We start from the raw sequence: 144,179 nt of genomic DNA on the forward strand, positions 1-144,179 counted from the left end.
CAGAAAGACTTCTTCTGATACACTGCATACTAATGATAATAATTACAAGGATTTTTTTTCAGTGTTTTTTGAGCGCATTTATTGTTCCTAATCTGAATAAGCAGTGGCAACAGAAAAATCCAAAGATGTCATTTACTTCATTGTGGTTTAATGATATAACTTTATTTCAACTTTTTTTTAAAAAAATCCCTATGAACTAGGGAAGAAGGATGCATCCTGACTCCTCTGAGTCAAAGTCCTTTTGTCCGTGGAAACCAGCTGATAGGAAGTAGACTTTGCCCTGAGTAGTAACAGAAGAAGAGCAGCGGTGCAGCAGAGCAGTCTATTCCTGGCAGTGACGAACAGGTAAAACAGTAGAATGGATTAAAAGTTGAATTAACTAGTTTATACGAATACAACTCAGTAAATCAATCGACCAGACATGTGTTGAAGATTTGACAAACACAAGATACTTTTGCCAATGTTTCATTTGTATGTTCTTGGGAGTGATATAAGTGCCAGTGTTGCGATGTAAGTGAACAGAAATGTAGCGTCATTTAAATATCTGAATAAATTAACAATTATATTATACTACATTGTAACATTATATATTATACTTATTATTATATTTCACTACCTTGAAGCGGGGCAAACTCAGTTGAGTAGGAACCATAGGTCATTATTTGTTAGTGGGTTGTTAGTGATACATTATGATTTATTAATGCCATGAGTTCTTAGTAATGACTCATGAGTCTACTGTTATTTATTAATCTCTATGTGGGATGGATGTTGCTTTAATTGTGTATACCGTGTCAACTAACTAGTCGGATGCATTTCTTTACTGCAGTTCTACATCATAAAGAATTGGTGTACGCTCATTTGTTTCATAATGACTCTCTGCTTTAAAGGGATTTTCTTACTCTCATGCCTCCACTATATGTAAAACACAATCTCTGGGTTTACTGCCTGGTTGTCTCTTTTGATTACCACTGAATTTCCTCTGAGATCAACTAACCACAACCTATTTAGCCATTAAATATACATGCAGTTGTAGTTGATGGGGGCTTACGGCCATAATTGTTGATGTTAGTCATGAATGGCTGTTGTTGTTTGTTTAATGCATCATTCTCTAATTGCCCATCTATTTGTTCCACAGTGACATTACCCCCTTTGCCATAATAACATCACTGATTAAAGTGCTGATGCTGCTCAAAAGGAAAAATTTGACCTCAACTTAACCTGTGGTTGTGACTTTTCTCCTCTGTTTTGGTGCCTCAAAAGACCGGACAAGTTTTTGTGTAATGGACCAGAGTCAAAGCAGCAGCAATGGTGGTTATGGACCTAACCCCCCTCCGTACAATCCTCAGGACTATGTACACAACCCTTATGCAAATCAGGTTTGGAGTGACGGTATCCTATTATGTTGTTTTCTCAAGTCAAAGTAGGGAAGAGGGTTGTTTTTTTTCTTGTATGTATATCTTGGAATTAATGACAATTTATATTAGTCAAACTAGTGCAATACCCTTTAAACATCAAAGCAATCTTAAAACACCGTCTGCAATGACTGGATGCTGTACTGTATATGATCTGCTGAAAATAGGTGATAGGTTTTCTTTTAACACCCTTTCAACAAAAAAAAATGCTCATAAATTGTTCTGTTTTGTTCAGAATTTGAATTTTGTGCTTGAATTACCTGTGTTGTCTTGGATGAACCAGATGGGGAAAGGGGACATCGCGGTGGTCTCTCCACCAGGCACCTATAATAACCCATTCGTCCCTGGACAAATGACAGCGGCTGAAGGAAGCCAGCAGTACGGTCAAGCGCCACCGAACTACTCTGTCGGCTTAGAGGAGTGCGGCTTCAGTGACGCGGTCATACGAAGAGGTGAGGCCTAGAAGGATGAGGAGCTGGCAGTGTAGAAAATAATAGAGGCTTGAATTTCCCTGCTTTACTTCCTACACAACAGAAATCTTTTAAAATTAGAGAAAGATGTGAAAGAGACAATTAAAATTTTATGCAGCATTAATGAGTCTGCTGCTGCCTGCCTACTGCATTTAAAGGGGTTGCTGCCTCAACATTCTTCTGTCTGTATTTTCTTGTGTTATGCTTTCTCAACAGCTTTCATAAGGAAGGTGTACTTAACCTTGATGATTCAGCTGCTGGTGACTGTTGGGATCATCTGTGCTTTTCTGTACTGGTGAGGCTCCTTCACACAACGAATCGCTTTCCAAAAAAGACAGCTGTGTCATGAACCGATCCAGTTGTGCATTATAGAGTAGCCTGTCAGTGAGGAATATCACACTAAGGCACAAGGATCATATCTGTCCACACAAAAATTGTGAGCGAGCCAACCTCTGCTGAATTTTCATAATTGTGTCAAGTAAGACACAATGGTAGAAATTAAATGGAACCTATCACATGTAACATTTTTTTCATCCTGTATTTTGAAAGCCTAATGTGTTTTGCATAATGGATGTGATAGAACATTGCCGGAGTATTTTCTGTTCACAGGTTGTGTGCAGCTCCCACATTTGTGATGCCTTGTCCTCTGTTAATATTTAATAAAATCATTCTGCTGATTTTGTCTCCTCTATTAAAACACTCTCTTCACTCTTTCTACCTTTTTCTCCAAACAACAGGGAAACTCTGAGGGAATGGACGTGGGACAACTACTGGTTCTCTTATGCCATGATGTAAGCTTTAAAAAACATTTAGTGTCTTATCTTCCTTTCTGGACTTACTGTCTAGATGCTGTGAACTGTTCATCTTTCAACCGGTTTGACCACATTCAGAGCTCCTGGTGGTGAGTTCAACAAATCTCTTGAAAATGCAAGGAAGTAAATCACCAGTTGTCACCCCAGTCTGAATGTCAATCCAACAACCTGGCAGCGATAGTGTGGATAAATAATGCATTTAGTGAATTCAAATGCATTGAACTGAATGATGTTTTCCCCATTTCCCCTCTGTTTATTTGCTATTTATGACACTTTCTGTATTCTTTATCAAATAGAGGGGCAGCAGTGGTGCTCATCTTGGTCTTGTCCTGCTGTGACAACCTCCGCCGTCGAGTCCCCCTCAATTTCATCGCCCTGGGCCTGTTTGTGAGTAGACGCAGTGCCAGTCAGGCATCAAATTGAACCTCCACCTCACCTGCTTTATTTCACAGGTTTTCGGTCATTTATTTACTTTTCATTTGTCTCTCCCTCTGTCTCAGACTGTAGTAGAGGGCCTGATGCTGGGGTCTGTGACAGTGTGAGTGTTTGCTTCCCAGGATGAATCCCCACCCGATACCGACTCATTTACACAATAATAACTGCATTCGATCCACATCTGATTGGAGTGTTGGAGACCTGCAATGAAGCCATCAATCCTGATAAGATGCTATCATTGCCGGTTCAGTAAATTAAAAAGGAGTTTTCGTCTGGAAATAAATCAGATACATTTTTTAAGCTGCCTCTGTAGCAGGAGAAGGCTTCATTTAAAAGTTGACTATCAATAATGTGTTTAAATGATCACATCCATAAGATCTTACCGTAGTTGAAGCTATATTGTAATATGTATGAAATTCAAGCAGTGATCAGATTATGAAATTGCTCATCCAATGCGGGTCCCTGCTATCTACTGCAATTTAGACACAAAATACAGACTATTAAATGAAAGAGAGAAATTCCTTATAATAAAGTCATGTTTCACTTTAGGAGACAACACAACCCTCCTTTTTTAAGCCCACACCTTGCCTGCTGACTGGCTACACATGATGCTGTGTGGTGCACCTCCCTCTGCTGCTCATATGTTTGATAATTCTGTCTGCAGGAACTTTAATGCTGAGGCAGTTTTGTGGGCTGTTGGGGCAACTGCACTGGTTTCTTTCGCTTTGACTCTTTTTGCTATGCAGTCAAAGGTAAGATCTGTCACACACTCTGAACTCAGTTTTCTGTGCATCCAAAAGTGAAATTTCATAAGCTGCTGTGACTTTCCTATTCAGTCGCTGCTAAATGTCCAGACACAGAGCTGTGTTTGCAGTGCAGTCAAAGGAAAAGTGGTAAACTGAGCTGATGGCTTTCTGTTGCGGCATAACTTTAAAACTGCTGCTCGCTAAAATGTTTGTAAAGATCAGCACATATATCTATCAGTTGATTCAATTTGTCAGATGGTGGGAAAGAAGTAAACCTCAGGTCTTCCTTTTTGCTGTATGATTCTCATACCATACATGCTGAGTTCATGAATGACCCTTAGCCTTTTATCCTCTTCCTTTTGTCTCTTTCTTTTCATCAGGAGCTCTCTAATCATGTGAGATTAATATTTGAAAGGGATGAATACATGTTCTAGCCTCAGTACATCCTTTCACGGACTTGAGACACTATCTCTCAGTGATGTATCTTGCTTATATAAAGTAGCTTATTGGTATTCAGAATTTGAAAGTGTTTCTTAGTTAGAGCTAATGTACACTATCATCGGGACCTTTCTGAGAATCACTACTAGTTCAGCATGCTAATGAAATGCTCATATTATTCATAGTAAAACTAATCATACAGACGGTAGAAAAAAAATGAGGTAGGCCAAAAGTGCAGTCAGATTCCCTGTGGATTGAAATTTATTTTGTCACTTGTTGCATTATATGAGATATTACTACAACTCTGATTGGCTAAACTAGCAAGCAGGTGTCTAATGGTTACCCTCAGAACATAAATGCTCTTCACTCATTAATCTGTGAAACAAACACAGACGCTTTATGTTGAAAGAACCTGTGTATTGATGGGAGAACACCTAGACTACAATCACCGCAGGCAAAATTGGTCAGATGTATTTTTGTTCTGCACCACTATTTTGTTAATTCTGATAATGATGTGCCCCACGAGTTCTTTCTCTGTTACTCAGCACTCTGTTTGTTGACAATGCCAAGTCATGGTTCATATCTGTTCATAGTGATGTCAAATCCATCTTGAATACAAAGATTAATGTGAGCAGTTGAGACAAAAGGATCAGATTAAAGGAGACCCAAAAAAAGTCAGAACTGTGTCACTTTCAGCCGCAGTGTGAAGGTAGCTTTCTGGTTTTTGGTTTATATTTTTCATGACACTTCATTCATCTCTCAGACATCAGCATCTCTCTTGCTCTTCAGTTTTATGTTGTATGCTCAGCTTTTTTTGTCTTTGTCTTCGTGATATAAATCTCATACAGACTGCCTTGGAGATTTAGCGCATCGCTCCTGAGTCGATCAGTGTTAGTAATTCTCCTGTAGCAACTGCAATTTTTTTTGTGTCTGCCTAAAAGGGCAGGCAGGCTAAAAGGCCACATCTCCTTCCCTCCTCTGTGCCTGTGTTGCAGTTTGTTGATTAATTATCCAGTATCATTAGATCCAGAACTCTGTGTGTGTGTGTGCTTGTGTGTGTGAGTTGAACTTGAACGACTCAATCATTTAATGATCTGCAGCACCTCCCAATGCACCTGCAATGCAGACGACCTTGTGTGCCCTGGCTTTATGGCACTGACGAGTGTAAATGTTCTCAAATGCTCATCAGTTTCTCTCCCTCTCTCTCTTCCATCCCCTTATTTAGTGGGACTTCACTCTACTGAGTGGGAGCCTGTGGGTGTTTGGCTGGACCCTCTTGTCCTTTGGACTGCTTGCCGTGATTCTTCGATCACAGGTAGATGAAGTCGCCATGGTGACAATTGTGTGAAGTATGAACATGTTGGGTGTGAAATGCTGTGGTGTGCAGTTACTAACAGGCAGCGCATACACCCTCATAGTTTTTGTCTCTAGGATGTAGTGGGACTGACCTGACCACTGAGCATGCCCATTCAGAGCTTTCAGGAGTTGCAGGTTTCAGATGGTATTCACTTGAATATGCAACAGTATTTACTCTGACAGCTGTTAGCATTTTAGCCTTAAGCAGGGGGGAAAAAAAACAACCCTGCTGCCTTTGAGTGTTCTGTGTGCTCCTGCTATCGTGTTTACCATACAGAGTAACAAGAATTGAAAAAGGGATGAGAGCGTGCTCAGTTTTTCAGCTACTATTTTAAAGCCTGAGGCTGAGTTATTGTAGCTGCAGGTGCATCGTTCCAAGATCTGACACCGTCTTCTTTTAGATAGTTAAATGCTATTTGGGGAAAATCCTGCAACCACTTGTGGAAGGAACGATCACAAAAGAGCATGGTAAATAATGAGTCTGTTAATATTCTATGTCCGATTCTTTCAACAGTATCTTTACATTGCCTATGCCTGCCTGGGAACCCTCCTGTTTTCTTTAGTAAGTACACTGAAACTTTAATGACAGAACATGGTTTTCTGCGATACATTTCGAATCGATAACACACTAAAAACGACCTTTTAAAATGAAAGAAACAATCGCTAAGGGAAGCTTAATGTCAAGACCCAGGACTGGGCAGCCTCTCTCCGGTGTTTGTCACAGTAGTTAGTGTTAAAAGAGAAACTCTAATGTCTTTGTGCCCTTTAATTTCAATTATGCACCTCTTAACAGCAGGAAGCTTCACTTTCCCAATCACCTCTCTGCTTGCCTTTGGCTTAACAGCAAATATTGTGACCCATCACGTCACCTGGTGGAACAACTTGGCTGCACAGACTGTCAGTAGCAAGTCACAACGTTTCAGCCGCACAACTCTGGCTGCATGTTTTAAATTCTCTGTTCCTCTGCATTTCCTCTGCAGATCAGCTCTCCTTACTGTCTTTCTGCCTCTTTCATCACATGAACATGCCGCCTTCACACATCTGTGGGTTTAACATCCTATCTCTGCCTCTCTGCAGTATTTGGTGTTTGATACCCAGCTTATCTTGGGTGGAAAACACAGGAAGCATGAAGTTTCTCCAGAGGAATACATTTTTGCTGCTCTCAACCTCTACTTGGACATTGTCACCCTGTTCCTCCTTCTGCTGCAGTTAATTGGACTGTGTCGCTAACACGGAACTTCCATGTGCCCCAAAGTCAACACTGAAACTCTTCCAACACAATACTGGATTTACTGGAAACTGGATTTACTACCTATAATTAATGTAATGTGTTGCAACTTAACTTGCTCTTAGAAGACCTAATTGTATCACCTGTCTTGTACTTTATTTTTCAAAGCTAGATTGTAATAAACGACATGGGTCGACATTAGCACTCCCATAAAATCAGGCGGTTGATTTGAAGTGTCCTCTAATAAATGTTTGATCACAACAGAGAACTCACACATTAAAACCCAACACATGGTTTATTGGCATCACACATCAAACATTTTCATATAAAGAGGGAATGTATCAAGTATAGACTATGAAAGTGCAAAAAGCATTTCAAGGATTAGTTGCTATACAATAACAAAATGAGTTACAAAATGCTGTTATGTTATTGTTAAAATAAATTCAAAGGAAGTACAAATTTCATTTTATCTAACCTTTTCATGCACACCATATTGATACACAAGGGCAGCATGTTATCTCCTGTTTAGCCCACATATGATACACAAGTTCCATCAAGCATATGGCACTCAGTATTCTTCAGGTTTATTGTGGTTCTATATGCGAGAAACAAAAGCTAATTTCAGATTTTAGTCTGAAATATGATTAAGTTGAAAGGTAAAACACTGATTAATGTGATTTCATAAAGGTTACTAAAATAAATTTTATTTAACTGATCAGATGTATTTCAAATACAGTAAATACCTACTTTATATTGCAACTTTCCTCCATTTAGTATCTTCCGTTAAGGTAAATGATACACATACAGTAGGTCAATTCATTCCTAAGTCAATACAGTGATTTTAGTTTCTACGAAACTGCTTAACCAGTCAGAGCAAGAAACCCCTCTGCACAAAAAAAAGAGAGAAATAAATATTTGGGGAAAATATTTGAAACTAACTACTTCTGATTAACCCAAATCAAAATATCAGTATCATCTTTTTACACACTGTTGCTAGATCCAACAAAAAGCTTCATGCTACAAAACTGATAAAAAACAAAATCAAGAGTTCTTGTTTGCACGCTATAAGGTCGATGACAGCAATAACAGGTAATAAGTGGTTTGTTTACACTGTAAATACCGTGGAAAAATTAGCACTCAAATGTGTGAAAAAATAATTCAATAACCGTGATTGACATAAAGGCACTGTATCTCTAACTGTATAGAAAACCTTTTCACAGACATGGACTCCCCGTATGTTTGGGATGCAACACACATTCATTGATTCTCCATGTATTTACCCTGCAGTCTGGGACATGTTTGGAGCTCTAAGAATGCTTTGCTTACACTAACACAGCGACTGGGGCTTGATTATTTAATTCACCAAAGTCTGAATGAGATTACGTGTCTATCTCTTTCACTGGTCTTTCCTGCAGTGTATAAACAAGACTGCCAACTGTCTACTTTTCACGCTCCACATTCTGCTGCTATACTTAAACGTTAATTTAAGCAAGCCACAATGGAATTCAGAGTACAGTGATCTGAATGACACCAAGCAGCTCCTCTGGGTTCGTAAGTACTCAAAATAAGATGATGTTCCCCTTTAAAAGTGAGGATTGAGGCTTTGAAATTAATAAATGTAGTTTACTCAGTTCGGTTTTGAAAGGCTTTTCAGCAGGCCACCAACTTAACATCTGAATGTTTCACATAAACTATAGCGCTACACAACACACTACAGATTTTAGATTTGAAAATATCACTCAGCCAGTATCTGAAATACTAAATATATGGCTCAAGACGTTCACATTTAAGTTTAGCTGAGTCTGAGGCAAAATTTGCTTTGAAGAATCCACTTGGTGACAGCAAATTGTGCTTTTGCTAGTTAGTGTTTGGCACCTATAAAGTAGGCAGATTTGGACAGAAGTTAACCTACTCCCAGCCAGTACCTCAGACTGAATACTGGAGCACAAAATAATCTTCTGCTCATATATACAGTTGGAAAACCCTTCATACACCTGATTAAGACACATACATCAGATATTTACTTCAGCTGGGAAAAAAACACTGAACTACATTAAAGTCTCTCTGTGAAATGATTTCAGAAGAAAAAGTTTTTCATATTTCTATGAGCAGAGTTGTTTTAGGAAAAATTTTCCTTGAAAATTACTGTTACATGTAATTCACCGTCAGTTACTGCTTTCTTTGCAGGAAAACCGGTTGTTTGGGGTTGTTTACGGTGCTAGACTAAGCTAAGACTTTAAATCAATTATTCCTCATGTTCTAATAAATCTATTTCTTTCTGCATACTAGTATCTAGTACACATATGTTCAACCATATTCAATTTGAAATCTATAGTGTTTTAAGCTCCTTCTCATCTTATCACTTCAAACCAAGTGTACTTGGTCCTCCCACTCTGACGAGCTGGTGCTGGGCAGCTGGTCAGATATGGAGTCACACTGCGGTGTGTCGACATGACAGACCTTGGAGCCTTTACGCTCGCCATGGTCTCCACTTGCATCAAGGGAGGCCATGTAAGGTAGTGACATTGGGTCCAGCCCAACTAATTTTAACTGTGTCGGCCTTTCAGTGATGGTGCATTCCTTATCTTCCATGTGACTCAGTCTCTGAGAGCAGAAACTCAAATCTGACATCACAGGTTTCCATTCATCAGGCACAACCCCCCCACCTTTTTCAGTCTCCTGTGGGCAACTAACCCCGCATGCATGAAGTGTGCCGTCTTTTGACTCAGTGTCAGATGTGCTTGAGGGGACCAGGGTGATGTCTTGAGGATTCATGTCATGGAACCAAGCCATGATATTGCCGAGAAGGTTAGCATTTGCTGCTAATGAAGAGGACGAGGACGGATCATGATGGCCACACGCGGGTGAATCTATCATGTCACTAGAGGAGAAGAGGCTGGTCGATAGGCTGCTGCTGCCTGGAGCTACTGGTATTGGCACAGAAGCCTTGTAGGCCTGGTGATGACCGTCACAGTGCTGTGTAGATTTGGGGACACCAGCGGCAGGAGAGTGCTGGCTGCCAATGTTGATGTTACCAAGTCTAGACAAGTTTTCTCCCAGATCCACCAGTTCTGAGCTACTTAGGGAAGCTCTGGGGAGAACCTCAACAACTGGAGTGCTCTGTTCAAGCCTGGAAGGCAGGGAGGTGCCGATAGCCCCAAGTGAGGTTTCACTGGGAGGGACAGCGTGGCCTGACCCACTCCCTGCCATCCCTGAGTCCTGGAGTGATAGCTGAATGGCGAGCAGAATGTTAGGGTCATCGTCATCCAAAGACCCAAGTCCCTAGAGGGAAATACAGAATACATGTGAGTAACATCCTGTATAACTGTTAGCAAGCTAATCCAATACCATCAAGGTACGGCACACCAACGGTTTCACACCTGCCATTTTTTTTTTGTGAACAAATACTTAAAATAACAGCGTATGCATCCTCAAAATGAATGTCATTCATGGACAAAAAAGATGCAATTGCTGCCTTGTTTAGTTGTGAAAGCTGAAAATGAATGCCTACTTCAGCCTATTTCTGTTTAACTTTTCATTGCAGTTTGTATGAATGCAGCATTAGTGATTAACTGAATCTAGGAATGACATGTAGAGTCTCTGCTATAATTGAGACTGTACCTCTCAACTGGTTCAATTATTAAAAAAAAAACGGTTTTAATTTCATTGAACAAGAATGATAACAGAAAGTGTTTGTTGACAATTCATTGTCTCGTGAACACGACGGGACAAAATGAAACAGCACCAGTCATTGACACTAGATGAGATTACTTAATCTTCTTCATTGGGGAGGTAGAACATAAACACATGTGACATAACCCAAAAGATGATTCCCGGACAGAATGAAGCTAGAGGAAATTCTACTGGAGGCCTGCAATCGTTCTGTCATGCAAATCGGTCACCCCACCAGGGCAGTGGACTGCCTCAGGACAGCTTCTGCTCAGCTCAACTTAAATCTGGTAAACAAAACAATTAGTTGAGGTTTTGGGGCTGAAATTATCTTAGTGCGTGTTCAAACTTGTCTGTTGCCAACATTTGGGGGGGGGGGGTTCCATGTCTGGATGTATTGTGGTGTTGACTAAAAACACGAAACACGAACATAAAGAAATGGCTTACAAAAATACCACCTGTTGACAGATGAGGCTCATTGATTGTTTCTAAACAACGTGGAACATCTGAGTTTTTTTATTTATTAATTTAATATGTAAATTTTACAAGATAAAAAAAAACACATTTGGAAAAATTATGCTAAAGGTGACATCATTTATCCATTAATCAACTGAAAAAACAACAACAACCGGGTTATGCAAAAACAGCTACAGTAAAGACAATACAATTATGAAGTTAACAGTTAACGTTAAACTATATTTTTGGAAAATGAAAATAGGCTGAGAGTGCGAACACTCACCATGAGAGGATCTTGTCTATGTCCACCTCCAACATCCTGAGTGTCTTTAAGAAAGAAATACAAAAAAAACCCCACACACTCAGTAAAAAGTACTTTCATTAGACTGAATTGAATGGATAGCACAGTACCCTGTCACACAATGCAGTAACATCAACCTGATAGAGTATGTTCCTTCAGCATTTCCCCCAGATATTCAATATGTGAATTAGGGTTGACCCGGGTACTCGTTTCTGACGAGTACATCCGGTACGGATAAAGCATTTTCGACAAGTACGAGCATGATATGAGTAAAACTCGTCAATACTCGTGCTCATGCTGAAGGAAAATCTTCATTAATTACCTAGTTTTCTCAAGGTCAAGGTCATCATTTCATTTTCATCTCCTTTGCTGCCCAAGTAATGTGTTTTTTGTTTCATCTTTCTATCTGCAACAGTTGCGAAGATATTTGGTGGACTAACGAAAGAACGGAGGAACGCACGGACTAACACCGACAATTACAGTACATCACCGCTTTGAAGCGGGATGTAATTACTGGATCAATGTAGTTAGGTGTGTGTGTGTGTGTGTGTGTGTGTGTGTGTGTGTGTGTGCGCGCGCGTGTGTGTGTATGTGTGTGAGTGTGATCATTTTTTGGCTATTCACAATCAGGTCATTTCAAAACTTCCCAAAAAAAACTACTCAGCAGATTGACTCATGTGAAGTAGTACATGTTAATGATGACCTTTGGAATACAGAGTGAAATTATTCATTTGAGGACCACCACTGATACTCCTAACAATCATTTTTGGGGCAGCTGGATTGTTGAATATTAACAGCACTCACCACACATTACAGAGGTTAGAAGCTGAAGCAACACCAACCACCACCAGACCTGAAGAAGCCCCTTGGATGCGAGGTGAAACGTCTTCAAAGAACTTTCTACAAACCCAGTGCATTGATTGGAACACTTTTGGATCAGCATGACCGTGATGAATGAAAACATTCACAGACAGTGAGCACAGAGCTGATGTGCCTTGCCACCAAGTTCCAGTTTTGTCTCATCTGTCGTAAAGAACATTCTCCCAGAAGCTTTTTGGCTTGGCAATATACATTGTGGGAAATTCCAGTCCTGCTTCGTTTACGATTTACATTCAACAGTGGTGTCCTCCTTGGCCGTCTCCTTTGAAGTCAACTCAAATAACGATGGATAATTGATTGGATTTTTATGCCGCTTTTCTAGATACTCAAAGTGGTTCACAGTGGTTCCATGATTCATTCATTCCTAATTCATAATTGGTGATGGTAGACTACAGCTGCCCTGGGGTAGACTGATGTAAACGGATGGTGTGATCTGACACTGATCAACCTTAACCTTAGAGTTTACCTTTAATTTCTTTGGAGGTTATTCTGGGATCTTTGGTTACCTTTTAAATGTACATATTATCCAGCTATTCAATTTGTCATCACTTTTCATCTTGCAGTCACATCCAGGTAGGTTAGGTCCCGTGGGACTTAAACTTGTGAATAATATGTACAACTGTATTCACAGGAACATCAAGCTGCTTGGAGATGGTATAACCTTTACTTTTAACACAGCTTTCCATAATATTCTATCTAATCTTGGGTAACAATTCTCTTCCCTGCTTTCTGTGGTCCATATTCAGGGTGGTACACACTGTCACCAAAAAGCACAGTGACCACGTGTCACCCTTCAAACTGGCAGACTGACTGAGATTGAAGACACTTCTGATGCTAATAAGAGGACACGCATGAGTTTAGCATCTCCTGATGGTCAAATTACTTTCAATCATTTCTGAGGTACCATCATTTTGTTGAACCACAACTCAAAAACAATGTCACTTGCAAGTTATTTCAGTGACTATTGTGGGTGTTCTTTCAGTAACCAAGGGGTACCAACAATTTTGTCCTCGTGTGGAAAAAAGAAATCAGGAGTGGGTCTTATACTTTTTCAGGTTCACTGCAGTACCTGAAGTGGTGTCGCTGGGGTCATCAGGGTCAGGTGTGTTGCTACGGAGACTAGACATATCGCCCCGCCTCCGCTGCCTATGTCTCCGTCTGTATTGGAACTCTGCGTACTCCTAAAAACAATGACAAAAACACAATTTATAAAAAACACCCACAGCAATCAACAATGAATAAAATTTTAACAAACATTATGAAAGAACATAAAAACTATTATTTATACATACATGTTTGCAAATCCATAAATATCAGAATTTCTGATGATTCTGTCTATGAATTTTAAGAGTGATATCAATGACCAGGGCTCGAAAATTAACTTTTTTTCTTGGTAGCACTGGTGCTCCCAAATTTAGAAGTTAGTAGCACCAGCAAAGACTTTGGGAGCACCTACCCAAAAGCAAGGCAGTGACGGAGCGATAGAGACCGCTCCGTCCATCTCCGTTCCGCGCCTCTCTCCCCGCCCAGGAGAGCAGCCGCAGTTGCGCTCTCATTGTTTCCTGGCAGGACCACAGGAGCACGGTCTCACAAAAAAAGGCGCGCCAGATTTTTTTCCCTAGTTGCACCAAATATATTTAATAGTCGCACTGATAAAAAATTTGGGCGCATATGCGACCAAAATGGGCGCAATTTTGAGCCCTGATGACAGACATATACGGAAAGGTTACTTCAATGACATGATGGCATTGGAAAATGAGAGTTGTACTACAGGTCGTGTTCATCGCGTCTCAAATTTGGAACAATACCGCATATGAGAATCACATCTTAGTTTGACTTTAAACTGAATACAAATGTCTACTTTGTAAAACAGCATTAACAAAATCGTTACTTCATGCAGTGGCTGCAGAACAACATGAGAAATGTTAAATGCATTCAATGTGCTCATAAATGTCTGCAAAATTCAAAATTCATTTACCATTCAATCATCTCATGCATTTGCCAAAGTCACTGATGGCCATTCATGTAATTACAAGCTCAACACCCAAAGTCTGCCTTTCGTGCTTTCATTCTCAAAATAGCATACGATGAAGTGATCTGCAGACATTGAAAGAATGATGGAGCAGACCATCTGCAGCTGTGAGAAAGACATTTAATTATGGGACAAACATGTAAGCCTACAGAATGGGTCCATGTTATCATCTGGTGACAACATTCTCGCTGAACTTCATTAATACTGATATCTTCTTCTCCTTTTGGCTTTTCCCTTCAGGGGTCATCACAGCAAATCAGTTGCCTCCATCTAACCCTGTCTTCTGCATCCTCTTCTCTCACACCAACTACCTTCATATCCTCTTTCACGACATTAATTAATCATTAATACTGATATACAAACTCGAAATAAAATGTTGTCAACAACAGAACTGCAGGTTTGAGATTTAAATTCAGATGGAAGAAAAAGGGGAAGAGGGGTGAGATGAGCTTCTCATCTGAGTATTACAATGATAATTAATTCTTTTGAAAAGAGGCCATATCTTTGTAGCTCTCACTTAATGAAATCTTTTCTTGTGGCTTGTATGGTTTATTTGTGATGTGCCTAAACAGGCTTGTGGACGAGATGTTGGTCAGGTTTGTGTATTCTTAAAATTACTGTAATCCCACCTCATTCAACTTCACTTTATGGTAATATTTAGGTTAATTTCTGCAGACTAGTGGAAGAAAAGCAATCAGTTGAGTGGAAATATTTCAATGTCAGTGAATGATGGCAAATAAAGTATGGTGGAAACAATGCTCTGCCTAACTATTGAGAAATGTTATTTGTTTTACTTTCAGTGTGGAAATATGCTGTTGGAAGAATTTCAAAAAACTCAGGAGGTTTAGCATTGACCCAAGATTTGAATATGACTTAAACGAACGTAACACTGAAAGTCAAAAGAGTGATGCAGCTGTTAGACTTTGAGTTTTAAATGCAAAACCTGTGAATTCCAAAACAGCTGCTGACTAAATCACAAAGTAAACTTAGAGCTACTGCGACTTTTGACTTAACACCACTGCTGACTGCATGCATCAACACGTGCAAAAAGAGGATGGCGATCAATAATCCAACATTATGTTGTCGACAGTTTAATGACCGTAAAAGTTAACTACAAGCACCTGTTACTAATGTGCAATGATCAGGCACAACCTGGTAAGGTGTTTGCCAGGATCTGTGCTTTAAATCATTCAAACTGGGTGCACTGGGGACCACTGAACCATCTGGCTTGCTCCAGTGTGCTGAATAATGTGGTGATCTTTGGGTCATCATGGTTTGTAAGCGCTGTTAAACAGCCAAAGTAAAACTAACATCAAAAAGAGTCTCACCAACATACTGGCTTTGTACTGTATGTACTAAAGGGATAGATAGTCCAATCATATAATGATCGTGGTTTAAGTTACTGCAGTGGATTAAACCTGATTAAATGTCACAGGGAGGTAACAGCATTAATTCAGATCAAGTAATTTTCAGTTTGATCAATCACAGTGAACTTATTCATACACAGCCATTAATAAGCACCGTCAACCTCAAACACTGGTGTGACTGTCAGCGAGAGTGGTGACAAAAATGCTGTTTTCATTAACTTGGCTGCGTCCTGCTGTGGTATTATTATCAAATGTATAATACAAACGCCTGCCGGTATTAAATCGTATTTTAAACACTTGGTTTTAGAGTATACAGTGCGCCCTCATGCATTTGCGTATCAACACTCGCGACTTCACCTCATCGCGGATTTTTGGTGGGCAGTCACGTAATACCATACGCGCATTCAATTGGATGACGGCATCCGGAAGTGCACTATGTTCCATGATTCTCGGACTTACGTGAGACACAAAAGTGCTTTAAACAGTCGATAAGAGTGTGGTAAAAGGTAAAATAGATAGAAGGTGGTTTAATATCAGTATGGGGAGAATCATAAACATTTAAATTACCATAAATAATAAGATAAATAGTTTGTGGCTCTATCGTGGAATTCATTAATCGTGTGTGGTTCCTGGAACGAGGGCGCACTGTACTACTGATGTTTGACTTCTATTCTAGAGTGCTCAAATCAAATGAAAATCATTGATTGTTTTCAATCGCTTTACAAAGTTGAAGTGCCATTAAAGTTTTATGGCAATATATTTAATTTTATATTCTGTTCTTCTATGGTAGATAGAAGAAACGATAAATAAATGACAGACAGACAGAACTAGAAACGATTACTGTAATCTGTTCAGAACGATTTCAGAAATGTGAGATTCCAAAAATAAAACTACAGATTTGAGTCAAATTGAATATCAGACTGACTTACAGCCTCCACAGACACAGGCATATTTTACTTAAGCACAAGGCTCAAATAGCACAGCTGACATTTTAACTTAGACGCCATGCTTGAAAATTAATGAAAGCTCACTGTTACCTCTGGTGATGCAAAGCCCAAGTATTCCCAGTCCCACGTTCCACCGGCAAAACTGCAAGTTAGGAAGTGACAGCGAGACTTCATCAGTGTAAGACTGTGATTAACTGGTGACATTTTATCACTAATTACTTACTTATTACCATTTCAAACTGCACTTCTGTTAAACTGCATTCTTAGTTTAAAGACTACACTCATACAAGTCAGTATGCTACCTGCGCCTGGGGGCCTCAGGAGAATCGTTGGGGGCCACTCCCCTGGCTACTGAGGCCAGAAATTCCTGCCTCTTCTGCTGCACCAGACAAGCCGCACGGATAATCTTGTGACGCGGCGTCCGAAGATAAGGTCGGTTGACCTTTTGTGCCAGGTCTTCAGTCACCATCTCCAAATCCGTCTGGGGACAAAAAAAGTGCTGACTGGTGATCATTAACTATGTAAAACTAGAACCTCTTTCTCAATAAGTAGGAATGATACCTGCATGAGTTCATATATCTCTTTCTTTGTGCTCTTTGGCTCCAAAAAGAACCCATAAGGATAAGAGCACTTGAGGATGCGGCGAGTTTTTAGTAGTTCGAGAACCGCATCTTCAATGAAGGTAGTGTCAGGTGGGCCTCCTTGTCCTCCAAGAGAGAAAGAGTTAAATGGATATCTTTTTTTTCCACAAAGTTATTTCCACATAAATTACTGAAGAATCTGTGTGAACCAGTGAATTTTAACAGTATTTGCCTCAAAGGTTACTTCTGTGGTAAAACCACAAGAAAGAAAATATAATACAGTCCATCACAGCCAACTTGAATTTTGGAGAGTTAGACATGTCTGCAACTTTTTTTGTGCAGGATGACAGTCTGACAGAGCCAGACTCATAAACATTAAGTTCCAGCCATTTCCATTACTCAGTCAGCTGGCATTCTGATCTCTATTAGTACTGCCACTATTAGAATCTACTAAAATTCAAACTCAGTGTTGTGTATCAGAACAACATTTAGATAAAGTAAGTTGGCTGCATTGCCTGTTTAGAAGGAGACAGAGCTTATTCAGAAAGCTTTCTCCTATCTTACGTGACTGTTGAATATTTACAAAATCAGACCTTTCACTGTTGTTATTATATTATTAAAAACCTTTGTGTTTTTCTCCCTACTGCCCAATTCCAAAAGCCTAATAATGGAGGAAGAAATTAAGATGTGTCTGATTGTGTAATAAAGACTGACAATTATGGTAATCTGCACACTCACTTTCACTCAGGGCTCGACTGAGCTGCTCCATCTTCTCTTTGGCTGTTTTTAACAAACGCTGCTCCAGCTATTGTCAGGAAGACAGAAGCTGTTAAGATTTACTGTAAAGTAAAGATGTCTGGCTGAAAATGACTGCCCAAACAATGAAGTAAATGCCAGAATTAACCAAGGTGACAGAACAATAACCCTGATTAAAATTATATTAGGACACCATATAAAATGTACAAAAACAGGAGAATGTCTGTGAACCAGAGGGAAAGTTTTTACTTCTGCTAAGGCTAAAATTAAAAAGGTGAAGTAAAAAACTTGTGCAGCCATACCATTTTCTAAATATGCTTCAAAGTCTTCAATCTCCCCAATTCCCCGCCCAAAGAGGAAAAGCAAATGTCATTGAAAATCACTTTTAAAAAAAAAGTTTTGAGTTAATCTGCTTACATACAAATTCTTATATGACATAACCTCCTCTAACTCTTGTTGCCAGAGGTCACAATTTAAATTTGTCAACATCATAGTGTTCCTGAGGCCATGCAGTTGCATCCTTAATTCAAAAGCCACACGCTTTCAAAGGAGAGAGACCCTCATCCCCTTTCAAATCCAACCATAATGCTGGTTTAATTTAATTAGCCTTTTTACCTATGGAATGTTTATCATGTGTTTTAAGCACGCAATGATTTCCCTCCATTTTGTGCACTTGTGTAAGAATTCTGAAGAAACACACATTCACAAACATAAATTTGTGAACATTACTTTTTGAAATCTCAGTTGTATCACAGATGAGACTGAAACATTTTACACTCTACACTTTTATAGTATTTTGCATCCGTGCATCTTACCACCCAGCTATGTGGTAGTTTTACACTAAGCCATCAGTTTCCTCTTGTGGTGCCCATGACTGAAGTCAGGTGTGTTTACCTGATAGCTGTGCTCGTGGTTCTTGAAGCGTGTGTAGTAGTGCATAAACCGGTCGAGTTCCTGAAAGCTCTTGTGCTTCTTCTCGGCCTGAAAAACCATGATGAGACACCAGTCACAAACAATAAACTCCTAAGTAGGTTGTTCCCCCTCACAGAGCAAAGTGTAGGAGCTTTGGCCGACAGCAGTCAAATTGAGTGAGTAGTGCCACAGGAGAAGTCAGTACGAGTGATTGGGAGGAACACTGGTGAAGGCTGAGGGCGTATTTGTTTAACCTTTGGTGAAGGTAGGCAAAATTGATTGTGGATAGCTCCAAAAATCAAGAAAAGTGTCTAGACAAGCTTGAGAAAGTGTGTATTTCTATGATTTCCATTTTATTGATGTTATCTGCATAGATTTGGGAGCTTTCCAGTTACTCTGGACAGAAAGAGGCACTGTTTGTATATAGGTTTGAATAGAAGGCTGCAGTACATAGTTAATGTCATGAAAGATTGGAGATTTGTTTAGTGTAGCTCATCACTAGTGAAATGATCACTAGTGTAGTGATGAGCTCATCCCCTGTAGCAGGCAGCAGTGTTGTTTTTGGATGAAACACTGGCATATATTATATGAGAGGAAGATGAGGAGATGAGTGAGACAATATTGAAATGTTGCTGAAAATCAGAAAAATTCATGCAAATCACACTTGTGCTGAGTATCTAGTAGTTCAGGGAGAAGGGTATTGCGGTCATGAAAAAATACGATTGGGATCATGGAGATGACAGAATCACATCTCCTTCACTGGAACCCCTGCAACCTATAAAGCTGCCGCAGAGCTCATTAGATTCATTAAACCTGCGACAGAAAAACATAGAATCATCATCCCCTTTTTGTCAAAAATGTAGATGTTGAACCTGGTTAACTATTATTACAGTGTGGGGCTCTTTGCTCTGAAAACAACAGGCAGTGAATGAATTAAATCTGCAAATTATGAACAATTATGTGTTATGGATAGACCAATACTAGGATAGGTGAGTTTAAGTGATTCTAATCCAAGCTGATCCCCAATTAATATAACAAAATTTCATTCATTAGAAAGTGGGACAGAGCATGTTTATCAGCTGTATAAAACCACTGCTATGGCTATAATGGGAAGTTACTATAGCTAAATGCTTCTGGTGGCAAACCCAACATTTTATTAAGCATTTGTTACATTACTTTGTGGATTCAGAGAGTTACGTAATGCTTCCTGGAATCAGCATTGGTTGGGTTGAGGGATAAATTGACATTGTTGCCAACTGTTGATGTGAAGACTTCTCAAGGCCAGTCCTGCTAAAGGCTTCATCACCAGCTAATAAGATAATGAACTATAATCTCTAACCAAACTACGGTTAATTTACATTATGGGTAATATATCTCTGATTCTGATGCGTCAATATTTGTATTCGGTTATTTAGCTGTCCATTATAGGGCTGACAGTGTTATAGAAAAGTTGAGGGGTACTCTTAACAAAATATTGGCTACAATTAATATTAAACAGCCCAAGCTCTACTGCCTTCAGCATATTTCCTCTACCTTCACACATCATGACCATCAGCACCAGCTGCTGCCATCGTGCCTGTCACTCCTGTCACATTCCTCCATGACATGACATTTCAAAGATGTTATGTGTTGATAGGGAGCTGGACTGGAACACATTTTGAATGATCAGCTCAAGCCAGTCCACTTTTTTTGTTTAATCTCATTAGATAAAAAGGTGAGAATGAAACTACAGGGGATTTTATTCAGTAATGATAATCAAACCCACTGACACTGCTGCTGCCTGACTTCAGTCTGCACATTTGTGTGTGTACCTCTTCAGTCATCTCCTTTGACTGCTCCTCCACCTGCTGGATGACCTCGTAGCGAGTGCAGCGATAATAGCCTCCAGTTGATGAGCTGTGCTTTTTCCACTCCTCCAGACAGATCCAGCAGAAGTCATACTTACACTTGGGGTAGAAAAAAACAACAAAATCTAGAATAAAATCTGCTACGGGTAGCCGTTAGATTGGATATATTAACTCTTGTCCAGCTGTAATACATCATTAAATGCCATTTGGGAATGATAACTAAAATCAGTCACCACACACAGAGTTCATTTATGTTAATTACCACCTTGAAAACTTTGCGAAGGTTTATTCTCTGAGCAAGTGGACGTGGTAAAAGACATACACAAGGTACTGAAATGAAATTTGTGAGGCATGTCTGCTTTACTCCACAGAAGGCTGGTTACACTCCACAATTGTCTCTTTGAACTCCTTGAATTTAATCTTTTAAAAGAAAACAAGGGTGCAGACTTGGGAAAAATTGGAGCAGCAGGTATTTTTGTGAAAATAAATCATCTGGGGCTTTGACTGCACTCAACTAAAATAAGAGTTGTGAATGCAATGCAGAAATTTTCAGTTTGCTTTTTCTTTGCTACATCTGCACATCTGAATTGTAAACCATGATTAGCTTTTGCTACCACGCAGCTCGTGTTTGCAAGATAACAGTTTCCTGACAACTCTGCATTACTACTATGTGAACTGAACCAGCACCTGTAGACTTAACTGGGTTCAAACAATATGTTAAAGACAAAGAAATATATTTACATCCCGCTTCAAAGCAGTGATGTATTGTAATTGTCAGTGTTTGTGTGTTAACATGATCTATGGTCTTACCCACACTGGCTTTCTCCCTCGTCTTTCTATCTTATCCTGTTCCTTACTGTACAAAAGTTGAAATTTGATCATGACCTAGTTTTCTCAAGGTCATCTCATTTTCATCCCCTTTGCTTTTTATGTCATCTTTCTATCTGCAACATTTACGAAGATATTTGGTGGACTAAGGAACGAATGGATGGACGAAGACACAAACACTGACAATTACAATACATCACCTCTTGAAGCGGGATCTAAAAACTGAGCTAGCTATTTTGTGAAAAACAATTTCTCTGGCTTCCACTGACACATAGAGGTCTGCTGTGGAAATCTTTGAAAATAAAACCATTACACATTATAATGCAGTCATAGAGCATCTGCTATCCAGGAAATACCATATTGAGTTTGTCTGCTAAACAAAGAACATATTTCCTCTCCTGCCTTACGGCCAAGACGCACAGATGCATGAACAGCATGTGACAAATGCACTGCTGAACAGGGACATATTTTTATGTTATCAGACATTGAATCTGATGTGAAATGCTATGATACTTAAAGTACTATCCACTGATCGTTTTTACATGCATTGTTGGTGAAAACTAAGTGTATGATGCATAAAACCAGGCAAGACTACAAATCATTAGAACCTTCACTGCAGCCACTTGAGCCATGTCGGATAAGATCTGCTCAAAGACAATATGTGCCCAATAACAATACAATAACATAATAAAACTGGACAACCAGACAACCACACTCTCTGAACCAAACCATCCCCTGAAGATGAAATGTAAATCGTTACCCTGGAGTTACATTTTTCTGAGAAACTAAGATGAATGATTATTTGGAACACCAGTTAATCCTACAATTAAGTATGAAACAAATACAAATTGTTTTGTTATGTAGCTGTATAGTTATGTAATGCAAACATATCCTTAATTCCTGTCATGGCTGTAGTCTTTTTTTGTGGTGTATTATAATGAGCAGCCGTGAAGCATTTAAAATTTAAAGGCATTATCTATTACTATCATCATCCACTCATTATTTGTTTAGTATGAACCTATAAAGATATGAAAGGAGAAAATTTCAAGCAATGCTACTAAATGCCTATAGCTTTACTACTCAAACACTGGGCTTGCTCTAGCCATTCGCCATGTCGCCATAGGCGTGTACATTCCAGATTGGCTACAAGGTGTTTAGCCAGTGTAGCCACAGTGGCCTTCTTATTTTTAGGGGAAAAAAAGGCTAAAACTTACAACATTTTTGGACTCACGAAAATCCCCGAGCGATAACAAACTTTTTCTCTCGCTAGCGCTGCCATTTCCGTCGGCGCATGCCAACGGAAATAGCCAAAGTGACCCAAACACTCCCGATCATTAACTATGCACTCGGGTCATGGCCTCCTCTCATCCAATGAAAAACAAAAAGATTCTATTTTTACAAGCTAAACCCGCCAATTGGTGTACGACATGGCGAGGACAATCGATTGAAAGAAATTAAGAATCCAGTGTTATATAGTAGAGTTTGAGTTTTAAAATTCTAATTGAACAACAAATGGTGAATGCTGAGAGGGGGTAGGAGTGGTGACAGACCGATCAGAAGGTAAATGAAAGATATTATCAATGCTTTTTTGTAGTCTTAGACTTTTGATCCCTATGACCGGCAGGAATAACCAGTGATGCATGTAAATGTGTATTCACCTCGCTTGCTATTTTTCATGCCTTCTGAAATTGAAATGAAAAATCATGCTATCAAATTAAAAAAACTAAACTATGGCATTCCAATGGTGTTGGTGGTGGTGGTGGTCGAAGTTAAAATGTGTTCTAGTCCAAGTAAAACTTACAAGTAAACATTAAGTAATACCAAGAATCAAATTCATTAAAATCAAAGTTTCTAAGTCAAAGTTAAAATGTCTTCTAGTCAAAGTAAAACTTACAAGTACATTTGAAGTACAGGATTGGTGATATTCCTGCCAGGCATTTCTGTCTGTTCTCCTTCGGCGCCTTTGGAATGCTTGTGCACCCTGAATACCTTGGACCTAACTGGGTCATCAGCTGGGGACCACCGGTCATTGATGTTTTGCTCCTTTAACCCCAGGACATCTCCCGGTGGCGGAGCGATGGCTGGGAATTCTCCCTGCCAACCCCACTGATGCCCTAGGTGTTACTCGGTCCCCAGCTCCTATCCTTCCTCCAGAGCCACAGCCAGAAGCTGCCCTTCGCTGCCTCCTCCGCCAGTTCCCTTAACGCTCTCCGGTGGCCAGCTCCTGTGCACCCCAGATCTCTGAGCAGGCGAGAGGTTGAAGAGCCCACAAAGCCCCTGCACCCCACCTCAACTGGGCAGATTGTGGCATTGCAGCCCACCTCCCTGCACTCAGCTGCCAGGTCTGAATACTTTGTCCTTTTCCTCTCGTATGCAGCCTCTAGACCCTCCTCCCACAGGACAGTGAGCTCCACCAAGAGGACCGCCTTGCTGACCGCAGACCACAGCACCATGTCAGGCCGCAATGATGTTTCGGGGATCTCCCTGGGGAACTGCATCTGCCTTCCGAGGTCGACTCTCATACCCCACTCGCTGCCAGGTGAGAGAAGCCTTCCCATGTTTGATGGGCGGGGGGCATTGATGTTCTTGCCAGCCCTTGCAAACTGAATGGTGTGTCTTGCTGGGGTAGCTGGCCGGCTGTTCGCTTCCCGTCTGCATGACTCAGCAACCTCTGCCAGCTTCTTCAGGATAGTGTCGTGGCGCCATCTATAGCGGCCTTGGGACAGCGCCGTCTTGCATCCCGAGAGGATATGCCACAGACTAGCATTGATGGTGTTACAGAGGCGGCAGATCTCTTCAGTGCCGAACCACAAGTGGAGATTTTGGGGGCAAGGTAGCGTGTTGTAGGTTGCTCGGATCAGGAAGCTGAGCCTAGCTTGAGGGGTCTTCCACAGGTCGGGCCAGGACATAGCCCTGTCCATGACACCTTCCCATGTTGTCCAGCCTCCTTGTCTGCTCTGGGACACCACTTTGATGGTATAGCGTTCCCGCTCAGACCTTGCCACCTCCGTCACCACCATAGCTTTTCTCTCCCGCTTGGAGGCCTTGGACCAGAAGAGGGGGGTCTCGCTCCAACCAAGACCTGCTCGACCCACTTGGATCCTGCCGACCACCTCGTGATGCTTTAGCCTGCAGATTGCCTGGTCGACCTCTTCCTCTGCTCTCCACCTCCTTCCTGTTCGAACTTTGGTTCCCGCTGCCCTGACCAGGTGGTCGTAGGATTCCCTCAACTCCAACACCAGCCGGGCCTTCTCCTTCTTATATCCCAGGCTGATGGAGTGCAGCGGCAGATGGAGTGCGCTCTGACCGAAAATGCCCACTTCTGAGAGGCATCTTGGCAGCCCAAGCCACTTCCTAATAAAGGAGTTTGCCAGTTGGTCCAATTTGCTTGCAAATGAAGAAGGAACCTTAAGCGGCCACATCACCTGATGGTAGAGTATGTGCTGGTAACATTGAGTAATATTTTGTATGACTGTATCTTCACATAGTGAATGCAAGTTTTCAATTGTTGAATCTCACATTTATACCTTCATAAAGTAGGACAGAAATAAAGATAGTTAAGCTTGAACAATTGAATTTAGTGTATTTTTGTAGGTAAACTAAACAGAAGATTTTGCCCTCAGAATGCACCAGAATGCAGGAAAACCCTACTACCTAAAAAATTTCCCGGGGGAGGCCCCCCGGACTCTCCCGTGGGGGTATCCCCCCCATGTCCCCTTGCGATGAGCGTTGATCATCCGCGCACTGCGCCACCGTCTTGGCCACAGATTGTGGCTTTTTGTGGCTTGCTCAATTATTTTACAATGAGCCACAGTGGCTTCGTCATACTAGCTCCTAGTGCAAGCCCAGAAACATTAGAGTCAGGTGGGTCGACTTTTCTAAATTGCACTTAGCCATTGTGGTTTCAAACCATGCCATGTAGGTTTGCATTTCCACTGTCACTATTGCATGATGAAATGTACTGTCTAACTGTAGAGATGGACAATTTCTGGAGGCCCAACCTGGTCTGCTTCAAGTGGAATGTAGTGATGTCTTGCCTAATAGAGCCAACATGCGTTGTATCTCAAGACAAGCAAGTCTTTAAATTCCATTGTGCAGAGGATGGGAAATGTTTTAAAATGTTTGTCCAGCTCTCTGTACCTTTGTAGTGACTTTTAAGTCATTCTTCATGGTAAAGATTAATTGACCAAATACAGCCTTGCTTACACTTGTAAAAAAAAACATGTTTTCTGTCATTTCAGTTAGGAATGATATTATTTGTGGCTGGTAAATAGTCAGCATCCTCTAAACGAAATAAAAGTCTTCAAATGACTAAATATGGGGCGTTTCTAAGTTAAATAAACAATTTTTATTTAACGTGAAATCAGTAGAACAGCCTCTTTAACACTGCAATGGAAAAAGTTCTCCGAGATCTATATATTAATCTCTGAACATCTCAATCCTTCTCCAATCTCATTTCTAAAACAAATGGCTGAATCATAGTTCATTGTATTAACAGTGAATTATTATAGCCTTCTATCGGCAGGCAGCTACAACACTTGAGATCAGCAAAACCCACTGAGTACTGGAGAGCAAAATTGTACTGCTATATAAATGAAAACTACTTGCCTGTAAGCAATTTTCCGTGAGCCACAAACACGCTTGATTTCAAGCAGGATAACAAAAAGAGTAAGCATAAGACCTCAGGTGTCCTGAAAATGTTGTCTTCATGTGACACTTACTTAACAATCCTACACAAATTACCAAAAATTAGCGGCGGTAGGTATTAACACACTATCAGCCTGCAGTCTACATTAATTTCTGTCCAGACAAATGTGTTTAGTTGTAAGGGCCATTGCATCATGCATCCATGATCATGTGAAGCTCAGGGACTTGTGAGGGATTGCAATACTCCATATGTGGATGTTGCTGTGAAGAAACTACAATTTCTATGCAAAGATACATACTTTACATTGACACAGAAGCCTGAACTTCACTTACACTCTTCACTTCTATTTCTGAGTTGTGATTAAGATTAAAGATTAAATTCAACTTGATTGCTTCCCAACGGGGAAATTATTTTTTCACTCAAGCTATACATGCATACAGTATATACGATGCTGAGTAATGATCACTCTTTTCGTCTAGTTCTGATTCATTTTAGTAAGGGGCACTCTATGTAGTAAGTTGTATGATGGAGCAGAGGCACAAAAAAGAATGCATGTGGAAAAAAATTGATTTAACATGAATACTGTTAAACCAGATTACTTTCCAACATCTATGTTACATATTACCAAGAAACACAGGCCATTTCTTTGCAAGTACTAACACTTCAAGAGGCTGAGCCCTCTTTGGCCTCAGCCTTTGAAAGCTGCTGCATTCAACACATAATGATGTCAACCGCATGTTTGCTGTCAAGAGACAAAAGGAGACTGGCTGTGCTCTTTTCATTGGCTGCCCTCCAGCGACAGTAATAGAAGCAGTCCAGCGATGTGACTCTGTGATTATATGCTTCACGCTGTCCTTCCAGCACTGACTGTTTCAATCACCTCTGTATTACTCTCTCCTGTCCATCAGGATGAAAGAGAGGCCAATGAATAACTGAGGGACGTATCGCTCGCTTAATGGATTTTTTTAGAAGCATAACAGTATTATAAACTGCCATTTGTAAAACAATGTTTTAAAACAAAGCATGCCTGACAGCAGCTTGAATGTTTTGAAAATGTGATTGAAACACCAATTTTAGTTACCCTCATCGGATCACAAGATTATTTCTACAGGACTAGAGAGAAAAATGACAGTAGTTTTATCAACTATCTAGTTAATTATCTACTAATAAATATAAGATAGACCAGAGTGCAACATACCCAAACAGATTATTACAATGAATGACAAAGGCACTGAGAAATGCTGCATGTGTGATGGACAATTGCCAGAAACAGAACAATCAACAATAACTTTCTCAATACTTTTTGTAAATAGTTGTAAGTTCAAGAAAGTGAACCTCGAGGACGCAAAAACTCCAACAACACAAATACTGTTGAACAGGCAAATATTTAATTAGCTGCACTTTTAGATCATTTGTTCCAACATGGCTTCTAAAGTTTACTAACAGCTTTTTGCCAAATTGCAACCACCATCTGGTAGCTTCTAAAAATGATGCTTGTGGTCTTACTGAGCCTTCATCTCCTCTTTTCATGTGAAACCAATTTTCTGAGTGACACTCCCACCTAAACCTCTGTTAAAGCCATGGAAAAAACTTAATTAGGCTTGTAGTCGAAAATTCCCCAGAACCATTAGAATTCTCCCATTGAAGACGATAACTATCTCAACATCAAAGTGCTTTCCATTAGTGATCAATGTACAGCTTATGCTTTATTTACTTTTGTGGCATTATTTCAATAAGGTGTTGGAAACATTTCTCTGAGATTTTGGTCCATATTGACATGGTAGCATCACACGGCTGCTACAGATTTGTCAGCTGCACATGTCTGATGTGTATGTCCCGTTCCACCACATCCTTGATGTGTTCTACTGGAGTGACTGTGGAGGCCACTGGAGTACAGTGAACTCATCATTGTGTTCAAGAATCCAGTTTGAGAATATGAGCTGGATACAAGGCAGGATGGACCCTTGCTTTCACGTTGTTGACGCCAAATTCTGACCATACCATCTGAATGTCGCAGCAGTAATCGAGACTCATAAGGCAACCTTTTACCAATTTTCTAAATTCTCCAATTTTGGTGAGTATTTGTGAATTGTAGTCTCAGTTTCCTGTTCTTAGCTGACAGGAGTGGCACCAGAGTGGTCTTCTGCTGTTGTAGCCCATCTTCTTCAAGGTTTGATGTGTTGCGCATTCAGAGATGATAATCTGTATTTCTTGGTTCTAACAAGTGATTATTTGAGAAACTGTTGTCTCTCTATTGTCTCAACCCAGTCTGCCCATCCTCCTCTGACCACTCACATCAACAAGACGTTTTGTCCACACAACTGCTGCTCAGATATTTTCTCTTTTTGGACCATTCTTTGTAAACCCTAGAGATGGCTATGTGTGAAAATCCCAGTAGATCAAACGTTTCTGAAATACTTAGACCAGCCTGCCTGGAACCAACAACCATGCCATGTTCAGAGTCCCCATTTTTTCATATTCTGATGCTCGGTTTGAAATTCACCCAGTTGTTTTGACCACATCTACATTCCTACATGTATGGTGTTGAGGTCATGTCATGGCCAAACCTGTCATCCATGACGGAGAACGACTCCCACCCTCTGTAGGGCACTTTAACATCACTGGGGAGCTCCTTCAACGAAAGGCTGCTTCACCCTAAATGTGTAAAAGGAACGCTATCGCAGGTCTTTCCTTTCTGCGGCTATAAAGACTACACTCTATATACCAGCACTGCTCCCAGTCGACCACACACACACAATTACTTGCACAATCTCAATGACCAGTGTAGATTGTAAATTGTATATCTCTAACTATGTATGTTAAAATCTCTCCCTTTCCCCTCTCATTACTTTTCCTATAACTGTCTATCCTATTCTTCCATTCTCTCTGAACACTGCTGCTGTGATTGTGAAAATGTCCCCACTGTGGGACGAATAATGGATTATCTTATCTTGTCTTAATAGCTACTTGTTGAACATATGTACAGTACCTAATAAAGTTGCTGATGAGTGTATATGAGTAACACCGATGAGTTTTCAACTGCAAAAAAAAGTTATTCAATTACTGAAAACATGACAGCTAGAATGACTTCTGAAAATAGTCACCTTATTGCATACTGTGTTAGCAAAACTTACCTTAGCACATTGCATGTGATTGCAGCCCTCATTTTTCTGTATTGGGGACTTGCAATTTGCACAAGGCTTAGAGTTTGAGAGCAGCCATAAGCAGTTGGCGGCATCCTCGTAAGCTTCACTCACACCGGCCACTACAGGCAGGAGGGGGAGGCAGGAAGAACAAATAAAGGCATAATGAGACAGAATGAGAATGGCTATTACCACATCATATAAACAGACCACTGAACTGAGGAGGACATTGTCCTACATTACTAATGTGTATTGCTTGTGTATTTTGTTAACATCTCATGTACCCACCCCCACACAAAAATGCACATGCAGACAAATATTGGCCATTATCAAAGCACCTAAGATCTGCTGTTTGAAATGCTAAGATAAAAAAGATTCTGGGAAAACAGAACACAGAGGTAGTAACAAAATAATTACTTTTATCTTTTTTTGGCCGTCACATCAATGTAGTAGTACATCAGAGCAACTCGGGTCATCTGGAATCATCAATTTGTTGGCCCGTAACCCAATTAATGCTTCTAAAAGCAGAATACTATTGATGACTATTGTAAATAATAATGCCACATCATCGTGGTGGATTTTTACTAACTCACTGTGTTTGAGTTGCAATCAATTAAGATCTAAATAATTTGCTTGACCTGTCATTACCACATAATTTCTCTGTCATAACTCATAGCTTGAGACATTTTACAGCTATTACTGTAAAAAAAAACAATTCATTGGAAAATATAAATGCATTTAACTCCTGCAGAGATCTGCAGTCAGTATTAAAATTCACAAAAAAAAATAACATTAAATAAGTACTGTCATTACTCACATTCTTCAGGCTTCATTTCATTGACTTTTTGTAGCCACAACTTCCAGGTCTCACAGTCACAGGGCTCGTGGGCCTCGCCATTGCACTCCCTAACGTAAATGCACACAGATAAATTTTAAATTACCAATTCAAAGGTACTATTCTGTTCCTGGACTATTCATAGAATTTATAGATGATGAACAAACCAATCACAGTGCTGTCAGTGATGTTGTCAAACGCCATGAATTAGCCATATCTACCTTTAAACCAATTGCCAGTCTCATGTCAAGGGAAGCATAAAAGTCAGACCCATGTTACATCCAGTTCCATTATGTGTCAGTTCCAATGTCATGTCAACTGAATGCCTGAGTAAACCTGACAAGTGAGCCTAACAGCCACTTTTAGGAACGCATAGTGAGGTGTGTACTATTCGATGTGTGGTGGAGACCACGATATGAAAGTGTGGAGCTACCAGGCTTTTTGTCGGGGCTCTGAACTAAAAACAGAAGACAGATGGTCCGCCTCTGCCTTTGAGCATGCAGTGGAGCTAGCACACACACAAATACAGAAAACTGAGTAGTTTTTAAATATGTGAACAGAGGAAATTAATAAATTGCCTTACAAATTGATACAAACAGCACAGGACTGGAACTCGGACTTCATGTCAGGTATGTCTGCTGTGTACATACTGTATATAGTATCAATATTTTTCATATACATTTATAAATTTTAGATTGTGTTGATAATGTTCATTTTTTTCCTCGACAGCGAACATACTCCAAATCAAAAAATGGTTTGACATTTTGACAAAATACTTCAAAATCAGTCAAGAAATAACGCCACTCTATCTGCATAACATCAGTATCACCCTAGCTTCTGTCAATTACATACAAACCTTACAGTGGGGCGTCTTTAGCCTAACTATCATGAAATCTCTGTTTTCATGGCTTTTCTAAACAAGTGTTCAATGAACTGCACACAAGGTGTCAGACACACCATTTAACTCTGGACTGATCACCATCTATCCTCTCCATCATAATAAAATAATCGATGGAATGTTATTCAGAGGTGCCTTTTGAGGAGGCCATTAGATTGTTTGTGGGATCATTGAAAATATTCCCTCTTTCCTAGTTACTGGACTTGACTAGACAGCTATTTCTCTGGTGAGTTTTGGTGATTGCACTTTTTTATATTTCAGCATAATAGAGCACTTGGGAACTTCACATATAAAAACACATTTCTAATGTTTCTCTGTAAGACAAAATAAACATCTATTCATAATAAACAGCCTATTCGATTAAAGATAAAACATATTCTAAGCTTTATATTACATCCAAATATGACACATATTGACTAGAATGTTTACTGCTATATACAGAATTAAAGAAATTACCACATTTTCATTAAGACCGATCAGCCATAACAATATCACTGATGACAGTTGCAGTCAAAAGCATTGACAATTTCATTAATATGTCACTCTCCACTATTTGTAATATACCGCATTGCACGTCGAAAAAATGGCTGATGTAAGGATCTGAGTGAATGTGACGGGTGATTCTGATGGCAAGACAACTAGGTAAGAGCATCTCCAAAGCTCCTTTGGTATTCCTGGTCTTCAATGGTTTGTCTCTTCTGAAAGTAGTCTAAGGAAGTATGCTTGACCCCTGTCCATCTCCAAAAGTACCTACAATGGACATACGGTATGTGCATCAGATCTAGATCACAGAGAACTAATTTGGGGAACAAAAGGGCCATGTTAATCAGATCCTAATCCAATCAAGCAAATGTGAGTTCTGTGGAAACAAAACATTGTAATTGAGAGGACCTACAGGATCTGCTGCTAATGTGTTGGTCCCAGATACGGCATCACATCTTTTACACAGGTCAGGGCTATGGCAATAGTTATAATATTGTGGCTGATCGGTGCATTAAATGTGGACTGATTACTGACCAACAGAAGAGATGGCCTTTTCCACAATCAACGGCAGGAGCCCGAAGGAGGGGAAAGCTAAGAGGGTCTGAAGTGGAGCTTCCAGGGCCCTGGGTACTCAGTCTAACTGCCCTTTCACATCCTGCCTCTGGGCACCAGCGGATTGCTGGATTGTTCTCAACAAATGCCTGTTGAAAACAGAAGAAACAAACAATCTTTTGTTGACCTGTAGGAGTCATAGTGAGCATGACACCTGCATTTATTTCAACCACAACATAATCTTTCATAGTGTTTGAATGTTTTCAAGCTGCTCCCGATCATTAAATATGCACTCAGGTCATGAACTCCTCTCGTCCAATGAAAAACAAAATACTGCTTTTTTACAAGCTGAACCCGTGAATTGGTGTACGACAAGGCGAGGACGATCGATCAAAAGAATCCAGTGTTTTATAATAGAGTTTGTGTTAAAGTCCTCATTAATAAACAAATGGTGAATGCTGAGAGGGGGTAGGAGTGGTGACAGACCAATCAGAAGGTGAATGAAAGATGTTATCAATACTTGTTTGTAGTCTTAGACTTTTGTCACCTATGACCGGCAGGAACAACCAGCGATGCATGTAAATGTGTATTCACCTCGCTTGATATTTTATATGCCTTTTTAAATTGAAATGAAAAATCATGTTATTGAATTAAAAAAAATAAAATAAATTAAACAATGACATACCAATGGTGTTGGTGGTGGTCAAAGTTAAAATGTCTTCTAGTCTAAGTAAAACTTACAAGTAAACATTGAGTAATATCTTGTATGACTGTATCTTCACATAGTGAATGTAAGTTTTCAATTGTTGAATCTCACATTTATACCTGCATAAAGTAGGACAGAAATAAAGATAGTTCAGCTTGAACTGTTGTCTTTAGTGTATTTTTGTAGGTAAACTGAACAGAAGAGTTTTTCCTCAGAATGCAGAAAAACAACCCCATTTTTTTAAAAATTTCCGGGGGAGGCCCCCCGGACCTCCCCACGCCCCACGTGGCGAGCGTTGAGCGACGAGCATGAGTGTCGTCCGCCCATGTGCCACTGTCTTGGACACTGAGTGTGGCTTTTTGTGGCTTGCTCAATTCTTTTACACTGAGCCACAGTGGCTTAGTCATACTAGCTCGAACCAATATCGAACCAATTCCTTTTTCTACAATAAATCATCCAATGATCAGTCACTTTTTAAGATTTCTACCTCTTACACTTTGAAATTACAGCATAATTTTAGCAATAAATATGTATACACGTTAAAACCAAAATAAAACGAATGTCATTCTTGTATGGTTAGCAGTTGGACATTGGCATATAAATAATCAGCTTCTAAGATCACTTTACATTGCATTTCTTAAGATCAAGTAAACTATGAAGCTTTCCTCTCAATATTTTTCCATCTACTTACCTTAATATCAAACTGGAGATAGCGTTTGTCCATCTCTCTAGACACCACACTCTCAATGACTTCCACAGGCACTTGCTGGTAGCAGTCAAAGGCTGGGCAAAAGATGTTGTGAGCTTCACCCTCTTGGATCTTCAGATTTAGAAACCTGAGAAAATATAAATACAGTTCAAGTGGGTATGGGGTACACAAAAATTCAGACTATCTGTGATAAAATTGGTTGTACCCCATGAACCAATCTGTAGAGGTTGTAGGCCAAATGTAACTTACCCTTCCCAACATCCTCTGCAGAACTCATGGCCACAGGGCATGTCAACAGGTTCCTCAAAGATGGAGATGGATGACATGCAGATACCACACTGTGAAACAAAAAAAATACACTCTACGACTTGGTAATTCTTAAAAAAACTCAAACAATCTTGGAGTAAAACTAATGTATGGTTACATCACCCATTGAATCAAACAAATGTTGAAACTATCCAGGCTCAAAATCTGGTGGATAGTAATGGTAATATTCAATGGCGTGAAAATATGAAGAAATGTACCTTAAAAATGAATGAAGCCAAGATAATGACCACTCATTAACTCACTATTCTCTCCATGTTTTACTAATTTTGTCTCAGGTTTCTGTGGAAACTTGACATATGAACTTCAACTGGAGACTTGAGACATGAACAGACACAAACCGGGACCAAGACACACACAGGCCTTGTTACAGTGAAAAACTGACCCTTACTAAAGACATAAAGGAGGCAGTGTACTTCTACAATGCAAGTATTGATTCAAGAAAGAGCAGAATGTGACATAATCAACTGTAACCTTTAAAGGGGCCCTTGAGTACAGCAGGTCGATTGGCACAACATAGTAAAGACAAGACTTTCTGGTCGGCAATAGGCCTACATCTATTAATCTATATGTGTCTCACAGCCATTGTTGTGAGACTACGTACCCGACAAAAGAGAATGAACTTTCATTTAAATGTTTGAGAAATTCGAACTAGAAACACTGATTATAAACTGCTACTCAGAAAGCACTGTATAGAAATGTGATAATTGGTGAATGGGCAGCAGTTACGGTGCCAGTGAAACATTTGGACACAGTTTCTATGTAATGTTGCAACACCACACCACTAACCTTCTGGTAATGACACAACTGTACTACTGCCACAGAAGGATTTTATGCATTATTTGATATCCATAAGCAAGATATATAGAGATATATAGATATATAGATAGATAGATAGATAGATAGATAGATAGATAGATAGATAGATAGATAGATAGATAGATAGATAGATAGATAGATAGATAGATAGATAGATAGATAGATAGATAGATAGACTGTATTGCCAAAAGTATTCGCTCACCTGCCTTGACTCGCAAATGAATGTAAGTGACATTGTATTCTTAATCCATAGGATTCCATGAGACGTTGGGCCTTCCTTTGCAGCCATAACACCTTCAATTCTTCTGGGAGGCTCTCCACAAGGTTTAGAAGTGCGTAAATGGGATTAGTTGGCCATTCTTCTAAAAGCACATTTGTGAGGTTACACTAATGTTAGACAAGAAGGCACGGCTTTCAGTCTCCACTAATTCATTACAAAGGTGTTCTATCAGGTTGAGGTCAGGACTCAGATTAAAGGTTAAAGATCTTTATATGTCATTATACAGATGGTACAACAAAATTAAGAGGTCAGATGGAGAGCTGGTCTTGAGCTGCTGCACCCTGAGTGCGATGCCACTACAGGCCAACATGACCTAATATTCCTCAGAAGCATGTTTTTCATGCTGATGGGGGGAAACTGGAGAATCCGGAAGAAATCCATTCAGACACGGACAGAACATGCAAACTCTTCACAGAAAGGCCATGTTGGAAATGCTTGAGAATGAACCATGACCTTCTTGTTATGAGGCAACAGTGCAAACCACTATGCCACCTTGTCGCCTGTGCACTCAGTCATACATGTCTTTATGGACCTTGTTTTGTGCATTGTTGCACAGTCATGTTGGAAGAGGAAGAGGCCATCTCCAAACTGTTCCCACAAAGATGGGAGCTTAGAGTTGGCCCTTTAGTTCCTTTCACTGGAACTAAGGGGCCAAGCCCATCTCCTCCTCCCTCAACAAACTTTACACTTGCCACAATCTAGTCTGACAAGTATCGTTCTCCTGACAATGCCAGCCCCAGACTCGTCCATTAGATTGTCAGATGGAGAACTGTGATTAGTCACTACAGTGAACACATTACCATTGCTCTAGAGTCCAGTAGCGGCGTGCTTTACATTACTGCATCCAATGCTTTGCATTGCAATTGGTGATGTATGGCTAAGACGCAGATGACCATTCTTATAAAAGCACATTTAGAGGAATGGGAAACCCATTCCATGAAACTCTATGAGCACTGTTCTTTAGCTAATCTGAAGGCACTTGAAGTTTGGAGGTCTGTAACAATTGACTCTCCAGAGAGTCGGCAACCTCTTCGCACAACTCGCCTCTGTATCGGCTGATCCCGCTCTGCCCGTTTACGTGACCTACCACTTTGTGGTTGAGTTGCTGTTCCCACACGCGTCCACTTTCTTATGATATTGCTGATAGCTGATGATGGAATATTGAGGAGCCAGGAAATGTCACAACTGGATTGGTTGTACAGGTGTCATCCTATCACAGTTCCACGCTAGAATTCACTGAGCTCCTGAGAGTGGCCTATTCTTTCACAGATGTTTGTTAAAGCAGTCTGCATTCCTGGGCTCTTAGTTTTATATACCTGTGACCATGGAAGAGATTGGAACACCTGGTTCTGATTGTTGGGATGGGTGAGTGAATACTTTAGGCAATATTGTGCAGGGCAGGCAATATGGGATTTACTTGAGTAATCAGCTTTCCATGATTATGCTCACAAATGAAGTAGACACTTCAAAGAAGTTTAAAGAAAAAAAGCAGAAACATTTGCCTCTTCATGCTTCTGACCTCTTCTTGGATACCCTGACTGTCATCAAACACACTTGATATTTCAAATTGACACTCTTCTGTTGTGAGTGGCGCAACTGCCATCAGTGTAACGGACTTCCCACATTACCTGACTGCTGCTTACAAAAAAAGACTGCAGAGAAAAATGTCAAGTATATTTGATAATTATCAAGAAATGTATGGGCAAGGTCAGGATAATGGGAGGGGAGTTAAGTGGGTGGCGGGGGTTGCTGTTGCAGAAAGAGGTCAATAAGGCTCTATAATGTCCTTGTAAATCTTAAATTGTGAAAAAAGCTTTCAAAACTTTATTGACAGCATGAAACGTTTATGACTAAGAATTACTGTTATTACATGTTAATTTAATTTCCTGCCGTTTATCTGTCCAGCTTGCAAGGCAAGTAGCATCAGTTGAGAAGCCACATTTCCATCCCAGCCACTTTTCTGGTGGTACTAAATCAAGCCAGAAGGTAAAATCCCTCCAAGCCATCTTGGGTTTGCCTAACCCTAACCTTTCTCCTCATTCACATCGTCCTGAGGAGATGTCCTGAGGGGGTGAACCCTAACCAAATGCCTGAACCACTTCGCTGCGCTCTGAGTCCCTCGTGAATGGCTATTTGTTTTGATTATTATGTTTGTGAAAAGCAGAAGATTCTGATATTTTTCTTTGCGAGTAATATTTGACTCATTTAGAAAAACAATTTAGCAAAAGAAAACTATTACCAGACAGCTATGAATGCATAGTCAGTGCAGTATCCTCCTGTGTTATGTAATTTTTATATATTATTTAATTATGCAAGTATGTATGTTATCAGAGGATCAGCACGATGAGCACAGCAATTGAGAACTGAACAAACAAATCCAGAGAATGAAGCTGTCACTTTTGAAGGTGAAGGTGACTTTTGAAAAAGCAGAAGGTCACTTGGCCTGTGGGTAGTATACTTCTATTTCGTAATCACCTGTTTTAGTAAGTATTTTACTATACCTTCATGATAAGAACTTGCCTATGACCAAACTGCCAAACCACTTCTCCTCCTGTTTAAGTTTGTAGAGCAGACTTCAGTCATGAATATTAATGTTTGGTAGTAATATAATACTGTCATATAATTAAACTTTACACGGAAAGGCAGATGTGGTAGTGAAAATTTAAACAACTCAGCAGATATTCATCAGGACATCTGCAGGGTGGTAGGGACCCCATTAAAGCAAACACTGATGTACAGTTTTTATGGGCACAACACTTGGTACAATAAGTCTTTGGACCTCCAAGCTACTTTTTTCCCTTTAATGATGTTAAAATGTCTAGATCAAGAGACCACACACCACCCAGGTGACCCTCGTCCTGTGGTTTAAGTAATCAGTACAATAACTGAATTCACTAAAACGTTCTCATCCAAATGTCATACATTCATTCATTTTCTTGAAGACCATCAGTAATCGTCTCGTCTTCAACCATTTATTCGAAACTGAGCCAAAGCCAGGAGTTAGGATACATCCTGGACAAGTTGCCAGTTTATTGCAGGCCCACATATAGAGAAAAACACCCACTCATGAACACCCTTATACCTACTGACAATTTAGAGTGACTAATTCACCAATGTTGCATCCTTTTGTAGGAGAGAGGAGGCCAAAGAACTTAGACTGAATCCATGTAGACATGGGGAAAAAATATAATCTCCGGACGGAAAGGCCCCTGGTGGAATTGAACCAAAGACCTTGCTGTGGGGCATTAGTGCTACCTAATGCCTGCCCTCTTATCCATACTTTCTCTACCACAAATTTTGAAAAATAAACGCAACTGTCTAACTTTTTATTCAAACTTGGATCCCATCAGTTTACTCTGACTCATAGGCCTTAGCACCAGTTAGCTGTGATCTATTTTGCATCATTATCTTATTCTATTAAATGTAGTGAAAAACAACTCTCAAGCTCTCACCAGAGAAGAGTCCTCTGTAGGCATGAGGCTGATTTGGTCAGGAGAGGTGATAGAGGAGCGGTTGGTGCGTGGCGTCCGGGGCGAGGGCAAGGTGTCCCAGGCATTGCAGCCACTTGGAGGTGGGTTGGGCATTTGTACCCCTGAGCGTTGGCAGCATTCCTCTGCATTGGTCATCCAGGCTTCTAAGAGCTTCTCTCTGTCCCAATCTGTTACCATAAAGCAAACACACATTTACAGAAAAACAAATCTACCACATAAAAGCAAAAAGAAGAAAACTGACAATTAATGGAAAAAGCTAATTGATTTATTAAGAGCATTTTACAGAGGTTTGGGGAAAGAGTTTGGGCATGAGGCTGATTTGGTCGGGAGAGGTGATAGAGGAGCGGTTGGTAGTAAAAATAAGCTGAGGAATGGGAAAAGTGAAAATGTATGAGAGGTGTACAGTGCAGTAAACATCCTTCCAAAACTTGGTTCGTCAAAGATTGAATAGCCTGTTGGGCATTTAAAGGGGGGGGGGGCCCAAACAATATTTTTACCACTATATGGGCTTCAATAAGCCATGTGATAAACAAATAGACCAGGCTCAAGAATACAATGCTTTCTAGAATAACTCATTTGATCATAAGAGCATAAACAACAGAGAGATGTTGTCATATTTAACAAGAACAGTATATCTTTTAGGCCTTAAACGGGCTTTAATAACCGCCACAATCATGTAACAGAATCATAGCCAGCCTGCTAAGACATCTAAATTCTCATTTCTTCACAGCAGAATATTAACATTTTTAACACCCCATTCTGTGTAATTCATAGGATTTAGTAAGTGCATTGCAGAACCTGCAAAAGCTCACACAAATCCCACTTCTGTGGCAATAAGCCTTTCAAACTGTCAACAACATAGACCTACTGCCATCTGCTTTTCTGTTGTAGAACAGCTATTTAACCTCACAAAAGTGCATGTGCTTTTTCAGTATAAACATTGAATTGTGGAGTGACTTTTGGTCCAAAATTCCAATGAAGAAAAAGTGCTGTTCTAAAATAAGAAGCATGTCCCGGTCAACTGTGCAATTAGGCCACTATCACTCCTCCAGACACTTTTCTCCACCAATCAAATGACTCAGATTCTAAATGGCCTCATTTAGATAATGAATATTGCAACAACTTCCCCAATCTCCATTCAATTAAAACTCATAAATGAATATGACCCTATCTTCATGCTTTTGGCCATTGAAAGGAGTCCAAAATTAAAAGTCTACACATTTGGTCTCAAGTATCAAAATTAACTAAGGCATGGAGTGACTGACCGGCTGGGAGCTTAATGGGAAGGGATGGCAAATTGTGACAAGAAAGAAAAAGAATACTTTAAAAGGAAAGAGAAGTAAGGATGCGTGGAAATGCGTGAAAGTTTTTACAAGAAATTAATGACATGTAAATCAAAAAAATGTCTCGCAAGAACATCATCCAAAAGACTTCAATTTTCAATTCCTTTACATCCAGTTTCCCTGAAAGAGGTCAAAAATATTGCAAGTAGTAGCAGTGGTAAGTCTCTCTGCTCCCAAAAGTATGTCTAATGTGTACCACACACAGCTCAACAGCAAGGCACGACGTAAAAAGCACCATATATTGTGATGCAACTTTTGAATACCTGTACAAACATAATCTAAGACATAATAATTTCTCAGGGGTGCCGGTCTTTAAAGGCTTCAATGACATTCTTATAACCATTGTAACTTCAAGTTCATGTTATTGTGGCTTGGTTACATGAAGCTAGTTTGAGAATTTGTGGCTAGGGGCTGTAAATCAAATCAAATCACTGATGTCATTTTAAGTGATTTAAAGTAACAGTAGTAAATTTTATTTTGTCGCTTGACACTATGACATGGGGATATGACAAAATGAAACATAAGAGGAAGGAGGTCAGCAAACATGCAAAACTTTAACACATTATTTGGGCTGTGTACATTTTTGCCACACTTACCAAAGTTCTATTTAATGTCAAATGTGTATGATCAACAGGAACAACAAAAGACCACTGCTTTCATTTTGTGTCTTCAAGCCACACTGCTGATTTAATTTCACATGCTAAACCGGTTAAATGTGTGTGTTATGTTCATTTGGGGATGTTGAGGATGAAGATATTTTACACTTAATCAACATTAACATACTTGTTACATCCCGCTTCAAAGCGATGATGCATTGTAATTGTCAGTGTTCGTGTGTTCGTCCATCTGTTCGTCTGTTTGTTAGTCCACCAAATATCTTGACAACCATTGCAGATAGAAAAGATAAAACAAAAAGCACATTACTCGGACAGCAGATGGATTGAAAGTGAGATGATGACCTTGAAAAAACTAGGTCAAGGTCAAATTTCAACTTTTGTACACTCAGGAACCGGATAAGATAGAAAGACGAGGGAGAAGGCTACTTTCAGGGTACCCTGACCTACCCTTCGCACGCACGCACACACACACACACGTTTTAATGTTCAAGAAAGTCTATTTTCTTGACATTTGGGGATGTTGAGAATGCGGATATTTTGAACTTAATCAACATCAACATACTTATTGTGTCTTGAAATTGGCTTTTAACTCACAGCAATTTAACTTAAATTCGCTGCTCTACACTAGGCATTTTATCTGTGCTGCACTGAAACCCTGTATGAGTTAAAAATGTCAGTGTAAGCTGCCACTGCTTCTTTGTGATGGATACCTACAGTTAGTCGGTGGTAGAAGGCACGTCCACTTTTAACAATGATGCATGGTGTAGAAATGATTATTTTACTAGTAACAATAGACTGAAGCATTACAAGAAATTAACAAAAAAGGCGATGTTGATCATACAATTTTGTCTCAATGGTTGTGGCTGTATTAAAGTCCAGAGTATGTGTGGTAGACAACATTATATACTGGAAATGTTAAGAGGATGCCTTGCCAATTTGTGAATGTAGAGGTGTTTTCTCACATATTTTGGGGAGTGGAGAAACAAAAATAGCATCTTAACGAATGAGAGAATGACATGCTCCCTTGAGAAAATACAAGTGGAAATCTTTGAGATCACTAAGGCTGTTCACAAACTGCCTCTTTAACGGCAAGGAAAACACTAGAGTGAGGCACGATTCTCTATCAGATATGACCTCTCTAATCTAAGCACAAATAAAAGACAAATTTAACAATAAATGCTTTTTTTACAAGTAAACAGTGAAATAGGTTTTACAAAACGAGAAATCTCTGCGGAAACAAGGGATACAAAATAAAATACATTTCAAGATTTTGGCAGGCATGTCTCTGGTTTAAAATGAATATTTGTTTACTGCATTGAACTTTAAGACTCATTTCCTACACCTTTAGCCGCTATGACCTATATTATTATTTAAGAAGATACACAAAGGCAATATGGAAAAACGAAGAATCTGAGGTGTTAAAATACTTTTGGGCTTGAGTCAAGCTAGAAGAGTGGCACATGCTGCATGAGGCAAATTATTTAACCGCAAGGCTACCAGAATACTGCCAGTGCCAACTATTTTACGGAGAAGCAGATACCCTGCATGTATGTGACAGTTTGTGTGTCTGCATCAGTGTGTGTGAGTGTGTGAGAGAGAAACTGACGGTCAAAGAGAGGGAGTTTGGTCGTACCATGGGCGCGTAGCAGCGCCTCTGCTGTGAAGAGCGGAGCCTGCAGCATGTCGGCTGTCTCCACTATCAGCATGTCCTTCAACCTCCTCAGATCCTGAGGCCGCAGGCCCTCATACAGCTAGAGAGGAGGGCATGGGAGAGGAAAGAACAGTAACAACAGGAGAGGAAATGAGGATAGTGACAAGAGGAGAATAAATAGGAGTGGGAGAGGAAAGAAGGGCATAAAAGAGAGTAAAAACCAATCAAACATAAAAGAGTGCTAACGTATAACTAAGTCCCATTAAGCTAACACACTGATGAAGATAGTCATTTGCCTTAGGATGAACATTCAGTGCGACTACTTTGTGTGTGTCTCACCAAAACATCTGTATGTGATGCTCCCAAGAACCTTTAGAACCGTGGGCTGTTCCTCAAGAGAGGACTACAGACTCACAAAACTACAACAGATGTTTCAATTATTACATAATACATCTCTTATTACTGCAGTTGAGGTTCAGAGGGTTTCTCATTAAAAGTTTTTAATTGATCATAATCAGTGCTTCACCACTGACAAAGAAAGAACTGGAATATAAACACTATGTGGGTTTAACTGGGTTAAACTTGCAAGGGCAGCTTACTCATTAGACTACATTTGAATGGTCAATTTGTTACTACAGTATACAGTGTGGGTGTGCCAGATTATATCATTCACAATAATGCTGGTACAAATATTAACATGGTATAAAAATGTCATATTATAGACCCTACAGCGACTGGTCCTGGAGCTCATGCGTCCACAGGTGCAGGGTGCTATGGACCCTCTCCAGTTTGCCTATCAGGCCAAGGTTGGGGTTGACGATGCTGTCATGTACCTCCTCCACCGCACACTCTCCTACCTGGACGCCGGGGGCTGTGCCGTCAGAGTGCTCTTCTTCGACTTTTCGAGTGCCTTCAACACCATCCAGCCCCAGCTCCTGCAGGATAAACTGACCTCCATGGCTGTGGACCCCTACCTCGTGAGCTGGATTACGGACTACCTAACGGACAGACCCCAGTACGTCCGTATGGGGGACTGTTTATCTTCTATGGTGACCAGCAGCACGGGGGCGCCACAGGGGACCGTTCTATCCCCCATTCTCTTCACCCTCTACACATCAGACTTCAAGCACAACTCGGATACATGCCACATACAGAAGTACTCCGATGACACCGCGATAGTGGCATGTATCCGGGAGGGTGATGAGGGGGGGTACAGGGCATTGGTGGCTGACTTCGTGGAGTGGTGCCAACAGAACCAGCTCCAGCTCAACGTCTCCAAGACAAAGGAGATGGTTCTGGATTTCCGGCGGGCACCTCCCTCTCCACAGCCGTTGATCATCAAAGGCAGTGAGGTGGAGGTGGTAGAAAACTATAAGTAACTGGGACTGCAGCTAGACAGCAGACTGGACTGGTCACTCAACTCCAACTGTGTGTACAAGAAGGGGCAGAGCAGGATGTACTTCCTAAGGAGGCTGGCCTCCTTCAACATCTGTCCTAAGCTCCTTTTCATGTTCTATCAGTCCGTAGTCTCCAGTGTGCTGTCATACGCCATTGTGTGTTGGGGTGGGGGGGCCAGGAAAAAAGATATGGACCGTCTGAACAGACTCATCCGCAGAGCGGGCTCAGTGGTCGGGCTGAGCCTGGACTCTGTGGATATGCTTCTGGAGAGCAGGACCATGTCTAAAATTAAGGCCATCATGAACAACACCAGGCACCCCCTACACACCACCTTCTCCCAGCAGAGAAGCACCTTCAGCAGCAGACTGCTGTCACACAGCGCCTCCACAGAGAGGCTGAGGTCCTCCTTCGTGCCCCGTGCCATCAGGGGGTACAATGACTCTCTCAGGAGGAGCGGGGTGGAGGTGGCGAGGTCAGCACGGGGTTGAAAATGGATTTAATTTAATTTAATTTAAATTTAATTTTATACTGTTGTATATATATATATATATATATATTTTTTTTTTTTATACTGTTTTATATTTTAATTCAATTTTATACTGTTTATATTTTAGTTATAGTTTAGTATATAAGTCCTGTTAGTGCTGCACGTGTCTGTCTGTTAGTGTAATGTATGTCCTGTGGTATGTCCTGTGATGTCAGTGTTTCCTTTTCTCCTGGTGTTTATCCAGTATTATTTGTTATGTAATGCCTGAGCAGTGGATATATGCAATTTCCTCCGGGATTAATAAAGTATCTATCTATCTATCTATCTATCTATCTATCTATCTATCTATCTATCTATCTAACTTGTTTCGGCGTTTAATTTTCTTACGCCGCAGACTGCATATGATTTAAAAACTCTGGCAGTTGAAAGATCAGAGGAAGATTTAAACTCCAAAAAGTGTGAAAAACATTAAATTTATTTCACAACCTCAGACTGAATCTCCTGATCCAGAACAAGGTATGTGCGTAGGCTCGAGCAAGACTCCAAGACAACATTCCCAGCTATGAATATCGAACGGCCCAAAACTTATCTTGGTTGACATGTTTGTTTTTTTAATGCAGTCAGTAATTGTGTGCAATATTTTAAGTTGCGATACTTACGTTTTATGATGAGAAGTAGTTATAACACTTACAGTGCACAGTTTTGAATATCAAAAATATCATATTCTTGTTGTCAAGATTCCCTGAAATATCATGTTATTGTTTTATAGCTATACTGCCCACCCTTGCACAGATTCATCTGATATTGATAATGACAGCAGTGTTAGTTGTACACCCTGTGATTTTTGGTATGTCATTCTCTACCTCTCTTCGGTCGAGCGCTGCGTACTCCGCCTCTATACCCTCTGCCTCGGGGGCAAGAGAAAAGACCATCTGTGACTCCAGGCACATGGCCAGCTCCTTGTGGTGCTGCTTCTCTGCACAGTCACATGGAGTCTCGCGGTTTTCATTCTCAGCAAACAGGTCCGCTTGTCTCTGCACCAGGAACTGAACAAGTGAAAAGAAGAGGAACATTTGGATGCATTGCAAAGGTCATAAGCTCACAATTTTCATACGAATTGAAACCACTTCAAATATAGAGTGAAGAATCATTAATTCTATGTTAGTAGACTTTAGAATTATCGCAGAAATTGCTTGTAATAACTGTAAAATAGTATAATAATAATTCTATGTTAATGTCATGTACGTTTTGTTTACATTAATCCTTCATCATATGGATTACACAAATACGTAATTCTCAAAAATCATAAACTGAAAATCGAAACTGATCCCAAGTCTTTAAAGTTGGATGGCTTTTGTATGTGATGCATCCTGTACTACAGATTAGTGAAAGTGGTTTGTGCAGCTTGTCATTTTGTGAAACACAAAAAGAAAAGGTTTGGACCAAACTTGAGCAATAAATGTGTGCCACTTACCTCAAATCGCAATTTGAGTTGACACACTAGCCAATCAAATATTGACAGTGGGAAAGGGCAGATACTGAATAATTTCTGTTAATTTCTGGGGTTACTGTGAACTCTTTCATCTTCCTTCCACACAGTTGCTCCCTGTCCCAATCAGGCTCTTCAGAGAGCATTTTATCAATGAAAAAAATTAATTTCTGAAACTCACCTCCACACAAGTCTTCATGCCTGAGGCAGCAGCATAATGGAGGCAGGTGTTTTTCTTATTGTCAGTGGCATTAATATCAGCGCTCTCATACTCTCCATGGTCCAGCTTTGCTCCAGTCCATGCCAGGACAATTTGGAGGCATTCCGTTCGACGCTGCTGGTCTTCAAAGGGCCTTGAGATCCGAGGTTGCAGTGCCCCCTCTGAGGTCAGGATCTGGGGCCCCATGCAGAGAAGATGGAGACATGTCTCATTGTGCACATTACGCTTGTTAGGATTTCCATTTTTGCTGAGAAAAGACCTAAAAAAAAAAAAAGACAGGGACAGGAATGACGATTGTCATATTTCTGTTCAGTGTTCCATGACCCACAAATAGTTTTATAGGCTATTTACCAGGTGAAACAAACACATATCATGTGACAATTTATTCTATTTTTAGTCAACAAAGAAGCCTTTTCATAGATTAAATAAATAGCCATAAAAAAGCTATCAAGACCATTTTATATTCAAACTGACCAAAAAGAGGTGAACCCCCCCCCCCCCGCAAATTTACATCATTATTATCGGAACTGATTTGAGCAGCAGTGCAACTGGGAGTTCTTCAACAGTTTAAGCGGGGGTCTTCACATTAATGTAAATTATTTGGGCAACAGAATTTTACAGTAGATACCTATGTGGGTATGATCATCACACCTCAAGTATAATAGAATTCAGAAAAACAAAAATAGTCTGGTTGTCACATATTCAGTTCTTTGTGTGGACAACAAAATCAACAAACAAATCTACGCATTTATCCATCAATCCATATATTTTGCTTCTACGTCACTTTTGTTTTAACTGTCAACTTAACACAACCCCAAGTGCCAGCTGCAAGCTTTTCCATGTCAAGTTGGCAAGTAAAACATAATATTAGCATAGAAATATATGGCCTGACAGTAAAGACGAACACACGCAAGGTTAGTAGCACATGGAATAGAAAGCTTCCGGAGTCCCATCCATCTACATCCCAGCATGGTGCATTCCTGAGCACTGCTAACAGATGGCTGCAGTACGTGGAGGGACAGATGGGACAGAAACAAATAGAGACAGAAAACAAAAATGTTTTTATAAATATAGTAAAAATGGGACCACTTGCCAGAGTGCTAGTCACTTTCTTCAAACAAAAATGGCATCCCTTCAAAGTCACTGCGATATAATAATAATAAAAATGATGATGATGATGATGATGATGATGATGATGATGATGATGATGATGATGATGATGATGATATCACCATATCCTATGAAGCTTTCTGAGAACGTCATCTCATTGCAACCCTTATCTGAACAGGTGCAAAGCAGGAACTAATACAAAAAGCCTAATTTAATTAACACCACAGAGCTAACAGCAAATGAGTCTCATGTACCAACCCTAAGATAAGCATTTCACCTTCACTAACCGCAGCAAAATATTCAACTCTGGATATGCATATTCTCTCTGCAAGTATTCGTGTTTGCTTAATCTTATCAGAGACATATCCTGACCTGAGTAGCCGTGTCATGGCGTGCCGGGCAGCGTAGTGCAGAGGAGTGTTGTGCTGGTAGGACTCCCCGTATGTGGAGTTGGGATCCAAAGCCTCTCTGAACTGCTGGTTGCTCTCGTACAGTTGGCAGGCCAGCACCTCATCTCCACTGATCAGAGCCTTACGAAACTTGGTTGCTGTGTTCCCCATGTCTCCTCCAAATGTTGGTTCGAGCTCGGACTGACACAGCAGCCGCTACAGTTGTCTTCAGTCTGCTCAAGTCCAATATGCCAGCATACTTAGGCTCCTAAAGAAAAGAAGAAAAAACAGTAGCTACAGTAAAATCTTTTATGGCCGTGCCCGAGTCAGAGAAGGCCATAATAATGGTATACAGTGGTGAATCAGCCTGTTTTAACCTATTTTTCCCTATATGCTAAACACACTGTCTGCAAACTTTCAAGAGCATAAATCACCTCTACTGCTTCTGAATCTCAAGGACCAGAATGGTATTACCAAGGATGCTCAGACTAGTCTGCCACAAGCCGCACTACTGCTCTGAAAACCACCTCCTTGTGTTTCCCTTTTTTATTTCTTGTTTTTAACTACTAAACATTGTGCCAAAAAAGCTCAAACAGAGGGAAGGACAACACTTGTTCTGGCATCACCAGGAGCTTCCGCCTGCCCGTGCCACTGCCGCCAATCCCACTGAGGCCAGAAGTCATTGTGAAACAAGATATCCTCGACTCAAGAGCAACATGCAGCGAGTCAGCATTTTGCTTCCACCAGAGCACCATATGGCTACCACTATTTAGGCAGTGTGATGCTTTCATGTATTTTTGGTCAGCCACAGAGAAAACCAGCAGAGCACAGGATCATCTCCATCAGCATAAAATATTCTTCTTCAATAAATTAAATGTATGAATACTGTACTGAACCTACACTTCCAAGTGAATCCATTCACACAATCACGCCTCGATGTAGACAAGCTGCAGAAAATGAAGGAAAAGATAGCCAACTTTTAGCAAGCACATCGATAAATTGGTAAACAAATGTATCAATTCCATTCGAGGAAAAAGCTGTGAAAGGCTCTCACCCACGGCTTAAAACTAAATACTTTGGTGAAAGCACCAAATACAGGAACAGTTCAGAATTATTTTCCTTCGATATTGCTTCTGGAAAATTTAATTTGTGACTTGATCTTTTATAATTTCAGTTTATTAGATAAACATGGCTAAAACTACTTCGGTCAAGCAGTCATCCAATTAATAGTCATAGTCATAGTCAACTTATTTGTCAAATGTACCAAATATGCAGGACATACAGCACAGATGAAATTACAGTCCTCTTAGACCCACCGACAGTAAAAAAACACACAAAAGAACCGCTCTAGCGGGAGAGAGAGGAGCTGCTGCTTGTGCACGCGCCGCCATCCTATCCTATTTAGGCAACGAAACCCAACAGAATCCTCCAGAGTAAGCATAAGCTACAGTGGTGAGGAAAAACTCTCTCATTGAGGAAGAAACAACAGGCAGGACCCAGACTCTGGAGGGCGGTTATCCGCCTTGACAGGTTGGGTGGAAAAGGAAATATACTGGGGATAGAGACAGGACAAGCGAAAGAGAGAGAGAGAGAGAGAGAGAGAGAGTGGCAGATAGGCTAGATTGAATTCCCAGTCCAAATTGTGCTGTAGTTGCTGAAGTGGAGGCAGGATTTCCAGGCCTTTGGATTTCCTGTCTTCCATAATTGTTCCCCACCTGTTGAGAAGAAACACAAAGACACAAAGACAGCGACAGTATCTTGCGTTGAAAAGAACCTCGCACCCCCCAACAATACTCATTTCTGCTTTGATCTTCTATCAATTAGCTTCCATAACAGGGAATATAAAAAAGTTATTAGAATAAAAGTGGGGGTTAATGATTTTTAGCTTTCCTCTCAATTAAAGAAAGCTGATTATTTACTGTAACCAAAAATCAGAATGTCACACTCATGAAGATTATAATGTTTAGACTCCGCTTGAATTGTTTTAGAATGATTCAACTTTCAAGGCTGTTTTTACACCTCCATAATTTGGGCCTGACTCAAGAAAAAGCACCCTCATGAAGTCTTACTCTTAAGTAAAAGACACGACCACATGTAACAGTCAATTATAACAGTTGATTATAGATACAGAAACACATTCAGCAGAACCTATGACTGTTTTATTCATTATTACTTTTCTTAACTGGATCACTGGTGATGAAACCCAATGGGAATATAGGATGCGGAGTAGGATGGGAGTTCTTGTCATTCATTGTAAAAGACTTGTAATAGGTCAGTTTACATGTGTAAATAAAATCTGCTTTGTTGGGACAACACTGTGTACTACATATCTTGTGTTAATCTTGGTCATACAGCGCTAGGACGTGATCTCCAGCCACCACTGCAATGAAATACTAGTTATTACATCCTGATTCAAAGCGGTGATGTACTGAAATTGTCAGTGTTCGTTCGTCCATCCATTCGTCTGTTCGTCCGTCCACCAAACAGCTTCGCAACCGTTGCAGATAGAAAGATGAGACAGAAATAGCATTGCTTTGGCAGAAAAGGGGATGAAAATGAGATGATGACCTTGAGAAAACTAGGTAAAGGTCAAATTTCAACTTTTGAACACTCAGGAATCGGGTAAGATAGAAAAACGAAGGAGAAGGCCAGTGTGCGTAAGACAACAGATCAAAACTAGTCCTTTGATCTACAGTACCTAAGCACTAGCTTTGATCTATGATCAAAGCTTGACGTACCCTGAAAGGTCAAAGCTATGCACTAGTCAGGTAGTACTTCCAGGGTACCATGACCTACCCTGGAGGGAGGTGAGGGTAAGTCGCGGGATGTTGCAGTCTCTGACTGCCTTGTTCCAATGGAGACACATAACACACATCATTGGACTATTCTTTCAGGTGAAACGTGTCCGTCCAGGCTTTTCCTTCAAGTCCAGCTGAACTGATTCGACACAGACATCCACCGTGACCTGGATGACTAAGAATTTCCAGACACGATAAAAAAAAATAAAAAAATACACATCATCGTTTCATCTGACTGAAACGTGTGCAGTACAAGGACACGCACCGACCAGTCAGGTAGAAAGAACACAACACGTCCCACCTTAGTAACCCTTGAACACACCTTATCTTTGGTTACGTAACCTCGCAGCTGGTAACACATATAACTCGAAACGGGCGCTCTCAAAATGTATAATTAACGTAAATGGCAATAATTAACGAGACTTGTCCATGACAGCTGCTATCTGACAGCAGAAGCAAATGATGGAAAAATAGGAAGAGTTTTGACTACGTAGCTCTCATCTTGTCACTTAGTCCCTGTTGCAGGCCTTTCTCCATGCTTTGTGATGTTTACCGTTATGGCTAGCTCGAACCCACGGCAGCGTGTTGTGTTGTGTTGTGTTGTGTCGTGTTGTGTCGTGCTGTTCAGGAGCGGACAGACACAACGCTTTGTTACAGTTCTGGCTACTGAAGATATTCACCAGTCAAATTATCTCAGTTAACACGGGCTGCAAGTAATGCCGTTTGTTTACAGGGTTCATCTTTACCTACACACACAATACGGCTTGCTAGCTTTGTGTTGTCAAAGGCACAACATCATCATGACGCTCCCGTCTGCGCTGGTAACGTCAGCGCATACGCTAGCGGGTCGGCTAACAAGCTAACCTGCTGCTAGCCAGTGTAGCTAGTACAGTTAATAAACTTACAGTAAACAATGAATAAGGAGTATTTCCACTTACACAGACGACACATTTGGCTACTGTAGGCTCAAACCTGTAAATTATGTCCCCACACTTGTGTTATTATAAGATACTTTTCTCGTTAATTAAAGGATCCATGAATAGCGTGTGTTCCTATGGGTGATGTTGCTCTTGTCAACACTCCGTCGGCTCTGCTGCCTGACAGCAGGGTTGCCAGGTTTCGGCGCAAACTCCAAACAAGCCGAGAGCTTTTGGTTTATTCACCACCGGTTGAAGACATATGGACACCATTTATTAACCTATAGATATTAAATGCATTATTTTGAATGATGATTTTTAAAGACCAAGTTATTGCATATTTCTGGTTTGTACTTACAGCTTTCCTGTCACCGCGAATAGTGAAAACAATCTAATACCGTACAGTAATATGACGATGTGACTATTTAAAAGTACGGTATATTGCACTCTTCAATATTCTATGGGTTGACACGGACAGAAAATAAACAATAATAAATAAAATTAAAAATACACTTTTAGACGTTGAAGTTTGACGATCGTTCGATGGAGTGAAGTTTTAATCCAGTATTTTGTTAAAATACATCTACAGTACTGTATTCTCAATTAAAAGGCTACTCCAGATGTCATTACAGTAAATTACCACTTGATGGCGACATAGTCAAAGACATTTTACCAAACCAGAAGCAGCGGCTTTTCACCCATCTGACTAGTATGCATTCCCAAAAGACCATCAATCAACGTCTCGTCTTGAGCTATGACGGGCCGTCAGGGACATAATTGAGAATGTATCACACACACTTACATGTGAAATGGTTTCACAAACACTACTGAAATATTATATTGGCTCACATACTAATAAAATACTCTCACACACACTACTTAACATTTCAGTTGTGTGTGTGTGAGCTTTTCAGTTGTGTTTGTGAGAAAGTATAATATTTCAGTTGTGTTTATGAAAGCATTTTACTTGTAAGTGTGTGTGGTATATTCTCAATAATGTCCTTGATGGCCCCTCATATTGAGCCACTCAACCAAACTTGTCACTGAGATCTATTCCAGCTGACATCAGCCACATAAAAACACAGACATCCATACACTCAAACCTACGGTCAATTTAGAGTGACAAATTGTATGGTTTGGTAGTGCAAGGAACAATTAAAATTTTTTTAAAAATATACATTAAAATGGTGAAAAAATTCACCATAACATATAAATTACAAAGACAATGTTGATAAGGATTACAATAACACATTCAGATATTATACAGAACACATATGAATTTGTACTATCAAATGTCTGAACATTGCAACGGAGGTATATACAGTATTTTATACTCACAATTATGAGTGCACAAATAAAGGTAGTCCATCAACAACTAATCTGTAGACACTTAACCTTAGTGATACAGTAATTAATGTGCATACAGTACATAACACTTTTATAAATTAGGAAAACTTTTGGCACTTTCAAAATGATCAATTCACAATTACATAAATGGGGTATTCAAAACAGTATGTTTTCCAAGATGTTTAAATTAACAGATTAGATAGAGTTGATGGTGTAAAGTGAAAGTCTTCAGATACTGACACGCTTGATGTGCAACACATGCCACTTAATGTCATTCTAATGTGTCCTTGATAATTACTTTGTCATCATAAAAGGAAAAGAAAACAATTATCTCCACGGAAAATTCCAGACATGGATGTTCCAAAGAAAATGCATTTTATTTTTTAAAAAAAAAAAAAAACATGACAAAGACATCACATTTCTTTGCTATTACAAAGAAATTACATTTCTTTTTTTCCTTTGAGACACAAATTACATTTCTTTGTCATGGTAACAATGAAGAACAACCAAAATTTCCAAATGGGAAAAAAAGTTAAAAATAACAATGTGGTAACAGCAGCGCATTCAAGGATTTGTGTAAAAGGGATAGTAAGTTGTCATGCCTTTGGATGAAGGGACCTCTTTGCTGTAGGAGCTACTGTTGGTGGCAGCAGAGGCCAAGTCTTCACACTTGACGTCAGTGGGTGAGTCATCCGTGCTGAGGCCATTCACAGCCAAGCGCCTTCGTTTGCATTGTGTGGAATAAGAATCGGCTTTATCTAGAGAAAGAGATGGATGAGTCCCGGTCCAGGAGATCAGGCTTCCGCCCCTGCTCACGTCCTCTTCTAATTGTGGTTTAACTTTGTTTAAGTCTTCTGAGAAGCCTGCAGTGGGACTAGGCCTGGGAGACCAAGGCAGACTGGGTGCAACCTTTCTCTGGTATCCCGCTCTAGATCCCCACCCCGTAGGCATGGTGGTGAAAGGAGATTCTGGGTAGTAGCTGAGAGCATGAGATGTTTGCATGGACAGGGATTTGATACCATAAGGAAGTAGAGAGCTTGAATATTCCCCTTCATAGGGTGTGAGATCTAGTTTGTTGCTGCTGCTTGTAGAACTTCCCCCTTGCTGCATGGAGGTAACAAACCACCTCTGTGATGCTCCGTCCTCTGTCTGTGGTGGGAGGAGGCTGTTAGTCTGTGGTACTGTTCTCTCGCTATTGTAAAAGCGATTCTGGGGGAGGTTGTTGACAAACTGGTCTTGGAAAAGTGGCTGCATGGAGTAGCGTGTGCTGGGGACGATCTGGTGGGCACGGGGCGAGTCAGTCGGAGATGGAGTGAGGCGGTCGTGCTCCTGAGCCGTGTACATCCTAAAAAAAAATGTGTGCTTCTAAATTTGTCAAGGAAGAGCAGTGTAACACACAGTGTGAAGTTGGTAAATTTAAGAAAACACATGTGTCCTGTCTCGTAGATGTGTGTACATCCTCAATTTATGACTGGCAAGTAATGCATGGCACTGAAGTAGAATACTCACGAATCATAATTATCCCTGAATCCTTTGGCAAAAGGGTTGTGATCAATTTTCAACTGAGTGATCTGATTGAAACAAAGCAGAATAATAAAGTGCACATTGAAGGAAAGATGAAGCGAGAACAAATGTGAAGACTTACATAGAAAATAACTGAAGGAAATAGACTATAGCTGATTAACATGAATAATCTGAAGAATTACAATAAATAAACAATACAAATAATACTGTTATTATTTTTATTTGGTCTGAGTATAAAACAGCAACCTACATCAGAAACCATACGAATTTTTTATGCTTACATCAGTGTTCTGGTAGGCAGTTACAGCAATAAACTGTGTCTCTGGAAAGGTGAAACTCTGAGTCTTCATGTCATTACTTAGGCCTATGTCCTCCGCCCCGTCCTCCGTCACCTCCACAATGAGCAGCCTAGGTTGGTACTTGTGCAACGATTGCAGGACAATCATCTACATAAACAGATTATTTTTTAGAATGTGTTTAATTAATTAAAAACATACGGGGTTTTTTTTTTAGTCTCCTAGTTCTCGTAATCTGTTTTAATCCATAGCATCCTGAATTTAGGATAATTCTCTTCCTACATTTCAATAGATTAGGTTATCACAATTATTTCTTGACATTAAATACCTCAATTGAGTGTTTAATATAAAACAATTAAATACATTTAATTCCACTTATGGATTTAAAAGTTCTAATTAATTTGTGACCAAAAAAATCCCAATAAAGTAACTCCTGTTCATTACAATAAATTATTAGATATCAGGTCTGTATCAAGCATAAACTTGTTTTCACTCAAATGACAATTAGTTCCATTTTTGATGTTAATTTTCTGTGTATATTGGTTGCATATACCTGTGAAGTATTGTGACTGGTTCCTTTGTTGTTGGTGAGTTTCAGTTTGCTGAAGGAGATTTCTTGTCTCATCCAGTGGGCCCCAGTGTTTGGAGACTCTGGATGGATATACATTTTGTTCCCTAAAATACAGAATCACTGCCTTTTCAAACATAACCCTCCAGTAAACAACCTTAAGTGTCCACTTCAGTTGGCCCGCATTCCATAAATTGCAAGCGTTTCCAATTACTGTACATTCATATAGCTCAAGCATAAGAATGGATAAAAACATTATTTCTTTTTAAATGAATAAATACTTTTAAATAATGAGTGTTCTTATTGTATTTTAATTCCCTTCTTTTAATTAAAACAACGATAAATAGATGTTAATATTAATAGTCAGTAATGGTTCTCTTTCAGTACCTTGACTACTGTTGTCCGCCTTCCCACAGGTGACCCATTTGCCGCCCTGAAACCTCCAGTGGTTCGGATCGGCCAGCACCACCTCCACAAACACGTTGTAATGCGCCGTCAGGTTGAGCCCTGCTATGTTAACGCTGAGGAAAGGGAACATCCGTCTACACACACAAACACAGTCAAGCCATAGCAGACATGACTCGATGGTTATTATTTTTTCCTCTGCAAATCTAAGTGTCGCTCAGGGAAAATGAAGTTCGAAGGAGTGTCAGTAACTATTTCATTCTCTCTTTTGTGGTCGGCTCGCCTCACCTGCCCTGTTTGGTGATGATCATCTCTGTCTGGTGTCGGTGGAACTTGAGCCACAGCGGCCGGTTGCAGAGGTAGACCTGGGCCCTGATCCCGGAGCCGGGTAAAGATATGTTGCTGAGAGCGGCCCCTGATGCGGCGTAGGACGGGTAGATGCAGCCGGGGCTCTGCCCGAGCTGGTAAGGCGAGCTGAAGTGACCGCGGCCGGCGGCGGAGGAGGGTGGGAACCCAGCTGGAGGCAAAACGGGGCCCAAATGGAGAGATGGGGGGTATCTGCTGGCGCCGGACGGGGAGTAAACCGCTCCACTGGGGTTATAAGGGACAAAAGAGCAGGGGTTCCCTGTTTCTGGGCTTTGTTTAGTCATCATGGGAGAGAGATAGTACCGGTCGGCACCCAGTCCCTGCTGCGCGTACCTGCTACCAGAGGTCTGATCCTCCACATCCACGGCCGGGGACTTGCCCCTCTCATCAGCTTCTTCCTTCGCTGATGGAAAGGTGCTGCTCTCGACCTCACTGCCAAGCATGTCCGTCTACCTGTCTTTACTCAGTCTTGCTCTTTTACGTTTGTTTCTTTGTTTTTGTTTGTTTGTTAGTTTGTTTTATTCCAGAGAAAGGCGGTTCCTGGTTCGTTCTGTCTTCAGTAGTCACCAAAACTTGTGATAAAACAAACTGACTTGTTGAGACAGAGAAGAGTTAGGGTTAGGGTCAGCACGGAGTCCCTGAGCCACCGGAGACATTCACGGTCCGGTCCGGCCTACAGGAGGTGAACGAGCACCTGGTGCTCTGGTGGCGGGTCAAAGCCGAGAATCTTCTTCTAAAGGTGAATTTCTCTAAACTAGATCATCTATAAATTTCCCTGCCTCTTCTCAAATCGTTGTCTTACTCTAACAATTTATGTGCCCCCTTTCTTTTTTTTTCTTTAATCATTTATTTAAATTGAAACCAAATTTAAGTAAAAGATTCAATCCTATTCAGTCTGATCAAAAATAAATTCCATCACGCCTTATATGAAAATGGATCAGCACTTCATGTATGTATGGATTGTTTCAGTCCCAATGAATTGGTTAAAAATAAATTAGGTAGGTCTGATGATGAGTATATAATGGGAATATCCTGGAGGTCACAGACAGTTTATTTTAGATCATATGACTAACGCGAAGCATGTATTTCTGGTTTATTTTGCGCTGAAGAACTAAAGTGAAAGCTCACCCACGATTCTTAAGATTCCACTTCATCTAACGGTTTATGACCGAAAACTTCATTGGGCGGGGAGTGACATCCGCGGTTTTTGTGTCAAAAATAGATTTAGTAATGCATTTATCTTCATAAATATTGACTGAACAAATCAAAGACTCAAAAACTTAAGCCTCGCATTTAGAGGGTGCTGATAATCCTGTATTATTATTCAGAGTTAATGAATTCGTAGTCATTCATTTCTGATGTATCGCTGTCCCAATGGGATATCCGACACGAAAAAGGGAAATAGTCAATTATTTTTCCGTTCGAAGAAACCTGTGATTTTTCTTGGATCAGACAGTTCAGTAACAAACGACAGCAAACAATTTTTTTTTAAAGTATTCCGTTAAAAACAAAACAAAGATATAAAAACGTGTACATATGTAACCAATCCTAAATGAAAGTTAGCACAATCCCGATAAATAAATGTTTAAAAACTGATTTAATTTCAGCTGTTCAGTGGAGGTGAGGATGGATTACCTGTTTCAGACACGGGACAACATTTTGAGTATTAAACCGGACAGGAATAAGAACGCTGGCATTGATGAGACTATCTAGTCTACGTTAGAAATAAAAACTTTACCTTGCGATTCTTCCTTCTGTTCCGTTTGCCAAGCAAGTTCGTGTCCCAAAAAAAACAATAAAAAATATATAAGTTAAAAATGATCACTGTGCGAAATAAACTGCACGATTTAGCCCATACTAGAAGAACCATGTGGAGCTGGACTGCTTACACCGCCGAGGTACCAGACGCGCACTCCCTATGGCCGTGACGCACAGATAACAGCCTATTATCGGTTTCACATCTGATCTCCAGGGGAGGGGCAGGGGATCCTCTGTATCACGGCTTATAAGAGCGAGGCTTTTCCCCAGACCGTCCTCACAGATCACAACAGTATGATGTTCTACTGAGGGTCTATCACTGTGTCTGTGGGAGTCCACGGTGCAAAGCGTCCGATTAGTGATGACTTAATTGTTATGTGTCTCTGCCACTGACAAGTTAAGATATGTGAAGGTCGGGAACACCTGGAAATGGTTTTTAAAATCCATAAAAAAAGTACTAGAAGAAACATTTCTGATCTTTTCAATATGAAAAAAATGTCGAGAGAGAAATTGTGATGCTTTATCTGTAGAAAGACAAGTACAAATTGTGGGGAATTACTGTATGAAAAAACTTATAAGATATAAGATACCAACTATAAAATATCCCCTAAAATTTGTATTTCTTTCAGTAGTTGTTCTTGCAATAGCTTTAATAATGGAATGTCACGAAACTCGGTTACAACTCGCTGCCTTTGCAGTAAAGGTTAAAGACTAGCCTTAAAAGGAGTTCTTTCTCCCATCAGTGGTCTTAAAGTGAGAATGCTAAACCAGAGGGACACTAAATGCATAAAAATATTTTTTTAATTCCAAAATTGGGCTGAAATGAGTAAACACATAGAGATCTGAGCTCCTGCCCATCACTAGTGACACCAGTACTGAAGAAAACAGAGATGAGGTAATTCAAATCAGGAGCTCACACAAAAAACTTTACTGTATCTTGGCTGTCCTTAAATACACTGAAAGACTATTTCTTTATCTCTTTAAAGCTTCATAAGTGACTGTTTCCTCTTTTATTCTTCCCACTTTTTTTTAGTTCAAAGGAAACAAAATTTGAGCTGCAGTGTTTTTCTGATGGGTCACCTTTTAGCAGCTTAAAGACTTGGTTGTTACGGCCAGACAATGCTCATCCACTGTTGCTGCATACTGGAAGGAAACTTAACACAACAAAGACAGTGGGAAGATTACTGACGGACATCGGCACCTCAAATAAACACACTGCACATCAAACAAGACAAATCAACTTTTGAGTAAACTATTTGAGCTGCAAACAGTCTCATGCTAATGCCCCTCTGACGGCACTGATAAACTGATTGACTTCTGTGATTATTTCAGGAAGTCATGAATATAAAGAAAGAGTTTACAGATCACATATGTGGCTCCTGAATTTACTTTCTAAGATGTTTTGTCTCTGATTTCCCCTTTCCCAAGTAGTTGACCAATGTAGTAAAGTTATTCTTATTTAATTATCACTGTGTTATACATGTGTGATATGTGGATATAATAAAATATCTATACACCAATGTATATTGCAAGAACTAAACTCTGTCCTCTTGTTGCCGTTTCTTTCTTTACATGTATGCCAAATGACCCATCTGACACAAACATCCTCACATAACCAATGAACCTGCAGCAAGAACATCTGGAGTGTCCTACAGTTTCTATTTTAGCTTGTATTTGTCCAGCAGTGTAGGGACTCAGCTCTCAGTCATTTCATAAAACATTGTTAAAGTTCTGCCGTGTCCACCTTCAATCAGATCATAACGTCCTCTTCTTCTTCACTTCGGAGTCAGTCATTGATTCAAGTTTGACAGAAACATTTCCACATGGAGTCAGAATGCCTTCTGTTCAACTTGACACCTGCAACTGCACATACACTGAGAATTCTTCAGGTTGAATTAAGTATGTTAGGTAGCGTTTATCACTAAACAATGGCTACCTTTTTATGTTTGCATATTTTAGAATTTGGATTTTTTTTATTAGGAATGCGAAGTTGATTTTAGGTCATTTTACATTTTGCTGAGGGATCCATAGCTGTTTATCATTGTGGCCACTCAGATAGTTAGAAATGTGTTTTGAGTAGAATTTTGGAGAGAGTTGCATGGCAATGTCCATATATCCTCCCTCATAAGTTGTTTAACTCTACTCATAGGGACAACCATAATTCATGTTTTAAAAGAAACATCAAACTAATAATGGCATTAATGTGATTCCAGATTCTAGGGGATGAGGATTTCATCATCAAGTCATGTTATGACAGTCAGACTATCAATGGGACTGTCACTTTTAGGTGCAGGGCAGTTAAACTGAGCTGCCTTGGGGAAGTATGGTGCTCTCTGAGAGTGTCCGGTGGTATTTTTGCTTTTCTTCAATAAAAAAAATCAATTTAAATGTTTTAAACTTTCAGTTGTGACATTTATTTTGTGTTAATAATTGTCTTCTTTTTAATTATGTTTAAGTCAAGATGTCTTTTCTTATATTGATGTGTAGGATTTAAGTTATGCAAAGAGGGTTCTCTTTTCACCCCTGTCTTTTTTACCTGTATAATTTACCAGACATTACGATTAAAATGAATGGTACCGATAGCCACCTGGCAAGACATTTTCTAATTTAACAATTTTAAAGAGCATTTCATTTTATTTATTTGTCTGATTGTTTGAGTGCGCAATAAATAAATAAATAGATAGACAGATAGATAAATAGATAGATAGATAGATAGATAGATAGATAGATAGACAGACAGACAGACAGACAGACAGACAGACAGACAGACAGACAGACAGACAGACAGACCTCCTGCTTAAACACGCATGCATACAAACCTGCTTTCACCATTAAAAAGCAGTATACAGTAACTATCCCCCCCTTACATCATGTAGTGCTGTTTGATTATCCTGTGACAACTGAGCTGGCTGTCTAGATTACAGCTTCACTCTCCTGTCATGCTAGATGAGCAGCTTCCCCTAGCTGTGCCTGCTTTTTGACACATCTAAAGGGTTGTTTCTGACATCTTGCCATCCTGCCTGCCTCCCTGCCTGCAGTTGTCATGCAAGGCAGGAGGAAAACCTGGTGACCTGGCCATCGCCACCCTGCCCTAGGCCACTGCCACCCTGCTGGCAGCAGAAGGTCTGTTGGTCTGAAGCCATGCCAGGGACTCTCCTTGTTGCAGATAGTGATGTCACAATGGATGAGGATGGTTGTGATTGGTTCCAAAGGTTTTCCTCTATCACTTCTTTGGAGATACTCTCACATCAATTTACAGTGCTATAGGAAAAAAATTAACAAGGAATGACATTCAATTAGTAATGTGATCTTAGATATGTGCCCTTTTGCCCAACTTCCTGAGCTCCTTCGCAGACCCCACAGAAAAGCCGAATCATGCCCTCTCTTCTTTCTGATTGAACATTTGAAATCAAAACTTTTACAACCCCTTTTCTTCCTTTTTGTTGTTAATTTAATGTACATAAAGACTGTACTTCATTAAAATAAATACTTTAAAATCTGAATTCACTGCCTCATTTCAAAATACAATATTGGCGGTGGATGAATGTGGAACTATATCACCTGTCATTGGGCACCAGTGAGAATTTTCCAGCAGGGCTTCAAATGGCAGAAGGTGAAGCCCTCTAGTGACCCACTTCCTTGACTCTCCCCTGCGCTTACTTTTATGGTTTGCTCCTACATCCTGTTAAGAGTAGCAGCAGGAGTGGACCATCACATTTGGTGCTCAGCAAGGGAGCGCTTGGTGAGCTGTCATGTCCCAGCCATCCCATGGAGTTACACTGCTGCCTCTCTGTGAAGATTTGGTGTTTTCTCATTTGCATTTTCTAATGAGATCCTGTTTGCATGGTTTTATACTGAAGACTTTGTAAATGTCTCTTTAGAAACTTATTTATCTAACCTTTTTTGATCTCTTAGTCCCATAGATGTTACGGAAGACATTTTCAAGGGATACCTGGCTAAGCAAGCAGCATTAAGGTAATCAAGCAGGCTGAACAATGACTTATTCATCACATATTTATGTTCTTTTAGGACTGACTTGTCAATTTTTTCATAACACGGAAACCACAGTGGGATTGTGAGGAATCATCTACATACACTAACTGGAGAAACATCTGTATGAACTATAAAAGTTTTGGTGACTTATCAACAAAGGTAAAGCAAAAGGCCTCTGATTCATATTTCTAGTATTTTTCTTTGACTAACAGTCTTATACCATGTTGCAGATGGATAAGAGTCTGCCATTTTCAGTTCACCCCAATCACGAGAATGCAAGTGATCATCCTTGAAGCTTTTTCCAGCTGACCAATCACACTCAAAAACATTTGCCTGAAGGAAAGTTTTTCTTTTTTTTTAATCTCAGTTCAGTCAGGGCCATCTTAGAACATTTACTCATGATCTCTACCAGTCAGCCCAACAATCTGCAACTGCAAACACATCCCTGAAACACAAAGCTATGTCAGGCCATGGTAATGAAGTAGCTGGCCCCCAGAAGCCAAACAACAGGTGTGAAGTGATTTGAAAACATCCTTGAAATTAAAATTAGGTGCCAGGTTAGCTAGCAAATAAGATAGAAATTAGGAATTCAAATTCTTTTAAATTTAGGTGTGAAATTGCAATGGTTGAACACGCAACATTTCATTCATTCATTCATTCATTCATTCATTCATTCATTCATTCTTCATACTGCTTTCTCTGCTTTCGTGGGTCACAGAGTTATTAGAGACTATCCCATGGGACTTTCGGGCATTAAGCAGGGAGACGCTCCAGACACTTTGCCAGTAAATCACCGAACTAATATGCAACTTTTTTTTTCTTTTTAGTGAAAATAAAATCTGTTTGAAGACAAATGATGACCTCATGAAAAACTATAGAGCACAGATTTTGTAATATTTAAAGTTCTCATGAAACAGGGATGCTGACCTCCACGTGACAGAGAATATTAGTCTTTCCCAAAGGTTGAACAAGCAACATCCATATAATAATCCAGCCAAAGCAAAAGAACAAATCAGTTTCTATATTGTTTCGAAGAGTGTTCCTCTCTCCAGTGGGGCAGAAGGAATATTTTCTGCATTATGTCCTATCTTTGAGCCAATATGCAGGACCCTGAGCATGTTTTTTCTCATATTGGAAATCTGCTGACTGTGGTATCACATTATGATTAACAATGTAACTATGATCCCTTTCTCTTTCATTGTTATTCCATAGATGCCTGAGAGTAAGGGTGAAATGCCTGCAATCGTAGACAAGCTTCATTAGATTCATTGATTGATTTATAGTTTTTCATTCTTGTAATCACTTTCCCCAAGGTAATTTGTAAGCTGTTTATAGATGGAGGTATCAGCTTGAGAGTTAATTAATCAGCTTTGTTGAAAACTTTGAAAGTAGAAAGCTCATTCTGAATTGGTAATGACAAGAAAGTTCAGTGTTATTATTACAAATGTCCATAAACTAATGGGATAGCTGTCCAAAAAATTTATGGCAATTTTTAATAGTGTTATTAATTGTAATTTATACAGTTACATATGTGTGTGTGTGTGTGTGTGTTTGTGTGTGTGTGTGTGTGTGTGTGTGTTTGTGTGTGTGTGTGTGATTTAACTCTCTCTCTCTCTCTCTCTCTCTCTCTCTCTCTCTCTCTCTCTCTCTATATATATATATATATATATATATATATATATACATATATATATGTACAGTATATATATATATATATATATATAAAATAAATAAATAAAAATAAAAAAAAAATAAAAAAAATGTCCCTCTCACCCTTGTGGGGTGGTATCTGTGTGTCATCCTCAAGCTCGGGTCCTCTACCAGAGGCCTGGGAGTCTGAGGGTTCTGCGCAGTATCTTAGCTGTTCCTAGGACTGCGCTCTTCTGGACTGAGGCTTCAGATGTTGTTCCAGGAATCTGCTGGAGCCACTCTTCCAGTTTGGGGGTCACTGCCCCAAGTGCTCCTACTACCACGGGGACCACATTAACCTTAACCTTCCACATCTGTTCCAGCTGTTCTTTCAACCCTTGATATTTCTCAATCTTTTCGTGTTCCTTCTTCCTGATGTTGGCATCAGCTGGAATCGCCACATCTATCACCACTGCTCTCTTCTGCTCTTTGTCCATCACCACAATGTCCGGTTTGTTAGCCAGTAGCTGTTTGTCGGTCTGGAAGCTGAAGTCCCACAGGATCTTAGCCTTGCCGTTCTCAACCACCTTCGGTGGTATGTCCCATTGGGATTTGGGTACTTCTAGTCCATACCGGGTACAGATGTTCCTGTACACTATCACAGCTACTTGGTTGTGCCTTTCCATGTATGCTGAGCTGGCGAGCATCTTACACCCTGCTACCACATGCTGGACTGACTCTGGGGCTTCTTTACATAGCCTGCACCTTGGGTCAGATCTACTGTGGTAGATATTGGCCTCTATTGCCCTTGTACTTAGGGCCTGTTCTTGTGCTGCCATGATCAGTGCTTCTGTGCTGTCTGTCAGTCCAGCTTTATTCAGCCATTGGTAGGTCTTCTTGATATCAGCCACTTCCTCTATCTGACGGTGGTACATGCCGTGTAGGGGCTTGTCCCTCCATGTTGTCTCCTCCTCCTCCTCCTCTTCCTCCTCGGGCTTCTGCTGTCTAAGGCATTCACTGAGCAGTTCATCTGTTGGGGCCATCTTCCTGATGTACTCTTGGATTTTTGATGTCTCATCCTGGACAGTGGCCCTGATGCTCACTAGTCCTCGGCCTCCCTCTTTCCGCTTAGTGTACAGCCTCAGGATGCTGGACTTGGGGTGAAACCCTCCATGCATGGTGAGGAGCTTTCTAGTCTTGATATCTGTGGCTTCTATCTCCTCCTTTGGCCAGCTTATGATCCCAGCGGGGTATCTGATGACCGGCAGTGCATACATGTTGATGGCTCGGACCTTGTTCTTGCCATTCAGCTGACTTCTCAGGACTTGCCTTACTCTCTGGAGGTATTTGGCTGTGGATGACTTCCTTGCGGCCTCCTCATGGTTGCCATTAGCCTGTGGGATTCCAAGGTATTTGTAGCTGTCCTTGATGTCTTCTATCCTGCCCCCTGGTAGGTTGACCCCTTCAGTTCTGATCATCTTGCCTCTTCTTGATACCATCCGGCCACATTTGTCTAATCCGAATGACATCCCTATGTCGTCGCTGTAGATCCTGGTGGTGTGGATCAGTGAGTCAATTTCTCGCTCATTCCTGGCATACAGCTTGATGTCATCCATGTAGAGGAGATGGCTGATTGTTGTCCCGCTTCGGAATTGGTATCCGTAGCCACTCTTTGTGATGATGTGACTGAGGGGGTTCAGGCCTATGCAGAACAGCAGTGGTGATAGTGCATCCCCTTGGTATATGCCGCACTTGATGTTAACTTGGCCAATTGGCTTGGAGTTAGTCTCCAGGGTTGTCTTCCACTTCCCCATTGAGTTCTTGATGAAGGCTCTTAGTGTCCTGTTGATCTTATACAGTTCCAGACATTCCAGTATCCACGTGTGTGGCATTGAGTCGTAGGCTTTCTGGTATATATATATATATATATATATATATATATATATATATATATATATATATATATATATATATATATATATATATATATATATATATATATATATATATATATATATATATATATATGTTAGAAGATGGGTATGGGTTAGAAGATGAATGAATGAATATATATATATATATATATATATATATATATATATATAAATAAATATAAAATATAAAATAAGGGGTGTGATTAAACTGGTGAGTCAGTTTATGTACACACTGACTAAGCCTATGGAGTCTAGCGATGACAAAAATGCATTACTGAGGCTATCACTGATGTTTTAAGGTCTAGACTAGCTAGGAAGTCAGCAAAAGTGAATGTATGGACCAGGGGGATGATACACTGTAATGAACAGCAAAGGCTGGAGTGGTTTATGGGTTGGGTTTAACAAGCTCAGACTTGTTAAGACTTTCAAATGAGATGGCTGTGTAGGTTCTCAGTGAGGGTGAAATGCATCTTAGGTTTAGTATTCAGTTGTATACATGAATTAAAAACTTCTCTTCGGCCTCACTCTTTAAGAATCTGATAATTTAGGTGGCTAGGAGGAGTAGCTTCGTTTAGGGACACATACTCATCCTCACATAACCAGGTTTCTGTTAAACAGAATAAATCCATATTACAATGTGATATAATATCATTAACTAAAACTGCTCTGGTAGAGACAGATCTAATATGCAGAAAGCCACATTTTAATGTGCTTTGGAAGTGTTGGGGTATTGGTGTTGAGTTTTTATCAGGTTTTGATGTCCATAGCTATGTTTTGATGTTGGTTTACTCTTAGCTTTTCATGTATTAACTTTAAATCGCCGGGGCTACCAATGAAGAATTTCTTTCGCAGCAGGTGTGTCGCTGGGCAGGTAAAAACTGATGGCGAGGTGAAGTGGTTGGTGGTGAACCTGAGGCTTTCCCCAGCTCGGGACCTGCTGGTGGACATCTAACCTGAGCTGGTGGGTTTGCTCCAGCTAGTTGGCTAAGTGTCACAGCTATGATTTCAGTTATGGTGCATACCTGTGCCTTCAATTGGCTAAGCCTCACTTCCATTGCTGCAAATGTTCTGCACATATGGCAGATACCTTTATCGTTAAGGAAACGGAGAAAAACTAAACATCGGACAAACGAAGCAAGACAGAGAGGGAGTGGAAGGACAGTGGAAGAGAGAAGCCATAGCCATGTTAGCCACTAAACTATTGCTAAACTACTGTAGATTAGTCTACTAATTAAACAGCTCGTAAAAGATTGCCAATTATGTGATGGCTTTTGCAGTCAAGTTCAAGCTCCAAGTAACTAGTAGCTTCCTACCACCTAAAATGGCACTATGAACAGCACCTGTATCTATAGTAAATAGACAACAGACAGAGATGCTTATTGCCAACCTATATTGCAGGTGTACATGTAACTAAGTACGGGCTGAAGTGTTAAAGGATGAATAAATGTGAAATCATAGAAAATTCCCAATGACATCCTTAAAAACATCTGTATTTCAGACCATGCATTTACATTCATTCGTTCATTCTAATAAATTATACACAACTACTGATAGCAGCAATAGATTATTGTCAATAAACACAGCTTCTTCCTGCTAACCTCATTCCTACCTACTGCACAGCTGTCACATTCTCAATGAGTTTTTCCCACTGTATATTTTAGCACCTATCCCCAATGTGAGTTCTGTTCTTCATTACGCTTCTCTCTCTCTCTCTCTCTCTCTCTCTCTCTCTCTCTCTGTCTCTCTCTCTCTCTCTCTCTCCCCCTCTTTTCTTGCATACACAAAGTGTTGACTGAATGAGTTTGTAATAAATAACATGCTGCTTTTAGATAGGTTCCTGATTTGCATCATCCCGTGTAAGATGTACTTTTCACCAATTTTTAGTGTAATTTGCATTAGACACACTCACACACTTACTGATTCTATAAAAGCACTGTCAATTGCTTGTATTTCAGTGATAGTCACTCTCTCAGATACAATCAATGAAAAATACTGCAGGGCTGATTGAATTGAATGTGTGTGTTTCCTTCATGATTGGGCTATTATAGTTGTGTATCCACTGTGAAAATAACTTAAATTAATCATGATCATTAATTACTTTTATTTAGGGTAAATAAAATAGTTGTCAATGACTACTGTATATCATATGAACATTATAGAATAAATAAAATTGTTTTGCAACACAGTCAAACATTTGTGGACCAATGAAAAAGTCAGCTCTAAATTTGTTCAAAATTAATGTCATGTACTGTATATGATCTTTGAACTAAATACAATTTCAGAATCCAACCCTTCTGTCCACTGGTATGAAAAGTGCACAATGGTATTTAAACACGTCCTTTCAATTTGTGCATTATATGAGTCTCTTGTGTGGGCGTTGTGTGTATTGTTTTAAGGTGTGAAGGGCCTAATGACAAAATGAATACTCCCGGCCCAGCTTTGCAAGAACAACTCACACATTGAAAGTGTGAAAGCATTTACGAACCATTTACAGCACGAGATGACACTTCCTCTCAGGTTAGTGGACGCGCACACACACACACACACACACACACACACACACACACACACACACACACACACACACACACACACACACACACACACACTCACTTTCACACTCTGCCTCACAAATAGTGACATCGCTCTCAGATACAGTGAAGACAGGAAAGAGAGAAGAACGTTCATGCATATTGTGAGAGCTGTTTCTGAAGATTTCGGAATACTGCATGTAAGAAGCAAAGATCCAGACAGGTGTACCCAAATCACACTGACTGTGGGGCTGATAGAGTGAGGACATAATGGTGTCTGGATAGTGCTTTTATAAATTTAAAAGTAACAAATGTGATTTTACTGGAGCGCACATATAAGCACACTCGCACACATATGCACACGCTGTTACTTCTAGGATGTTATAAAAACTCTTTTATCCATTAAAAAAACTATTGATCTTGTGCTTTGCCTTCTCTACTTGATGGGGTCTTTTTTCCCTGCCATAATGGAAGTCTCCCTTGCCATTTCTTCAGCCTATTCTTCATTTGGAGTAATTATAGATGGAGAGGTAAAAAGATGTTTTTTTTTCTTTCTTTTCTATCCTCCTTCCTACCTATCTTCGTCTCCCCTGTGTGCATTCAGAGGAGCTCTCACCACTGCATTCTTATTAGGGACATGTCTGAAAGGCTCCCGCAGCATGTGGTGTCCTCTGACCATCCGCTATAGCTGCTTTTTGTTAGCATTAACAAGCCAAGCAACCAAGGATATCTTTTCAACAGGTACAAACTTTTCCTCTTAGATGATTAACTACATTCAGACACTCAGCTCTGTGTAGAAGCCTGGAGAGGATCATATGCTTGGAAAAAGGACAGAGAAAGGGGGCATAGATGGAAAAAACTTAATTGAAAGACAAGATGTTCTCTTTGGTGATGTTTAAAGGATTCTATACGAAATTCCTATTCAAATCATGTGATCTTCATTTCTCTCCCTGGCCCTGTCCTCTTATTGTTTTGTTTTGTTTTTTATCAACACGAACCATGTAATGAGGGAAAGTCCTGGTCTTTGTAGAGTGGTCAAAGGCTTGCTGTCGTAATAATGAATGGGAGAAACAGAGGAAGGGCTGAACACTCTGCCTCGTTCATGTTTGCTGCTGCACAAAAGCCCCAGGATGCCTCCTGAAGAAGGCCTCCTCCATCCATTGCCATCTCATCTCTTGTTAAAGGGGGCATAAAGCGAAGGCAGAGGGGAAAAGTAATTTTCTTCTCATGTCTCTCCATTCTTCTGGTGGGCTTCTACTTTTTGCCATGTACTTTCATAAAGCTTATAATTATCTTGGCGAGAGCCCCTCAAGTGAGAACGAATGGGTCTTTGTACCCTTCTCTCTTCAGCCCTCTCCTGTTTCTGGAAAGAAGAAAGTCATATTAACATTTGGTCTTCCCCTTTTTACAAATGCAGTGAGAAAGCCAGATGCCCTGTCTAGATAACCATTTCAACGTCTTAATTTGGCAAATGTATTTCTTATTCACCACTGATGATAACAGTACGGACAGGAGCATCCTGCAACACCTGGATAAACTCTAATTTCATCTTTAATCAGTGACTGTCATTTTTATTTTTTAATAGTACTTTTGTGTTCAACATATTTGTTTTCCCTTTCTCAAACTTTGTAGCCAAATCAGAAATCCTCTACACTGCCATTTTTAAAAAAAATTAACAAAAAGAACAAAACAAGCATAATGTAATTTTTACTGACCCCGAAGCAGACTACTTTGGTCGAACTCTCCCTGTCATCATCTATATGAACAGAAACTCCTCCTACCTCTCCCGTGATCTCTATGACCTCCATCCCCCTGCCCTTCCAGCTGATTACTCCTAATGTAATTTTAATTAAAAACTGTGGTGTCAAAGGGTTTATCCTGCCTGAGAAGTGAGTGCAGATTGTGGCACAGTGGCAGACCCCTTCACTTGCTTGAAAGGAAATGCATCCTGACATTGCTTGGGTGGTGCCAACATGATCAGAGCCAGATTAAACAGAATGGCTCTTTGACCTATTTGAATTTCATGGTATAACATTTATTCCTGAGCGGTGAGTGATCTGCCAAGAAATAGTTATTTCTCACATTATCATATTTCATTTTACTCATTCTTGTCTCTTGATTACATGTGACACATACCACTCCTTTAACTCTCCAAATACATATCAATTGAGTTGTTCTCCATCAACAAAAAAATCACATCATTTTTCTGTGATACATGAAATCTATAGCAGAGCTGACTTGCATGAATGATGCAGGAAAACAGAAGGATTGATGATAAACCATGTTTGTCTTTATTTTCAGTCTAATTCCTCACAGATCCACATGATCGTTTGAACAGCGTACTGGCAGTATTGTATCAAATACCACCAGAACAGGTGAAGCCAACATAGCTTAAGATAAAAATAATTGACAATGGCCGCAATCACCAGTGCCAAAGTTCCCAGTGATGACCTGTGAATGGTGCCCCACAGCAGGACTCAACAGCAGAGGTCTGCCTGTAGGTTTGTAATCCCCTCACCCGAGCTGTTGGATTATCTGATCTCCATCGACCCTTAAGAGGCTCCCCGTGGCCGCAACTTAAACACTCTATAAAATCTTCTGTCCACACCCCATCTGTTATACAACATCTTGGAGGACACAGATACAGAGGAGCGTGTCCCTTCCCCACCTGTGTAGCATCTTAACACAGAGGGGCTGTTGTCTGACTATAACATTACATTGATCAAATTACAATCAGTTCTGTATATCCTTTCCTCTCTGCTAAATGCGAAGATCTGTCTGGTACCTGTTATCTACGAAGGCATTATCTTCCATGGTACATATTGCCCTCCTCTTTTATCTATGCCTCAAGTGGATTTAAAATTACTATACATTCTATATTAGTATACATTACTATACACACGGAGATCAACTCATTCATTAATTTAAAAAAATTTTTTTTTCTCTATTATAAATAAACTATGAGACAGATTTTAACGAAACTTAGTCAAATAGTTATACAAGTACAACGGCGGGACCTGTTAAGGGTGGATCCAGACAAAGGGGCAGAATCTATAGTCTTGACAGCCATTTAACTTTTTAAATATTTGGAAAAATTGATTCAGTTGAACAGGAAATGCTGACACTACAACTAAAGTTATGGACTGAGCTACATTCTGTTCGTACGCTTTTATACTGACAAAGTCCAACTTCATAGTAAAAAAAAATTAATTTATGTGCAGAAATGCCCTTTTGGAGGAAAGGCTCATTATCAGTGGGTTGCAGCCTGTTTTGTGGACACTCATAAGTATAAGCAGTGTCAGTGTCAGTGACCCTTTAACATCATTCCCTGACACAGGCCATGTTCTGCTGCCATCAGTGAACAGTTGGAGGAGTTGGTAGTTGGCCCTGAGCAGTGAGGCGTATAGTAAGAGGGTTTAAGGTTCATGAGGGCCTGCTGCTTGGGTGATATTGGATCAGTGTTGGCATCCTGTGCCCCAGCCATATTAGCCAGAACACTAGTAGCTGGCATTGAGTACTTCCCATTAGAGTGGCGTTGATACCGGCCTGTTCTGCTACCTCAGACATTTTTGATGGATATCTTTTTTTTAATACATAGTATGTAATTGCCTCTGTGATAGATTTTCACACACAATGAGTTAATTATCAAAACTACCTTATAATAGTTTGACAGTTACATATTGACTCCTCATTGAAATACATAGAATATCCTAATAATAAAACCAACATAAAATCTTTAATAAAACCTTTACACGTGCTGTTTATAACCATCTGGTGTGTCTGTATATTAACCGAACAGAATAAATCCATCCATCCATCCATCCATCCATCCATCCATCCATCCATCCATCCATCCATCCATCCATCCAGCCATCCATCCACATATATACATAGATACATGGAATAGCATTTGAAATGAATTACTTTTATGAGTGTTTTTGTCTTTTATTCCCTCATATCTGCCTTTTATTTGCCAGGAACCATGCTTCTAATTGTGTTATGTGTTTCTTACTGTAGCCTTTTGTCTTAATGTACGTCTGAAGACTGTCCTTTGTGCATGCGTAGACTGTATGTATGTGTGTGGGAACCTTTGTGTGTGCACATATATTTGTGTGTGTACCTGTCGCTTTGACTGAACAGGTGGGACCTCTTTGCATGGGATCTAGACAGTCAGTTCGCCACTCGACTGATTGTGGTCAGGCTCACTGTGCTCAGCATGTTGGTTGGAGTGCAGACTCAGATATAGTGTGGCTGGATGTGAATGTATTTTCAGCACAATGCACTCTTTCATCACTCTTATGGATACCATTCCAAAAATATATTTATTTTTATGCATTTTGCTTTTGAAATATGATTACATCTTTACAGTATTTATTTATTAAAACGTACAAAACTAGAGTTAAATGACTATTATAATATCATTGAAGATTTATAGATATTATATTTGACAGGTTGATTGCTTCCACAGACTAGCATCTGCGACATTGAAAAGACATTTCTCCACTAGCTCAATTTTAGAAATTAAGTATTGTAACAATGGGAACTTAAATAAGCTCAGGTCTTCACTATATTTATTGTTGACTCAAAACATTTCACTGAGGTATTTTACTAAAGGAGGATAAGCACCAGCAACAATTTCCTACATGAGAGTGGACAAATAAAGCTGAACACATTCATATGATGTTTTCTAATAATTGTCCAAATCAACATAATAAAATATGACACTTAACATGTTATGCAGTGGTTCCTCTTTGAAAGACATTTCTTGTGTTAAAGATACACTAAATATGTTGGTCCGTCACTGTCTGTAAACAGATGAATTAAAGGTGTAGTAAACACCAGTTGTTGTCTGGTTCCTGTTAGACTTGGAACCAGACAACAACTCAACAACTGGCAAGAATAATTTACACCAGAGAATTTTCAAACTTTTCAATAACAACAACAACAACAACAACCATAAAAACAACAATAACAATAGACCTAACCACCCTCTGCTCCCCAGCCCAAGACCCAGTGGACTGAACTACTGAATAAAGTCCACAGAGATCTATCATGACTTGGATAACTGAGAATCTTCTTATACATTACTATTATTATTATTATTATTATTATTATTATTATTAGTAGTAGTAGTAGTAGTAGTAGTAGTAGTTGTAGCAGTAGTATTACATGTTACTCATGCCTATCAATTTTACCGTTTTTTAAAAATTATTATTACTAATCGTATTATTGTTACAGTACAATGAATCTCAAACCTCAAACGCAGCGCTAAAGCCGCGTGTGCACCTGGGACTTGTATTTTCTGACACCGCCTCATGACGTCAGCGGAAGTTATTTGAGCGTACGTGAGCTAGGTCACATTGGTTTCGTTTGGAATGTTTTGAGGAACGCCACAGCAATGGAGGCAACCAAATCAGGTATAATGTGAAATATTTTTGACACCTCTCATGAAATAACCATAGTTTATTGAAATTAACTGCGCGGGTCGTTTTTCAGCTCTACGCAGCAAGTAGGCTGCTAAACCTTGTGTGGACTAGCTAGCGACTCCACAACACTCTTCAGCTCAGTCTAGTTATTTTATCGAAAGGGACATGATAAACGTTAATTCATGTGTTAACCAGGTAATACGTCGATAACTCTTCTGAATATTATAAACAACAAGCGAAGGAATTATGCAGCTCGCAGAGGATTGGGTATAACAATCACACCTGAGAGAATGCTATTGACAAAATGAACGAGTAACATTTAATGTGAACGAGCCTCCAAACGACCTGCATTAAAAGTGATTCTTACTTTACCCGTGGAGTTCACTAAGCTCTAATGTTGACGGATGGATGGTTAACTCTTTTGGAGTGAGATGGGTCACAATTTGAGAAACTAGTCACAAACGTTTTTTGATTGTTATTTTCATCAAAAATACTGCTTCAGGAATCACTTTAACAGTTATCAAAGTAGTGAATAAAATGGTAACTTAATGTTCTGGAAATAATCCCTTAGACAATTGTGCGCATATGTATTACTGACTAATTTTTTTTGAGTTTTCAGAATTAAAATATATTTATTTATAAAATATATATTGTATAAGATGTTAAAGTTTCAGTCTGAGAAGTGACCACTGTTGATTTTACAAAAGAAAAGCAACACCAGAACACTTTGGACGTGGTTCTGGATCTTCATTTGTGTTGATTTCTTTATTTTTGACCCTCTTCACCTCAGAGGAGATCCAGTTAAGATGTGTAGAAAAAGATGTCCTAATACCAAAGATGATGAGGGAAAAAGCCAAGGAGCGCTGCGCTGAGAAAGTTGAAGGTGTGTGAGATAAGTATGACTTTTATATTGATAAGTAATATGGATTTTTCTTGGCATTGTGCTAGCTCAACAGAATGGTGTCATGGTTACTTAATCATGTGATGATTTCTACTGTGGCAAACCCAAATCTGTGCTGTGAAAAAGTTGAATGGATGTTAATGTTAACAGAATGACAGTCGCAACACTAGTATCACATATTATCAATAAATCCTATGAATATTAATTACAATGTTATTTGTTAAAAATATTTTATTATGAAAAGATTCACCTAGTTTTGTTGACCCCAATTTTTTGTGCGTGTGTAAATTATGAAATAAATCATGACTATGTTGCAGTTTCCGCCGGGATTAATAAAGTGTCTGTCTGTCTGTCCATGTGTGTGTATATATATACACAGTATATATATATATATATATATATATATATATATAAAATTATGATAATTTATTAATCCCGGAGGAAATTGCATGCTGATTTATAATGTTTCAGCATCTTGGTTTTGTGTACATTCACAGACCTTAAAACAACGTGCTGCCATTGAATAGAATTTATTTTAGTTTCACAGCTGTTTCTAGAGCTACGTATATTAAAATTTATTGCTCTAAAAAAGACCAAAAGGAAAATTATTGAAGATGGTTGTCAGTATTACACAACAGAAATAAATGGCATCGTAATTTTCAGCATCCAATATGACCCATAAGTTAAATCAGCACCTGAAATGGTAAAAAAGATAGTGTAGGGAAAATCAGGCAACTGAATTTATGTTGTTTGAGAAACCCCCTCACAGCTCTAGCTGCATCTTCCACTAGTTTTCACACCTTAGTGAAAGAAGGGTTCTGTCAATGTATGTTTGTGTCTGCATTGTGTCTGAATGCCTTCAAACACCACCAAAGTCACATTTGTTGTTGAAGCAGATGAGTATTTGTGACCTGCATGCAACAGCTTTGTAGATTTGTTTGGAAAAAATTCCATGTCTTCACATATGTCTAGTTATGGCTTCATTATTTATGGATTTTTTTTTCCTGAAATGTGTATATCTTGCTAAAAATCAATACATTTATTTTGTAAGTCAGTGTGTGTTCTGAACATTCATGAAGTCCAGAACTTCTGACTTAAGTTACGTTTTCACATCTTAAAATTAAAGTTTAAAGTAAATGTGGTGTTGTACCTTTGTTTAGAAGAGCCTTTTTTACATGGAGCTAGTGTCAGAGATTTGCCTTTTGATGTTACCGTCATCAGATTGACATCCTTGTGCACCATCTATTGGTGCCATGGGACATGGACGAGGCGTTTGTTGATTAGATTAGTCGCACTGTTCTGCTTCTCTAAATTGGTTTTGCAGTTGGTCTTTTCACATCTGCATCCTGATGAAAGTGTCTGTGTGATAACAATACTGATGCCGCTCATAAATGCAATTATGATGTCACTTCTTTGAAAGGGGACATGGGAGGATGGTGAGTTAATTAAATCCTTGAGAAATGGGTTGCTAACAAGGTGAAGATTCAGTCCTTCAGCACCTTGTTTTCAACAAGGACCTTGCACATTTAATCTAAAATAGACAACTTGCTGGAGCACAATGTCACTGATGCAGCTCTGTAGAAAGGATTTTTATATGTATTTCACTCATTGACAGTCCACAGTTAATGTTTTTACTGGCCAAGGAGGCTGGTTGATGGAAAAAATCCACTTGTTTTCATTAATTATTGGTTTGTAATTGTATATATTTCCTTTGTGCGTTGTTTATATTTTTGTGTCAGTACAAGCTCATTAGGTAATAATGGCTACATTGGAGCCAGTAACACCAAAAGAATTACCAAACTGATAAGGAAAGATGGCTCCAAGATTAACTGTGAGCAGGAAACATTTGAGCAGTGATAAACAGGAACTGCCTTGAAAAACTACCGTCCATCATGGACAGCCTGTAACCCCGTATCAGCACACACTGCACAGCAGAGCTGTGTAGTGTGTGCTTTCACAGAGACATTTAGAGCTGTATATTAAGATTTCTGTTTGTATTTTTTAAAATAACTTTATTAATCTTCTAAAACTTAGTAATTGTCAGAATTACATACGAAATTGTTTCTAAATTTCTTAATATGATGTAATCCCTGTATTTTTGCGCCGTGAATTGCAATATAGATCTATTCTTGCATACTGTTTTAAACAACTATTAAGATGTAATCAGGATGAAATATGTTTCTCATCCATAACTTGAGTTTGCAGGTGTTGAACAGGTTTGTCTTTCCTATGCTAACTTAACCATCTCTTGATCTTTCCTCCAGCCTTCAATCACTGTTGTAAAGAATCTGGTTTGCTCATGGTGTTCAAGTGTCGGGAGCAAAATGCGGCACTAAAGGAGTGTCTGACATTTCAGTGAGTATTCTGCAGTTTCTTGTTTAACAAAGTGCAATTATGCATTAATGATCCTTAATCCTCTTTCGCCACCAGTTACAAGGACCTGGAGTTCTTCGAACAGTGCAAGCAGGAGTACATTAGTGAGAAATTGGAGTTTGAGAGGACGGGGATTCCAGCAAAAAACAGGCAGCAAAAACTCCCAACTAGCATGTAATGATCCACACAACACACAGCTTACCTTCTTTAAAAGCGAGGTGTGGAGTGTTACTGGTCATGTTAGACAAAAACCTGTATATTTTGTTTATTCATATTGGAAGAAAACCTGGTATTTAATCTAAAATTTAATCAGAATAATTCTAAATTTCATGTTAATTTCTATAATGTTCTCATCAGATCAAAATGAACTTTCTTCCTTATATGAATCAACAGACTCACATTATAATTACTACACACAGGTAGAGCTGACCAGGGAACAGTCACCGCTCCTCCGGAGAGCTTCGTAATCGGTGTCTCAGCTTTGAATCTGTCGACCCTCTTCTGAATCTTCTGGCGTGTTTATCGTGTATCCATGTGATGTAAATAAAGAACATTTAAATAGCTTTAAAGTGTGTTAAATTGTGGAATGTTCATGACTGCATTTTTTTCAGTTTTTTTAAAAAAAAAAAAGATCCTACAAATGATCTTACTTCACCTTCACTGAATCATTTTCTTCAGTCATGATTAAGGGCTCTGAAAAATCGCTGCATTCATTGTATTTATAATGAAAGTATTTAAATAAATTCTGGTTAATTTTAAGTTCATTTATAAGCAATCTCTGTACATCATGCCATGCAATAAGAAAGGCCATTGGTCATTCTTCTTTTTGCAATTAAAAAGACTTTCATTTTTGGTTAATGCTCCATTCTTCCAAGTTCCATGAAAATCCATGAGAAAATGCCAAAATTATGGAAAAAGCACCAGAATGTGATTTTGTCCATGGCCCATGGAAGGGACAACCCTTATCTACTGTGATGGTAATCCATAAAGTAGTTTGTTTAATTGACAAATAAATTCTATAGTTTGAGTTTTTGTAATGTCCAGCTAACAGTTTGGCCTCTCATATGTGACTTCAGTCATAAACTGATTGTTTAAGTGATTAACAGTCATGTGGAGGGCAGTAGGAATTGTTCATTTGCAGGAATATTCAATGTAACACAGAAGTCTCAAAAATAAGGACAGGAAGACAAAAAAAAAATGCTGTTGGTCTCAAAGTATCTTGACATTAAAGAACAGCATAGTTTCATTCAATCGGATCACAGAAGCTCCTTAGTAAAAAATACTTGGAAGCAGTGAAATCTGTCATTTTCTTTCCTTCATTTAATTGCTCATATTTACAAACAGTCTGAAGTGCAGTAAATCTAAAATATAATCCATATCTACTGTACATTGCATTTTGGTTTGCAAATTGTTTACAGAAGTATGAAACTACTGCTGTAAAATAAGATTTCTTAAAAACTAACAAAGACCGCCACAGTTATCATGAAACAGACGGAAAATGGAGAGTCTTTTCAACAACCATGGGCCTTTGTGCTTCATGCACTGACTTTTCAAGTCACAGCTCACGTTTCATAAAATCAATACTCTTATTTTTCCACCATAGCAGACGACTCTCAAACACACTCAGACATCTTACGGTTGGCGGATAAAAGAAAAAATCCTATGGTTTGGAGTGCAAAACTGCATTTGGCAGAGTACTGTAGCCCAGCATATACATTTATACAGATATGCACATTCTTCTTTCTGTTGTACTCCACGCATTTTAATTTGTGCATCTTTCATTTCTTATGCGTGTCTGACTTTTAAAAACAGAATCCAACAAGAAAAGTTCCTCTTCTCGGACAACACTGCAACATGAATGTAAAACCAGCACATCAGTTAAATACACTTTCTGTAAATAATAAACAGGTTTACAGCAGGTTTACAACTTAAGCAGGATTTTAAATGCAAGGATATTTATGATGTCTTCCATGAATCTACTGAATTCAGATCTGGAGACAAACTTCAGACAAAAATGCTCAAGTATTTTTGCCTGAAAATACTAGAGTATTTTAACAGACATGAAAACGATGTCATGTGACAGTAGCTCTGAGAGCTGAACACGATAACAGGTTTAAGGTGATTTGTTTGTCTAGTGAAATTGTGACTACATGAACATTAGAACCTTAGGTCGTGCCAGTGTTGTATTTCAAAAGAAGACATTTTCCAAATGATTATAAAAAACTTCCACTTATTTATTAATGTCCTCCAAAATTTCTTGTAAATAAATTCTGAAAAATGACAGGGTAGATTGATCCACTGAAACATGACTAAAAAAAAATGTTGAAAAAAAAAAAGAGTAAAAAAGACATTAAAATTTCATTTTGGTAGCTTTTAAAATTTGGAAAATTATTCTGCAAAGTATCCTACAGTGACTGTCTGCACCGATTACAGCACGAAACAATCACATCAAGTCTTCACTCCTGGACATCACCATCACACCATCATGAGATGCACCAGACTGCACACCTTGTAGACATTACAGCCATCTAATGTAAATAGACTTGCATTTGGAGAGAGTATATTTTTACTGTACTGCTTCTACTATGAAGCTGTGGCCCCAGTGATCACTGGCCACAGTGAAAGGAGAATGAGGCCTCTTAAGCCCTATTAGGTATATTATGACAGATACAGGTGGGCGAAAGATGCCCACACAGCGATCTGCACACACAGGCACACAGTTTGATGTACGTGTGTGTACACACACAAGCACACACGCACACACACCGCTTGTATAAATGCTTGCACACACTTACAAATGTGTATACAAGGAGACATACATTAACAAACTGTTCCTCTGAAGGTCTTGTCTCATCAGTTTTTTCCTCTGCAAAGTCAGATATGTTCGCTGATGTGGTGTGCAGAGATGACCCAGTCTTTACCTCAAACAGGCCTCCACCGGCATCCATTAGTTACCACATCCAGCAGGCCCAGTCCAGCCCCAGAGGAGTGGTCTTACATCTTAAGGCAGGTTAGGTGGTGTCTGTGTGGCAGGGTTGGAGATTCCATTCATTCATCCTTTGTTTGTTTTTCATCCATCATGCTATTTAATCCTCCACTCAATACGGCTTGGCCCACTCTGCGTTGGGAGGACTCTTGGGCGTGCAGTTTCCAATCGAGGATGAGTTGGATGCGGTAGAGTGTCCCTCCCAAAACATGGCATCGCTGGGCTTAGGGGGGCTGGGGAACGAACGAGAGCTGTCATCCAGGGAGGCCTGGTTAAGGGGGGGTGGAGGCAGGATCACGGAGCAGGTTTGGCTGCCAATCAGGGCCTCTCCTGAGCAGCTCTGCGAGGGCCAGGGCACGTTGTACCAGCAGTCATCCCTCAGACCGTCCGATAGCAGGGTGCCTGACTGCCCGCTCACGGGGGGGCAGGGCCGCCCAGAACACGAGGGGAGAGGGGGAGCGCTAGGGGGGCGGGGCACCGACACCCGTGGAACTGTGAGGTTATTGTTCTTTTCAACGTCGTCCAGACACTGGATGGGAACCGTTGAGGCGGCTGCAGAGAGAGGAGTGAGGGACAGAAACAAAGTCAGTGATGAAAGGAGGATCTTCTAATTCTTCTGACAGCTGGAACAGATCACACCTCTGTTTAAATACACAGTTAAAACAGTTGAACGTTTCTGATGACATTAAAAAACTCTCATGTGCATTTAACAGAAGCTTTTTAGCAATACCTACAAGATATGATAGTCATATTACGTAAGAGAAAAAGATATATAGATGAGTGAGAAGGCTGTACCTAAAATCCCTTGATATGAATTACTAAATATCCAAAATAATAATTAGGTTTTGTTCAATACAAAAACATTCATACATAGATCACATGTCCTAATCTCACACACATCATCGCTTTGCTATCAGATTGTCTTGAGCGCATAATAATGTTAAATGTCTCTGCTTTTCCCCCTACTTCTCTCCATCCATCCCTCCCCACTTCTCTTCCATAAGGGGGTCTCCTGAGTGTAGGATTTGAATAAAAGTGATTCCAAAGAAAGGAACATTGGAAAAATACAGATGAACAATATCACCATGAATAAATACATAACTCACTTTTTCTTTTTTTCTTTTTGTTATTCAGTGGAATAAATAGGCCAAGATTTATTTTCTTGCCTTATTTCGCTCTAATTTTCACCTCCTAGTCTCCTTTTCTCACGCTCCACGGGAACTGACAACAGGGATAATCTCTCCTGGGGTAGAATACATCATCACAGAGGGATGGGAGAGGAGGGATGGACAATTTCATGATGTCCTTTATCAAAGTGTTTGAGAACTCTAATATCCACAGTCATATCATACAAACTACAATGAGGAGCAGCAGGAGAAATTTTCTCAGGAAGTACGATAGAAAAGCATCCCTTTAACCGACGAAAGGCCAAAGTAATCCTGTTCTTACATTTGCTATGAGCCTCATTAGTTCCTGCATGCAGAAGCAAGGTTTGAATTTAAGACATCAATCGTGACATATGCAAAGACCATAAATCAGACCATAAATCTCATGCTTAAAGACAATCTTAAAATGTGACCTCAGTCAAGTATGCTTATACTCTCCAATGCATTTCACTCATTTGTTGTCTCCAACTACTGATTTTAACACATTTTACCATTCATCATCACGTCCACTTTTAACACTGCAGGGTATGGACGAGAGAATTTGTGATTTAATTCTCTCAAAAATTCAAAAGTATTATGGACCATAGATTTGAATATCTAAATGGGGCACACACAGCTCCTCTGGAGAGATCACTCTGCTTGAACTATTCAATAGAAATGGAAACAAAAACAAATGCAGTAAGCAAACGTACAACAGATCACATACAGAGCCACAAAAGAACAGGTGCATTTAGAAGTATAAGTACATTTTTTAACATGTTTATGTATCCTGCATGGAAAAGAAGTACTGTATATGTACCTCCATTAAAGATTTTTTTTTTTCCCCCTGTACTAATTGGTTGGCTGGTTTGTTTGTTAGCCGGAATGTCCAAACACTACTCATAGGTTTGTCCAAATACAAACCTTGGAGGGGCAGGGATTGGGCGAGGAAGAGCTACACAGACAAGAAGGATGTTTGGTCTTGCTGGTGGAAAGGACTGAGTGTAACTCTGGTTACACTTATGGTGAGGATCTTTCTGGCAACATTGAATATAAGGATGTGGTGCAGAACTTTAGAAAATTTGAGGTGAATCAGAGGTAAAAACTGCTCCTGCTCCAGATAGTCCTGGGCTTTTTTTTTTTGCTTTTTGCTATGGTTTAAAAGTTAGAAAAATGTAAGAAAATCATTCTAAGTCAGTTTTTCTTGTGCATGAGTTTCATGCATTCTCACCAAACTGCGGTGGAGGGAACCAATGAACACCAACAGGACATGAGAAGTATCTGAAATCAAAGCTATGTGACGTCTCTCTCTGGATTATTTGGCCGAACATTGATATTTTTGAGTAATTCTGCAACTGTGATACGCAGACAAAATGTTTGAATGGCATTAGTTTGATATTTTTATGAGAGAAACATTGTCATAAAGTAAAACTACATGTTGTGTAAATACATAATATCTGAAAGACTTTTTTGGTAAGATGGTACCCGCTGAAAATACAAACACGGTCTTGGTGTCAGCGTTGTGCTCAGTTCCCTCTCCACTTCCCCTGGCCACAGCATGTGCGTAGTTGTTGCCTGTGATGATCATTTCCTTCCTTTGTGCAAAATCATCCAATCTATGTTGTCCCTGTTCCAAGACAACAATGTCCGCCGATCTTTTTTTTCCATATCTTTCCGCATTTATTTCATCTCATTCCTCATTTCTTCCATGGCATCCCGCATCGGCCTAAATTCATTCTTTAATTCTTCTGTAGAAGAGGTGATACGGTCTAAAGTTTTCATCATCTTCTTGTCTTCATGCTCCTCCTCTTTTCCTTTTCCTTTCGTCATTTTTTAAATTACAGAATTGGTGAGAATCAGTGAGAGTCAAGCCCCATCCACAGGTAGCTGGATCTTTTTGAAAACGCATCTTTTTTAATGCTGCATTGAAAAAAGATTGCATCAACATGATGTCACTTTCAAAAAAATCTCCATCCACACGTAACCACATAAGTGCGCTGATCCACACGTTTAAAAGCAGAACAACTTTGTAACAACTCTGTTAACGACAGGAGAGAGGACCGGGACGTGTGGAAACTCACGCACGACCTCCATCACAGAGTTCTCCCACCGGTTGGCAGCGCGACCCAAAATAGCCGACTTTCGTCTGTTCTCAATGTGCAGCAGCAGAACTTGGGCTTGAAACAACAAAATGGCTAAAAAACGACTGGACAGTTGTCACAAATACAGTTTTAACTCCGTCCATTCTGTTTGTATGTGTAAACCACAGGTGACACACACATGATGTCACAGCAGTTTTCATCAAAGGGAGACGCCCCCGGACAGAAAAACCTTTGGTTACAGCATCCACACGACAACGCACACCTGGCATTTTCGAAAAATGTTCAAAAACCTCCGTTTTTTGTGGATGAAAGGCTTAACCGGAGGGGAAAAAAAAAAGGAGTTTTCAAAAAGATCCTGCTACATGTGGACGGGGCCTTAGAGATAGACAACAGGAGACAGAAAGAATGTAATTGGTCCTGTTGAAAGCTGGGAGTGAATATTTTTATGCACGTGAGTCCATGAGTTTGCTGCATGTGTTCATGTACATCATGTTGTCTTGACTTACCAATAAGGGGTCTGAGTTTTCTCATCAGGCCTGTTTGGTGCTTCAGCTCCGTGTTAAGACGCGTGACTTCAGAGCATAAGGCTGCGTACGTCTGCTGCATGCTCCTCTCTCTACAGGACAGAACATTTCATTCAACATTCTGCCTGAAGTCATTCAAATATCCTTCACATTGTTCTTCTTACAGAAAAATAAAAACCAACCAAACAACCAAACAAAAAGAAAAACCAAACAAAGTAAGAGTAAAGCTGCTGGCTTTTGAGGTAACACCTATAAACTGTCCAATCCACACCTTGAGTGAATGATATGCTCATAACACTTTGCCTTAAGTTTAACTAGACATTTGAGACCTCAGAGAAAATCTGATGAAAATCAAAAAAACCCTGAAATGTGCTGATAAGAAATAATTATAATTCACTGCAGAGAGATTTTTCTTCATTGAATGTGTGGAGATGATTATTTTCATATTAACCTCACAGAAAAAGCAGTTGGATGTTTAGTATGTTGCTGACCTCGTACATATTAAAACACTGAAATGCAAATTCTAATACTGTAATGGAGACAAACATTTAGAGTTTCATTGGTACTGATAGTGTATTTAATTCAGGTGCTTCTTGAACTATCTCCTAACTAAAGACTGTTATTTACCCCCCTCTAGTGGCCAAAGAGGACAAATACAACAGTATCATAAGACACTATCAAAAATGTCACAACCATTGATTAACAAAACACCCATCTAACTAGAAGCATCATTACGGAACTACTTAATCCGTACAGTGGATTATCAACATCAACAGCTGACTCTGGCTGTTGTTGCTGGACGCACTTAATAAACTGGTTGAGGGTTCCTTGAAGTGTTTTCTTCTTCTTCTCAAGGATTAAATTAAAAGGAGCCAAATTTTACCGTAAACTAATCTGAATTTAAAGCAATTGCTTGAATCATGAGTGGTGCTTAGCGGCAGATATTTGAACTATATGTACAGTACAGATTTTAATGTCACTATGTTTTTATTACTCATTGTACAGTAACATGTTATTGTGATAACCTATGTTAATGCAGACAGTTGTTGTAATGTTGCCTTCAGCCACAGGCTGCACGTGTATTGAGCTGAGGAGAATTTAGGGAAAAGGGAACAAGAGTTGGAGTTAAATATGAGTGGGTGTCTCTTTTTGGAGTTCCTTTGTAAACAGATGAATGAAGCCTAATGACTGCCAGTTCCATCTCTACTGCAGTTCTAGTTAATACCTGGGGTATTATAATATTATGAGCCTTTAATAGTTTAGTGATCTTGAAAGTTCAATCAATATCTGTGGTGGACAGACATAAAGTCAAGTGAAATGATGTAAACTTGAATTTTATTTTTCCATGCATTTTTTTAAACCGACGTATATTCAAGAACAACTTGACTCTAAATGACATGTACCTGTATTTTATTTCATTATGTTGTTTTTATGTCATGTAATTGTTTCTGGTAAGTCTTCGGGAATAGTACTTTTGTATTTAGAATGGTCACGTAAATGACTGTCAATAAATTATTGATTGAAATTTAATAAATAACGACTTTTCAGCTTATGAACAACTCTGAACCAACTGTGTCCGTATGTTGAGGACTAGCTGTATATATTAAAACCTCTCTCATGTGTTACATTTATAGTAAGTGCACACAAAAAGCAGCAGAGTAAAAACTTGTCTCATAAAAAAAACAGACATGAGCATCTGCACAGCTACTGGCGTCTTGGGAATTGAGAAATGATTCTCCAATGGTATTGATAAAACTTGATACCTTGCTTTAAACTTTGCATCACAGCTCTCGTCCAAGTCTGGTCCATTTAAGCCGTGGGGCTCCTCCTAAAATAGATTTAAGTTATGCAAAATACAGCTTGGAGCAGCGTCTAAAATTCACACAAATATTGTCAGTTTTTGTTCAGACATAATGCAGGACTCCTTCACTCCCCTTCAAACCTTTGTTTCTTTGTTTGTCTCTGTTTCCTTCTGTTTAAACAAGAGAAAATCGACTGTTGTCCGTCTCTCAACCCCACCTCTCTCTGTTTCAAGGTGTAACCTTGCTTCTGCCAACTTTTCACCTTCACTTCACAGCTTGTCTATCTTCTTGTTAGGCCACATCACGAGTTTGGTGTTTTCTAACTTTGCTCTCACCAATTTCAACTAAATCCTTTCTCTCTCTGTATGCCCCCCACTTACCACACTTCTCTCAATAAGTCTGCTGTTTTCCAGTGTGACCCTCTCCAGTTCCTCCTGCAGTTTCTGGATTTTAAGTTCCGTGCTGACCCTGTCCACCTGCCAGTACTCCTGAGGGCTATTCAGACTCTTCATCACTGGCACACAGTAAGAACAAACAGTTACTGTTGAGAGAATAAATGTTATATTTGAAAAGGTCTTGAGGAGCTAGTGGACTTCTTAATAAAGTCTACTTCAGGATTGTACTTAAGTAAACACACTTAAGTAACAAAGCACTTTCCTTCAATATCACCAAACCTTATTCACGCATGCACACAACATAAGATATACAATTTATAATATCTCACTTTTGTTGTTATTTCTTTACAAATGTTAAAGTCATTAACAAAAACACACACTCACAGACAAGTGAAGCAAACATTGTAAATTGTTTGTACAATGTTTAAAGTACTGCTGCCACAGAGAGGAGGAGGTAATCCTATGTGCTCTACCTGTACCTTGGCTGGTCTCCATCTCTGTCCTCAGCTGAAGCAGCTCCAGCTCTCTGGCCTGGAGCTGCTCCGTCAGCAGCCTCTCACTCTCACTCTTTTCCTTTTTCTGACACAAAGAGAGGAGACAGTGAGGTAGAGGTGGATGAAGATGTAGGGAGTCAGCATTCATAGCAAAACACAACACCCTCTCCTTCTTGGTTGAAGGTATGAATGGTGCAGCACTGTTATGTTGTATTCATACTGATAGTATGAGTTTAGGGTATCCACTTTACGATATAAAAAGAAACCAACAAACTTAAAAGCAACAAAAGAATAGTTACAAAAATGTTCAGTTTAAAAATATGTTTCCAACATACTTGATATTTGTGCCACGCTCTAGTCAATTTGAGGCAGATCCAAAAGAATCTGTAAACGCACCAGTTTGTTAAGCTCCATCTGCAGGTCCTCCTTCTCTATATAGATACCTCGGTAAGCACTGAAGGCCTTGTTCACATAATGGGGACCCTCTGATGGAGGAGCCTCTGGCCTGAAGAGCTACATTGGTGATCCATGAAATACACAGCATAGAAGAATACAGATATGGATTAAGTTTCATCACAATACTTGTGGGTGTATTTGTGGTGGAGGAAGCCTTTCCTCCATCATATCCCAACACATGGAGTACTTTAACTTTAGCTTACCATCTGTATTTAGACCTTTGTCTCTATAGATATTTGCCATGAAATTGTATTAGATCCACTTCTGAATTGTTCTATTTTCGCACCCATTTCTGATTTTGTATTTGATCTCATTCTAAACTCTGCCGTATCTTCAAATATAATTTTGCATAATAACGTAGGCAACAAAATGCGAGTTATACAACATCAAGAACTGATTATTGCCAGCGCCTCTGGAAGACAACTGGAGGAAGGCAATTGAAGTACATCAGTCTAGGAAGGGTTACAACACTTCTTTCTAAAAACACCAGTTTGTGATGCACTGATCTGAACAGTAAGCTCACCTCTCACTGTCTCAAAAGGTATAAACTTTGGAGATGAATAGAGCTCTTCTATACACTGTGGCAGGACCTCAAAAAAAGCTTCATTCTCACAAATCCTCCAAAGTTGCTGAAGTAAAGCAGTTCCTCAAAGAAAAATGGGCTGTGCTATATCAGAGACTGATCTTCAGTCTACACTGATGGCTTAGGTATCAGAAAACATTTTTTCTTTATTAAACATAATTACCATTTAAAATTTTCATATGTTTAGATATATTGCTTTTGTTTTATGTTATATTTTGTCAGAAGATTCCCCAGTTTAGGGTAATACCACAAAAATAGAAGATGTCAGGAGTGGACCCGACACTTTTTCCACAGCCCTGTAGCTCTCTATCATGTTACATCCTTTTGTTTTTGAAATACAATTTCATGATCCTTTTCCCCCAAATGTCGTGCTCCAACACACTGTTTGACAATTCCATATTCCTCTGGGCCTTCTCTTTGTTTTCAGACAATACCATTTTTACCTCATTATTTTCAAGCTTTGACTCTAGGCCAATAATATTAATGATGCTGGCATGCAGTCTCTCCCAGAGGAGTATTTTGCAGTTTCATTTTGAATTTAGTAACATTTTCCAAACTTTCTGTGAGGTGTTTCTGTCCATAATTCAAATACAATGGAGAAATATTTTTCATCATTCAGTTGTGTTGGATAAGCAGTATGGTCTTTCACTTCAGTCACCTCCTGCTAACTCTTTCTTCTCTGTTGTCCTTAGTTCTCTCGCACTATCAACTCTTTGTTTATGTCCATACCTTATCCTCCAACTGTTTAACCCTCTTCCTCAGTAAGGTATTCTCTCGTTCTGTGTCTCTCAGTCTCTTCTTGATGTCCTCGTAGGCAGTGACCAGGGCGAAGTGAGAAGCAACAGATTCATCTCCGGCACACACTGATAAAGGACTCTCGCCTGCAGCGGTGTAGGCTGTCTCATGCTTAAGGATGCAGATGTCATCATCCACTGCCAACGGCTCCATGCCTGCACAGGCCCGCTCCGTAGCAGATAAAATACCTGGGGATTACATGAAGAATTTCAAATTGATAAATCTCTTAAATTAGCACCTACTGTTTTCATTTGTATGACCATGTATTTTTAAATCATTAAATTGTATTTTAAATTTGAACTAGTTTCATGGGTAGCTATCCATTGATATCTTTTACACTACATATCCTACAGATGAAAATGCTATCTGTGGGTGTGCTGGTGTACGAATGATAACAGAGTTGGGATACTTTTAAATTTGCCAATCTTCAAACAAAAAATAAAACAGAACAAAGGCAATGTATTCAAATTTGCATTTGTTTTTTCTGAACTTGATATGAGCGTCATGTTTCACACACTGATACGGACCCAACAGCGTAACTGGGAGACTTTTTGATTATTTCAAAAACTCCTGACTGAACAATCCACAGGTAAAATGAGGACTGTAAGAGATTGGTGCTGTTTGCTAAATTTGTGTTTATGAGAGGCACGAGAGTTCAATTCAGTTTTGTGGACAGGTGGGCACTGGGGAGGCTGATGAGATTTTATGGATAATCCAATTTGGAATTGTGGCCAATTTTAATGGAAGTTGTTACGTTGTCACTTATTTGCAACAGACATTTTTTTAGATTGTGTTTATTGGTAAAAAAAAATTGAAATTGTAATGAATCTTTAATATGGATAGTCTTGAGTTTTTGTCCACTGCTGTAGCCGTCGTGATAGAATGAACATCTACATTTCATCATGAAGCAGGAAATTGTAAGAACACCAGTGTCCATGGTCTATGCTGCCTCAAAGTTCTAATCTTGGATTAAAAACCTTGTTTGAAGACATCCAGATAGATACATACTTAATTGATCGAGATGGAAATTCAATAAATAATTACTGTCCATCATGAAAAAAAGGGTAGAAGACGTAAACAAGATAGAAGACAAAAAAAGATAAAAACGCAGAACCCTACAGAGCAGATGAAAAACCTGTGGCCCGCTCTCGCATGCGCAGAAGTACAAGATTGCATAAGAGGCTAGAAGTCCTCATTACCATAAGGACATTCAATTTACAAACATTCAGAGATACAAACAAACGCGTGCCACCATAAACGAATATTGTACTTCAGTTCCCCTTTATGCCATAACCCCCCCTCCCTCGACACTCATCTTCCCCTCTTGTTGTTGTTTGTTGTTGTCTCTGTGAGCATCTCAATGCGTCAGGCTTCGCATGTTGGATAATTTACTGTTTATCATGGCCGATAAAGCAAAGGCTAGTGAAAATAGTGGCAGTGGTGACAATCTCTCTGATGACAACTCTGCTTCCCACTGACAATAACTTCACACTTATGTGTCAAACTCAAGGCCCGGGGGCCAAATGTGGCCCGCCATATCATTTTATGCGGCCTGCGAGAGCATAAAAGGTCAGAGTGTCTAAAATTAAATAGGTCAAAAGTGTGCTTTGACCAAAACTACATTTCCCATAATGCAGTAATTAAACCCATTTTACATGTCAAATTAAGTCCATGGCATCTCAATCTATAAAAATATAAGGAATGGTGTATTTATGTGGAAACATATTTTCTTCAAGTCTGAAACCAATTTTAGCACAAGTTATCAGGTATGGAGGAGACAGGAAAAGGCCTGATGAGACAGTGGTGTGACAAGAGTGATCGAGGATGAGATCTAGAATCGAAGCAGTCCAGCTTAATCCCGGACACAGACCCAGATTAACCTTAAACCCACACCCTCTTTGATCTTTTGGCTACAGCAGCAGCAAAGGTGCAGCTAACGGCCGATGATGTCAGCAGGCAATGATGCAGCAAACACTGATTAGCCAAGTTTTTAAAATCGTAGGCCGAAGGTTTTCGAAAAAAAAGTTTCCGGACAGTAAACTATACAGTCAACTGAATCCGCACCATTGATATAAACCTTATTTGAACCAAACTACGAACTATTTGAAGGATGACATCAGATAATTGCACAAATTGTACAAGACACACAGCAAGTAAGTGTTACCACGAAAGTCAACGTGATATCATGACTCTAAATAGCAATATCATTTCGTTATAGTATCCACAACAAAATGTCACATCTTACACAGAAGCTATAAAAATGACAATAACTGTTTTTTTCAACAAGATATTTAAGACCAGTCTCAATCGAAATGTAAACAATCAATGAATGGTTTTTAGAAGACGCTAACGTTATGGTGTTAGCTTCCGTGATCTATGTGTCTCTTAGCGAACAAAGATAGGCAGTTCTACAGTATGTGTCATAATAGATAGTAAAATTAGCGAACAGTGAAATGTTGAATTGAAAAATACTCAAAAATTAGCAACGGTGATCGAAAGCATCCTGCTATTGTGATATAGTTAGCTAGCGTGAGCTATCGTTTTATAGCTATTTGTGGCTAGGTGAATCAAATGCATTCGGTTATTTTTGATTCATGACTCCCACTAACCGTGTCAGAAGCTGTCCTCAATTAGTTGTTAACAGACCAAACTGGATTACCATTTATTCTTCAAAAATGAGGACCTGTTCCTCGAAGAAAAACAAAGAGACGAAGATGGACACTCGCACTGTCAGAACTGACAGGTGAAGAAACATAAACTTCCGGGAGTCACTTGACTGGGGAAGCCCTTTCAAAATAAATGCCGTAATCATTAAAGTTATTAATTCGTGTTCACGTTGACACAGAACATATTTCTCTATCAAAATAACATTAAAGCGCTTTGTTCACGGTTTCCTTTATAAAAAATGGAATAGAGATAGACACTCCTCTCATAAAACCTGTAACAGCGTTTTAAAAAATACGAATCAGATTCCTCGTAATCAACTTCCTTTCGATATATTTATTCAAAGAGAGGCTCCAAATTAAAAACCTGATAGCGAACAAACGCTTTCCCTCTTGCTAACCTAACGGTAAGGTTACTTTTTAATCGACTTTTCTATAGTACATTTTATTTATTTGTCATTGTCAAAAGTTAAAATAGTCATATTTTAATTAATTCAATCCAATATTTGTCACAGTTTCGGTTGTTAGTTGTTTAGGTGGGATATATGTATTGATGTAGCTTAGCTCGATAGCCAACTACTGCACAAAAAATATGTCTATTAGTCACCTGAATACAAAACAAAAGAATATATATATATATATATATATATATATATATATATATATATATATATAAATAATGTCCCTCTCACCCTTGTGGGGTGGTATCTGTGTGTCATCCTCAAGCTCGGGTCCTCTACCAGAGGCCTGGGAGTCTGAGGGTTCTGCGCAGTATCTTAGCTGTTCCTAGGACTGCGCTCTTCTGGACTGAGGCTTCAGATGTTGTTCCAGGAATCTGCTGGAGCCACTCTTCCAGTTTGGGGGTCACTGCCCCAAGTGCTCCTACTACCACGGGGACCACATTAACCTTGACCTTCCACATCTGTTCCAGCTGTTCTTTTAACCCTTGATACTTCTCAATCTTTTTGTGTTCCTTCTTCCTGATGTTGGCATCAGCTGGAATCGCCACATCTATCACCACTGCTCTCTTCTGCTCTGTGTCCATCACCACAATGTCCGGTTTGTTAGCCAGTAGCTGTTTGTCGGTCTGGAAGTTGAAGTCCCACAGGATCTTAGCCTTGTCGTTCTCAACCACCTTCGGTGGTATGTCCCATTGGGATTTGGGTACTTCTAGTCCATACCGGGTACAGATGTTCCTCTACACTATCACAGCTACTTGGTTGTGCCTTTCCATGTATGCTGAGCTGGCGAGCATCTTACACCCTGCTACCACATGCTGGACTGTCTCTGGGGCTTCTTTACATAGCCTGCACCTTGGGTCAGATCTACTGTGGTAGATATTGGCCTCTATTGCTCTTGTACTTAGGGCCTGTTCTTGTGCTGCCATGATCAGTGCCTCTGTGCTGTCCGTCAGTCCAGCTTTATTCAGCCATTGGTAGGTCTTCTTGATATCAGCCATTTCCTCTATCTGACGGTGGGTGGTACATGCCATGTAGGGGCTTGTCCCTCCATGTTGTCTCCTCCTCCTCCTCTTCCTCCTCAGGTTTCTGCTGCCTAAGGTATTCACTGAGCAGTTCATCTGTTGGGGCCATCTTCCTGATGTACTCTTGGATTTTTGATGTCTCATCCTGGACAGTGGCCCTGATGCTCACTAGTCCTCCTCGGCCTCCCTCTTTCCGCTTAGTGTACAGCCTCAGGATGCTGGACTTGGGGTGAAACCCTCCATGCATGGTGAGAAGCTTTCTAGTCTTGATATCTGTGGCTTCTATCTCCTCCTTTGGCCAGCTTATGATCCCAGCGGGGTATCTGATGACCGGCAGTGCATACATGTTGATGGCTCGGACCTTGTTCTTGCCATTCAGCTGACTTCTCAGGACTTGCCTTACTCTCTGGAGGTATTTGGCTGTGGATGACTTCCTTGCGGCCTCCTCATGATTGCCATTAGCCTGTGGGATTCCAAAGTATTTGTAGCTGTCCTTGATGTTTTCTATCCTGCCCCCTGGTAGGTCAACCCCTTCAGTTCTGATCATCTTGCCTCTACTTGATACCATCTGGCCACATTTGTCTAATCCGAATGACATCCCTATGTCGTCGCTGTAGATCCTGGTGGTGTGGATCAGTGAGTCAATTTCTCGCTCATTCCTGGCATACAGCTTGATGTCATCCATGTAGAGGATGTGGTGATAGTGCATCCCCTTGGTATATGCCACACTTGATGTTAACTTGGACAATTGGCTTGGAGTTAGTCTCCAGGGTTGTCTTCCACTTCCCCATTGAGTTCTTGATGAAGGCTCTTAGTGTCCTGTTGATCTTATACAGTTCCAGGCATTCCAGTATCCACGTGTGTGGCATTGAATGGTAGGCTTTCTAGTAATCTATCCAAGCGGTGCACAAGTTGGTTTGCCTATTCTTACAGTGTCTGTGTACTGCTCTGTCCACCAGTAGCTGGTGCTTGGCTCCCCTGGTGTTACTACCAACTCCTTTCTGTGCCCCGCTCATATATTGATCCATGTGCCTACCCATCTTAGCTGCCATGATGCCTGACAGGACCTTCCATGTTGTACTGAGACAGCTTATTGGCCGGTAGTTGGATGGGGAAGATTTCTTGTGTGGGTCTTTCATGATCAGGTCTTTCCTGCCTTCAGTCAACCATTGTGGGTGTGTCCCATCCCTTAGCAGCTGGTTCATCTGTCCTGCTAGACGCTCATGGAGTGCTGTCAGCTTCTTTAGCCAGTATGTATGGATCATATCCAGGCCCGGTGCTGACCAACTCTTCATCTTTGACACTATATACACACACACACACACACACACACACACACACACACACACACACACACACACACACACACACACACACACACACACACACACACACACACACACACACACACACACACACACACACACACACACACACACACACACACACACACACACACACACACCAGAAATTCTAAAAACATTTTATCTGAAACACTTCCCAGATGGAATCTAAATGATCATAGAATCATTCCTGTGAAAAGGAACTTGCAGGTGATACACTAATTGTTGGGAATCATTATTAATAAATCTAATTTCCTTTTTCCTACCTCCACCAACAGATTCCTACATGCTGGACCCTAAAACGTAAGTTTTTACTGCACTCACTGCATCACTGTGTATTTTGTGAATCTGAACATGTTTAATCACATGATAGGCCATGTGATTCAAAAGTGTGAAAAATAAACCTGTGCTTTAACTGTTGAAGAACCTTGCCTAAAGATGAGTGACTTGGCATTTGGAGAGGACCTCGACACCCGCATTTTAAAGACTCATAAGTGTAAGCCTGACACTTATATCCATCAGCAAAATCAATAATGCATTTTAACTTCTTTTGCTCTATTTATACTCTGAAGTGTTTTAATGTCTTTTTGTTGTACTACCAATAAGTATATGTAAAAATACAAAGCAGTAGTTGTTACCTCCTCCTGTACACATTCTGTCCCTGAGATGTCATCCCAACTTTATAGCAAGAAACACCATGGAATACAAACAGAATGCCCTAGCAACTTTTACTGTTTTATATGAATAGTTTCATAGTTATATTTTCAGCAGTTTGGAAATATTCTGTGTGCCCTTATAACAAATTATTTGAAAAGTGCTAAATGCACTGTAGCTTGTTGAAGTGGGGGATAATACTGGATTTTACTGGATTTCAATGTCATTGCAGTGTTGTCAAACTCTCAGCAGCTGCTGAGAGACATAGAGGAGCTGCTGGACCGCTGCTCTTCAATTGCCTCCACCAACCAAAGACGGTGTAGCACGGTATGCACCAGCAGATCCTCTTACACCATCATCTGAGCATAACCACGATGTTTCTTTAACCTCACCTTACCCAAGTCTTTTTTCTTCAATTTGCTTCGATGTCTCAATGTGGTGTCCACCCTCTCATATATTTTCAGAAGCACTGACACTCCAGCACCAGTTGGTGATTTCAATTCAGTCCAAATCTCACCACTTGTTTTATTATATGATCATCCATCAAAGAGACTTACAAACAGCCCAAAGAATTCAACAATGCTAACTAATTTTGTCAGCCACCAGTGGGACCCACAAACAAACATTTTCTAAAAAAAAAATAAAACCCAGGGGAAATATTTCTTTACTTTCGTGAAATGCTTCCAGTGCATGACGTTCTTCTGATTTAGGAACTGGTATTTCAGCCAGTTAATTTACAGCCTCCATCATTACACACATTTCATTCACATTTTTTGTCATATTTTTTTGGATTCTGGCTGCAGCCCAGTTTGATGATGTGCTGAGTGTGAGTCCATTCAACAAAGGCAATGATTGCCTAATTTACTTCACCATCTGGAAAATATAGAGATGCGTGAAAGGCCTTTTGGGTGGAGCAATAGTGTAAATTCTCAGTCAGGAAGCATGCTATCACACAAATCCTTACAAAAAAACATCCCATTATTTTAAACCCCCCCCCCCCGTGGACTTGTAAGTAGAGCTCTGTGTTATTTCATGTGTTCAGACATACTAAGTACAGAACATCCACTGTTCATGTTTTTTTTTGTGACAGATTCAGCAGGAGCATCATATCAACATTGAGGAGGACGGAGAGGTGCTAGTCATCGGGGGCTTCAGGTTTGAGAGTTCAGCCAGCAGGGAGGACCTGAGAAGGATGTGTCCACAGGATGGTGAAGGGAGCGCCGTCGTTATAAATGACTGATGGCTACCAGACTGGTTCCTATCACAGGGAATTCAACATGGTCGAATGACTGTCATTGGCAAAGAGGTTACAATAAATAAATAAATAAAATGACGGGAGAACCAACAGTAGTTCCTCAGAACAAATACTCAAAGCAAAATAGAGCCATGGAATGAAGAGGATTTAGATTGGGTTCATATAAACAGTTCAGCCATTTCTAAATATAAATAAGGGATTAAAATGTATTTAGTCATTGTTGCTTGAATTAAGACATTTGAGTGTTACCATTTTTCAGTATGGTCTTGGCGTTTTGTTTACAGTAGTGTTACAGTTGATTTCAGAAGGGAAGTAAGTTTAGGTCAGGTGTTTCCCTTATGTTAGTTTGTTACAACATTTTCCAGGTGTATTGAAAGTCATCTGAATAGAGCAAATAAACTCAGTGCCATCCCATATTATTCCATTCTGTCATGCTTGTTCAGATGTATTGCTTTTAAATTATGTCCTTACATATACAAAGACATATATGTAAGTTGTGGACATGACTCTCTTTCAGTATGCTGTATTGTTAAACTCCTTCTGTTCTTCCTGCTCTTGTAAGCTGTTGTAGATCAGCTTCCTCCATGTCCAACTCTCCACACTTTTAAAGCAGTCAACCTGAAGAAGAATTTAACACCAAAAGATATGACAGTTCGTTACTTTGGTATATGCAGGTCTATAAAAATATCTAAAGATCTTATAATTGAATAACCTGAAGTCAAGATCTGTATCTTCATAAATACACTTCTTTGTACTGAGGAAGTTTATGACAGCACAATCTCACAGTCTTAAATGTTTTTGGCTTCCTGTCTTCCTTCCTATATGTGGGATTTTTTTCATCCTGTCATGTTATGCATTATTTATTTTGTCTTTACCCTTCTGCTAACTTTGTTGGTAGACCTGCTGTTAAAAAGTTTTGTCTTAGCACTTATAATTAATTCACAACCTTACGATGCTATGTGCGGGACATTCTTTGATCCGCATCATTGTTTAAAGATAAATTTAATATTCTACCATTGAGACGCTGTTTTAATAGCTCTGTAGGGTAAAAGAAAAACTGCTCAAATGTGTTCTTTAATCTATTGTTCTTGTCATATTCTGTTATATTGCATTTATGTAAAAATCTTTAAAACAAATTTCTAGTCTAAAGGAGAACTTTAATTACAGCAGATGCTCTTCTTATTAATGCAATATGTAGTTAACTTCTTTGACAGTATAGTTCCTTTGTACTGACCATCCATCCATTCATTTTCCTTACTCGCTTCTTTTACCATTGCGGGTCGTGGGGTGTAGCTTATCCCAGCTGACTGTGTGCGTGAGGCAGGGGACACTCTGGCCTAGATGCCAGTGTACCGTCGAGCCGCATGCAGATAGACAAACACGCACACTCACACCTACGGGCAATTTGAAACCAGCCAATTCGTCTGAAGTGCATGCTTGTGGAGGTGGGAGGAAGCCGGAGAACCCGGAGAGAACCCACGCAGACGCGGGGAAAACATGCAAACTCCAAACAGAGCGGGACTCGAACCAGAAACCACCGTGTTGTGAAGCAACATCGATACCCACTGTGTCACCATGATGTCTCCTTTGTACTGACCACATAAACTTAATTTTGTTCATGCAACACATGAGTAGAGTTTTTTCAACACCATTGATCGGTTGATGTAGAACTAAATATTCTTAAAAAACCTCATTTTGAAACAAATTTCAAAATAAATCCTCAAGCTGGTGAAACCAAGACACAGAAATCAATCAGCCTTCCTTTGCCATGTGGCTCAGTGTGCTAGGGACGAAAACTAAACTATTTGGTTCTAAAAGAAACAAACGAGATCTGCCAGTGTAGCTTAACAAGTGTCAGAACATCAGTGTAACCAATTACCAAATTCCTGATTAGTATGTCTGCAGAGCAATCAAACCAGGAGTTTACCAAGCATTAACATACTAAACAGACTGACATAATATATGCAAATAAGGTAATTATTATGCATGTGTTCATTCAGTGCTCAAATTAAGAGCTTGTTTTCAACACTAGAGATGTGTGTGGAAGCATGAGCTCTATGACAACATATTACAGAAATAATGGTCTCTTGAAAAATTTAATTTGTTTTACATTTGGCTGCGAGCGATAGTAGTCATTAGACCGTGAGGACAGCTTGAATCACTTTTAGTGACCCATTCAAAGCTCGAGCAAGAAACCCCTTTTAGGAAAGGTGGAAAAGGTATAGCAATACATTGTTTAAACACATATAACACATAGAAACACACACCCAAACAAATGTGCCTTGTAATCAGACCAAGTGGAAAAAATAGTGATAGAAAATCATTCAGCAGATGCTGAATTAGTAATGACAGAATTTGTAGATTGGCTGTGTTGATTGTCATGTTTTTGTCCCAAAGTGCTGCATGAATTATTTATGTTATAGCCTGTGTAATCAGACGTTGATGGGAAAAGACTGGACGAGGAAAAGTTGAGATCCTGCTGTGACTTGGAAGTGATTAATCAGTTGTTCAGTTTTTAATCAGTTTTGGCAATTTTAGGACTTTGAACCTCTTCAGACTGAGGCAGCTGCTGCAAATGCCTCCTCATGAGGTCTTATTGATTGATTGATGCTTTTGGTTTGTGGTTGTAGTTATGTTTTTTTTTTTTTTTAATCATCTCAAGCTAGTATTTGATACGAACATCTGCTGCCTATAAATCCACAGTGATGCAACACGGAGACTTCCAGCATGGAAAAATAAATGTGTGCTATTGTCATTGTCTACCAGGGGAGGGTGCTGTTTATTGTTTATGTCACTCAGCTCTGGCACCAATGCTATTTGAGGATTAAAAATGACACATTCAGTGGCACAATTTACTTAATCAAGAAGACTAGAGTGGCTGATGTTTGATGCTGTATTTTATTACTTTGTGAAACCTCTAGTTTGATGATTAAGAAATAGCTGACATGCAGAATATGCTCTTGTTTGCTTCTTTGCAACGTATAACATGTTCATGAATAGTTAATCACCAGTGAGACATGTATGGATGGTGGGGGTCACGGAAAACCTTCTGTGATCCCTTTCTCTGCAACGTAACACCCCATCAACCTCAACTGTGGGACTGTAGTTTAAGTTAAGTTCAGTGAAGCCAGCAGTACAACCATACATCACGCTGCTGTCTCAGAGTTTTTTCACACCCCTGAACAAATTACACCAACAGCAGACATAACTCCAGTATTTCGCATCTCTCTCTCTCTTTCCCCTTCAAAACATGAGGGAGTATTCATAGCCACCATTTTCCATGATGTGGTGAAAGCTTATCACCCATCGACTTCATGCCACAAACTTTTGTTGTAGATTAAGGTTGTACCTTGTGCTCAGCCTCAGAGTGTTATTTGCATGTTGAGTTCACAACCTCTGTTGGTCTGAGAATTCTTGGCAACCCACAGGGTGTTTTTATGTTTTGCTTCAAAACAATTCTGAAGTGCGCTCACTTGCTGACTGATTCAATACAGACCCCTGTAAGCCATGTTATCGAGCACTAGCCTTCTTCAGACACCACAGAGGTCAGCCATGTCCAAGGCCCTTGTGTCTGCGCAGAGGGCATCTCTGCAGACTGAACAAGCAGAGCTGCAGCAGGGTATCCAAGGCCTTTCCTTTGTTTTCACAGAGCCAATTAGAGAGAGATAGCATCTGCTATGAAAGGAGAACAATGGCTTGTTCACGGTGTGTTTGAGAATATGTGTCTGTGATTACACATAGAGTGTGTGTATGTGTGTGTGTGTCTCTGTAGCTACAGTACACAGGAATGTCAAGTGCGTGTCTTGAATCGTAATAAGAGGGACAGAGGAGTGTCTTACACAGTCTAGAAAGGGAAGCAATAAACAACTGCCTACCAAGTATGACAGGCAACATATGACTTCATCTGCTGTAATTCAGTTGAGCTCCAGGCATACACACACACACACACACACACACACACACACACACACACACACACACACACACACACACACACACACACACACACACACACACACACACACACACACACACACACACACACACACACACACACACACACACACACACACACACACAGCAAATAATTAGAATGGCACATATAAATTAGGGAGAAGTCCTGCATTTATACGTCGAGGCACTCACAATGCTTGTAATTAAAAAGTCACCAAGGCTGAGTGACATTCTGACTTCTGAAGAGTCACTTGGCGTCCTCGTTCCAACTTCTTCTAAACTTTTTGAACGAACTGCAGTGATGACTTCGCAGTAGGTCTTAACACTCCATCTCTCCAAAGGACCTGGAGGTCATTAACCCCTACCTGCTGCTGTCTTCAGCGAGTTTGATGACTCTGAAATTCCAAATAAGGACTGAAAGGAGAGCGAAATGAGGGTGTGCATGTGTGCTTGTTTAGCAGAGTTAGCTCGCACCCCTGGCTTGGCCAGCCGGTTCCACCATATGGCCACATTTATCATGTATCACACTATTCATTAAGACCGCCCTTGCTGGCTGCAGAAACATTGCTGGGGGGTCTTAGCCTCACCTTAGAAAAGCACTGACTGACTACAGTCCACTTTAATTTTGGTTATGAAAAATACAAAATTATCTGTGTAACCATTTTTTACATTATATTATAAAATACAAATATCATTTTTCAACAGTGGAAAGCACTGATTAAATACAATTTGAGGGAATTATAAAAAATAATAAAAATTATAAAATAATAAGCACACAGTATCACTTGCTAGTGGTCCAATTGAATAATTTGTGAGGAACTTGTTAAACACATTAAACAAAAGTAGTGTACATTTCAGATATGATGCATTCATAGACAGGCTGCTCCTACAAACGATTCTCTGACTAACGTAGATTTTCTGCTCCCCAGAGCTAACTAGCAACGTGGAGTGTTTACCTGAGCAGGGGATTTTTATTAGCTTGGTTTGCTTTCCTTGCAGTGTCAGACTGCTTACCTCATTTATACAGTATATGATCTTGGTAGTATCTGAAGTGCTGAGGTAAAATAGGGTTGACAGTCTTTAATATATCAACCAGAAAATGCAAAAAATAAAAATAAAAAATCTGAAAATATACTTACTAGATTAAATAAGTGCACAAATGTTGCTGTGCTCTAGAGATTAAGGCTTACATGGTAACACCTATCTGCAAACAGCCTTTCACAACTTCCTGTAACAACTGCAAAGTATCCAATCGAACAAATGTGTAAATGTAACAGACAGAATAGAGAAATCAACTTTTCAAATGTGAGAGATGTGAACAACAGCATATTTATATGAGATATATAAGTTACCGGTATGTCACAAACATATCCAAAATATATGTTTAGAAGGAGTCTGCTAGTGAAGAATGAAACATTAATCTTTGCCAAGGATCTAGATGGACGTGATCTGGAGCAGGATTTGTGATGAGCTCATTGACTCACCCTCTGGACAGCTGGATCCAATAAAACGGGAGGTGGATTACATCAGTCTAACACTTAAATGACAGCTGAAAGGAGTCAGGATTGAATAGATTTTAAAGGTTAAACTGCAATAACATGACTAACTCACAAAAGTTGTGGTAAAATCTGTGAGTCATCAAATTGATTTAAATACAGGAACGTTTCTATTAAATATGAGATATGGTGCACGGTACCTAAGTGTTTTCATTCAAAGTGTGAATTTTATCATCCTTTTAAACATTACTACAAAAAATTATTGTGGAATGATGTGTGCACTGATTTTGCCATGGTTTCCACAATGTAATGTGTTGAATTGCATAAAATCTGTGTATCTATAATGGAATGGAAAATTAGAAGTGATACATTCATTAACGCAGCATTCATTAACTATCAGTTGCCTTATTGGAAACATTCAAGGATGGGAACAGCTATATGAAACATGGGTGATATCTTTCAGATTAATGTTAAGGTCATGGATGGATGGATGGATGGGTGGGTGGGAAGATAGATAGATAGATAGATAGATAGATAGATAGATAGATAGATAGATAGATAGATAGATAGATAGATAGATAGATAGATAGATAGATAGATAGATAGATAGATAGATAGATAGATAGATAGATAGATAGATAGATACTTTATTAATCCTGACGAACATTACGTAATTATTTTCAGTGTGATCATGGCAAAGCTGTAGCATTTTTAAATCCTACTTCAAAGCGATGATGTATTGTAACTGTCAGTGTTCGTCCGTTGGTTCTTTAGTCCACCAAATATCTTTGCTACCATTGCAGATAGAAAGATGAAACAAAAAGCACATCACCCGGGCAGCAAAGGGAATGAAAAGGAGATGATGACCTTGACCTTGAGAAAACTAGGTCAAAGTCAAATTTCAACTTTTGGACCCTCAGGAACCAGATAGGATAGAAAGATGAGGGGGAAGGCCAGTGTAAGACCATGCACTAGCTTTGATCTATGGTCAAAGCTAGTGCATAGCTTTGACCTACCCTGAAAGGTCAAAGCTATGCACTTGTCAGGTACTACTTTCAGGGTACTCTGACCTACCCTTCGCAGGTTGTTGCAGTCTCTGACTGCCTTGTTCTAATTCTTTCTGTCTTCTGTTGGGATTGTGAGGCCAGCTGTCGTTTCACTATGTCCCTGTTTAGCATCAAAACATCAAAGAGCGTGTTTTAGCTGCTTTGAGAAAATTACAAACACTTGTTTTTCCTGTCATTTTTATCTCAGGAATAAGTTTGAATTTTACTCAATGTGTAGCTCTTCTCCTGCCTGTCAATTTTCTCCTTTTCCCTCCTGATGGTTTGACAGTATGACAGTGGTACAGACATGTCTTCAGTCTTGTCGGGGGATTTCAGGAGGAGTGAGATACCTCTTTGGGCACCACTGGCGTGTGTGTGTGTGTGTGTGTGTGTGTGTGTGTGTGTGTGTGTGTGTGTGTGTGTGTGTATGTGTGTGTGCACATGCGTGTTCTGATGCATGTTTGGTGTAAAATTTATACTTATGTGTTGAATAATGAATACATTTGAATGTGCATTGTTGGGGAACTTCACCTTCTTCTTGATTTTTATTCGCAAGTCCCTGCATCGTAGTTATCGAGTGTGTTTTATGCTCTTAAATCCTTTAAATCACAGCCACCAATAATTTCATCATTGTTGGCTGTGTGTAGATTGAATTCTGAAAAGTGGTACAATGGGAAGCAATGTTGCCTTACTGTAAGAAAGTCTTGGGTTTGAGTCCTCTCATTTGCATCTTCTCCCTGTGTCTGTGCGGGGTCTCTGGCTTCCTTCCTTTACCAAAACCATACAATATTTGTTGAGTTTGTGACACTAGATTTCCCACAGGCATAAATGTGATTATTATAGGTTTTTCATTTTCTACAATTAACTGGCGACTCCAGGGTGTGCTCTGCCTCATACCCAATGTCATCTTGGGTAGTGAATGAATGAAATTCTCTAAAGCGGAAGTTTGTCATCATTTAATGAACAATGACAGTTCTTGATCTTAGTTGCTGTGAAAAGATCTAAAAAACAAACAAAACAGTTATTTGCCAACAAATAATGTAACATTGCTGCCCTGAAGTAGTTTTACAAAGAGGAAAGGGCCAGAATTTTACCACCGCGATGTCAGAGACTTGTTCATGAGTGAGGATGTCTTCAGATGTGATGTCTTCAGATGTGATTAAGCGCTATATAAATAAAAGTTGATTGATTGAGGAAAGGACCGAATGTGAGACTGATAGACAGATCGGTGCAGCTGCTGCAGTGTTTCAGTCGATGTATAGGTCTGTTGTGGTGAGGAAGGAGCTGAGTCGAAAGATGAAGCTCTCAATTTACCAGTCAATCTGTGTTCCTACTCCCACCTATGGTCATAATACTGTTTCTTGTACTCTAAGTGACAGTTAACATCTTTTTCAGTGCAGCTTGTTATTCTAAAACATAATCAATGACTACAGTGCACTGTACATGAACTTAGTTTATAGATTTACCCCTCATTTGTCTGTGCAGATTCAATGCTTTGGAGCACATTTTGTGCTTGACAGAACAAATTAAAGAAGTCATGTGGCTTGATGAATCACATTCTTGTGGATTTTTTTTTGTATATTTCTGTGTCCAGAAGCTTACTAATAAGATTAAATAAACAACACTAGAATTGTATCTGCTGAAAAAAATGTCGTGTTTTTTTGCGCACAAAAGCTCAAAGAAAATCACCATGATGGAGATGACAGTGTTCTAAAAGGACAGAATGGAGGACACCTGTGAAAGGAAGAGGACCAAGTGCAATGGTGGCTATATGCTGTTGCATTGTATGCAGGGCTAGAAGGCTATACATCAGTGTAGGCTGCAGTCATTCAGCAAAGCTAAGTGCTGTGGGTACCTGAGTAAGGACCAGAGCGATCATGAACATCACAGAAGCAGCAGAGAAAACCTTGACGAGGCTCTGAATCTGGAGTCATGTCGTCGGAATCCATTTTTTAAGTGTTGTTCTTTTCCTTCTTGCATAACATTAGTCTTCCAGGTAAAAACGTTGTCTGGGAAGGTTTAGGCAATGAATTAGTTTTGATACAATTAGGTTATGAGCAGAGAGGACATACTGGAACATGTGAAACAAACAAAATAAAAGATGAGCGGACACAGATATGGATAGGTGTGAAATCATGGTTTGAATTTGTTAATGACATACTCTTTTACATAAACCATTGATAACAAAACAGGTTACTTTTTACTGCAGGGTAGGAAAACATATAGAAATCCAACAGACCCAACAGGAATGACGTTCATGCTGCTGATTCTGTGAAACTGAGTTATTAACTGTAAGAGGTGTGTTCAAAAAATAGCAGTGCTGAGTTCAATTAGTGAGGTCATTGATTATGTGAAAAAAGGCATTAAACAGGTTGCCCTTATTTAAGGAAAAAGGCAACTGATGCTGTATATGCTGGCTGTGCATTTGTCCTTGAAAAACAGAGTAAAATGGGTCATTCAAGGCATTGTTCAGAAGAAGAGCACTCTTTGATCAAGAGGTTAATAAGAGGGGAAACCCTATAAAGAAGTGTAGAAATAGATACCCTGTTCAGCTAATGCTTAAAATGGCAGCCAAAACCAGAAAGATGAGGAAAATAAAAATGACTATTCAAATGTATTGGAGAAATCCAAAATGGCAAGAGCCAATGATCAGCTCTAGGAGGATCACAGAAGATCTATGGTTGCCTGTGAGTTCAGTAACAATCAGACAGTGTCTGTGTGAATCCAAGCTACCAGCAAGAAGCCCCAGCAAAGTCCCATTGTTAAGAAAAAAAAGATATTTGCTGGAACGGTTACTATGTTCCAAAGAACACATTTACTGGCCTAAAAAGAAGTGCAATATTTTGTGGACTGATGAGAGTAAGATTGCACTTTTGGGGGCCGATCTAAGGGCCACAGACATATTTATCACATACCAGAGATCATGGATTAGTTTGACTACATCAGAATACTGGAAGTAGTCATATGCCGTATGCTGAACAGGAAATGCCCTTCAAATGGTTGTTTCGACAAGACAACATCCCTTGAAAAATATTATATTTTTCGATTTCTGTAAAATAAAATTCAGCTGCTTTTTTAACTTTTCTTACCTTGAAATAGGATGTGCAGTGTCCCCAATGTATTTGTGTGCATTGAAATGAAATTCATTTGAAGCCCTTTGAGGTTTACTCAACTTTTAAACATAATGTTATTATTATATATATATATATATATATATATATATATATATATATATATATATATATATATATATATATATATATATATATATATATATATATATATATATATATATATAACCAAACAGTCCTGTGTGCTATGTAAAATACGGTAAATAAAATCTATAACATTGCATTCTTGTGAGGGTTGTTTATTTAGTAAACTTCTCACCATAAGAGCAATGATGACAGCTTCCCTGTGACCCTAAACAAGGATAAGTAATTAAGAAAATGAATGAATTACTGCATTCTCCTAAATGACCGGCAAATATAGGGACTGTCTTATAACTCAATAAAACAACCACGAACATAAAGTGGCTTCAGTCACAGATCACATGATGTAATCCGAAAATCTAGATAACCCAGATTGATTTGGAAAGGTTATTTAAAAGCTTTGGCATCCAACATATTTGAGGAACGTGCACAAGCTTGTCTACTCTCTGACAATGTCATCTCTCTGTGTACCTCAATGCTCACATAAAGAAAAATAGATGTAATGTGTGATCCAACAGAATTGCTTGTTGCTGCAGATTTGGCAGGTTTCTCTCATGTGTGTGATGCTGACTCCAGTTAGCAAGTAAAGACTGCAGTTGTTTCGGTCAAAGCTGGACAGCTGTTTTAATGTTAGGCTCCAGAAACATTTTGTGGATGAAGAAACTTACTGAATTTCTATTGGCATGGGGTTAATGGTTGAGTACCACAACTTTATTTTTGGTGTAAATGAATAGTTGTGAAATGGATTTAATGATGTAAACATGTCAATTTTAACATAAAAACCAGAGAACCTCCCTTCAGTATCACATCAGGTTTGTGTGCCACCCTTTATTATGTTGATAACACGTAACAAGTATGAACACAGAGAACTACATAGAGGTATATACTATCATGGTGATTCTGTGTCATTAAATGCCTGAGGCACTTCAGTGCTAGAACACATTTTCTATATGAGGCCGTAATCAAAGCCAGCTTCAGCCATCTTGCCGGCACCCACACACAGAGACTGTGGACTAGAGTATGATGTTATTTTCCAAGCTGAGATAATTGTCTCTGGGGCTCAGTTCTCTCTCTCTAGTTGCAGCTGGACTTTGCTCTGTTACACGATGCAGCCGCTGGTTCCAGGGAAGGCTCTAATGAAGAGTTATGAGAAGCTGGATGGCTCTTGGCTGTGCAAGGAGGGGAGACACAGAGATGGAAGATAGGAGTGTAGTAGAGAAGGGCGAAGAGTGAAAAGGAGGAAGACAGCCTGCAGTAAGGCAAAAAGATGGATGGAAGGAAAGCAGGCAGGAATAGCTACATGGAAGAGGGACCCAACACCCTTGGAACCCCCTCAGGAAAGATGATTGTCACTGCGGCATTACCTGCTATGCAGCATGTAAAATTAATTCACTTAACATGCAGAGTGCCTGAGTGTCAATAGGAGGAGACTTAATTTTCAAATCGTCGTCACTGAAAGATCTTAAGACATTATTAGTTAACATAGTTAATGCAATTTTTAATTTCTCAACAGGGGGCATGGTTGGTATCCTATTAACAGAGCATAGTTTTTTTGTCCAGTGTTATGGTCTTAGTGTCCTTGAGAGTGCTAACATGATTTATTATCTGGTTCTACAAGTTCACTGTTTATGTTGTCTTTCCCACTAGGCCGACCTAGAGATATTTTTTGTCCCTGTCTTTCTTTATGTGATGAATATCCATTTGTGTGGATATTACATTTGTGAATGTTCATTCAGTTCAGCTGTCTTATTCTCGGTTACTCTTTCTTACCTTCTCCCTGTTTGTATCTGTGGGAGGGAAGATTCTAGTTTTCGCCTTGACCCGATGAGGGTTTTTCTGCAAAACAGCTGATGTTTTTTTCAGTGCCTGTCAGTTTTCAAACCAGTCAATGCACAAAATGTCTCTAAATATTATAACTAATCAAAGTGCCATCTCCAGGCTGTGTTTTCAAGTGTCACCTTTTGCTGAAAAGAAAGTCAAGTCAGTTGTCTTTATGTAGTGCCAATTTCAACAACAGTTATCCCAAAGCATTTTTGAAAAAGAGCAGTATACATCGGCTTACGTCATTTCTCAATTATTTAAAAAAAAAAAATAGGTACACGTAAAAATAAAAATCTTGTTGATGTCACTTTACACAATTTATAAATAATGACAATTTCTCTATTTGTTTTATAACCTTTAAAAATGCTTTTATTTTATCATTGATTCATAAATAAAGCATCAGTGATATATGGTCAAATTGTATTTATATATAATTAGATTTTTTCTTCTGTACTATATAAAAAAATAAAATGTATTGTTTGTAAACTTGAAATAGATTCGCATTAACTAGACTCTATTGAAAATGTATTCATAAATAATGTACAGTACAGAATTGGGAATAGTTATTTTAGGTTTAGCTGAAGGATAAGTTAAATTGACATACATTGTTTTTGACTGACGTTATATCCCCTGAAAGCAGTTAACAGCAAAAGATGAGGTATACCTGTATTATTATTCTACGGAAACCCAACAGTCCTTCATGAGCAAGCACTTGGTGACAAGGGCAAGAAAACAAACTTTTTACAGGTAGAAACATTGAGATCCGAACTCAACGTCGGCAACCCTTTCCTTTGACCACTGGGTTAAAAGCAAGAAAGATGGCAAGATACCCCTACAGTTAAAGCCATGTGTTCTCTGGGAAGAACAAGGAGAGAAAAGACTGGGACAAAACGAAAAAGTAACATGATGTTTCAAGAGGAAGAGGGAGAGGAGAAGAGAGGCTGACTGCATGGGAACTTTCTCACTACATCGCAGAAAGTTCCCATGCAGTCAACCTATAGTAATACAACAAAGGAATAGCCAAAGCCAGCCTTCATCATAAGCTTAATCCTTCATTCATTCATCTTCCTACCTGCTTCATCCACTTGTGTGGGTCATGGGGAGCTGGAGCCTAACCCAGCTGACTGAGGGGGTGAGGCGGGTGAAAGTCTGGGCGCGACGCTAGTGCACCGTGGAGCTACACAGACACATAAAAACACTCACACACACACTTACTCCTATGGATAATTTGGAATGGCCAGTTTACCTGAAGCGCATATTTTTGGATTTGGGAGGAAGCCAGAGAACCCAGAGAGAACCCACGCAGACACGAGGAGAACATACAAACTCTGCACAGAGCGGGACTCGAGCCCTGACCGGTCTTGTTGTGCGGCGACAGCACTACCCACTGCACCACCGTGCCGACCATAAGCTTAATCATAAAGGGAAATATAATGTACTGGTAAATATAGACAGGTCTCTGCTTTCTGAACTGAACAAAAGCTGGTTCCACAGGATAGGGCAAAAGTTTCTGAGTTCCATGTACTTTTGAAGACTAGACATCAAGTAACCCTGCATCCTGAGAGCATAGCATTAAAGTATTTAATAGGGTACTAAAAGCTGTGAAAGATCTTTTGTCACTTGACCATCAAGGGCTTAGGATGTGACAAGAGAATTTTAGATTTTATTTTGAGTATTATAGAGAGCCAGTACGTAGACTCTATTAGAAATGTAAGATCCCTCGTATTCTGGTCAGCATATGTGCAGCAGTAATCAGGATCAATCGACTCAAGCCAAGCACAGACCATAAAATGGAGAGGTGCCAGTTCACCTCCTTAGCACGCCCAAGGTGCCCCTAAGCAAGGCAAGTCACAGAACACCTGTTCAGTTCTATCTGTGTGGAAAAAATAGTATGTGCATGAGTGTAACACGAATTTCCCCAATGTCTGACAAAATAAAGGATTGCTCTTCTTATAAACACATGGATGTGTAGGTACTGTGTTGTGTGGTCAAAGTGCCACATGATAGGGCAAGTGCAAGCATAACAAATAATTTCTTGTATTTGGTCTTGTTGACTGTACCATGGTCAATTTGGGTAGGACGCCATTCCTACCTGCGACATCCAACCTCTTTAGTAAATAAAATTCCCTATATAGGGGTATATAAGGCCTATAGACCTATGGGTCTGTGTCAGGGTGGATACAGTGCTGAACATAAACCTTGTCATTATTCTTTTCTCTTAATGCTAGGTACTACTCTATGGTAGCTTTGTGGAGAGCCTTCCTGTAAGTTTTGAATTCACCAAGGACATTTACAAAATCACATCACAGCTGTCTAAAGGCTATCTTAGATATACTGATGCATAATCTACTTCAGGTATTGTCTCATAACATTTCGCTATAACCTGGGCACGCTTAAATACTTTAATAGAGTCTAAACTGATAGGTGACACAAATAGGGAATACACACAAATCATTAGCATTTTTATTAGCTGGTGTATGTGAAAACAAGAAGGAAATGAAATCATGAAAAATTGAAGGAAGCCTTAAAAAGTCTGCCTCTTTACCGACATTCAATGAAAGCAGTCAGGATTGGTCATTTTGAATGATTTCTATCTATTCAACAAAAAACTCTTGTCTTTCTTATGTTTAGAGCAGCTTCTCCTTATGGATGACAGAACAGCTTCAACCATTGTATTTTAGGTGGTGATAACCAGGTCTCATCTTTGGTGGGTAGAAAAGACTCTTTCTGTCCCTTTTTAGGGTAGAGTCCTTCCTTTTACTTCCCGTCTTCCTTCCGTTTTCATTGGAGTCTAAATGTCAGTGTGCCTGAGAGAGAAAGAGAGAGAGAGAGAGAGAGAGAGAGAGAGAGAGAGAGAGAGAGAGAGAGAGAGAGAGAGAGAAATGAAGAAAGACGAAGATGTGCGGTCTACTGGGAGAAAGCCATTGAAAGCCTACATGATGACACGTTTTCCCCATTCAGACTGATGAGCTATTGAAAAGCAAGATGACATTTTGCAATAATACACCATAGCTCCAAAGTTTAGTGAGATGAAACATTATTCATAAATATGTGATGCCTGGCATTTATTACTGTTTGTAGCCAGATATACTGTCAAATCATTGTGGGGTTCAGTTGGGGTTTTATTTGTGAGGAAATCTGTTGCACCTTGAAAAAGCTATGAACTATGAGAGTGAGCTGTTATAATCAGCTTGACAACTATCAGGTTCAGCCAAAGGAATCTCAAGAGTCACTGTGAATGATTACAAAGCAACTCCTGCATGCTTCTGAAAAAAGATCCACTTTAGGTTTTTGTGAGCACATCTCAGATATTGTCGAGGTTACAAAGCATCAAGACTTGAATTCAGTCTTCAGCTTTGTGTCCCAGTTACACCAAAGGTTTTGCTACATCAGCTTCCACATGAACCCACTTTAGGTGTCTTAGTTGTTCTTTCTCAGGAGAGAGTGTTTAAGAACTACCTCTTCTCATTTTTATTGCTGAGTGTAAGTTTTGTATAGTTGTTTCTGCCAGTATTGCTTGTGTTTCATGTCAGGTGGAACACTAACAATGCAGTGATTGGGGAAATCAGATCGGCTTTTTCCTAACAGCAGGCAGTATGCTATTTTGCATGTCATCCTTCCTTGTCAATTTTGATCCTTTTACCTCCCTTTGTCTGTCATTCTGTTCCATCATTTCTCCTGCTGCCAAAAGAAGAGTGGGTGTTATTTCCTTTCATGTCCCTAATTTGGTGTGAAGTCTCCATAAAGGGTAGTAGATTAGCACCATTCTCATCTGGATAATTTTAACAGCTGCAGAGATGGTGGTGCCGACATCTGAAGCCTCTTGTCTGCTGAGAGACACACTGGCTCTTAGTTGAATTTCTGTCTCTTCAGTTCAACCCAGCTGGAAAATCACTAAAAAGGCACATTTTATTCACCACGGGCTCCTGTGAATGTTCTGGCTACACAGTGCTTGAACTGCAATATCACCCAAGTATTGACTGTTGTATTCAGAGGATACAGAGGGAGGAGGTTTGAAATACGTTTTCTAGAGAAAAGATAAGTAAGATGTGTGTTGAATTCACACAAGATGTCAGTCTGAATTGTGTAAGCATGCTGTCGTTAAAGTTTATGGATGTATTGTCCTTGACACTCTGGCATGCAACCTTTAAAAAATTACAGAGGAAACTTTCAATCAGGAAGTAAGCATTGATCGGGATCTTTATTATCATATATTCTCCATAAAAGTGGCAGTTAGGGTGTGATTATTTCTTTTTCACAGTGTTACAAAACCTTAATTGGTTATTGCCAGGGTCCAAAATTACTGTTCATTATTCCATCCATCAATCCATCCATCCATTCATCCATCTTTAACCGCTTATCTAGGGCTGGGTCAGGAGGGATGCCCATATACTTCCCTCACACCAGACACCTCTGCCAGCTCCTTCAGGGGGATCCCGAGTTGTTCCCAGGCCATAGTCCCTCCAGCGTGTCTTAGGTGTTCCCTGAGGTATCCTCCAAGTAGGACAAGCCCAGAACACCTCCCCAGGGAGGCATCCAGGAGGTATCCGGAACAAATGCCCGAGCCACCACAGCTGGCTCCGCTCGAGGCGGAGGAGCAGCGGCTCTACTCCGAGCTCCTCCCTGGTGACTGAACTCCTCACCCTACCTCTAAGGGTGCACCCAACCACTCTACGGAGGAAAGTCATTTCTGCCGATTGTATCTGGGTTCTTGTCCTTTCGTCATGACCCAAAGCTCATGACTATAGGTGAGAGTAGGAACGCAGATTCACTGGTAAATTGAGAGCTACGTCTTACAACTTAGCTCATTCTTCACCATGACAGACCTATACAGTGACTGCATCACTGCAGAAGCTGCACCAATCAGTCTGTCAATCTCACGGTCCATCCTTCCCTCACTTGTGAACAAGACCCTAAGATACTTAAACTCCTCCACTTGAGGCAAAGACTCTCCTCGACCTGAAGAGGGCACATCACCTTTTTCCGATCGAGAACCATGACCAGACTCCCTCCAGGGGCTGGCTGCACCTAGAAATTCTGAACAGAACCAGTGATAGAGGGAAGCCCTGACGAAGTCCAATATGCACCTGGAACAGGTTTGACTTACTGCCAGCAATGCGAACCAAGCTCCGGCTTCAGTTATACAGGGACCGGACAGCCCTCAGCAAAGCGCCCCAAACCCCATACTCCTGAAGCAGTCCCCACAAGATACCATGAGGGACACAATCGAATGCCTTCCCCACATCCACAAAACACATGTGGACTGATTGGGCAAACTCCCGTGAACCCTCGAGCACTCAATGGAGAGTGTAGAGCTGGTCCAGTGTTCTGCAACCGGGACAAAAACTGCATTGTTTCTCCTGAGTACGTGGCTCAACTATAGGTCTAATCCTCCTCTCCAGTACCCTGGAATAGACTTTCTCCGGGAGGCTGAAGAGTCTGATCTCCTATAGTTGGAACACACCCTCCGGCCCCCCTTTTTGAAAAGGGGGACTGCCAATCGAGAGGTACTGTCCCAGACTGCCATACGATGTTACAGAGACGTGTCAATCATGACAGTTTCTGCACATCCAGAAACTTGAGGTACTCAGGGCGAATCTAATCCTGCATCTCCAGATCCTCCACATTGGCGCTGGCAACATATCTTGAGCGTCTCCCCCACCTCATGCTGGGATAAACTCCAGCTGTGAAAGCAGAGGAAGCAGTAAGAATAATGAATGAATGAATGAATGAATGAATGAATGAATGAATGAATGAATGAATGAATGAATGAATGAATGAATGAATGAATGAATGAATTAATTAATTAATGTTGGCGTTGTCCCCTTGTAGGAGCTTGATTATGTAGGAACCAATGTTGGTTGGGTTTGGTTTCTGCCTGGAAGTATTATCCGTTTTGCTGTTTGATGTTAACTATTGGTTGAGTTAACTGAGAAACAATGAAAATAAAGCAAAGTAACCCAACATTGTGTGGTGTGTCAGACTTTTGATTACAAGGAAGCGCATCAACATGTCATTCATGTAAATGCCAGTGGATTACCTCAGTGGTTTAAAGCTTGGCTTAGCCTCTACACCCTCGAGGATAAACTTAATCTAGCAGAGGTAGAGATGTAAAAGTTACATTACTGTATTACGGTATTTTATTATATTTGTGTTGTTTTTATGTCCCGTTACTGATAAGTTTTAGGGAATAGCACTTTCATATTTGGAGCAGTTATGGTATTTAAATGACCTCAAATGGCAATTATAGATTGAAATTTGATAAATGATGATTTGTGCACAATTCAGTTTACCAACAGCCTCTCTGAACCAATTGTCTTCATATAGTACTACATGTATTTAACTATCTACTAAGTGGCATTTCACACAATACTGAGAAGAATGCAATAAGAAGCAGCTTTGTATAATCAGGGGCATTTTATTTTAATTCTATGACAGTGCATAAAATATACAGCCTTTCACTATTTATCTGTTTACTGTTGCTGGCTGAAGGAGCTAAAACTTATAGGTGAAATACATTTCTGTAGCTGAAGCAATGTTTTTCTGCTTATCACATAAACAGGACCCACAACGCCAGGAGGAATGCTCAGGATTTTATTACTGTTACCATTTGAGATTATATTCATTTATGTTTAAGGTGTGAATTATTTATTCTGTTTGTTGATGTACTGCTTGTTTTATAAATCTCTGGAAAATATTGAGAAATACTGTAGAAATTATTTTCATAATGCTGCACTTGTTTTGTCCAACCAAACCTCGGGGTTATTGGTAATAAATAAAAACGGTAAACCAGTTAAAAAAGGGAAAACAACAAAAATGTCACATTTGTAAAGCTGCTGTTTTATGGCAGGTTGGAAAATTTCTTTCCAGTCCGTCAGCCATTGGCAGATTGGACAAAGTTTGACACCGATCAACACTAGCATCCAAAATGATGCTGATGGGCAAATTAAATGAGGCAAGTGTGATTAATTATATGCTTTATACTTACACTTTAATGTTAAGAAACACGTGATATAAGTGATAATGTACACAATAAAATATAGTTAATGGTCTGTGAGTTTGCTAGTATTGTGGAATAGCTTTGACCTCGTTTTCCTTCAGAAAACAGTTGTCTACTGTCTGAAAGCCTTTTACTGTGCACTGCATGAATGCTGTTCCATTAATCTCTGACTGTTTCTCACTACAGGTCAGTGCCCTCAACATTTCTTCTAACCAGTTAGGCCTTGCAATGCACCCGTGCATCTATGTGGTATTTAGATATGGTGAATGACCTGGTCAAAACTTCACTGACAGAGAATTTGAGTTTGTTGCGCCGGAACAACATCTTTGGTATTCTTTCTTATTTATGTCCTTTTTATATTGCATTGTTTCCAAAACAAGATATGGTAAACACCATAATTCATCTGCATGTTTGTCAGTGTTGAATTTCACACCTGAGAGAGGTAGCCTCTAGTCAGTAAACAGAGCAGTCACACAAAATACAGTAGCACCTTGAGATATGAGTTTAATTCGTTCCGTGACTGAGCTCATAAGTCAAATAAGTGGTAAATCAAACAAATTTTCCCCATTTAAAATAATTAGCATAGTTTTTATCCATTCTTGCCTTGTAAAAAACGATGTCAGTGTCAGTGATGTCAGTGTTTTTTTTTTCTCCTGGTGTTTATCCAGTATTTATTCGTTATGTAATGCCTGAGCAGTGGATATGAACACTTTCCTCCGGGATTGATATCAATCATCTATCTATCTATCTATCTATCTATCTATCTATCTATCTATCTATCTATCTATCTATCTATCTATCTATCTATCTATCTATCTATCTATCTATCTATCTATCTATCTATCTATCTATCTATCTATCTATCTATCTATCTATCTATCTATCTATCTATCTATCTATCTATCTATCTATCTATCTATCTATATTACTTGCTCTGGGAACTGTCCTCAATTGCTAGTGAGGTATTGTTGAGCTACGTTTTGGAAAACATATTTGGGTTGTGCCTTTCAATGACCACAGAACATCTCTTGAAATTAGTGGTTAAACATTCTCTAAAACAATAAGCTACTTTGCACTATGACGTTTAAAGATTGACATACTATACAGTCTGTTGCAAAATATGTGAGTTCTTTCAAGTACAGCATTGGATAGACTTTGAACAAAATTGATTTGAACTAAGGATGTTTCCTTTTTGTTATTGTTTCAGTTTCTGTAATCACCAAACTCAGTTTCGGGACAAGTGCCAGCATCATTGGCAGATCAACTCGACTGCCTGTGTGCTGTGTTTGTGTTGGGTGGATATTGATTTTGCGTTTGTTCTGGTAAATACAATATTTTCGAACCCAGATCCTCAGTGAAATCTGGACATAGTTGTTGGAAACAGAGAAGACGAAACAACACACATGGGAGAAAGGCAAAACAGTGCTTAGAGAAATAGCTGTACTGAAAATATGAAGGAGGTAGAAAATAGGAGCTTAAGACAAGGGAGAAGGTCAGAATAAGGGATAAATTTTAAATATTAGCAGGCATAAAGGAAACTGGTGAAAGCAAGGATGATTTGTTAGACATGGAAAATTAAAGAACAATCTAGAGACAGTTAAATGCACATTCTTACAAGAAACAAAATTCTGTATAAATATCACTGTCCAGGTAAAAATACCTCAACCAGATCAGAAGATCAACTAATCAAACCTAGAGGAAAAATAAATGTGAAACAAACCATCAAACACAATGTCAAATTTAATGAACACCAAACCTTCTTCATGCTCACTAATGTTAGCAGACGTAATCAAGAAAGCAGTGAAGGCAAATAAATAAAAATGAGTCAGTCTTTAATTATGTCCGATAAGGTGTGCTATTTTCCGAAAATGAGACAGTGAGAGATAAATGATCTTTTTAATGCTTGCTTCATCTTTAATTAAGTAAAATTACACACTTCCTTTCATTGAAACATAATCTAAAGACACTTTGGTAACACTTTATAATGAGTACACACTATTAAGCATTAGTTAAGCATTAATAAATAATGAATTCATCATTTATAACGCATGAATAGTCATTAGTATGTAGTTTATACTACTGTGCTTCTAAATGATGTGTAAAACATTTATAGCTGCGTTTATAAACAAAATACTAATGAGTATTCATGCGTTATAGATGATGAAGTCAATATTTATTAATGCTTAACTAATGCTTAATAGTGTGTACTCATTATAAAGTGTTACCGACACAGGGTCGGTAACACTTATATATATATATATATATATATATATATATATACAGTGTGCCCTAGGTACTTGCGATTAATGTGTTCTAGGAACTACATACGAATAACAAATTCCGCGATATAGCGACAAACTATTTCTCTTATTATATACGGTAATTTAAAAGTTTATGAACCCTCCCTATACTGATATTAATCCACCTACTATCTGTATTACCTTTTCCCACACTCTTATCGACTGTTTAAAGCACTTTTATGTCTCGGGGAAGTGTGCTGCCTTCCGAGATTCATGGAACATAGTGCACTTCAGGATGCCTTCAGCCAGTAGAATGTGCGTACAGTATCACGTGACTATCTACTAAAAATCTGTGTGTGTGTGTGTGTGTGTGTGTGTGTGTGTGTGTGTGTGTGTGTGTGTGTGTGTGTGTGTGTGTGTGTGTGTGTGTGTGTGTGTATGTGTGTGTGTATATACAGTGGTACCTCTACTTACAAAATTAATTGGTTCCGGAAGAAATTACGTAACTAGAAAATTTCGTAAGTAGAGACGCATTTTCCATGCAATGCCCTAATCTGTTCCAAGCCCCCCAAAATTCCGACATTAATGTTTTATAAAGCATAAAAATGCATCAAAACATGTAACAAATACATGTTACAATTAGATTATTACACAATAAATGAGAGTTGTGCATAATGTAAGAAACGAAGAATAGAGGAAAGAATAAAAATGATGTCATTTACCTTTTAACTGCTGTCCTCATTGTCCTCATTGTTATATATATATATATATATATATATATATATATATATATATATATATATATATATATATATATATATATATATAATACTGTATTATATAGAATTATATTGTATTATCATATCTCATCGCATGTCATGTTCTCATGTTATATCATATCATATCATATAATGTTTGTTTGGGTTGTTTATGGGTTCTCCGGCTTCCTCCTGCCTCCAAAAGCATGCAAGTTAGCATCATTTTAAAATTTCTGTAGAGTGTGGGTGAGTGGTTGGTTGTCTTTAATGTAGCCAAAAATGCACTGGCGTCCAGGGTGTACCCCGCTTCTTGCCAATATCCTGCAGGGATAGGCTCCAGCATCACCTGTGACAGAAAAGACAGAAAAGCGGCGGTCGTCTCATCTTCAAGAAAATGGATGGCTGGACGACTGTATTTATGCCAGCTGTTTTCAGATAGAACACAGATTAAAGAAGTTTGTCATGATCAAAATCATCAAAATCATGATTGACAATCTATGATCAGAATCTACTGTCAATTTCAAATCAAGTTAGAGGACAGTATTGATTTCCTTGCAGCAAAATCCAAATAAATTATTATAAAAATGGCACATCAACATCATAGCAAATTACAGTCAAAGTAATAAAACATACAGCATATCTTCACTTCCAGGCAAAATAGTACGACTTTTTTAAATTTTAAATTGTATTGAGAAAAACGGGAATCCTTGCTTTATGTAAGCTCTTGTGATTCACTCATTAACATAGCCTAAGCTAACTGCGCAAATAAACCCCAGAATACCTCTGCAAAAATGGCCATCATTGAAAGCCAGGATTTAAGTGAGATGAAATGGACTGTTTCACATGGAGACTGCATTACTTACCCTGACCAGATAAATTGCAGGCTGAGCTTATCCTGAAGCACTACTCAGTCTCAAGAACCCTGAGGAGGCATTCAAGCCTGCTGGGATTCCCCCTCCATTTATTAAATGATTTTGCTGCAGTTACATAGCTGTATAAATGTCAGCTGACATGTGGGCGAAACTCCATTTAAAGCTTGTCATAGAGATTTATCAGGGTATTAAAAATTTCAAAATGTTTTGTTTTTTTAAAAGCACTTATGATATATCAAACACCTCCAGAACTTCATATCACTGCAGTAGTGAAGTGGTATACTTCGCAGCCTTTTCAGACGCTGAACCACACAGAGGAATAAGTGCGTTTTCACTTTGCCTTCAAATTCACTCGGCATAAACAGCTTTTATGGCTGTGATTAATGTCTTAATTGAATGATGAGATGCCTGTCACTTACTTAAAGGTCTAAGTCAACTGAGCGAAATATGATTAATATTGCAGCACAAAATATCCAAATTAGTACATTACTGCATGGTCAAACATTCAGACCATTGAAGGATTGCATTTATTTTTATTGACTTAAGTTAAATTTTATATATATATATATATATATATATATATATATATATATATATATATATATATATATATATATATATATATATATATATATATATACACACACACACACATACAGTATATATATGTGTGTGTGTGTGTGTGTGTGTGTGTATATATATATATATATATATATATATATATATATATATATATATATATATATATATATATATATATATATATATATATATATACAGTATATACTGTATCTATGCAAAATATAGAGAGGGAGAGAGACAGAGAGGGAGATTTTGATTTGATTTTTAAAATCACGTTTATTCATAAAAATGAAATTACAAAATAATCATGTTGACACTAAACCCATAAGAAAGTCAAGTATAGAGGATTTTCAATGATGCTGTGCGTTTTTCTGAACAAAGAAACCTCTTAACTTTTAACATTTATCGAACAAAAACCCCCCCACAAAATTAAGAAAAAACAATTATCCGTTCTCCATCATCATCTCTTCTACAATCATGTCTTTTACTTTTTTCTTTAGTTTTTTCAATCTATAAAACTCTTGGGCTGTAAAAAATTGTTCACCACTCCTTGTTTTAGTTTTTATATAAAAGCTGATGCTATCCAGAAACATGTTGAGGTTTGGAAAAAAAATTCTACTTTTTCCCTCAAACCTTTGGTGTCTTGCAGGAATTTTTTTATCTTTCGCGAATCATATTTTTCTGTTATGGCCTCTTTTAGACTGGTGTCATTTTCTTTGTTAGAGCTACTTGTATCAGGAGGTGTCTCAGGTGTTCCTTTAGTTATTTTCTTTGCTTTTTTCATTCTTGTATGAGTGTGTTTTCCTTTTAAGAGCTATCTTCAATAATTCCTCAGCTATCACAATATCATCCTCTTTGTCCCTCTCAAACAAAGACTGGAGAAGGACTGGTGGCTGCTTTCCAGAAACATGTTGAGGTCAGGAAAGAAATTTCCTAGTTTGGCCCTAAAACCTTTTGTGTCTTGCAGGAATTTTTAAAAAAATCTTTTGCAAATCATATTTTTCTGTTATGGCTTCTTTCAAACTGTTGTCGTTTTCATTCTCAGAGATACTTGTATCAGGAGGTGTCTCAGGTCTCTCTTAAACATTTTTTTCGCTTTATTCATTCTTCTGTTAGGGTGTTTTCTTTTAGGAGCTATCATTAATAATTCCTCGTCTATCACCATATCATCTTCTTCCTGCTTCTCCAGCTGAGACTCTACCATCCTGGCCGTTGTCTCTCTGGCTCCTTCAGCCTCCACTAGAGAGACTATAGAGGCTGAGAGAGTCATGTGATTACATCCCACAAAGTGGTGATGTATTGTAATTGTCAGTGTTTGTGTGTTTGTCCGTTCGTCCGTCCACCAAATATCTTCACAACCATTGCAGATAGAAAGATGAAAGAAAAAGCACATTACTCAGGTAGCAAAGGGGATGAAAATGAGATAATGACCTTTAAAAACCTAGGTCAAGGTCAAATTTCAACTTTTGTACTCTTAGCGGATTTTCGCAAGGCAGTCATGTGATTCCGTACGCGCATTCTATTGGCTAACGGCATCCAGAAGTGCGCTACGTTCTGTGAGTCTTGGACTTCCGTGAGACACAAAAGTTCTTTAAACAACTGATAAGAATATCGGAAAAGGTAATATACTGTAGATAGACGGTGGTTTAATATTTGTATGGGGACTGCCTTGTTCACATTTGCCGTTGGTTTTCTGGTGACAAATGCATGACCCCAAGATGAGGAAATGTGCTACTTCCATGACTGCTACTTTGGCTACACAAATTTTTGTGAGTCAGCCTTTTCCTACATTAAGATCATTAAATTGAAATACATTTTGAGGCCGTCTGTCAGCCGCTACTGTCTGGACTTTGCATCCCTGGCTGATTCCATTCAGTACAATTCATGTATAAACTCAGGACATGACAAAAAATGCACATAGTCAATTTTGTTGTGTTGTGCAACATAACATACATTGTACTAATAAAAAAGTTATCAATACATTGATAAATATATTAGCTACAAACATGTTTTGCAGTTTTGTAGTAGATTTTAACTTGGTCATTTTATAAGTAGCTCGTATGCTGAAGAAGTATGAGCAGCCCTGTACCCCCCCCCTTGAATTGGGGGAGGGGGGGCCAAAACCTTATTAGGAAAAAAAAAGAAGCTTCTGGTAGAAACACAGATGAAGGATCCCTCTCCCTTGGATAGATACAAATGCAATAATTTTACAAGTGCCACTTCAACAATGCCAAGAAGTTGGGAAACTTTAAGGCAGAAGAACTCAAGGGAGGGAACTCCTCAGGGTGAAGTTTTTGACATGGAAACTCAGCCTTGACAAATTTTAAAATAAAACGTAGGTAGATGTAGTTAGAGGAGTAGAGAGGCACAAGTTATCCCCACCAGTCCAATTAGCCAGCATGTGCCAGCCGTAACTTTAAGTGAAAACTTTAAGCTTCATAAAAAAGGAAGGTTTTAAGCCTGCTGAGAAAGTGACTGTCCCATAGACTTGATCCAGCTGAAAGCTCTCCCTCCCAGACTATGTTTTGAAAGAGCTATCATCAAACCTGCATTTTGGGAGCACATCATTCTAGTGGGATCATAGGGCACTAAAGTTTACTTCAGATATGAATGTGCCTGGCCATTTAGTGTTTTTTGTATGAGAGAGGAACCTTAAATTCTATTTATTCTGAGTTTCACTGGGAGCCAATGCAGTAAAAAATAAAACTTAAGATCTCAATTGCAAAAGGTTCTTGAGCCACAATTTTCCCTGAGACTAGAGTAACAAAAGAGATTTACATGTTCTCATAGAAAAATGAGAAGCAGCAGCCTGTGCCACTTTACTGTACCCTGTGGGTCTTCAATCTAAATGAGGGACAAGTGACTAAAATGGCTCTCGGAAAATACATTAGGGGTTTTTTAAGGATACGCTGGGAACATTTTACCAGTTCAAGGTGGTCAGTCTGGCAACAAAATGTAGCGTTTGAAAAACAATGACTTTATAGTAGTGAAACCTGCACCAATATATAACATTATATTTTGCGTGGGCAACACTGTCAATCTTACTTCCTATATTAGGCGAGGGCTCATTCATCCTTTTCAAATGTTTGTACACCACCAATGAAGCACACACTTCTACATCTGCCTGGCTTGGCTAATTCAATTAACTCAAGGACATTTATGAGAATCTAAGTAAAAGCCTGGGACCTAAATTGAATGCAAGGCAGTGTGGAAAGGCTTGTGACTGTATATATAATATAACAGTGTGCTACACCTGCAGTTCTGTGTGAGTGGTGAGTTAGCTGTCTTATACAGTCTGAATGGTTTCTCCATGAGTGTTTCAGTGTTTCAGCGTGTGTGTACTTGCAGGTCGATGCCTGATTGTTTGTGTTTATGCTTGCAAGGTTGTTTGGGTGTGTGCATTTGTACAACTAGTTGCTAGACATGTGATAAGGCAAAGTGTTTAACAGAGAAGTGATTTCCAAGTTACATACTTGTGCTGTTGAATACACAATAGTAGGAGTTCAGCAAATATCACATGAACCACTTTTGATTGCTCAGTCAGTGCAACGTGAGAATAGATTTCAGTAAGTTTGTGTGATTTTTTTAAAAATTGGAAATCATTTAAAACAACACATTACAGCCACACAAGACGGGGCATGCATGCCTCAAAGAACTTGATCTATCAACTTGATATCAACAAGACAGGGCACAAACTCAGGCAGAACTTAAACTTTATAATTACCTGATGTTTAACCACAGTCAGCACACAAAGATAATGTTTTGATAAAATTACCTACTTTAAGTACTACTTCAAATCTACTTGGTGAAAGACAAATGATAGTGAATGACTGACTAAACCGTTCGCTTAAATCCAACGGATAGGGAAGGTCCCATGGATACCAAGTTAATCTGTGGTGACAGCAACAACATATATATAATGATGCAAGCGCTATTGAAACTTTGCTGGTGAGGAATAGCTTTTGTTTGAATTCACTGGCACCAAATTAGCTCCACCAATCTGCAATTCTTGTCTCATTGGATGTTATATTTCTATGTATTTTAAAAATGTATTTTCTTTCTGCATACTACTTTATTGTGCTTTCAGATCTCTGTTTTCCCTCCCTTAAAATGGTTTATGGCGTTCACTTGTGTCCGTTCTCCACCTGCTCCCACGCTCCATTTGTTATCTTTCAGTATGGTTTTGACTTTTTGGATATGCTCCCTACTATTTTTCCTTTGTTGTGGAATTTTCACTGGCCTTTTAATCTGGACTGTTATGTTTATACTATAATTTTTTACTGTATTGTTAACATTTAGGTTCATTATTTGAAGAAAATCATGATACATAAGGAGGATTTCGAGACATTTTTGGAAGTCTTTGAGGCCTTAGCCGTGGTGCTTATGAAACAGTCGAGAGCATGTGTACTTCGGCTTCTTCTGTCTCTCTAGAGAAGCATTTCCCAGGCCACAGTTTCCTGGCATCTGTGTGGACTGAAGTAGGTAGTCCCGTTTGATGGCTGGCTTCAGGGTATCTGTTGTAAGAAAGCTGGTTTCATTTTCCCTTTTAAACACAGATGGTGAGTGCTTCCTCAGATTTCCATCCTTTCATGCTTTACAATCTCTCTGGCAGTCTCTGAAAAGTCAGATGATTGGGACCAATGCCACAAGCTATCCACCTGTGATGCATCTGTAGAACAAGAAGATATCCATATGTTAATTTAGATATCAGGAGGTGGGCACCCAGAACCATGGGGATATCCCTGTAACTGAAAAGGTTTGAGACTGTTCCTGGCACTGCCCGCTGAACTCATGCTCATTTCCATTCGTGTTCTAGATTTGCCCATGATCTCAACACCATATCATCCTATTTATAGTGGTTAGCTTTTGCTGTTGACTAAAAACCCTCCTCTTTGATAGAGCCTACAATTAGAAATAACACACACCCCACTAGATATGCTGCTAGAGGCCTAGGCTGCTGAGGGTATTTTTCTCCGTCTTTCCTGTTAAAGGGAGATACTCTGGAGCTTCTGTCACTTCTTTCTTAATCTTTCGATGCTCTTTGTCCGCACAATACTGCCGCTGTCTTTGTGCCTCTGTTCCACAGGTGGACAACGCGGATGAAAGACAGGATATCAAAAGGCCTGGAAAACCCGCCCCCAATTCAGCGACAGTGCAGTATGGACATTAAACTCAAACTGGCCTATCTGCCACTCTTTCTCCCTCTGTCTCTTTTACTTGACCTATCTCTTTCCCAATGTATGTCTCTTTCCCAACCAACAGGTCAAGGCAGATGACCGCCCTCCAGAGCCTGGGTCCTGCCCGGAGTTTCTTCCTAAATGAGGGAGTTTTTTCCCCGCCACCGTCGCTTATGCCTGCTCTGGAGGGTATTGTTGGCTTTCTATCTGTAAAGCACTTTGAAATGTCTTCAGATGTGATTAAGGGCTATATAAATAAAAGTTAATTGATTGATTGATTGATTTTTGCATCTTATATAGTAAAATCTGAAATATTAGAGGAGCACAGTTTCTGTTATCTTTCTATTGTTATCTTTTACAATACTATCTAGCAAGACAAGGCAATTTTATTTGTATAGTACAATTCATGCACATGGCAAATTCAAAGTGCTTTACAATAGCAATGAAAGACATTCAGCACAGAACTTTAAAATGAATTACAAATATCATTTCAAAATACACATTAAAATCAGACATTAGGATAATTGAAATAAAACACAATTGAAGTAATAATAGTGCATTAAAAGTAAAAAAATAGACTGACCATCTAATTTAGTGACAGTTTTCAGTTTATTAGTAAAGTCAGATTTTAATAATAACACAAATGTTTCTGACTTGATTTGTAACTTTTAGTGACATGGAGCCAAGATGTGTACTTTCACCTTTCATTTTTGGGGCCAAATGCAATCACTCCAGTTTTATTTGCATTGAGCCGAGAAAACTTTGACAGCTATGGGGCAGTTCACAAGATTGGTTGTTTGATTCCCGCTCCCGCCCAGCCATGCAGAGTGTGAGCTGACAGAGGGAGGTGTCAGCTCACTCACGTCTCTGCCTCCCCTCAATTACATGCTTACAGGTCCCTTGTATGTTTGCTACAGGCCTGTACGCACTACAGTATATGTGCATGAAAATTGACTAACATTATGTGTTACAGTGGTTTAATAATTTCCCAAATACTTACTAACTAACTAACTAACTAACTAACTAATTAAATCAATCAATAAATCAATCAATCAATCAAACATCCACTCATTGATTTTTTTTTGTAAATATGTTTTATTGTTTTCAAGAAATTTTACAGGGGTACAGTACACACACATGACAATTACATCAGCAAGACGCCTTCAAAACATTGGGTGTATTGTTGCTCATGTACACATGTACATCAGAAATCAGCCCTCCCTTCCCAACCTGCCGGGTCCCACCCACTACCCATATTCCCAAAAGGAATATGGGTGTAAAAACCAAAAAAAGTAAATAAATAGATAATACACAAATAAATAGAAGATGTAAATAAATAAATTGTATAGAATACAAAAACACACACACACACACACACACACACACACACACACACACACACACACACACACACTACAGGTCAAGTTCGCGACAATGAGTGTCGAGGGGTTCTTGTACAGAGTCATAATAGTCAAAGAAAGGCCTCCAAACCATGAGGAAGGTTTGGGGGGACCCTTTGAGTATGTATTTAATTTTTTCTAGTTTCAAAAAGCACATGACATCCTTAACCCAATGAGAAAAAGATAGAGGAGTGTGTTGCTTCATTTAAAGAGAATCAGGCGTTGTGCAAGGAGTGTAGTAAAAGCAGTGAAAACATAAGCTTTAGCAGGTTAGACAGTTTGGGATTCCTCAGGTGTGAGGCTAAAAAGAGCGCAGTCTTAGTCAAACTGTATAGTTGAGAGAGTTGGGAAAAGGATGCAAATGTATTTTCTATGGATAGGTTACAAATTGCTTTAATGCCTTTGTCAAACCCATGGGTAAAAGTAGGATCCATACAGGACGGAGTAAACATGCGATTCATCTTAATGGGAGAGGGTGGAAGGAACTTGAATTCCAAAATGTTTCCTAAATTGAGCCTATATTTTGAGCCCATATTTTTTTTAAATAAAATTGTTAACTATTGTGTTTGAAGTAAAGTTATTACTAAACAAGGGGGGAGAGCTACACAAGTTTAGGCTATATCGGCTGATGAGATTTGTAGTTCCACCCACTCTAGTTTCCCTGTGTCTGATTTGTCCTCAAACCAGTAGATCAGTTTTTAAAAGTTGCATGCCCAGTAGTAGAAATAAGAAATTTGGTAGGCCCAGATCCTCCTGAATGTTTTCATTTCTGGAGGTGAATCTTGCTAATATGACTGGGTTTGTTCCCCTATATGAAGGAAATAATGATTTTATCAAGGGTTTTGAAAAAAAAAATGTTTTAATTGAAATTGGAACATTTTGAAATTTCCATCCATTTTCTGCCGCTGTATCTGCTGCAGCGGGTCATGGGGAGCTGAAGCCTATCCCAGCTGGCATAGGATGTGAGGCTGGGGACACTCTGGGCATGACGGCAGTGCGCCGCGGAGCCACACACAAAAACAGTCAACCACGCAACATACACTCACTCCTGCGGGCAATTTGGGACCGGCCAGTTAACGTGAAGCACATGCCTTTGGAGGTGAGAGGAAGCTGGAGAGCCCGGAGAGAACCCAAGCAGACACCGGGAGAGCATGCAAACTTCACACAGAGCGGGACTCGAACCCAGAACCGCTGTGTTGTGCAGCAATAGTGCGACCCACTGCGCCACCATGCTGCCCCATTTTGGAATCAATATAGAAATTTGGGCAATATTATCATCTTGACGAGGTTAACACACCCAGCTACTGTTAGTAGTAGAGAAGCCTATCTGTTCATGTCCTGTTTACATTTATCAAGGAGGGTGGAGAAATTCTTTGTTAAGGTGGTGGGCAAAGTGTGGGTAACCACTATCCCTGGGTATTTAAAGCCGTTTTGGGCCGTTTTGAACTGGGGGTGGTTTGAGGAGAATTGATCTGTCTTGGCTTTCAGGGAAAACATTTCAGTCTTTTTCAAATTCAACATGTATCCTGAAATTTGTCCCAATTGTCTTAGAATGTTTAAGATGGAAGGGAGAGAAGAAGCCAAATCAGAAACATATAAAAGAAGGTCATCTGCAAATAGGGAAACTTTGAATTCTAAACTCCCTCACTGTATTCTTTTTAAAATGTTTGCAAAGTCGCAGTGCAATTGCGAGAGGTTCGATTGAGATGGTCTGGTTTCTGCCTCAACCCTATTCCATCAACCTACAGCATGAGGACTCCAATTACTTACAGTGAACCACCACCTGTGAAATACATCTTTTGTACGTCTTTTGCTGTCTCCTGTCTGTTCCCTTTTGGGTTCAAATTCTGCCTCGCCTTAGCAGATCCAGCTGAGGTGGCTCGGCCATCTGTTTCGGATGCCTCCTGAACAGCTCCCTGGGGAATGTTCTTGGCATGTTCTTTGGAAATTTGGAGAGCTGGTCCCAATGCTGCATGATCGTTTTCTGAGATGTTTCTGTGCATCTATGTATACCCCAATCTGGAACCATCCCATGCTTCAACTTCGTTCAATAGGTCAAATGTACAGGAAAATTGCTCTAGGCATAATATCTTCAAGAGTACGTCTTATAGTCTGATGACAGGGAAAATTATTTTTAAAAAAGTAAAGAAAAAAACCTACTCATGTGTCACATATTTGCCCTTATTCAATATATTCTCCTCGTTTGTCACATGCTTTTTTTAACAACACAGACACAGGGACTTACAATCAATCAAAATGCAGCACATTTACCAAAGACATGACAAAGATAATAAATACAGTTGAGGTTTTAAACATAAGGTATGCAAGCAAATTTTTAGAACAAGTCAGTAAAAGGCTGCAGGCAAAATACAAAGTAAAACTATTTTACCTATAACTGTTTCTGTAACCCCCCCCCCCCCCCCGCCCGCCCCCATGCCTGTAAGGCAAAAGCAAAATCGAAGTAGCGGCCAAAGCCACTCCAGGTGTCAGTTTGCTAATGTCCTCTGATGCACCGCATGGCCACGAGGTAGCGTCCAGAGCCGCTCTCGTGGCTGGCGCTCCAGATGTATCACGGTTCGGCCTGGCAGTGCTGGTGTGTGGCAGGGAGAGGGGCCAGGCTTGTGGGTGGAGCCACGGCTCCACACCTGTGGGTCCTCTCCACACCCGATACTCATTCACAACTGAACTTCATTGGTGTAATCGTCATCAGGGTTTTTAAGCCAGGTGGGATTAGAGCTAGTTGCTGGTTCGTTTTCTCTAGTTTGGTTCCTGGTAGTCTGTTCTGCTTCTTGCCTGTCTGGAGAATTTTTTGAGTTTTGAATAAATCATGGAAGAAAGATTTGCCTTTGGTGTTCTGCATTTGGGTCCATATTCCCCCCATCATGACAAGATGTTTGTGCACTTGTGTCCTCGGGTGAGGCGGTTTGTGCCAAAATGGAAAAGTTTACTGGTGTGGGAAAATATAGAACCAGTGTCGTCGAACCGATGTCGTGAGTACAGCAGGTGGTTCTATAATTACGCATACTGTGACTAATAAGAGACCTTTAGAGGGATGGAATCAGGCTGTTGGGCATTGGGTCTCCAGAGCTGTGGAGACCAGCAGCGGCTCCCAGGTTGAGATCACTGAGGTTTTTTCTCAGACAGGTGATGCTGCTGCTTCCACTGGTTCCACCTCAAATGAAATAAATGAAAATGTGAGTGACGGAGATTGCGTCTAACAGCCAGGAGTCAATTGAGAACAAGATGGACTACGACTCTGAGTCTGACGCATTTTCTGTGGGTGAGTTTTCCAACAAGCTCACAGAGCTTGGGTTTTTTTGTGAACTGAGGGCTTCCAGAGGAGGAACTGGGAGGGAGTGAAGGAGAAAGTGTGCGCCAAGTTGTCTAAATGGAAATGGTCGCTACCCCAGCTGTCATATAGGGGAAGAGTTTTGGTTGCTAATAACTTGGTTGCCTCGACTCTGTTGCACAAGCTAGTTGCTTTGACTCCGCTACCTAGGTCTATTAGAGGAGATCCAGAAAAATATTGTGGACTTTTTCTGGTCTGGCCAGCATTGGGTCCAAGCACCCGTGCTCTACATGCTGGTTAATGAAGGAGGCCAAGGACTGGTGGACGTTAAATGTGAATTTGCCTCCTTTAGACTTCAAACAGGTCAAAGACTCCTGTACAGTTGTGGACTTAGCTGGCTAGATTCTGCTCTATTGTTGCTGAGGAGAGCTGGGAGGTTGACATACTATAAGCAGCTGTTCCTGCTTCAATCGGAGGATGTGGACCTTTCTGGGCTGTCTCGCTTTTATGCCACGGTTTTGCAAGCGTGGAAGATCTTTAACATTGCCCGCACCTATCTTACACCAGGACTGTTGTTATTTGAGGAACTGTTGTTTTTCAGTGACTTTTTAAAAACTGAAAATTTACAATCTGTTAGCTTGAGGACCAAGCTTAGCGGGACTGGCTGCACCAAACTCGGGCATCTGATGGGGTCATCGGTGGATGCCCTATGGGAGAACTCCATCAGACTGGTTACGAGAGTGGTGGATGAAGTCTGTGCTGCCCTACCCTCTTCACTGAGGAGATTTGCAACAGACCGGGACCTCGATGGTATTTCAGTGTCGATAACCCCAGCCGTTGGGGAGTGGAAGGAAGGAGGGGGCCAACTTCTGAACCTCACGACACCCAAGCTGGGCACATTTCATGAGGCGAAAAGATTTTTGGCCCAGATTCTTCGCCGAAGGGCAGTTGGCGGAGGCTGTACAAGTTGCCCGTTGAGAAACAGGCAGCAGACCTCTAGTGGAGGGTTGTACATGGGGCTATAGCCACGCATAGATGCAGGGCGCACCTTGATCCTGAGCTAGGGGAGGGGTGTATCTTTTGCGGGAGCAGTGAAACTCTGGAACATTTGTTCAGTGTGCGTGGCAGGTGGTATTATTTGACTTGCTTAAGAGGTGGCTTCAGGGTTTTGGGAAAGATTTTACGTATGATCTGTTCATCTTTGGACCTAAATATTCAGCTGTAAGTAGGACTGTTATTGTTTTGTTTAATTTTTTTGTCTGCTGCTGTAAAGTTGGCGATTTGGATTACGCGTAGGAACCGGACTCAGTGTGCTGGTAGCACAGAGGTTGTATCTGTGCTGGAGGGACTGGTGAAAACCAGACTAAGGGTTGAACACTCATATTATAAAGTGACAGACAACTTGATGTTTTTCGGTCATGTGTTGGGGGGGTTTATGTTCTGTAGGAGAAGGAGACTCTGGTTATTTTTTTATTAATCTATTGTTGGTTTCTGATGTTTTTGTAATTGCTGCGGTGATTTTATGTTGAATAGTTAATGTTAATAAATATATCTTTGAAAAACAAACTAAAACCTCTCCTCTCCTCTCCTCCTCCCAGGACTTTCCTCCTCTCTTCAGGTGACAGGGTGATGGATAGGGCCCAAATAAACTCATTCATCTTTCAATTAGGCCCAGTGCTGAGGAGGTGCCAGCCATTATGAAGCTGTCTGAAAGACTGGGAACAAGGGAGTGATGGAGAGAAGAAAAAAGATAGGTGAGCGATGGCATTAGTTTGAGAGACAGAAAAATGAAAATCTTTACAAAAGACAGAGAAAAAAATGCAAGAAAGTCACAAAGGATGCCAGTATATTTTGGGAAAAAGATGTATTGGTTGAGGGAACAGATCCAACCATGAACACATCACTCTTGTGGCTGGTCCATGGTGTTACTCCCCACGTCAACACCATCTTGCATTTTCATGCAACATTGCCTTTCACTGATTTGGTTTTTTTCTTCTTCTTCTTCTATTATCGTTGTTCTTTCTTTGAGTCCGATGAATTCCTTCTGTACTGAATTTGATGACTGAAAGATGGAAGTGTCTCTCTTATATTCCTGGGGTTGAACAGCTCCAGCAAAAGTACGCCGCTGCCACTTATGCTTAGTCTGGAGGCTCCTTTTGGGTTTCTCTGTCTGTTAAAGCGCTTTGAAATGTCTGCTGATGTGATAAAGTGCTTTATAAATAAAGGTTGATTGATTTATTGATACCTGTGCACGAATCAACTACTAATTGATTTCTAATACCATACACACACACTCACACTCACACACACACACACACACACACACACACACACACACACACACACACACACACACACACACACACACAAACTTCCCTCAGGTTCTGGGTCGCTACTCGTGTGGCTGACTGGCCCGCCCGAAGAGCAGTGATATCGTGATTTTTTTTTTTTGCACCAGTACTGCTGCTTTATGTGACTTTAATTTCCCCTTAGAGACAAAAAAGTTGTTTTTTTTTAAATTGAATTGAATTGAAAACAGTCACTCATATAGAGAGATGTAACCCGATTTTTCAACTTACCCCAACTGGGCTTGCAGTGAGGGCTTTTGTAGATGATGAAATCCTTCACCTTCAACAAAATTGATGGGAAACAAGTTTTTCTAGACTGAAATGACAATCACTGTTTATTCCTTTTATTTATCTGTCCATCCATCCTTGTGTTTGAATAGAGTATAAAGTATATATTGTATAAATAATAATAATAATAATAATAATAACATTAATAAAGCCTGCACATGTGAGTCCATGAGTCGAGGAAGGCTATATTTGTTTAAAAAGGCTGTTATGACTTTATACCTTCACTTTCTGTGACTGCCAGAAAGCAATACTGACTTGTTGGCACATTTCCATTTTTTTCCATTTTCTTATTCTTGAAGAGAATATTTTGTACTGTAGGCACACAGGGACGAGTTCTAATGAATTTGAATGAGCGTCTCAATTTATTTTCCATGTTTTATTTATTTTTCCAGTGTTTGGGGAGTAAATTGAATCGACAGTGGTGATGCGTGCACTAGTCAGGAGCAATATAGGGACCTGCTGTTCTGATTAAGTTCCTGTTATGGAGCTGTTCATTATTGATTTCATTTCTCCTCACTTCTCCTCCCTCTCATATTCACATTCGCTCCGTGGAAGTTTCTTCTCAGCAGGTCTCTTATTTTTATTCCCTCTACTTCGCTGTCTGCTCTCCTTTGAATGCAGCAAGTTGTTATTTACAAAAGTCTTCAGTTTTATTTCAGCCCTACTAGAGAATCCTCTTTTGCCTCTGATCCTCCTCTTGTATTTAGTTATCTGGCTTCATTGCAATGGAGCCCTGTTTTGTTTTTGATGAGAGCAAAGTCCTGAATCATATTGTCTTGGCTGTTTCTCTCACCCTAAAAGTGGACTTAGACAATATCTCCATTTTATTTACCTAATAGTCAGTTGTGGAGCCCAACATAAAAACAGAGCATTATACGATGAAACACTAAATCAATTATCTATCTATGCTGGCTGTCGAGTTTTGCTACGATGAGGACTAATGGCATGTGACAAATTTGTACAGTATTATATCAAGAAAAAAGAATAATATTTTTGTGTTAAACACTTGTAGCTTTCATGTTTTTATTGCACATGCTTTATGTAATTATAACTTAAAGCAGGATTCAAATTAAAACAAGGTTTTCTGACTTAATGCACAGGATTGCAGTTTTGCAGACAATTCCCCGAATCTTTCTACAGTCAGTCTTCACAACACTGTTGTCAGCTTTCACGAAAATTAATGATTGCACTCAGAAACTTCACTGTGTATTAATTAACACCATACATATTTTTTTTTATTTTAGCACGTATTTAACCAGTATCTGTTAGGAGGACCAATATTCAATCCATACCAACATCATTTTGATAGTTAAGGTTTCCAAAAAGTAATGCCAAAGCATTGTCTGGCTAACTTAATGTCCTGTTTCAACAGCACAAATCTGTGTCAGCTGATGTTAACAATGCTCAACATTCTAGTTTAATGATATGTAATCACAGTTAAAATAGTGTCTGTGTGTCAGGTAGCATGAGACAACTATTAATCAAAAGTCTGAAATCAAACAACACCAAAAGGGTCTGTATTGAAGTCAAAAGTAGTTATTGTTTGTTTGAACTTGCATGTTAATTATTTTGCCTCTAAAGAATCATTAAAGTAGTAAAGAAAATATCGCTTTAAGCAGCCTTAATACTTGTGCTGTCAGTAAATTCAAAGGCAAGCAGCTGCACTCAGACTGAGCTATAGTTAAAAGGCAAAGGCTTCTGTCACTGTTATTATGACTAACTTCCTATAACCCGACCTCTCCATGAGTCAAGAGCCACCTCACAGAGAGAGGAATGCAGTGACAGGTTCCATGGAAAAAGGAAGAGGGGAACCTGTTGCTTTAATGAGAGTCTAGGCTTTTCCACTGGCTGACTGTTTCGCTTATTGGCAGGTTGGATGACAGACTGGCTGTAGTGTAATGCCATTTTTTTCCTGGATTGTGTTCTTCTCTTCCTTAGTAACTGTTTGCTTGTTGAAGATTATCTATTTTCTTCTTTTGACTCTCTGTGAAATGTGTGGCTCAAGTAAAGACTAAAGTTTGACTGGGTCTGTCTACACGCATACTTCAGATAGTTTCCATACCTTGTACATCAGTCTGAAGAATTTATTTGTATAGATTTTTGTAACTATTTAAAATGAAGTTTAAAATGTAAGTTCTGTCATGCTCTGACAGTCTTTAAACAATTTTCTGTTTTACAGTAATAGAGTTAGAGCAACTTTCTGAGACATCTGTGGTCTTGGCTGGGAGTTGATCAAATAGATTGGGATTAAAGATCCTGGATGAGCTGTAAGACTGAGAAGTTATCCAGGGGTTTGTAAAATGGGAACAAGTGGTGGGGTGAGGTAGGGGTAACGGTGTTCAGTTGGGAAACAGTGAAACCTTAGAGGAGTGGAAAATTGGTATTGGATGATGAGGGATGCAAGTAAGAATGGTGTGGTGAGTGTTGTGAAACTGGGGTTAAGACTGGTGCAGAAAAATTACAGCAAAGCCACCACACCACTAACCAGAAAAAGCTGTTGTGTCACTATGTTTGGTTTATTTTTACTCATGAAATGTATATATAATCACTTAAAATACCCAACACAACAAATACTTTTCATGCTAAATCAATATTTTTGTACGGTGGGATCTTGGTGTAACGGAGAATATGAATTAGGCTGGTACTGTGGCAAAGAAAAGCGTGTGATGTGGAGACTTCAGTGAAGGATAGCTCAAAAGCTGGTTTATGGTAAACAAATTGAGGTTTTTGGTGAAAAAGTTACATTTTTAATGTCTTTTCTGGACCATGTTGGGAGGCTGAGTCCTCTTTTAGCCAAGGCTGTATTGAATGGAATGATGGATTACCAAAAAGTTTCAATACAATAGGACTTGTACTGAGCTGAAACATGTGACTGAGAAGTTTTCTTTCCAGCTAAGAGGTTGGTCTCAGGGTTAGAGGAGGGTTGAAATGAGGATCACTGGATGTTATTTTGGCTCCCAAATTCAGTAATGGCTAGATAAGAAGGAAGCTTCCCTTTCAAGCAAAGCCAGTTAAATTTTTTGGATGTTGATATTATGGATGATACAGAAAAGATGAGTCAGCCACAGGAATCCCAGATATTCCACAGTGGCTGGCTGGACTGCATAGGAGAGGGAGGGAGCCACAGAGAAAGTGTGTGTGTGTGTGTGTGTGTGTGTGTGTGTGTGTGTGTGTGTGTGTGTGCGTGTGTGCGTGTGTGCGTGCGTGCGTGCGTGTGTATGTGTAGAGAGATACACAGAGAGAGATACAGATGACAACCAAGGAGAAGTAGAGGATAAAGGGATTCATGTGAATCTGTGATTGGAAGTAGTTTTATTTGCCTCTAGAAATGAATGATCCTGACCTCATTGCAGGTTTCAATTAGCAATGCACAAATAAATGAAAGTCTACAACAACTAAACCTCTTGTGTCTAATATGAAATGTTATTCTTTTAGATATTAATCATGGTATCATGGTGGTTCTTTTTAAAAGAAATAAAAGTATGCATGTTGATTGAGATAAGAATTTAAACAATACAGCTGGAGGATGAATACCTTCCACAGTTGCATTGAGGGAAAAGTTGCATGCCAGAAGAAACATTAGCTTCAATTAATATTTATTACCTTTTATTACTGAAGTGCCCACAGCCAAACAAATGAAACTGCCATCATCTTAAATATGAGATGTGATAGTGACATATCAATATTTTTTCATTATTTGATGAATGGTATTTACTTTTCTGTTTGAAGTTATGTCCATTCTGATATTATCATGTGCTGCCGGCATTGTTTTACAACAAAAATAGGAAAAGGATCTGCACTGTGTCACGTTGACTGAATCAATGATAAAGATTTAATATTATAAACATAAGAGTTGTTCGACTTGTTAAATTTGGAGCACTGCCTGTAGTAAAATGCTTAAATTATGCACACTTATAAATACAACAGAAGATAGATTTACTGACAATGCCATCATAAACATGAACCAGTCTAGCTAATAGAGACAGGCAGAGGAGCAGAAAAAAGGCTGACTCACTCTTGAGCTTCTGGTATTGTGTACCTTCCAAACTTTCGTAGCATTGTAATGACCTTGGACGGCACAGAGGAGCGAGCAAGTGAGTGACTACAGCAAATGAGGAGTAGAAGGGAGAGAGCAAAGAACCCCTCCAACCGGCTTCACGACAGATAATCTGTCAATCCCCCACCACTCCCCAGACTCATGACACACACATATGCTACATAGAGTACACACACACACACACACAGACACACAGACACACACACACACACACACACACACACACACACACACACACACACACACACACACACACACACACACACACACACACACACACACACACACACACTCCACAGCCACCTACTCCTGCATCGCAGATGAGCATCTGACGGAGAAGTAGACGGTGGTGAACGTGCAGGCCTTCCCTCCCTCTTTTCAACTCTACCACATCCAACATATCAGTTTCTCTCTCTCCCTCTCTCTCTCTCTGATTCACCATTGCCTTCCTCCTCTTGCATTATCTTTATTTTCTTATAACCTACCTTCCTTTTGTTTTGGGTCAATTTTACTCGTCACTCACTCCCTGTTCTCTACAAATTTTCATGTCATTTATTCATCTTTAGCAAAACTTAAATGATAAATTTGCGGAGGGGAAAAAACAAAACTCAATCTGTGACACAAGGATGCTGCAGAGAACACACACTGGTTTGTCATCTAAGTACGAGCTGGAACAGTCTTGATGATATTACAGCCCAACGAATTGCAGTAACTAGACAAGGAAAACGTGACTCACCCTGGGTAGTTGTGAACAAATCAAAACAACTCAGATTCCAACCTACTGATTAGCTCGCTCCATGTTCATCAGCACACATCTTGATCTCTCTCTGTGTGAAAACACGCTAACACACACATGAACCAGTTCACCCTTTTGGGTGGTGGATAGTGGTTGTATTTGATCTGGTCACTTTCTGGTCAAGCGGTTACCAAAGCGGTGTCCTGCATCCTACCCTGGATGTAGCGTTTACTTCATGTGTCTTTTTTTTTCTATTCTTAAGTGGGTAGTCGTGGTTGTGTCAGTGGGCTGAAATGAACCGCTATGCTGCAATTTATTGCAAAGTCGAGATGAGTCACACCGAAGATTATTTCACTTACAATTTCCACAATTGCCACATTTGAAATCAAATTACTTTTGTGGTAGCTGTTGCCAAACAAGATGAAGTCAACAGACATGCTGTCATCTGAAGACTGGGAGACCATGAGGAACTTCCAACAATGGAATGGAATGAGAGACAGCTGTAGTAAATGTATGGGAGACATGGATTTAGAAAAACACAGCTGCAAGGCCTTCTCCGACATCGTCAATCGTTCTAACCATGTCTGGTTGTGTTGTCTGCTCTCAACATTCTGCTCTCTCATCCGTCTTTCAGCCGGCTTAAATTTCCTGCTATGCTGCAGTAAGATTTATAGATGTGTTTCCCAACTGAGCCACTGCAGGAGGAGGAACGGGACAGATGTGATGTAGCAGTGTCCACAATCCAAGAACTACAATCGAGTTCCTAATCTGTGCCAAGAGCCATGTGAACGTGGGTGGGGTGTTATTTGGTTTTTGGGGAAAGCAGCTGTAACTTTGATGGATAATGTGGAAGGTGGTGCAATCGTTGATTACTATCTTATAGATCAGTGGTTAAAAATGTGCAATTAGCCAAATTTTGTCACTCTTGCCACAAAAAGGTTTTTGAGCAGGCATAACATGTTCAGCTTATTAGTCCTTCTGTGGTTGTAGGAGTATATGTTGATACCATCGATTCCTTTGTATGCTAGATGCATGTAGAGGACACCCTCCAGGTAACAGATTTACATGTAAACCAAAATCCTTCGTTGAGGATGCAGCTGTTGCAACAGATATGCCTAGTGGAAGTTCTACATTTTCAAATTGCATATCCAACAAGTCAACACATTGTTAAACAATTAAATAAAATCAGGGGGAAATAGATGTTTCTTCTCATGTTTAAACAAAAAATCTTGGTTCAGTTTATGCACACTATTTTTTGGCTGTTTAAGTAACATTTTTTTAATCCTCAAAAACACGAGTACTCCACTTTCAATGCAAATCCTTTGAGGAATATTGATTTTTCACTTTGTTTTCCATAATGTTGATTTCAGTATATTACTATATGGACTAAATCCAAAACAGACTGTGTTTAAAAAAAACAACAAAACTTTTTTTTTAAACAATAAGGCTTGGTCTACGATGTTAAGCACCCTCTAAAACGGTATGTAGCCAAGTATGACCTGACTTACATAAGAATCAGCTCAAATTCCAGGGTTATACTTCTCTTCCATTGGGGCGAAGAGGTGACTGATAAAGCAAAGTTCTTTATAAACTTGTTGATCTACATCGCAACTTTCTCCTATGGTCACAAGCACTGGGTAGCACCTGACAGAAGATTGCAGACAGAGGATAGTTGTGATCTTATCCAAAATATAACGGACCACAATAAAAAATTATCCATGGGGTTGCTTCAACATCAGCATGAGCCTGGAGTAGATGTTCTGCTGTGATGTAATTATGTGCCACCATTTTCTAAACAGTTGTTTTAACATTTGCAAATTTCCCCACTCTGGGACTATTAAAGGTTTATCTTATCGTATCTTATCAAATTCTCAATATAAACAAATCTGATTACTGTGACGACTATTTTGTAATTATTTTTGTACAACAAAAATCCCCTTCATGAAAATAAAGATGATACATTGATCTACACAGACTGTAATCACATCTTTAATGTTAACTAGCTTCTTTGAGACGATATAAACCCATTATAATTTTGATTTTGTCTGTAAGTAAAGGGTATATGACGATGACTGTAGCTCTCAGCTTTTTTAGAAACTTGATTTAGCATTACATCAAGCCAGGTGATCATCAACAAGGAGCTAATAAAACAGAACAATGATCATTTTGTTGCCCATAGTAGCAATGTAAAAATGTATTTCTATTCGACAATAAAAAGGGAAATGTACGACATTGTACAAAAAAGCATCTCACGATGAAGAAATGTGCCAGTACACAGTCATTTCTGTATTCATCAGATGTCTGCCAAATCAAAAGCTATAGCTGTTGCTTAATGTAGCATCTCATTCTCATCATCTTTCCTACACCCTGACTGGATTTCCATGTATTGTTTTACTTGATGTATATACGTGCATCAGAACACTGCACACATTTAGATACAGGTTCCTGAAGCATAGCCTCAGTGTTCAGAATGTGTTGGTAATGAGTCACAATTTTATTCTGCATAGGGGAATGTGATGTGTTTCTTTGTGTGTGTGTGTGTGTGTGTGTGTGTGTGTGTGTGTGTGTGTGTGTGTGTGTGTGTGTGTGTGTGTGTGTGTGTGTGTGTGTGTGTGTGTGTGTGTGTGTGTGTGTGTGTGTGTGTGTGCGTGTGTGTGCGCGTGTGCGTGTGTGTGTGTCTGTGTGTGTGTGTGCGCGTGTGTGTGTGTGTGTGTGTGTGTGTGTGTGTGTGTGTGTGAGTGTGTGTGTGTGTCAGCAATCTGTGTGTGGAACAAAGATAATTGAATGTAAGTGGTGCCTATCAACTGTGGTTGGATTTGTCTGTGGCATGGAAACCCACAGAGATTTAGAAACTCTTTTTTCCCCTGCCTCTTCAAAGAAAAGAAAATATTACATAAAACTATACTGGAAGTGTGGGCACACTCATGCCTCTTCCTCCCCCCTTTTCTTCTCCCTTTTTCTCCCCCTTTTCTTCTGCTGTTGTCGTGTAAAGCACACAAAAACCCTGTGTGTTGAAAGTAAATGATTTAGAGTTTCTGGTTCACTGTATTTTCATGCTTCAGAGTGTGTCCTTGTGTTTGTGCATGTGCTTGCATGTGCATGTGCATGTGTGTTTGTGTGCATGTGCATCTGTTTATATGTGTGTGCTTGTACATGCTTGTGTGCATTTCATGTAGCATATGTGTGTATTCACTTGTATACCAGTCTGCATCTGTTCACATCTTTGTGTGGGCTAAGTGCATCTTTGAATTCATACTAATTAGTGTGTCTATTGAAAAACAGGAAGCTGTTCTCAGTCTGTGAAGATGAAAGGTATTCAAACTGTGTCCAGTATTTCCTCCCGTGTTACACTGTAGCTCCACAGGCTTTCACAACTAGATTGCCAACAAAGGCCGCAAGTAGCTGAGAAAAAGAATAGCTGTCACAGAGTTTTATAGGCTCCATTTCACAACAGTATTAAAGGAAAAGCCTTCCTGAGATAATTGCAGCCTGGTCAGAAGGGCTCAAATACAAAGCACTACAGAAGTCACTGAGTCTGGTTATTTACAATTAATTAGAACAGACACAGGAACGTATTCTAACAAGATTAAGCTCAACATACAGTTCTCCAAAAAAAAGAAGAAGAATAAATTACATACTGTAATTAAATGTACTGTACATGAAAAGAATAAGAAAAGAAAAATTGTGAAGAAACAAATTTAAAAATTCTAAATCAAGTAATTACATTCCAACCATTGACAGATTTTATAGCTCATGCTTATGTAAATGTTTGATAGATGAATCACAAAATAACATATTGGCCTCAAGAACTTTTATAATTAAAGTGGAAGGATCATATTTTTTCATGCTAACTTGACAGCAGTGGCTGAAGGGGACAGCTCCCCAAGACTAATTAAACAAAGAATCTATTCATAATATGCCATAAAATATTTATAGTGTGTCCCAGGTACACATTCTCCAAATTTCACCTTAGATAATTACTTGAGAGAAGCTCTGCAGACACTCTATTATCCCTGCCAGCTCTCGCAGCACATATTAGAGCTGAGCTCTTTTTGGGTGTGTCATAACATTTTCAAGGTGTTTTAGTTTTCTCAGCCTCTTTATGAAAACTGGAACTTTATATTTCAATGCCCTCATCAGATGCCCTCTTTCTGAAACAAGGGACAATTGTCATTTAATTTGAGGGTGAAGTCTTTCCTGCTGCAAACCCTAATAGGAAATACTAATACTTGTCTACTGCGCAGGATCTAGCCTTTGAATAATATGACTATGTTTTAATCTTACAAAAAGGACTTTCACATGATCAATAATTGCTGACTCAGTAAGGAGTATTGTATATAGGTTGTTGTCACCTTGTTGCATATTAAAACTAAGTAATTAACACCCCAGCAGGACAAGGACAATATAACTTAATGGCTCCTTTTTTACTACAGTTGTTGGATTCTTTTCTTGGCCCCCGGTGAGCAATATCTTTATATTCAGCAACAGGGACAGCAGAAAAGCTAAAATATTGTTATCACAGATTTTTCCTTCAAAGTTAACAAGGGCAGTGGATGACACATTTTGTGTTAACAAGGGCAATGCTGTACCCCCACTCAAATAGCCTCTCTCCTGTTAAAAGCCACCAGGGTATGAAGCCGAAGCCGTTGCTTTGAGGAATGAAGGCCATTGAGTTAAGCTTGTTGAGTTTAATGGAGCAGGAAGCCTACAGTAGAAGTAATGGCTGTGGGTAAGCTTAGCCACAGGCCTGCCAGATATCACAGGGAGTGGAGAGGAAGGTTATATCCACACAAGACACTGGTGTCTTTTTTGACTAATGGCACCCCTTTATTTTCTACCATGCAAACAGTATCTTCTGTGCTTTGGTTTTGCTCCCCTAAATATTTAGCGAGGAAGGAGCACATGTTCTTATTTGTAGCAAGGTCTCATATTTATATATGCTGAATATGTCTATATAATTTGTAACAATAATGATGCCTTGACAGCATGGCAGTCATTTATTCCATTGTAGCCAACTGTCATTGGTGGGTGGGCGCCTCTGTTCTTATAAAGTGCATATCAAGGATTTAAATTGTTAGTCTGTTGCAGAATTAAGAGCAGAGTGGAGACAATGATGTTTCAAATGATAATATTTGGCTCTGATATTAGGGGAATGTGACGTCGATGTTGCTTTTTTCAATACCACTGAATTTTGTCAGTGTGATGATGATGAGGGGCAGTTGCTGTGGTTGTTAGTCAGTGGTTTTATGTCTAATGCAGTTTCTCGTAGAAGTTGCAGTTTTTTTGTTAAAGTACAAAGTACATTTCCCCTCCTCTCCTTTCCTCTTCTCAAACTCTCATACCTAAAGAGGTGGAGGTAAACACTTCACACTGACCTGGTTTTTGCATTTGGACATACTGTATTTATTAAGAGAACACACACACACACACACACACACACACACACACACACACACACACACACACACACACACACACACACACACACACACACACACACACACACACACACACATACACACACACGGGGGTGGGGGTGGGGGTGGTGGAGAAATGATCACATCTTATACATGGGCATTTTCTATCATTCTTGGACAATAAGCAATCTCCCATGCCCACTGTAGCTATGGAAACAATAGCTGCTGCAGGCCCCTCATATGGCCTCACTAGACTGTTCTGCTGTGTTGTATACTGTAGTTATCCCTGCCAAGTACTGAGGCAGGCAGACTGCTGTCATAATTTGCTGCAAGAACCATAAAGGCTGCTGCCATCCAATCCAGGAGATCTATAAGCTGCCGGGCTTACTGTCACAGTAATGTATATCTAGCTATGAAAACAGTAATGCTGAGTCAAGCCATGTAATGTTTCTTGGCAGCCAGAAAAAAGCAGTGTGGCTACAGTGTTAATAGTCTGGCAACTTGGTAATACTAGCGGCAAACAAAATGATTTTTACAGGACTCGGTGGACTGAGTGGTGTGGCTCCACACTTCTGGGGTTCAAGAAATTTTGGGAACAGAAAGCAGGAATGTCACAAAAATTAATCTTCCATTAAGTAACCTTCAGCTATTTTATATTCATGAATTTGTTATTATTAAGTGAAGGGTCTAGAGATAGAGAAGGGTTTTTGATGTGTTTATGAAGGATGCAGTTTTAAATAGAATCAAGTTTTTTTTAATGATCTTTGATAAAGGATTTATTCAGCAATTGTAGTCACACTTTGCATGTTTTGAGCGTTTCATGTCATACACCACAAAATATCAAAAATTGGGTCTGTTTCTCCTTACAGTTTTCCTGTAAGGCTGTAGAGTCAGCTGTTTGGGATCCAATATAACCACTGCTTAGCGTTCCTAGTTAGTCAGTGCAGTTCAGTTTGCCAGGTAGACTATGTGTTCAGGGTAGATCAATGAAGGTAACTGTTATTCTTAACCTCAAGCAATAACAATTGTTTGCAATGAACACTGATGTTTTTGGAACTATAGACTATACATTGTTTAATGCAGAAAAGGTCATGGAGAACAAGTTTCAGGTATGTTCTAAGGCCTATCTGTCAGGAGGTAATTGACAGTAACTTTGTAGTCATTGAATTAAGCGTATATCTAGTAAAACTCATTAGATTAGAGCACCACACTAGTCCATGATTCTACACATAATTAGCAGTGATAATTCTGGCCTTTGATGAGGCTTGATGAGATGTACTGAAATCCTTCATGCGTTATAATTTTTTTGTGGTTTGCAACAGCGTAGGCGTTGAGAGAATTAACTCTATGAATATGGATGCTGGGCGAGCATCATGAGAGTAAATGTGCTTACTCTATTGATTAAATCTCCCATCAGTCACCTAGCAGCATGGTCCCCATCCTCCCTCACTCCCTCATCTCTCTACTCATCTCTGTCAGGGCGGGCTCAGTGGAGTGGTTAAATTGTCCATAGCGCGTAAACGCTCGTTTATAAAAGCCGACAGACGTGGCGGTCGTTTGCTAAAATTAATTACCCCTCGGAGCCACAGCAAGCATGGGCCCTAGTCAGTCAGTCATGGTCCACCACCTCCCAGGCTCTGTACCTGCAGAAAGAGAGCATGACAGACACAGGGAGAAAGACCTGATTTCAAAGCAAGGAGTGCATCAGTTTATCAAAAAAAATTTTTCTAGAAACGGAAAAAAGTGATGGTGACAAACCAACAGATTCTAAGTAATGAGATATAAAATATGTGGAAACATTGATGTCTTGTTATGATCTTGAATGCATGGTTTTATTCTCCTTTATTATGTTTTGATAGAGCAAAAGAGCCATGTAAAGTGTTCTGCTGATGCAGCCAGAGACAATAATGCGGTACACACCATGCTGGCATCCAACTAATCAGTGAATTCATCTTCAACGAGAGTAACTTAATGAACTTCAGTACTATCTGATGCAACTCTTGTCCAACATTAATAAAAGTTTCATCTCCTGTCCAATTTACATAATTGTTCAAATAAATTTGGTGCACTGTTTTTTCCTTTTTAATAAACTGATGGTTTGTGTTTAAGTGAGCTGTGATTTACTGTTGAGAATAGAAAGGAGAGAAATAAGGGAAAAGGAAGGGAGCATAAAGGGGCAATGAAAGAGGAGGATTTGAAGAGAAACCTATATTTGTCACATTATGATTCTGTCATGATTATGTGTGTAGTACTGAACAAGACATTATTGGTATGGAGGTTTTGTCATGTGAATTTATATGCCTAGAGGACCAGAAAGTGTCTTACTTCTCCTTTTCCCTTTCTCATTGAGTGAAACATCAGCATCTTTCCTTCTTCCTCTCTTAATCTACTTTAATTCACACGCTGCGCTTTATAAATGCACACTGAGGTTTAAAGTTGTCTTTGACCCTGTGAAATTACCTCTAAATGTCTCTCCATAGAGCAGGCATCTTGTAAAAAGATGGCAATACACATTTAATTCCTTCTGAGTCAGCTCTCTACCCACATATGCTTCCCATGACTTTCTGGTTTTGACAAAATATCTGAGGCAATCTAATCGCTGTAATTTGTAAGCGAGGGGCATATAATTTACCAGAACTATAGCAAGCTAATCTGACAACTAATCTCATAATATTTTCACAACCAGTTGAATTGCTATCACAATGATATCTAAGGTTTGATATTGAAGTTTTACTAGTTTGCATAATGAAGAATTATCACATTATGACACTTTCAGATAAACATTCACACTCATATTCATACCTACAGGCAGTTTTCACTTGACTCACAAGTTGTTTGATGATCTTCTTTCCCCCTCCACATTCTAACAGACAAATGCAATTTAATTTTCGTGAATGGCTTCACAATTGACACATATTAGTTGTAATTGATTATTGACAGCTTCATGCACACACTCTCAAACACAAGCTGCTGCTTATAATGACCTTTAAACAAATAAATCGGTAGTAAATCAGTAGTATTCCATTCCATCTCTTGTCTTATGATCAAGAACAACATGAAGCTAAGAACTACTCAGCTATAGCACATCTATGAGTTAATAGTTAAACAAATACTGTGGACACTTTCCTTTTCATTTTTAATGCCAAACTATTTCTCTGATGTTGTTGCTGACATGATTGATCATTATTTTGTCACCGTCCGTTGTTTTTGTTCTCTCAGTATTTAAAGCAAACATTTCCTGGTTATTTTTTTCAAATTACACAGACATCAAAACCTGACTGATGTGATATGTAGTATGAGAAATATTGTGTAACATACAAGTAAATTGCTATGAACCCCAATAAAGAATTGTCTTTACCCTAAAAAAGGCACCAACTAACAACACGAGTCAGACTGCTAAATGCAATCTAATTATTCAATCAGACAGCGTGCAGTGGCCAACCCCACAGCACGGTGGTACAGTGAGCTGTACTATAGCCTCAAAGTAAGAAGGTTGTGGGTTTGATTCCACCTGGGGCCATTTGGTTCTGACTGTTGTATGTTCTCCGTGTCTGTGAGTTTTTTCTGGGTTCTCCAGCTTCCTCTTGCCGCCAAAAACATGCAACCTAGGTGAATTGGTCTCTACAAATTGTCCAAAGGTGTGAATGGTTTTCTGTCTTTACGGCCCTGTTTTTGTGATTAACTGGTGACTCATCCAGCGTGTACCCCCCTCCCCCCCACTTGCCTGTAGCCAGCTGAGATAGGCTCCAGCTGACTTGTGAGCTGTGAGACAGATAAGCAGCTGAAGACAATGACAACCAGCTTATCTTCAAAAAAATGAAAGAATATACTGTGTGAACAAATTAGCCAACCCAGATAAGTGAAATCAGACAACCTAGGGAACAACTAGGGCTGAGTGGCGAGCCAAAATGAACAAAAGAACAACGGCCATCTTGATCAGTCCACCAACAGAGTGAGCAGTCAGCCTCTAACCTGA

The 144,179-nt window shown here is 39.6% G+C and overlaps 5 protein-coding genes and 1 long non-coding RNA gene across 13 annotated transcripts; 3 read left to right on the forward strand and 3 right to left on the reverse strand.

Annotated features, from left to right (window-relative positions):
• The first annotated feature begins 247 nt into the window (after window positions 1-247).
• zgc:110410 (uncharacterized protein LOC553618 homolog) lies at window positions 248-6,906 on the forward strand. The gene is made up of 11 exons (XM_068323003.1): window positions 248-345; window positions 1,261-1,376; window positions 1,696-1,864; window positions 2,099-2,177; window positions 2,620-2,673; window positions 2,991-3,081; window positions 3,195-3,232; window positions 3,794-3,881; window positions 5,539-5,628; window positions 6,184-6,231; window positions 6,747-6,906. Exons 2-11 carry the CDS (start codon window positions 1,281-1,283, stop codon window positions 6,897-6,899), a joined length of 906 nt encoding a protein of 301 aa, XP_068179104.1. The 5' UTR covers window positions 248-345; window positions 1,261-1,280; the 3' UTR covers window positions 6,900-6,906.
• Window positions 6,907-9,253: 2,347 nt separating this feature from the next.
• On the reverse strand, window positions 9,254-50,939 carry LOC137601018 (ankyrin repeat and IBR domain-containing protein 1-like). 3 transcript variants are annotated; one of them, XM_068322998.1, is made up of 20 exons: window positions 50,801-50,939; window positions 47,048-47,332; window positions 45,527-45,824; window positions 44,720-44,902; window positions 41,954-42,071; window positions 38,322-38,527; window positions 33,696-33,784; window positions 33,429-33,573; window positions 32,014-32,180; window positions 30,081-30,169; window positions 29,255-29,385; window positions 20,609-20,743; window positions 18,780-18,866; window positions 17,868-17,934; window positions 17,110-17,255; window positions 16,851-17,029; window positions 16,639-16,690; window positions 13,272-13,383; window positions 11,306-11,349; window positions 9,254-10,179 (listed from the first exon to the last, which is right to left on the reverse strand). In XM_068322998.1, the coding sequence occupies exons 2-20, from the start codon at window positions 47,233-47,235 to the stop codon at window positions 9,262-9,264; spliced, it is 3,354 nt and encodes a 1,117-aa protein (XP_068179099.1). In that variant the 5' UTR covers window positions 47,236-47,332; window positions 50,801-50,939; the 3' UTR covers window positions 9,254-9,261. The 3 variants fall into 3 exon arrangements, with proteins under 3 accessions (XP_068179099.1, XP_068179100.1, XP_068179101.1); XM_068322999.1 differs by lacking the exon at window positions 50,801-50,939 and adding an exon at window positions 49,861-49,938; XM_068323000.1 differs by lacking the exon at window positions 50,801-50,939 and adding an exon at window positions 47,965-48,112.
• A 1,751-nt stretch (window positions 50,940-52,690) lies between these two features.
• On the reverse strand, window positions 52,691-55,728 carry LOC137601019 (eomesodermin-like). The gene is made up of 6 exons (XM_068323002.1): window positions 55,208-55,728; window positions 54,902-55,056; window positions 54,500-54,621; window positions 53,932-54,096; window positions 53,636-53,697; window positions 52,691-53,471 (listed from the first exon to the last, which is right to left on the reverse strand). Exons 1-6 carry the CDS (start codon window positions 55,726-55,728, stop codon window positions 52,691-52,693), a joined length of 1,806 nt encoding a protein of 601 aa, XP_068179103.1.
• On the forward strand, window positions 55,565-58,477 carry LOC137601021 (uncharacterized). The gene is made up of 3 exons (XR_011037013.1): window positions 55,565-55,699; window positions 55,798-56,024; window positions 58,077-58,477. It is a non-coding gene; the product is annotated as an uncharacterized lncRNA (long non-coding RNA).
• Window positions 58,478-72,449: 13,972 nt separating this feature from the next.
• On the forward strand, window positions 72,450-76,399 carry cmc1 (C-x(9)-C motif containing 1). Of its 3 annotated transcripts, none has more exons than XM_068323752.1 (5): window positions 72,450-72,547; window positions 73,347-73,439; window positions 75,722-75,812; window positions 75,888-76,048; window positions 76,250-76,399. In XM_068323752.1, the coding sequence occupies exons 1-4, from the start codon at window positions 72,529-72,531 to the stop codon at window positions 76,006-76,008; spliced, it is 324 nt and encodes a 107-aa protein (XP_068179853.1). In that variant the 5' UTR covers window positions 72,450-72,528; the 3' UTR covers window positions 76,009-76,048; window positions 76,250-76,399. The 3 variants fall into 3 exon arrangements, with proteins under 3 accessions (XP_068179853.1, XP_068179854.1, XP_068179852.1); XM_068323753.1 differs by having other exon boundaries at window positions 75,888-76,004; XM_068323751.1 differs by having other exon boundaries at window positions 75,888-76,399.
• A 133-nt stretch (window positions 76,400-76,532) lies between these two features.
• Window positions 76,533-89,849, reverse strand: azi2 (5-azacytidine induced 2). Of its 4 annotated transcripts, none has more exons than XM_068323750.1 (8): window positions 89,722-89,849; window positions 87,047-87,300; window positions 85,675-85,791; window positions 85,264-85,363; window positions 84,770-84,903; window positions 84,351-84,415; window positions 82,570-82,679; window positions 76,533-79,368 (listed from the first exon to the last, which is right to left on the reverse strand). In XM_068323750.1, the coding sequence occupies exons 2-8, from the start codon at window positions 87,263-87,265 to the stop codon at window positions 78,929-78,931; spliced, it is 1,185 nt and encodes a 394-aa protein (XP_068179851.1). In that variant the 5' UTR covers window positions 87,266-87,300; window positions 89,722-89,849; the 3' UTR covers window positions 76,533-78,928. The 4 variants fall into 4 exon arrangements, with proteins under 4 accessions (XP_068179851.1, XP_068179847.1, XP_068179850.1 ...); XM_068323746.1 differs by having other exon boundaries at window positions 84,770-84,930; XM_068323749.1 differs by having other exon boundaries at window positions 85,258-85,363.
• Window positions 89,850-144,179: the final 54,330 nt, after the last annotated feature.

The sequence above is a fragment of the Antennarius striatus genome, chromosome 9, assembly GCF_040054535.1.
Source record: "Antennarius striatus isolate MH-2024 chromosome 9, ASM4005453v1, whole genome shotgun sequence".
NCBI lineage: Eukaryota > Metazoa > Chordata > Actinopteri > Lophiiformes > Antennariidae > Antennarius > Antennarius striatus.

Bases quoted from the DNA above. Each gene is read 5' to 3' on its own strand.
- zgc:110410 (XM_068323003.1), top strand. From the start codon at position 1,281: ATGGACCAGAGTCAAAGCAGCAGCAATGGTGGTTATGGACCTAACCCC. The intron at 3,233-3,793 runs GTGAGTGTTTGC...TTCTGTCTGCAG, and splicing joins ATGCTGGGGTCTGTGACAGT to GAACTTTAATGCTGAGGCAG. The intron at 5,629-6,183 runs GTAGATGAAGTC...TTCTTTCAACAG, and splicing joins CCGTGATTCTTCGATCACAG to TATCTTTACATTGCCTATGC.
- LOC137601018 (XM_068322998.1), bottom strand. From the start codon at position 47,235: ATGGGGAACACAGCAACCAAGTTTCGTAAGGCTCTGATCAGTGGAGAT. The intron at 45,825-47,047 runs GTCAGGATATGT...TTTTTTTTTTAG, and splicing joins GCCATGACACGGCTACTCAG to GTCTTTTCTCAGCAAAAATG. The intron at 17,030-17,109 runs GTATCATTCCTA...TTTTGTCCCCAG, and splicing joins AGATATATGAACTCATGCAG to ACGGATTTGGAGATGGTGAC.
- LOC137601019 (XM_068323002.1), bottom strand. From the start codon at position 55,728: ATGCTTGGCAGTGAGGTCGAGAGCAGCACCTTTCCATCAGCGAAGGAA. The intron at 54,097-54,499 runs GTATATGCAACC...CTGTTTATGTAG, and splicing joins CCAGTCACAATACTTCACAG to ATGATTGTCCTGCAATCGTT. The intron at 53,472-53,635 runs GTGAGTATTCTA...ATTTTTTTTTAG, and splicing joins TTCAGGGATAATTATGATTC to GATGTACACGGCTCAGGAGC.
- cmc1 (XM_068323751.1), top strand. The intron at 73,440-75,721 runs GTGTGTGAGATA...TCTTTCCTCCAG, and splicing joins CTGCGCTGAGAAAGTTGAAG to CCTTCAATCACTGTTGTAAA. The intron at 75,813-75,887 runs GTGAGTATTCTG...TTTCGCCACCAG, and splicing joins AAGGAGTGTCTGACATTTCA to TTACAAGGACCTGGAGTTCT.
- azi2 (XM_068323746.1), bottom strand. From the start codon at position 87,265: ATGGAGCCGTTGGCAGTGGATGATGACATCTGCATCCTTAAGCATGAG. The intron at 84,931-85,263 runs GTACAGGTAGAG...TTCTCTCAACAG, and splicing joins AGAGATGGAGACCAGCCAAG to TAACTGTTTGTTCTTACTGT. The intron at 79,369-82,569 runs GTAAGTCAAGAC...CTCTCTCTGCAG, and splicing joins AAAACTCAGACCCCTTATTG to CCGCCTCAACGGTTCCCATC.